The 115,381-nt window shown below is 37.6% G+C and overlaps 1 protein-coding gene across 1 annotated transcript; it reads left to right on the top strand.

Annotated features, from left to right (window-relative positions):
- The first annotated feature begins 10,918 nt into the window (after positions 1–10,918).
- LOC150077340 (vesicle transport protein GOT1B-like) lies at positions 10,919–99,892 on the top strand. Its single transcript, XM_090386324.1, has 5 exons — positions 10,919–11,052; positions 27,910–28,001; positions 60,071–60,249; positions 89,020–89,101; positions 99,694–99,892. Exons 1-5 carry the CDS (start codon positions 11,028–11,030, stop codon positions 99,736–99,738), a joined length of 423 nt encoding a protein of 140 aa, XP_090242450.1. The 5' UTR covers positions 10,919–11,027; the 3' UTR covers positions 99,739–99,892.
- The last annotated feature ends 15,489 nt before the right edge of the window (positions 99,893–115,381 follow it).

Here is a 115,381-nt window from a genome sequence, read left to right on the forward strand (position 1 = left end):
CAGTGTAGTACCACAGAGTTGATACGTTATTCTGGGGTTACTGTTTCACATACGTAGTATTTTACATTTGTCAATGTTAAACTTAATTTGCCACCTCTCAGCACATCTACTCAACCTTTCCAGATCCTGTTGCAGCAGCATACTGTCATTAGTGTCCTTAACAACCCTGCCAACCTTCGTATCGTCTGCAAACTTGGACATTAAACTTGATATACCATAATCTATATCATTTATAAATACAGAAAACAACAATGGACCCAGCACTGAACCCTTCAAGACTACACTAATAACATTAGTCCACGATGAGCAGTGTCCATTGATACCACTCTCTGTTTTCTTCCCCTCAACCATCCATTTATCCATAGCAGCAATTTGCCTCCAATTTGTGCAGCAGTCTTCCATGTGCAACAGTATCAAAAGCCTTTCTAAGATCCAAATATATAATATCAAAGTTATCCACTGCATCCACTTCTTTTGTGACTGCATCATAGTATCCAATCAAATTGTTCAGGCAAGACTTTCCTTAAAAAAACCATGCTGTGTCCCAGCTATAACTGAAGTCTTGTCTCGGTGATCCTGCAGTGCTTTTTTAACCAGGGCCTCCATTAATTTTCCTGGAACAGAAGTTAAACTCAAAGGTCTATAATTACTTGTGTCAGCCTTTGATCCTCCTTTGTGAATTGGGGTCGCATTTGCACATCTCCAGTCTATGGATACCTCCCCTGAGTCCATAGAAGCTCTCATTATTGTAGCTACGGGTTTGCTTACTTCCTTTGCTGCCTCCTTTAATATAACTGGATAGATCCCATCCACCCCGGGTGCCTTTTTTTTGTGTTTATCCTCAACAATTTCTCGTCCACTTTCCTCTCAGTTATTACAAAATCATCTGGCTCACTGCCCGAGTTTATTTCACCTCTGGCATTCCCCTTCCTCAATAACTCCTTATGTACGAATGTAGATGCAAAATATTCGTTTAATTTGTTAGCCACCTGATCAGGATCATCAACAGTTGAACCATCAATATCCAGGGGAACAATCTGATTCCTCCCTTTCCTTCTAGAGTTTACATAAGTAAAGAACTCTTTTCTGTTTTTCTTTGTATACTTTCCCAAGGATTTCTCACAATCTGTCTTTGCCTGCCTAATCTCCTTTGTGACTTGGTTACAGACCAGCTTATATCTATCATAGGCTTCCATGTCACCCATTAATTTATATGTATCCCATGCATTTTTCTTCTCTGCCATATGTCTCATTAGTTCATCTGACATCCATTTAGGCCCAAACCTTGAACAATATTTCTTAGCTGGTACGTAAAGCCTAGTAGCTTCCAAGATAAATTCTTTGAATGGTTCCCATTTTGAATTTGCTGTTTATAACATCATCCCACTGTATAGAACTTTAATACTGTCTCAGACCATCATAAGTGCCTTTACGAAAGCAAAAACCCTTCCCTTTATTTCTGATGGTAATTACCTCTTTGAGTAAATCCCACTTCAGCACACTATGATCACTGCCACCTAGTGGTTCCTTTATCTGCAGATTCTTAATGCATGAAGAATCACTACCGATAATCAAATTAAGAGTAGTACTCCCTCTAGTTTCCTCCTGAACATGCTGATGTAGAAAACAATCATCCAATTAATCCACAAAAGCTTTGCTAGTGTGTGAATGACCAACCCACAAATTCCAGTCAATATCTGGGAAATTAAAATTCCCCATTATAAGACTCTCTGATTTACTGGCCCATTCTATTTCCCTGTACAGTTTCTTATTATACTCATCAGAGTCATTAGGCCTATAGCACACTCCTACTCTCAATTTTGATCTCCCAATGCTTATGTCACACCAAACTGACTCGACACTGCACTGTCCAGCGATGTCGACTGGCTTCACTTCCTTGGATTTTATGCGTTTCTTAAGTAATAGCATAATCCCTCCTCCCTTCCTATCCTGTCTATCCTTTCTGTGCACATTGTACACCCCAAATTCCAGTTCTGCATTCCTTATATCTGTGTGACACCACGTCTCTGATATGCCAAAAGTATCCGCCTTTGATGTTTTGAGCAATTCCTCAAATTCATCAAATTTATTTACCAAACTCCTAGCATTGGTGTAAACGCAAGTATACATGCATTTGTTCCTATTCTTAGCTATCCTAACACAACCCATGTGTTTACTTGTATCGCAATGGCTCCCAGCAGTCTCTGAAATACACTGTATCTTGTTTTCCAAGCTGCTGCTCGTTCCAATAGAAGCAGTGCAAGAATCACTTTCACCTCTGCCAGTGGCTACTGTTAATCTATTAATCCTTGTATCCCCCCAAGCTAGCTGTTTTCCAACCCACCTAACACTGCCTCGATAGCATCAGCAAATATTCTTGCACCCTTTGTATTTAAGTGTATCCCATCCCTGTAGAAGCAGTCTCTCCTGTTAACAAGTACAGACCAGGCTGAAAAACATTTTACCCCTTGAGCCTTGCACAATCTTTCCAGGGGCGAATTGATCGACAAGGCTCTCATCATATACTCCTTCCTATCGTGTCTGGGCAGAATTGCATACACTTTCAAATTCAATCCTAATTCGCGGCTTTTTTTCAACAGTGACCTACACTAAGTAATTCCGCCGGTCTCTTACTCTTAATATCATTAGTGCCAACGTGTACAACGATATTAAGTTTTGTGCCTCTAAAAGATGATATCCGCCCTACAATGTCTTCAACCTTTGCCCCTGGCAGACATACCCTGGTCCTGTTCCACCTGTCCTTTTTTCACCTACTATGTTCCCTGTTTCCCTGACAATAGATAAGGCGTTCAGTAGATAGTAAAATTGTGAGCGTGATGGTTAAAAGAAAGGATTTATCGAACTTTGATAAAGGATAGCTTGTGGGTGATCGACGAGCTGGTGCCTCGATTTCCCAAACGGCTAAACTGGTGGGATGTTCGAGTGCCGCCGTAGTTAAAGTGTACAAAGCCTGGTGTCAAAATGGTCAAACAACGACCCGACGGCAAAACGGCAAAGGTCAGCGAAAGATTGATGTTAGAGGTGAGCACCGGGTCCGACTACTCGTACAAAAAAAAATTACTATATTAGGGTTACCCGTAAAGGATTACATTAGCCCGTATTCGTGTCTGTAAGTTGTGTGTGTTCTCTGGTCGATTTGCCTGTTTTGCTGGACGAAAAAACCTCAGTTTCTGAGGGGAAAAAACCATGCTATCTACGCCTGAGACCGACTAACTCAGCCACGGAGTGAAAAAAGCCCACTAAAGTTCCTCGCGTCATCGACGGGATTCGAACTCGGTCCTTTTCCACCCGGTGTAGGGAGGACGGTGACGATACCACTGTGCTACCCACGCAGACCCGACTACTCGTACAGGAGAAGAGTTGAGTTCAAGAGTTGACTACTCAATACAACATGGGCCAACCCGAAACAATATCTGGCATGACCATGCATCGCTCGCTCGCACGTATGGGCTATACCAACAGACGACACCTATGGCATCCTCTCTTAACCAAGGTTCATCGGCGTAAAAGACTCGCATGGTACAAAGAGCATGCAAGTTGGACGTTAGAAGACTGGAAGAAGGCGTGCTGGTCAGATGAGTCACATTATTTACTCCACACCATGGATGATCGTGTACGGATTTGGTGTCAACAACATGTGGCTCTTGATCCATCCTGCATGATATCAAAAGTGCAGGCCGGTGGAGGCGGTTGTATGGTGTGGGACATGTTTCACTGGCAGGAACATTGACCCCTGGTGCATATCGGATAACATATCAGTGGTCTCCGCTATCGTCAACTGCTTGCTGACTGTGTACACCCCTATACATTACACTTTTTCCCGAATGGCGATGGTGTCTTCCAAGATTATAAGATGCCGAGCCATCGGGCACTTGTTGTGCAAAAATAGTTTGAAGAATACAGTTCTAACTTCCAGCATAACTATTGGCCTCCGAACTCCGCCGATATCAATCCCACAGAGCACTTGTGGGGCACTATGGAAATGCATATCAGGCGTCTGGATACACCTATCACCTCCACACCTGTATTGCTGACCGTATTACACATAGCTTGGTTGGCCATACCTCTCGAACGCTTCCGACATCTTGTTGAATCAATGCCACGTCGGATCGCTGCTGTACTAAGGAAAAAATGTGGACCTACGAAGTATTAGGTAAGTGGTCATAATTAAATGATCACTCAATGCATATTCTTCACTCTATAGATATTTACCTTTCGTTAAAATTACCCATTAAAATCATAAAATGGAAATATTACAATATGTTAAAAGTGCTGTAATAAAATAATAAAATCTAAAAACAAAAAAAAAACATTTGGTATCATTTTTGGTGCCTTTTTCAATTCTAAAAGTTATATTAGGGCAGTGGGTTAGGAGCTTTCTCTAGATTAAAGAACTAATTTAATCTAGTTAAAATTACTCTCTTTTTATGTCACTTAAATCGAGTCTCTTTTTGAGCGAATGGAGTCCATCCCTAAACTGCTCGTCTTAAACGCCTGTTAATTAATCATCATGCGATTTCTCATCCTTTAAATTGAATACTACTGGCTTATCTTTTACTTTATCTTCTGGCACTTCCTAACGATGGAAGTAAATTGTATTAAAATTATATTGAAAACCTTTGTATGTTTCTTCAATCCATAAAAGTGTTTCAAGAATGAAGTATAACGACATACCGTCAGTCTGACTTGGTTAACTGAGAAAAGTAATGAGACCATAATTAAGACTTCAATACAGGGTTATCTAGACAGAAATGATTTCTCTAGAAAATACACACACTTTTTTATGAAGGGAAAGTATTATTTACAAGACTTAATAAATTGTTATTACACTGTCGGTTGGGTTGGATGTAAGAAATAATTTTGATATTGTTTATTTTAATTTAGCAAAGCACTTCACTCGGTCACTATGAGGGGCTGAAACACGCCCAGTGCCAGACCAAGGTATTTCCTCGCCGCGGGTTGAAAGATTTTTCGGCATCCTTTAATAAGGATATACAGTATATAATTTTTACCTCATGGTTCTTCTGTTTTTGGCGCCCCTTAAAGAATGGCACTCAAGATGATCAGTCAAAAGACTCTCCCACTCAGTCTATAACAAGAACCCTCAATCTTGAACACTCCTCCTCTGTGGGTATTAACTTGTTTACTCAACAAGAGCTTCAAACAGCTTTAAATAAAATCAATGTCCAACAATGTCCTGGACTTGACTTGCTGGAGAATGCTGTCATTAAGAAGTTCAAAGAAACTTATCCTAATATCCTTTGAAATCTCTACAACAAACGTCTTCCCTGTGGAACTTTTCCCTATCTCTGGAAGAATGCACTAGTAAAACTATTAAGAAAAAAAAAAAACAACTATTATTTTTAGGCCACCCGAATAATTAAATTCATTTGCGGTGCTGTGCGTCTTATGTCTGTTAATTGTGTGTTCTATGGTCGATTTGTCCGTTTTGCTGAATGAAAAACCCCAGTTTCTGGAGGAAACACTTTGCTATCTACGCCTGAGACCGACTAACTCAGCCACGGAGTGAAAAAAGCCCATTAGAGTTCCTCGCGTGATCGACGGGATTCGAGCCTAGGTCTTTCCCACCCGGTGTGGGGCAGACGGTGACAAACTATTAAGAAAATCCAACAAGCATCCATCGGATCCCAGAGCTTTTCTCCCCATTTCTCTCCTACCGAATATGGGAAAACTCTACGAACGACTACTCGCCCCAAGAATCTTTGATCTCTTCCAAGCTCAAGACTCTTTTCACCTCACAAGTATGGATTCGTTAAGGGCACGTCCAGTGAAGATGCACTTCTTGCATTAAAAAATTACATCCAGAATTCCGCATCAAAATATGAATTGTCCATCTTCATAGACTTCGAAGGTGCTTTTGATTCCCTCTGGTGGAAGAGCGCCCTCGCAAGTCTTTGGAAAATATCATGCTCCTCTCAGTTGTACAAAGCTATCCGAGCCTACTTTGATCACAGATCTATACTGGTTACTTCAAAAACCTGCAGCATAACACGAGCTGTCAATAGAGGATGTTCTCAGGGCTCTGTTCTGAGGCCGCTCCTCTGGAACATTGCACTGAATACATGGCTGATCAGACATTTTGATTTTGCTACTCCATTTGCGTATGCTGACGACCTTGTCATTGTGTTTTCAAGCAACAAATTCAAGAAAGAGCCTCTCCGGTCTTAAAGGATCTCATGGAATGGGCCACTGCCAACAAAATTAAAATTTCTCCATCCCAAACCCTGCTCATGATCTTTAAAAGTCAACTAAATATTAATCGTCCTCTATCTTGAAAATAGCTAACAAGCAAATACCATATGTCGAGCACTGAAAACATCTCGGTGTGATCATAGACTCAAATTTACTCTCCATGTAAACCACGTAATAGATAAAATCAAGAAAGTTACTATGGCTATTGTTCGGTTTAGGAGAACTGACTAGGGGCTTGGATGCAGAGTTCTCCTCTTGTATATTAGGTGACCACCATGCAACAGAAAGCGCAGTGTGTGTTGGCGTACGCATAATAAAACAATGTGTACAAACTCAAACTATTATATTAGGGCCACCCATTATTTCTAATATATGCCCATATATGTATTTTATCTGTAAATTGCATGTGTTTTCTGGTCGATTTGCCTGTTTTGCTGGACGAAAAAACTCCAGTTTCTGGGGAGGAAAACTTAGCTAGGTAAGCCTGAGACTGACTAACTCAGCCGCGGAGTGAAAAAAGCCCATTAAAGTACCTCGCGTCATCGACGGGATTCCAACCTGGGCCTTTTCCACCTGGTGTGGGGAGGAAAAGGCCCGGGTTCTAATCTCGTATGCATAACAGTGCAACGTCACCGGCGTACGTCGGTATTGACCTTGCACTGTTATGACAGATTTAAATTCAGCGTACTACAACACACTGCGCTTTCTTTTGCACGGTGGCCATCTTACTGACACTGGCCGAGGCGGTTCCCGTAGCAGTTATTCTGTACACACACACACACACACACGGCGCAGTCAAGGTCATTGTTTAAGTGTTAATAAAACTTAATGAGTTACCAAATTATTTGCTGCTATGATCACAGCAATCGATCAAATATTTCCGAAGATAATTAAAAGGGAACTGACGGACATCTTTTTCGATGACCCTGTAATACAGGGTCATCGAAAAATTGACAGATTTGACAGGATTCAAACTCAGGTCTTTTCCACTTAGTGTGGGGAGGACAGTGATTCTACCAACTGCCCTAAACAGCTACCCACGAGGAAAGTTTTCCCAATGCAAAACATTGTATTTGAAGCATGAAAACATAGCTGTCACTTTTTTTAATGCCTATTCAAGTCATTCTGAAGGCACGCTACGGGCGCTGGTCATTAACTATTCTCTTCATCTCGACATAATGCTGCATATCCCTTCTTCAGTGTTATTTAAGAATAACACTAAAGAAGAATATATCATATAAAAAGGACCAAGCACAAAGATCTTTAAGGGACCCACTTATAGTTCTATACCATTTGTAGAGTGACAACTATTTGACCCGTGATTATCTCATTATCCATCTCAGGATCTTACCAGTGCGTGTGCAGTGCTGGATTAAAGTACGGGCTAGCAGGGCTCTTGCTCGGGGCGCCATTTTTTAGACATGTAGACATGTATAGCATCTTCTGTACAGGCGGCTCCAGGAACATTAGTTCATCTCCACCATGTTCATCTCCACTCTGTGATGATGCAAAACTCTGTAGAATGGCCAGAAATGTGTAGTGTTATGTTTGCGTATGTTATGTGTTGTTTAGTTGTCTCTGGCCTCTTTGTCACTGGCAGGCGATATCTTGGAAAGCGTGCTCGGTGCCCGTCGACACCACGAGGAGGTGGACCACAACTAGATATTTATTATTATTATTATTATTGGCTATATGGTGCAAGGAAGCCTGAGGCGTATGCTGCACCAGCCAAAAAAAAAAAAAAAAAAAAAATTGAATTACCCCGAGAGAGAGAGAGAGAGAAGTAGAAAGGAATCACCCAGAAAGAGAAGAATGATGATATCCAGCTCAGGACCCTGGGTGTGCCAAAAGCCGATACTCACCAGATGTGGTATGTCCCTGACCAAGTGGAGATAGACCATTACATTCTTTTGTCTGCCCTGAAGAGGGCAAAGTCCCACAACCACCGGAGGTAGTGCTATACAAGTGGGTGTCAGGAAATCCCGTACCCACAGCTACTTAGGGTACCAGCATAGAGAAAAAAAAAAAAAATAAAATAATAATAAATTAATTAAAAAAAATAAATAAGTTAATTAAAAAAAGATAAATAAAATAAAATCAAAGCCACAGTTGCCCTGACTGAAGTACCAGTTAAATAAATATAAAAAAAATTGTAAAAATAAAAAATAAAAATAAAATAAAAGTGAATTGTCTAAGATTGGACAAATCCTGAACCCACTGGAGGCAGTGCAATACCACTCGGTGCAAGCAATTCTTGGGTTGCCCAGGCCTGAGGGGATAAAAATGGGGGCAAAAACTGCATCGATGTGGGGTGTATTTTCAAAAAGATGATCTTCTAAGAGCTATTCAAGGTGACAATATTTTAACGTTGCAAGGCACCACTCACTATTCAGGCTGATGACATTATTAAAGGTGCTGGAGACACCATAGGAGGTGGAGGTGAAGCTGAAGCGGGATTAGCCAACAGAAGTTTCCTTTTAGCAAATAAATCAGAAGCAAATTGTTGTAGGATTCCGGGGTGTGGGGCAGATTCTACTAGATGTGTTTCGTTGCCAGGTGAGAAGGTTTTTATACGGTCTTGTAGGGATTTCCGTAGGTCAATATAAAATTGGCAGGATAGAGCACGTGGTTCCAGTCTTCCAGTTGGAGATAAAGACAAGAATCGGTATTACTTATTCTGAACTGAAAGAGTGTGGAGTTAAAAGAGATATGTCCAGTTATGAAAAATGATGTGCAGAGGTTTGAAGAGAACAATAGGGAATTTTTCTTGTTAGCAGTAAAGGAGACATCTGGTATAAATTTATGTGTAGTTCTGCCTTAAGGGGTTGTGTCCCAACGATCTTGACAAAACTTTATTAACTCAGACCAAATCCAGTTTTTTTAGCTTTGTGTCTATAAGGACATCATTCTGTATTCCATATAATTCCATTGAGGTTTGATGTTTTTAAAAGTAACAGAAGGCACGATGTAAAATGTGCAAATCCAGATGTAGTACTGCAGCTATGAACTGCAGGGCATCAGTTGAGATAGTCCTGCAAGCACGGAGCATTGTAAGAATCACGATCTTTGCAAGGAGAGTAGTTTTGATTTCAGTTTGACGTTCTTAATTCTGTCGTACCAAACCGGAGTAGCATAGGTTGCAATAGGCATGAATACTGCCTTGAACTTTTGAGTGTTTTTGAATACGATAGGAATTTTTGAGTGTCTTTTTCACAAAACGTCTGTATTTGTCTGGCTTAGGCAGGGCAGCCTGGTTTTTTCTATCAGAAACTTAGGTTTTTCTTTCAGCAAACAGCAAATCGACAACAGAACACACACAATATACAGATATATTATGTATGGGTAATATGGACTAAGTTGCTGATGTGCCTAAAACCGTACAACAACATCTTGAATACTTAATTAGTACATACAATTGTTTAAAATGATATGCTCACTCCATATCCAACTTCGTTATCAAGGCGATATTTTTTGATTGATGTCCATTTCTTCGAGTATTCTTCCTTAAAACTCATTTAGGCATGAACATTTTACTTAACTGGGAGAAAATAAAATATTCGATGCTCTATTTTTATCAGTAATAAATAAACAGTTTCTGCTTGCTTTGATTGTTTTAGGAGCAAAAACAGTACAACACGATGAGAGTAAGTAGCGTGTGAGCAAGCGAAGTTCATATTGATGCTTTATTACAACGTCCTAGCACTTCTACAATGTTAGACGCAAAATCTACAGGTTGCTTTTTATTACGATAATGTTTATTCCATTGTCGCAATAAGGAGTAACTTGCAGATTTTGCGACAATAAAAAAAAAACAATAATTATTACATTGTAGTAATAATGCTAAATTAACAAGGTTTTATAATATTCATTTTAACTTCTTATAGTTCAGAATAATAACTTCGCATGCAAAAACGGGATAAAGCAGCGTCCCCAAAATCATTTTGGGCACACTGGTACAAAAAAATTCAAATCATTATATCAGGGCCACCTGTAATCTCTTACATATACCCATATATGTATTATGACTGTAAATTGCGTGTGTTCTCGGGTCGACTTGCCTGTTTTGCTGGACGAAAAAAACCACAGTTACTGAGGGAAAAACTTTGCTAGCTACGCCTGAGACCGACTAACTCAGCCACCGAGTGAAAAAAGCCCACTAAAGTTCCTCGCGTCATCGACAGGATTCGAACCTGGGCCTTTTCCACCCGGTATAGGGGAGGACGGTGGCAATACCACTGTACTACACGCACAGACTGCACACTGGTAGATCAATAAATAAAACACGCCTGAAAAAGGCTACGTCTGCCCATACTCATGCCATTTTGAGTTATCTTGATATTACGTAAAAACATCCAAAAATAACGGAGAACTAAAAATGTTTGGTTTCAGTGAGGGTTTTGCAGTGTACTTAAAATCATCCCTTGCTAGGTGGTCGCCCCTTCTTATCTAATCTATACAGATCTAATCTAATCTCTAATCAACACAGAGTAGCATTCAGCAGTAAGCAGAAATTGCTTATTGCATTAATTTAAATACAGTACAATACAGTACATTGACTTTTCCGCTCATCTCATGGCCGTCTGGCTACAGACTGGCTGATAATACGCAGAGTAGTAACAATGGTAGTACTTTATGTGCCGGTAGATGGAGCAACGGGTCGCTTTTGGAGCTAATGATCATTTTGGACTGTTTGTAATTGTAAATCATGGTTTCTTGATTGGGTTATTCGTGTTGTTTTGTAAACTGTCTATTTATAAAAAAGAAAAATAATAATAAAAAATAAGTAGATAACAATGATAGAAGTTTCTGATTTCCAGAGTAAGTAGTATTCTTCGTATGTTTTCCAATGTATAGTCCGGCGGTGTGCTGTCAGTCAATCAACTGTAGACTCGTTATATCGATGTTCGTTGATACAAACTGCTAGTTTCACATACTTATATTATTATTATTAGCTATATGGTGCAAGGAAGCCTGAGGCTTATGCTGCACCAGCCAAAAAAAAAAAAAAAAAAAATTCCCGAGTTACCCCGAGAGAGAGATAGAGAAAGAAGTAGAAGGGAATCACCAAGAAAGAGAAGGATGATGATATCCATCTCAGGATTCTGAGTGTGCCAAGCCCAGACTCACCAGATGTGAGCCCCTGGGATAATGTTATACGATTTGCTAATATTCGAAATTTAATAAAAGGTCGTGCGAGAACGAAATAGTGGCAGCACCTTTGATGTAGGTCAAGTAGGTAAATAGAAATGCTGTTTTTTTAAACCGCAATACTTTATTTCGATCATTTTAATAGCGATGCATAATGTTCCCTAAGGGTATTTCTACAAAACGTGCTGTGTTGAAGTTAGAAACATTCAAAAGGCGGTGAGGAGTGCTTTGTATTTTTATTAGTATCCCAATTCACTAAGCAACCTTATATTATGCGGAAGGGGAACTAATAAAAATTAGTCAATCCTACAACACTCACGCACATACATAGTAGGGCCCACAATACCGGTATTTTTAATTTATGATACCGGTGTTTGTAGCGATATTCCAAAAAAAACAAAAAAAACATTTTTCTCAATAAATTTTGTGACGATTACTTGATTTCATGTTATCAAACTTTTTTTACAATAAAAGACAAAATTGCAATATTCTGACAAAAAATTATGGAACATAGACAGTTATTCAAAAAACAAAAAAATATACATTGGCAGACAAAATCACTGCATTACTTGTGAATTTTGCAAATAATGTGTTTTTAAATCCAATTGGTCACCTAAGAGCAGAAAATTTGCATAAATCTGAGTTAATTTAATTTTCCCAGCAGCAGAGAGTTATAAAGGCACAATGTGAACATCGCAAGCATATTCTTTAAGTTTACTGTTAACAATGCAGCAGCCGCTCTGTAGGGTGCCTCCGTAGCCAGGTGGGCAGGAGCAGCAGTGTGTAGCACACGCTTCTTGATTAGATCTGGGTTTGAGCCCGTGCCCACCAAATACGGAGGATGCGGAAAGGTCAGGAATGATCACCACATATCCCTGGAGCAATATGGCCTTTGTTGCTAATGCTCCTAAAAACCAAATAACAATAGCCAAGGTCCTTTATCAGCTGCGACCATTAGAAGGATAATTAACAAATTTGAGGAAATTGGGTCCTTTGTTGTTAAGCCTGGAAGAGGAAGGCAGCTTGTTTCACCTCAGGTAGCAGAGGAAGTTGCAATGGCTATCATTGACTGATCCATGGATACAGCTGCTGGAACTAGCAGCAGTGCACAGGAAGTAGTGAGGCAATTGGATCTCCCATATTCCACTGTGTGGTAAATTCTTCGGAAACTAATCCTTACAAGATTAGTCGCCAGCAGCAGCTGCAAAGAAATGATCCTGAAAAATGAATGGCATTTGCTCTAACATTTTTTGGCCAGAATGGAAGTGGACGATGCCTGGCCATGGAACATTCTTTGGGGAGATGAGGCCCATTTTTACCTCAATGGGACTGTCAATGCTCAAAACTGCGAAATATGGGCTTCAGAAGCACCGTATGCTATTCAGCAAATCCCATTGCACTCGCTGAAAATCACCATCTTAGGGCCATATTTTTTGAGGAATTGCACCCAGCAAGAGCAGCCACCTGTTCCGTTACAGCACAAAGCTATCATCACATGCCGAGCAGTTTCATTATTCCTCAACTGCAGCAAAGAGGATGCCTGGATGAGACAATTTTTATGTAAGATGGGCTCCTCATATTGCAGTACAACAGCTTCTCCACATCACTTTACTGCAGAAAGAGTCATTAGTCATTTGTTTCCCATTGCATGGCCACCACATTCACCTGACCTTATACTGTGTGATTTTTGGCTGTGGAGGTCACCTCAAGGCCAATGTCTATCGAGGAAGTGTCCCTAACCTGGCTGTCTTAAAGGACAATGTAACGCAGCATGTGCGGAACATTATTCCAGAAATGTTGCATTCTGCCGTCAAGCACACTGTGCATCAGATGCAATTTCTGGTCCAGAAAAATGGTAATCACATCGAAGACAAACTCCACCATCAGCGACATCATCAACCATTGGGAGTAAACTGCAAGTGAGTTTGGAGCTGAGAAACCATTTCCTCTGGCAGTTTAGTTCAGTTTCTTTCTGTTTTTTTTGCAAAGAGCACAAATAAAAATTTGTAATTTCATTAAGGTTTGTGTTAGTTATTTATTTGTTGGTACTTTGCCATGTCTTTCCTCTTGTACAGCACCATATTATCCCCTATCAACAGATTTTGGAACTAATTTTTTTTTTCACAGAATTCTTCTCCCCAGACTTGAATAGTTTACTTACTAATTTTGGTGGCATTCCAAAATTACTTAGAGCTACAAAGAGCTCTGAATAGGGTTACTTTAATTGTGGCCACCCTGTATATATTATAATATATACAGGGTGATTCACTACCAGTGCGACAAACTTGCAGGAGGTGTAGGGGACACAAAGACGAATTGGAATCACATAGCATTGCAGAGTCCGAAATACCTTCGTCATGCGGTAGAGGACGTTGAACGCGAGGTCGCGTGAACAGCGATCCCGCTGGAAGTCAGCATTTGTGAATCGGTTCCTGAGGCAGTAGGATGGACTAGTATTCAAACGTTGAATTGGCCGACATGCACCTCGCGTATGGAGCTGCAGACTGTAACGGGCGCGCCGCTCTGCGCTTGTACCAGGAATGTTTCCTGCACAGGCATGCTCCTCATCATACGATTTTCGCACGTGTGCACAGAAGGTTACGTGAGACTGGTTGTTTTGCGAGAGGTACCATGAATCGAGAGCAAACAACGAGGACGCCAGACAATGAGGAGAATGTCCTACATCTTGCAGAAGGCAATCCGAGTATGAGTACTCGAGCGATAGGCCAACGATTGGGTATTTCCCAATCCACTGTATGGAGGATACTGTCAACAAACCAGATGAGTTCATACCATCTGCAACGCGTCCAATCATTGGAGCCTGCAGATTATCCACTCCGGAGGACTTTTGCTACTTGGTTTCTTCAACAGAAACGGTTCGCAAATGCTGACTTCCAGCGGGATCGCTGTTCACGCGACCTCCCGTTCAACGTCCTCTACCACATGACAAAGGCATTTCAGACCCTGCAATGCTATGTGATTCCGATTCGTCTTTGTGCCCCCTACACCTCCTTCAAGTTTGTCACACTGGTAGTGAATCGCCCTGTATATTATTTATTATATATATTATCCTTTGTGCTGATTCCTTCGGCAGAGTGTGGTGAAGTCTTTCTTCTTAGTTGAACTCTGCTGTATAGCTTATCCAGTACTGTCTTATTTTCAGGTACAGTCCTCTGTTAATACTGAAGGAAATTACCATAGCAGTAGTAGAAGCCAAGGTGTTATCTGACTTGCTTGTTACTCAGCTTCCAGGTTAACTTCTAGCACAGGAACATGCCCGGTGGAACTCTTCACCCTATAGCAGGGCTCTCCCAGAACTGGACCCCGAACTATCTCTTCAAGTGTGCAACCCCTTCAAACAACAGCCACAACCCCCTCTTTTGGCACGGAAACCTTATTTATTTTTATCTCATTTATTTTATCTCAATGTTGTATGGGAGATAATACTTTTGAACTGCTCCATACCAGCACACTTTCCTACAATGCATGTGTCGTGCCCTCAATTAGCGGTGTAATAAAGGGATTAAACTATTGTTCTGAAACTTTTAATTTTAATCCTTCTGCACCTGCCATACCATGTTCACCATATTCCTTAAGTGCCCTTCCAGGCCTCCTCTGACTACCCCCAGGGGCTCACATCTGGTGAGTATGGGCTTGGCACACCCAGGGTCCTGAGCTGGATATCATCATTCTTCTCTTTCTTGGTGATTCCCTTCTACTTTTGTCTCTCTCTCTCTCTCTCTCTCTCTCTCTCTCTCTCTTAGGGTAACTCGGGAATTTTTTTTTGGCTGGTGCAGCATAAGCCTCAGGCTTCCTTGCACCATATAGCTAATAATAATAATAATGGAAATATTTCCGTAATGAAATTTTCTTTATTCCTTATGTGCCTTACTTCCATACACACTATACTTATCAAGAAAAATATATTTGTAACACTGTCTTATGGTTTCACGATGTTTTCAGGTTTCCGTTACATTTGTATTGTGTATAACAATCCCTCATTTACAAATTCGGTAATATTAATGATTTGTTGTTGTTGATTTTATAACCTTTATGTGAATAAATCATAAACAGTTATTTTTTAAATTTGTACGAAAAAACGGTAGTTTTGTATCAATACCGGTATTTGAATTCCTGAAAAAAATTACCGGGATCCCAGAATCTTGGTATTGTAAGCCCTAATACATAGGGCTGGCTCCAGCTGTATGCAAGAGGTGAACTTTCCAATGTCATGGACCAGCTTTTGATTGAACATATTTTTTTATGGACCACTGATATATTTGCATCTTCAAGGCCAAAGTTATACCCAGTAAAGTTATACAGTTGTGTATACCCACCATGCCAAAACATTCCATTTTTAGTTGCATTAATTATGTTATCCTATGAAGTTAGGCTTGTGTAAGTAGTTATTTCATAACACATTATATGCCACAGTCATAATAAAAAAAAAAAAAAAAAAAACGAGCCTCATGAGCATCATTGAAAATTTTCCTCCAGGTTCTCTGTTTTGAGGCCTGTACCTCGATACTTTGTCTAGAGCTGCAGAATTTATGAATGTGATCCAATACACCTTAGATGTCATTAAAATAACCTTTATTGTTATGGAAATATGCCCATTGAGTCTATTTCCGTGACATGAAGATTAAGAAACATAGCTGTAAATTAGTACTCATTTCTATGTACCATATATTAAAATAATTCTGTTTTATCTTTTGAAAAGTTAAAGTTTACAGTTTCATGGCATGCTCCTGTAATGAAATTAAATATTTTATTTAATTTTATTTATTTCTTAAATGAAAACATACTTTGAATACTAATTTCCAGCCTTATATAGGAAGTTTATTGTGCACTTGGCATCTGCAAACCCCAGCACCATGCTGCCACCCACCTCCCAATCCCTCACCATAATACAAATATTGATGAATTGAAAACTGATTCAATAATTAGCTACTTTTAATTTCCTGACTATGTTATGTTAAAAGGTGTACAGTTTTAATCTTTCTATATTGATGGTTTTGACAAAAAAAAAAGTGCTGGTGATGTTAACAAGTATACTTTATTATTTACATTGTCTTGAAGCCCATGTTCATTTAAAAATTTGGCTTCACATCTAAGCCATTTGTCATCATTTCCTCTATTAAAGCAGGCTATCTCAGTCTCAGGCTTTTATTTTTCTCACACAATTGGTGATCATTGTTGTTATTGATGGACAACTTTTGGTGATCATGGTGTGTATGCTAGTGATTTCATCATATTCTGTCTTGAGCCATGATGTCATGAAATATTTGTATGACTGTGTAATCCACTCTGAGGTATACAGAAAAATGTAATGTACTACTAAGGGAGGTATTTTAAGTTATTGGCACCTCTGTGGAAGTCAAAATGATGGCCCACTGTTTTATTTTGTATTTAGCTTTTTTTCACCTTAGTGAAAAAGAGTTCCATTCACTTAGGTGAAAAAGTGAAACAATACAGTAAAGAGACGAAGGAAAGCCTTTTCCCTGGTTTCTCTGTTTAAAATTTAAGTAATCTCCATTGCAGACAGGTTCAAAATGACTCCCACATGCATATGAACTTTTGCTTAAGTTTCACTGGATTTAACTTCTCTTCGCTATAGGCCCTCTAAATACCCAAATTTTATGTGGCACAGATTTGCTTATTGACTGAAAAATATCTCTTGGAATTTTTAGCCAATGCATTAGTAATAATTCCTCTAGTTCCTTCAGGATAGTGGACTCCATGTTCTTTACCTTCATAATTGAAGGAACCTCGTAATATAGTAATAAAGGGTAAAAACACTACTAACAGCGTTTTTTATTTTGCAATATCACTTGAACAAATTGATATCTTTGTGAAAAAAAAAAAAAAAAACTTTGTTTCACAGTAATAAATAATGCAGTTTTATTTCCTAGAAACAAAGTTGGATAAATGTTCTTATTTATACTCTGGCACGACCACCAGCTCAGTGGAGTTTACAATAAATCATCAATACAAATGTTAATCCTATTTAGCAGTCATGGGCTCGAACCCTAGTCCACTCAAAGAGCTCGTGCTACTGCACTCATGCTCTTGACCACTCGGCTATGTCAGGCCTAATGTTATTGTTAATCATGAAATAAACGTAATCATTACTCACACAGCTTCCTAATCTGTTAAAAATTTTCCATGATGTAACAAGTTTTCATTAATCATTTTTGTTTCTTCTGATCCATTTTCCAAGATTCTTGGAAAATGGATCAGGAACCATTTAGAAGCCCGAATCGAGGTATCAGAAGAATAAAGTGGGTTTTTCAGCTGGAAGGTCATAGAATAGAATAAAATCTTTAATTGCATCATGAAATACATACAATTAGTCCCGTCATAGCATGGTGGTGCCAGGGGTTTACAAAACATATTTACAAAAGAGATATACATGAGAAAAACATACAAGTTACATCAGATTATTGGAAGGCAACAAAGCACAGTTTTACATTTTCAGTTCGGCGAGGGTTCCCTTCCTATATTTTTTATTGTTGACCACTTCTTGGAGGTCCCCGTCGATGGCTTGCAGTGAGGTCAGTATTTGCTTTGGCAGGAATCTGTTGGTTAGTACTAGCCAGTTACGGTTTGCTAGCAGCTGTGCTGAAGACCGGAGATAAGGGGGAGGAATGCGCCAAGAGCAGTGATCCCAGAAGTTCGTCTCTGTAATTTTTCCGGTGGCCATCTTGATGGTGAACAGCAGCCTTCTTTTTCCGATGTAGGATCGCAGTCTGCGTAGTTGAAGGGCTTCTGCTAACTGTGTTGATCTGAGAGCTGGGGGAAGGTGGAGTTTGCTGTTGGCCCATTTTAGAAGCCAGAATTTGGCAGAGAATATTCTTTTAACGTTGGATTCGGCAGCCGAGGCCCATATCTCTGAAGCATACAGTATTGTCGGGTAAAGGATTGATACGATGTATCTTTTTACCAGTTGTCGGTCGGTGGTATGGAGCAGCTGTTGTTTGGCAACCCAGCGTAGTGAATTCAGCCTCGACTGTATGAGGTTTACGTGATCGTTGAAAGATAGTTTAAGAGTCGAAAACGACCCCCAGATCTTTTTGCGTTTGAACACTTGGAACTGAGGAGCCGTTAAGCACAGGCTCCAACTTTGTTGGGCTGCCCTTCAGTGACTAAATTATTTGAGCTGATTTTAGGGGGTTGATCATATCTCAACAATACGACAGATCCTTGAAAAATGCCAATCAAAAGTAAAAAAATCTTTATGATTTTCATTGACCTTGAAAAGGCATATGACAGTGTTCCAAGAAAACTCTTATGGGAAGCGCTGAAAGAGGCAAATATTGATGGACAACTGATTAACATTATTAAGGCAATTTACAGGAATAAGAGATGCAGAATTAAAGTGGGATCAGCTTTGTCACCTGAATTCCACACTTCGAAAGGCTTGTTACAAGGTTGTTGCATGTCACCAACACTTTTCAAAATTTATATCGACATCTGCCTAAGATCCTGGTCAAAAAAATGTAATAAAATGGGATTGCCAATTAATAAGAACACCTATATTCACAATTTACTTTTTGCAGATGATCAGGTGGTGATAGAACAAGACTTAGAAGATGCAAAGTATGCATGTCATCAGTTGTTTGAGGAATATAAACAATGGGGTCTAAAAATCAATTTTAGCAAGACTGAAATGTTGTCTTCAGGGCCAGGACACGTTCTAAATATTGCAGGTTTTAAAATCAAACAAGTCAATAAATTCAAATATTTGGGATCAATCTTACAAAGTGATGGATCATCCCAAGCAGAGATCAATAAGAGAATTACAGACGGCAGAAAGGCTATGTTAAACTCTGTTCTGTGGAGCAAAAATATCCTAAATAAAACAAAGAAACTTATATTTCAAACGATTTTTTTTTTTTTTTTTATGTGAACCCCAAACACGAGAAGTATTAGAAGCTATAGTACTTAGTATCATGCTTGGATTGGAGGTTGAGAAGACGAAAGAAGATATTTGTTGACATTGGACTTGAACTTCTGTAGATTGTAATTTTCAGGAAATACGTATGAAGGAAGGTTGTTCCAGAAAATGGCAGTTGAATGAATAAATGAGGAAGGTGAAAAGTTGGTTCTGTGGGTTTGAAGTTGGACAGTAAATGGATGTTGGCTGGTGGCGGCACGTGTTCGGACTGTTTTGAAAGAGAGAGCGGGAATTATAGAAGCCAATTCAGAAGAACAGTGCCCATGGAAGTATCTGTAGAAGAGGCATGCAGCAGAAACAGTACGTCTATGAGAAAGCGAGTGGAGAGATTCTGTTAGAGATGAATCATTAATTAACCTAACTGCCCTCTTCTGAATGGAATCAAGAAGCCTGAGAGAGGTTTTGGGGGCACCACCCCAGATGTGGGAACAATATTCCATAACAGGGTGGATTTGCGATTTATACAGAGTGAGCAGCTGTTTGGAAGAAAAGTAACGACAAGAGCGAAAGAGAAAACCAAGTTTTTTAGATGCAGAGGAAGCAATATTTGTCATGTGCTTGTGCCAAGAGAGATTAGAAGTCAGGGTAATCCCCAAAAGAGATATATCATTTTGCCTAGAAATCGGAGTGTTACTAAAGATAAGCATAGGAACAGAAGAATCCTTTTTGCGAGATATAAGACAAGACTGAGTTTTAGAAGGGTTGCAATCAACTAAGTGGTCTTTGCTCCAGTGGGGCAAAGATCGGCATTTAAGGAATTGGTAGCAGATTTTCGAGAAGTTGAAGCTGATTGAGCAGGACAAGGTTTCTCAAAATGGAAAGTTGAATGCAATGTGCTATCATCGGCAAAACTATGGATAGGGTTTCAGTCAATGGAAGAAGGTCATTAATATACAAGAGGAAAATAGTGGGGGAAAGAACTGAACCTTGGGGGAACCGGCATTAGTGGAGAAGTTGGAAGACAGAGAGCCATCTACCATCACCCTCAGTGAGCGATCAGAGAGAAAACTGGATAACCAATTACTAAAAACAGTTGGCAAACCATAAGATGGAAGCTTGTTTAGAAGACCTTTATGCCAAACACGATCAAAAGCCTTTGAGATGTCAAGAGCAACTACTTGTGTTTCACCGAACCTTTCCATTGAATTAGTCCATAAATGGGTAACATAAGCCAGAATATCACCAGTGGATCGACACTGACGGAATCCATACTGGCGATCGTTGATCAGACAGAAGGTTTCTAGGTAGTTTAAGAGTTGGCGGTTAATTGATTTCTCCATTACTTTAGAAAGAGTAGAAGTAATTGCAATGGGACGATAATTGGATGGGAGGGATTTGTCACCCTTTTTAGGAACTGGCTGGATATGAGCAAATTTTCAAGCTGAAGGAAAAAACACCTTTGGAATAAAAAAGTGAAAAAAGGCGGCAAAGAATAGGAGTAAGTTCAGGAGCACAGGTTTTGAGAACAAGTGGAGAAATACCATCAGGACCTGGAGCTTTCTTAGCATCAAGATTCATCAAAATCCTTCTGATATCCTTTTGACGGAAGACCACAGGAGACATTGAATGGAGCGTGTTGGGAATGGTGGGAGGTGTTTTACCAAGATCATTAATACATGAGCTGGAAGAAAAATGGGATGCTAGTAGTTCAGCTTTATCGTTGGCTGCAGTGACAACAGAACCATCGGGTTTGGACAGAGGTGGGAGCAGAGATGGGCAAAAGTTGTGGCCAATAGCTTTGGCAAGAGACCAGAATGCTCGGCTACCATTAGGGAAAGAAGCAAGTTTTCTACTCTTAGCCTGTTCAAACTGTAGTTTGGACTGATTAATAACTGCTTTACAATTGTTGCAAGCTTTGTTGTAGGCAGAAAATGAAACTGAAGAATTAGAAACAAGCCAATTACGATATGCAACATTCTTCTCTTGGACAGCCTTAGCACATTTATTGGAAAACTAAGATTTAGATAAAGGACGAGATTTTAAAGTGGAGTGTGGGATAAAGGATTCCATTACTGCAAGAATAATTTCACTGACACGATCTGAGCAAACGTTGACATCAGAAGTTTTGAAACAGTAATCCGACCAAGGAAAAGAAGAAAAGAAGTCTCGCAGGTCATCCCATTTTGCATTCTTGTAATGCCAAACAACACGAGGTTGGGAATAGCCATGAGATAAAGGTTCCATTGGAGAAGAGACAATCACCAAGTTGTGATCTGAAGTGCCTAAAGGACCTCTCACTTCGACCGTGTACTTAGAAGGGTTGTTTGTGAGAAAAAGATCAAGCGTATTGGCTGTATGATTAGGATTGTCCGATATTCTTGTAGGTAAATGAACAATTTGTGCTAGGTCATTAGTAATTGCAAGAGCCTCAGCATCTCGACCTACTGGGTTGGTGTGACTAGAAAACGGAAGCCAGCTGGAGTTGTGAACAGTAAAATCACCAAAGGAAAATTACCTCACTGTTAGGAAAGTTGGACCGGAGAAAGTCAAGTTGCAAAGAGAGGAAGTCAAAGAGCTTCAAGTGATTAGTGGAGTTGGGAGAATGGTAGAGACAACAGATTAATTTGACACAATGAGGTAGAGAGATTTTAAGCCAGAGAAGATCAAAGAGAGGAGATTCCAAATTGCCAAGTCTCTGACAGGGAATATCAGAACGGACATATGCACAAGTACCACCTTTGAGGCGAAAGTAATCATACAGAGAATAATTTGGGCATCTGAGATGAGCAGTAGTTGAATCAACCGATAACTGAGATTCTGTCAGAAAAAGTACATGGGGTTTGGCAGACTGGAAGTGGACATCGTTGAGATTAGAATTGAGACCACATATATTTGTGAAATGAATTAAGAAATCCTTGGGAGGTTTAGATCTTTTCGCAGATAAGCTTGTTCTATTAGTTTGACAATTCATGGTGTATTCAATAGTAAGAAAAAGTGGGTGTGACATGCTGTGTGAAGGAATGAAATTTTTGGATATGGCATACACGTGGTAAGAATATACCCAGATCCTTGACATAACGTGGCCTCAACAATGCTCCTCGCATACACACTACTCGGACTCCCTCCAGTCACTATCTGGCAGAGTAGAGGTAGCAAGATTACACACTAGCTGATCCGGAAGCCTCCTAGAGAGTTACCAATAGGTTCGGTCCAGTGTACTAACTAGCTGCCGGCCTGCGAACACCGTTTTAGAGCTGTACCCTCGAAATGTAAGGAATATTGGATCTCGCCACGACATTCATCATAACCTCAGAAGTCATCAATCATACTGCATGATGGAAGAGATAGGGAAGGGTTGACCGGAACTTAGCTCTAGAGACTAAACATGGGTTCCACCACTTCAAGCCTCCAATAAGCAAAGTGGTGGTATTTCACCGGTTGGTGAGAGTCATCTACCACCTAGTACTGCCTGGTAACATAGAGGGGCGGCGTTCCTCCATGTGATTTGGGCACCACACCTCGACCCCTGCTTACGTTGGTTCACACCTGGGTGGTCACCCACCATGTACTTGTGTATGGAGGTTATACCCAGGATTACTAACAGTCCCACCATTGTGAAGGTGCAAGCAGAGGATTTGGCTGTCACAGACCATCCGGACTTCGCCGAAATTGGGTCCACTTGACTTGAGTGTCACCCGAATATCAGTTCCATCAGCATTTTAGACTCCCAGGTAGCAAGTACAGCTTGTCTGGCATATCTGAGAGAATGTCTGTGACAACCTCAAGGACCAAGGATTGTACAAAGTCTATTGTATGGAGCGGAAACCTGGATATTGAATAGGCGAGCAGAAAACAAATTGCTCTCTACAGAAATGGATTTTTGGAGATGCTCAGCAGGAACTTCTAGAAGAGACAGAAAACGGAATGAAGACATAAGGGAAAAAATGGAAGTGAAAAAGACTATTATTGACACCATCAAAGAAAAGTGTCTAACATGGTATGGACATGTAAAACGGATGCAAGAAAACAGATATCCAAAGGCTATCCTGGAATGGATACCTCCTGGAAGAAGGAGAAGAGGAAAACCTAGGAGGACATGGATGGATGGAGTATGGGAGTGCATGACAGCCCGAGGCTTAACCGACCAAGACACCTTGAACCGCACTTTATGGCGGGAAAAAATTCCTAACAAGAAATAACTTGTAGGCTGAGAAAACCCATTGTAAATGGAAACATTCCTCTTGAAGAAGAAGGTTTCTTTTGGTCTTATCTTTTAATTGAGTGATATTTGAAGGGAAATCATGGAAAATTTCTTTCTTCAGATATTCTACCATTCCATTTGGTCTCAAAGAAATTCTGTAGAACTGTGTGAAAAACTATTGCAGCTGAAGTTTATGGTATGGTGTGGTAACATTTTGGATTAAAGGACATTGCCATTGTTGTATTTTGGAATCACTGTACCTGTGACCAAGATTTCATGACATTTGAGGCCTTCAAGGTCCCCTGATTTTTGTGCAGATATTTGAAGAATATCACTTAATTCTTGGGGTGGATGGGATCTATCCAATTATATTAAGGGAGACAACAAAAGAGGTCAGCAAACCTTCAGCCATAATTATGAAAGCATTGTTGGATTCAGTAGAGGTCTATATGGACTGTAGATATTTATATGTATCCCTAATTCACAAAGGTGGATCAAAGGGTGACACATAACTACAGATCTGTTAGCTTTATTTCTGTGAAAGGGAAATTAATAGAATCTGAATTTGTTAAGGTGGTATTGTCTGACCAGTCTGATTGGGTACTATTGCAACTGGATGTATATTATGTCAAAAATAATTTTTACATTATATACTTAGGTTTCAGAAAAGCTTTTGATACTGTTGCACATAAAAGACTGCTGTACAAATTGCAGTAGTGTGATATTAAAGGCAAGTTAATGCTATGGATAAAGGGATAGTTGAGTGGAAGAGGACAGAGAATTGTTATCAGTGGGCACTGCTCTTTTCTTGGACAAATATTATTAGTGAAGTCCCTGGGGGACTTCACTAATAATATAGTGCTGGGCCTACTGTTGTTGTTTTCAGTATTTATTAAGGGTTTTCAGGCAGATATGAAGTTCTCCAAGCAAGGCAGCCAGAACAGCTCATGGGGTTTTGTCTGTGAAATACAGGAACTTTGCTAAAAGGGATAAGGTGGTGGTTATCCCATTGTACAAGGCAGTGGTTAGGCCACACCTTGAGTACCTGCTCGAAACCTGCATACAGGTCTGGAGGCCTCATTTTAAGAAGGATGTAGATCTGCTGCAATGGGTGCAGACAAGAGTAATGAGATTAGTGAAGGGAACAAAAGGGTGCTCTTACCAGTGCTTATTTCACACCAAACTGACTTAACATTGCATTCTCCACCAATGTCAGCTGGACGCAGCCTTAGATTTTGTGTTTCTTAACTAACAGCATAACCACTCCTCCTTTCCTATCCTGTCTATCCTTCCTGTACACATTGTACTCCCCAAATTACAATTCTGCATTTCTTATATCTGTGTGACACCACATCTCCAATATCCCAACAATATCCATCATCATCACACACCAGATAATCCTATTAGTCGAGGTGCTTAGTGATAAGCAAGACAAACTAGGTCCATGATACACAGACTAATAGTTTAATGGTAGCCATAAGCAGAGGAAAAATTTATTCTTGCAGTGCTTCTATTGACACATATAGCAGCCTGGAAAGCAGGGTGTGGGAGAATTACTAGGCTTCATGGATGTCCTCCTGGGACAAGTAAATATGAGAACTGTGTTAGGAGTGTTAAAAGCACAAACACTTATAAATAAGTATACAGTAATGCTAGGAGCATAATAAATAAATTTGATGAATTTGAAGTACAGTTAGTCCCCAACTTGTGTAAAAAATATAAAGGTTGGCAGGGTTGTTAATGATAGTAAAGACAGTATGCTACTGCAACAGGATCTAGAAAGGTTAGGTAGATGGGCTGAGAAGTGGCAACTGAAGTTTAATATTGACAGATGCAAAGTACTGCATATGGGTAGCAGTAACCCAAGAGAAACGTACCAACTGTGTGGTACTACACTCAGGGAGGTGGGAAATGAAAAAGACTTGGGAGTGAATGTGAAGTCGGATATGAAGTTTCCTGAGAAATGCAGACAGGCTGCCAGAGCAGGTCATGGGATATTGTCAGTGATATACAGGAATTTTGCTACCAGGGAAAAGGACGTGATTATCCCTTTGTATAAGGCAGTGGTGAGGCCACGCCTTGAGTACTGCATACAGGTCTGTAGGTTTCATTTTAGGACAGATGTAGAGTTGCTTGAGCAAGTACAAAGAAGGGCAACAAGATTGGTGAGGAGAGCAAAATGGTCCTCTTACCAAGAAAGGCTTAAGTTCTGCAAATTGCAGCAGCTGGAGACTAGGCACCTGCGAGGTGATCTGATTGAGGTGTACAAGGCTTTGAATGGTTTGAGCAGGCTCAATGCTGATGGGATACTTGCACTTGCTGAGATTAAGAACCTGAAGGACATAGATTCAAATTGAGGAAAGGCAGTTGTAGAATACATGTGCGGAAGTTTGCCTTTAGCCAGCGGGTAGTTTATTGTTGGAACAGACTTCCATCTGTTGTTGTTGTGGAAGTTGATAGCTTAAATAAATTTAAGGCTGAACTAGACAAACATTTAGAATGACCAAATGGGTGAAATGGGAAGGTTTTTTTTTTTTTTTGGCTGATGCTTGCTTTCTTGCATCATATGCCTCAACTAATGCTAAAGCCTGATTTACGTGACTTCGGACTTACCTAAATTTTTTTGGGAAAATCGTCTGTATAATTTTTAAGAGTGAAGTCAAATGAAGGAACAATAAGTATAAGTTTTTATTTTTGTTCCCATACAAACTGTGTTAGATAATAACCTGCAGTTAACTAGAATCTAGGTAAATAACTGGAGTTAACATTTCATTTTCTGCTTTAAAAATTCTGAAGAAATATTCAACAACGTGTTTGAGACAGATGGACTACATTGAAGCACTTGAGAGAAACCCCCACAAAATTCAAGCTATGTGGACTGTGTCCCATTGGCTATTTCTTTGGAGAATTACATTCTAGCCCTTCGTCTCTACATCCTTTCCTTTCTTTCTGGATTGTAGAGTCAGTTCAGTTTTGTTTGAGAGCGAAGTGGGAGCTTTTGTTTCCATTTTGTGTGTAATATTTGTTATATGTTGGGTTATTGTGGTGAAGTTGACATTCACACTGTCCAGCCATTTTCAATGACTTCATGTCAAACTATCATCATGTAGTGCATGCTTCATTCGCATATCGTAAGCTATGACAGCATCTCTTGTAACTTAACCTTGTGATGGCCTTTACAGAAAATTTCATTTTGACCGTTATCATGGTGCCACCTAAGAGAATAAGTGAAGGTGGTACTACTTCACTGCTGACCCCAGATAAAGTTTTTAATTGTTATGGTATATAAATATTTTTCTTCATTCTTCTGAGGATATTATGTGGTTTTGTAATTTTGGCATATCAGGGATATAATAGCAATAGTTTATTAGTCATTCCTGAGTTACATAAAACTCAACTTATGTAAGAAGTCCTGGAACATATCTCTCACATATTTCGGAGACAGACTGTATTGACTAAGTCTTCAAATTCTGACAGTATAGGGTGATCAGAAACATGGTGCCACTAACATAGGGAATGCTGAATTCGACTATGGTGAGTAAGTGTGCAGAAAGAGTAGACAAAGCATCATAGTGGGGGAGAAGTTATGTTGTTTGTTATTTGGTTTTTAGGAGCATTAGCAACTAAGACCATATTGCTCTGGGGATATGCGGTGGTCATTCCCTGACCTTTCCACATCCTCCCTATTTGGTGGACACTGGCTTGAACCCTGGTCTAATCAAGAAGCATGTGCTACGTACTGCTGCTCCTGCCCACCTGGCTACGGAGGCGCCGGGAGAAGTTATAATCTTGGTTAATTTTCAGTTAGTTTTTCTGGGTCAAAGAGAGAGAGTCAGATCAAATTTCAACCATTTTGTGCATCTACTCTGTCCATAGAAATCTCTCTATTAGTTATTGCACAATCAGCAAAAATGTAGGATCAATAATGAAATACTAATAAGCTTTTTTAATTATTCCTGAGCAGAACAGTTGGCGTTATCTTCACTAATCAAATAGCTACCTCATTTGTTTCATTTTTTTTCTGAATTTGTGTTCCACACACTAAAGGGAGTGTGGGACAGCCCATTGCTGATTTTCTCAGTATGGTATCTGCATACTCCTACATATTTATTAACTATAAGATTGCATATACATATTTTTAGATTTAGAGATGAGTACTGCAATGATAAACTATTGCTAAATATTTTAGCAATAAAAAACTAAATAATAAAAAGCAATAATAAACTAAAAAATAAAAACACTTAGTGCTTCAAACTCTAGCTAAACAATTCAATCTGAACAATGTCTCAGTATTTTTTGTCTCATCTAAAATTTCTAAATCCTAGATTGCAGATTTAATTTCTTTTGCAATTACATGGTGTGTATAGTTTTAAATATTGTACAAAGAAATTTAAATTGGCAATAAATTAAGTTATGCTTTTCATTTCAGAAATTGGTGTTGGCTTAACAGGGTTTGGTATGATGTTTTTATTCCTTGGAGTGGTGTTTCTGTTTGATAAGGGATTATTGGCAATAGGAAATGTAAGTTTTATTAGATTCATTACGTAATACAGCTAGGCCTCGCATAACGCGAGTTCGATTAACGCGATATTCAGTTAACGCTATTTGAAAAATGATACCACTTTACACGATGCAAATTTCCAGTTAACGCGATCTTTTTTTTTTTTTTTTATGTGATAGTTGAAAAAGATTTGAATCGCGCGTTAAGCTTACCGTGAGTCGTACTGTCATTAAACAAACGTTTGCCTTCTGCTTGCCTCGGTGTGTTCCATCAACCATCGGAAGAAGACGTGTTTGTCTCCTGCTAATAAAGTCAATGCAGACTTGCATTTAAAAATTCAAATTTTTAAATGAGCCAGATGAAAATGTTACCGCGAAGGAGATAACGATAAAAGAATTAGATGAAATCTTTCGTATCGCATAGAACCTCAAACAAAAGGTTTGATGTTCTCTGTGATATTTATTTCGCCAGGGCCCAGAGAAGATTGTTGTCGGCTATCGGAAATTGATTGATGAAAAGAGAAAATCAACACTGTTCAAATATTTCCGCAACAGTAATTTCTTCATTGTGTATTTTATGTCAGAGGTTCCTAAAGCTTCTCGGTTCACGGTGCCTTTAATGTCAGTAATTTTTTCAAGGCGCATCCAGACCAAAAGAAATACCTAACAGTATCGTTTAGTAGTTAGGTCCAAACAACTTAATAAGGAATGCTGAAACTGTGAACTACCTCGAGCTAGTAGTTCAAAGGTGTCTGACAGATGTCGAGTATCACTGTGTTTCCCTCGAAAATTTTAAATATTCCACGGCGCACAGTTTAAGAACCGCTGTTTTATGCAATAAACATTTAATTCCATAATTATTTTCATTATCTTTTACATTATATACAGTTAAAAAGTTATTTAAAAGGAATTTTTAAAATTCTTTATGGACATTCCAGAAGGTCAAGGACAAATTATAATTTTTCCTATTGGTTATGATATTTGATTAACGCATTTCCGTTTTGCGCGATGCGCTTGCGGGACGAATTAATCGCGTTAATCGAGGCCCGTCTGTACTACGTTTGCCTGATTTCTTATTTTATTTTTTGTATTTTAACCTGTAATATAGTTTTTATAGCAAGTTTACTGAGGAGAATATTTAAATGTTATAGGGTCATTTTCAAAAATTACTATTTTAGTGTCCTAGGGACTTCAGTCAGAGGCTCCCAAAGTGTTGGGGACACGAAGTTTACTGTTCACGGTTCAGGCCTAAATGGATGTCAGATGAATCAATGAGGCTTGTGGCAGAGAAGAAAAATGCATGGGATGCATATATGATCAGGTGACACAGAAGCCTACGGCAGATATAAGCTAGTCTATAATAAAGTCACAAAGGAGGTTAGGCAGGCAAACTATGAAAAGTAAAACAACAGAGTTCTTTACTTATAGATAAACTATTGACGATCCTGCTCAAGTAGCTGATAAACTGAATGAGTATTTTGCATCTACATTCACACATGAGGAGTTATTCAGGAAGGGGAATGCCAGAAGTTTATCAAACTCTAACAGGGATCTAAGTGATTTTGTAATAACTGAGAGCAAAGTGGAGGAGAAATTGTTGAAGTTAAACATAAAAAAGGCACCTGGGCTGGATGTAATCTATCCGGTTATATTGAAGGAGGCAGCGAGGGAAGTTAGCAAACCCTTAGCCATAATTATGAGAGCATCCTTAGATTTAGGGGAGGTCCCCATGGACTGGAGACGTGCAGTTGTATCCCCAATTCACAAAGGGGGTTCAAAGAGTGACACAAATAATTATAGGCCTGTTAATTTAACTTCTCTTCTGGAGAAAATAATGGAGTCACTGGTTAAAGAGGTGATACAGGATCACCTAGACACTGCTCTTCATGGACTAATGTTATTAGTGGAGTCCCCCAGAATTCGGTGTTGGGCCCATTGTTATTTTGTGTACAGTCAGTCCTCGTATAGCACGATAGTTGTGTTCCTAGAAACCCTCGTGCAATGCAAAATCGTGCAATATAATAACAGGCCCTATGGGAAAAATAGGGTGAGGTGCTGACCACCCAAGATTGAACAGACATTTGTAACCAAAACATTACCAAACACAATAAATAATCGTAATAAAATACTTACGTATTTTATTACCACTATTACGTAATAAAATATTGCTAATGCTTTTGCTTCTATCGTAAGCAAACTTGTTTTTTGTTTGATTTTCTATCCAAACAGATGACAGCGGTTCCATCTCTTCCAATTCTTTGTGTCTTAATCTAATGGATTTTAATTACACTTTGAGTTGTTCCTGCTATGAAAGTTGTTTTTATTTTCTCTGCATTCTTTGTAATTCTCGGTGTTGCCTCATTTAGGTCTGTAGCACGTGCAATATCACATGGTCTTTCATTTCGCTGAAAGCGTTTCACAATTTCATATTTTTTCTCTATCGACAGGGGCGGACTGGCCATAAGCCTTACCGGGGAAACACCAGTGGGCCGGAGGCCGGTGTGATTTTAGCCATAAACCATAGTATGAGGCCACTATAAATTTTCCCGGATAAGAATTTTTGACCCAGTCCATCGCTGTTTATCGATATTGCTTTTCTTTTTCTCTCTGAATCTGCAGTGTCTTCACCAGAATGCTTCCTTTTCACACCTTTTAAGTATTTTACTCATTTTTAGGGAATAAAGCACAATTACAAAACGAGGAGGCACGCTTGATACATATAAACAAAGCTGCGCGCATGTAGCAACTGAATAAACAACACCATAACGGCAGAGATACACTAGTAACACCTCACATTTTATTAAAGCACATTTCTAGGGGTTACTACCATAAAACAATAAAAACAATTTCCAGTTGCGTTTCTGCTAGTGGAATCTGTTATAAACTGGTAGTAAACTCGATCTAATTGCATTTGCGATAATACCGATAGCTGGAATTTTACGATATTATGGTGAAATGTGTTTCCCCTTCACTGATATAAAAAACATAAATACAGTACATTTTCAGAATCTTCTCTTCATTCCTATCGTGTTGTGTTCGGTTGGGGGTGATTCTGCGTTCGACTGCTATTTCTTGTAAACACAAAGGTGAATCGTGCATAAGTGAATTCGGTTCGTGTTATATAAGATATCGTTCCCCTATTTATAAATCGTGTATGATTGAATTCGTGTAGTGTAAACACGTGTTATACAAGGACTGACTGTATTTATCAATAATATCGATGAAGATATATCAGGCTTAATGTCCAAGTTTGCAGATGTTAAAGGTTGGCAGGGTTCTTAATGACACGAAAGACAGTATACTACCTGCAACAGGATCTAGAAAAGTTATGCAGATGGGCTGAGAAGTGGCAACTAAAGTTTAACATTGACAAAAGCAAAGTACTGCATATGAGTAGCATTAACCCAAGAGAAACATACCAACTGTGTGGTACTACACTCAGGGAGGTGGAGAATGAAAAAGACCTGAGGGTAATTGTACAATCAGATATGAAGTTCTCTTAGCAGTGCAGACCGGCTGCCAGAGCAGGTTATAGAATTTTGTCAATAATATATAGGAATTTTGCTAGCAGAGACAAGGAGGTGATTATCCCTTTATATAAGGCAATGGTCATGCCACACCTTGAGTACTGTGTACAGATCTGGAGGTCTCATTTTAGGAAGGATGTAGAGTTGCTAGAATGAGTACCGAGCTTGTTTGTTTGTTTGTTATTTGCAGCATTAGCAACTAAGGCCATATTGCTCCGGGATATGCGGCGGTCATTCGCTGACCTTTCCGCATCCTCCGTATTTGGTGGTGATGGGCTCGAACCCCAGTCTAATCAAGAAACGTGCTACGCACTGTCGTTCCTTCTCACTTGGCTATGGAGGCACTTTGAGTACCGAGAAGGGCAACAAGATTGGTGAGAGGAACAAAGGGGTTTTCTTACCAGGAGAGGCTTAAATTCTGTAAGTTGCAGCATCTGGAGACTAGACACCTGCGAGGTGATCTGATTGAGGTGTACGGGGCCCTTGAATGGTTTGAGCAGGCACAATGCTGATGGGATACTTCTGCTTGCTGAGATTAAGAACCTGAAGGAGCATAGATTTAAATTGAAGAAAGACAGTTGTACAATAGATGTGTGGAAGTTTGCTTTTAGCCAGCGAGTAGTTGATTGCTGGAACAGACTTCCATCTGTTGTTGTGGAAGTTGATAGCTTAAATAAATTTAAAGGGTGAACTAGACAAACATTTGGCGTGACCAGATGGGCGAAATGGGAAGGTTTTTTTTTACTGATGCTGCATAAGCTTGCTTTCTTGCATCATATGCCTCAGCTAATGCTAATAAACAAATCATCCCACTAATTCAGGTACAAATCATTTTTTTTATTTATTATGATTATTATTTGTATTTTATTTCTTTGAGATTAAATGTGTAGAAGTGTATATTAATTTATGAAAGTTAAATATTCATAACCGAATTTTAAGTCAGATCTGTTTATTTTCACTTGTTTTGATACTTGGGAGATAGGTGGAATTTATGAAAAATTTTAAGGGACATTCAAGGTATAAAAGTTTGGGAACCACTGTCCTATGTCATCACATGGTAAGGTTTTTAGTTTTATAACAAGTATGGTTTGTATATTATCTTGTCAATAACCGTATGATTTTTTTTTTTTTTTCACAGAAAAAAAAAAAAAATGAAATATCATTAGGATGGCCTGTATTCAGCTCCAGTTTTGAAACAACAAAAGAACAAAAATGCACTCGCATGATTTAGTACTTTAATATTGATCATAATTTGGTCAAAGTTTGTATTTTATTATGAGTTTCTTAGAACATTTTTATACATTTTTATACATTTTTTTATTTACTTTTAAACTTTGTCTCCAGAACTTTTCATCACAATCATGTCCACTAAGTGGTAGTTAATTTTGTCTTATTGGGTTGTAAAAAAAACTTCAGCAGCAATTTTTTTCAACAGGTGTGAGTAGTGTGTAAGAAATACTGCTGAGTGAAAAAAATTTTATATTTCAAGTAACTAGGGAGTATTTAGTTAGAAGCTATTTTATCGATTGTGATAATGAATGAACAAATTTTACTCATTAACTGATTTCAGTGGGCATGCAAGCTGACAGCTGTGATGTTTTAGCATTTAGCATTAGTATTAGTAGAGACATACAATGCAAAAAAGCAAGCTTATGCAGCATCAGCCAAAAAAAAAAATTAATTAATAATGAAATAAAAAAATAAATGAATATTAAAAAAAAAACAAAAAAAAATGCGCTCCAATTCCATCCCTCCATTTGTTCCAAATACCTGTCCAGCTCAACCTTAAATTTATTTAGGCTATCAACTTTCACAACAAAAAATGGGTGTCTGTTCCACCAATCAACTACCCGCTGGCTAGAGACAAACTTCTGCACATATATCTTATAACTGTCTTTCCTCAATTTGAATTTATGCCCTCTAAGGTGATTATTCTGAGCAAGAGGAAGAATCCCATCAGTATTTAGCATGCCCAAACCATTCAAGGCTTTATACACCTCAATCAGATCACCTTGCAGGTGCCTAGTCTCCAAACACTGTAATTTGCAAAACTTAAGCCTTTCTTCATAAGAGAAACACTTTGTTCCATTCACTAATCTTGTTTCCCTTCTCTGTACTTGTTCCAACAGCTCTACATCCTTCTTAAAATGAGGCCTCCAGACCTGTATACAGTACTCAAGGTGTGGCCTGACCATTGCCTTATACAAGGGGATAATTGCCTCCTTATTCCTGCAAGAAAAATTCGTGTATATCATTGACAAGACACCATGAGCTACTCTTGCAGACCGTCTACACTGTTCAGAAAACTTCATATCTGCTGCACAATCAACCCCAGGTCTTTTTCATTCTCTACCACTGTCAGTGTTGTACCACAGAGTTGATACGTCATTCTGGGGTTACTGCTTCCCATATGTAGTACTTCACATTTGTCAATGCTAAACTTCATTTGCCACCTCTCAGCCCATCTGCTCAACTTTTCTAGATCTTGTTGCAGCAGCGTACTGTCATTAGTGTCATTAACAACCCTGCCAACCTTCGTATCGTCTGCAAACTTGGACATTAAGCCTGATATACCATCATCAGTGTCATTTATAAATACAGAAAACAACAATGGACCCAACACTGAACCCTGAGGGACTCCATTAATAACATTATTCCGCAAAGAGCAGTGTCCATTGATTACCGCTCTCTGTCTTCTCCCACTCAACCATCCCTTTGTCCATAGCAGCAATTTGCCTCCAATGCCACACTGCTCCAATTTGTGCAGCAGTTTCCATGTGCAACAGTATCAAAGTTATTCTTTGCAACCAGTTCCTTTGTGACTACATCATAGTATCCAGTCAAATTGGTCAGACAAGCTTCCCCTTAACAAACCCGTGCTGTGTCCGAGCTATAGCTGAAGTCTTGTCTAGATGATCCTGCAGTGCTCCTTTAACCAGTGCCTCCATTAATTTCCCTGGAACAGAAGTTAAACTAACAGATCTATAATTACTTGTGTCGCCCTTTAATCCTCCTTTGTGGATTGAGGTCACATTTGCACATCTCCAGTCCATGGGTACCTCCCCCGAGTCCAGGGAAGCTCTCATAATTATGGCTAAGGGTTTGCTTAGTTCCTTTGCCACCTCCTTTAATATAACTGGATAGATTCCATCCACCCCAGGGGCCTTTGTTATGTTTATCTTCAACAATTTCTCCTTCACTTTACTCTCAGTTATTACAAGATTATCTAACTTACTGCCAGAGTTGAATACACCTCTGGCATTCCCCTCGCTGAATAACTCCTCGTGTGAATGTAGATGCAAAATATTCATTTAGTTTGTTAGCTACCTGAGCAGGATCATCAACAGTTGAACCATCGATATCAAGTGGACCAATCTGATTCATCCCCTTCCTTCTAGAGTTTACATAAGAACTCTTTGCTATTTTTCTTTGCATTGTTTGCCAAAGATTTCTCGTAATCTGCCTTTGCCTGCCTAATCTCCTTTGTGACTTGGTTACAGACCAGCTTATATCTGTCATAGGCTTCTGTGTCATAAGCCTGTCATAGGCTTATTATTTTATATGTATCCCATGCATTTTTATTCTGCCACATGTTTAATTCTAATTATTGTAAAGACCATCTCTTCTTTTTATACAATTAATATAATTTAATATAATGCTTGAATGCAAAGTTAAGGAAGTGCTTTATTTTAAGCCAATAACTGAGTTTATTTAAGATAGCAACAGTGTATTTCACATGAGAATGATTGTTATATACTAGAGATGGGTTGAACAAAACAACAGAAATAACAAATACAAAACAAGAAAAGTAGATCAAACAACAAAGAATAAAAGATGAATAGGAATTTCAATGAACTTCTACCCAAGCAACAGTTTATTAAAACTATGAAAGATTCTGTAATAAAGTTAATGATTCATACCATTAACTTTATTCATGGGATATTGAATTATTAGAATTTGGACCCACTGTTGTTTTGTATAGTTATCAATGATATTGATAAAGGTATATCAGGCTTAATGTCCAAGTGTACAGATGATACAAAGGTTGGCAGGGTTATTAATGATGGTAATTGCAGTGTGCTACTGCAACAGGATCTAGAAAACTTGGGCAGATGGGCTGAGATATGGTAATTGAAGTTTAACATTGACAAATGCAAAGTACTGCATATGGGTAGAATTAAACCCAGAGAACATACCAACTGTGTGGTACTACACTTAAGGTGGTAGAAAATGAAAAGGCCTGCAAGTAATTGTGCAGTCAGATATGAAGCTTTCTGAGCAATGCAGACAGGCTGCCAGAGCATGTCATGGGGTATTGTCAATGATATACAGGAATTTTGCTAGTAGGGAAAAGGAGGTGATTATCCCTTTGTATAAGGCAATGGTCAGGCCACGCCTTTAGTACAGCATACAGTTCTGGAGGCCTCATTTTAGGAAGGATATAGAGTAGCTTGAGCGTGTACAGAGAAGGGCAACGAGATTGGTGAGGGGAATGAAGGGAGTCCTTTTACCAAGAATGGCTTAAATGGTTCTGCAAATTGCAGCGGCTGGAATCTAGGCACCTGCAAGCTGATCTGATTGAGATGAATGGGTTGAATACGCTGAATTCTGATGGGATTCTTCCGCTTGCTCAGATTATGAACCTGAGAGGGCATAAATTCAAATTGAGGAAAGACAGTTGCAGAATAGATGTGCGGAAATTTGCCTTTAGACATCTGGCAGTTGATTACTGGAACAAACTTCCATCTGTCGTTGTGGAAGTTGATAGCTTAAATAAATAAATTCAAGGAGGAACTGAACAAACGTTTAGAGGGAATGGATGTGTGATTTTTTATATTTTTTTTTTTGGCTGATGCTACTACTACCATATCAGAAATATTCATCAGTACAGTGCAGTGTATGTTTCTGATTTCTCTCTCTGTGACTGCTAATAAATCCCTTATCAGAATGTTCTAAACCAACCTCACATACACTATATGACCAAAAGCATTCAGAAACACAGGTAGTTTGCAAAAAGGGCCTTTAATGCATAAAAGAAACCTAACACAAAGTAGGGCCACTATCAGCCTCTGTGTGCAGATTCTCTTCCAAGTTCCAGGCACCTCCGTAGCCAGGTGGGAAGGAGCAGCAGTGCATAGCACAGGCTTCTTGATTAGACCGGGGTTCGAGCCCGTCACCACCAAATACGGAGGATGTGGAAAGGTCAGGGAATGACCATCACATATCCCGGAGCAATATGGCCTTAGTTGCTAATGCTCCTAAAAACCAAATAACTAACTATCTTCCAAGTTCCATTAGGTTGTGCCAGAATTTCTCTATTCTTCCCTCAAAGCAACTGCCACACCAGGTTTGTAAGAAGGCTGTTTTGGTTGCAGCCTAATCCGGTGCTTCAATCCCATTTTGTTCATTGAGATTGAGATCTGGACTCTGAGCAGACAGTACAACTTTCAGTATTATTGTCTGGAAACCAATCCTATATGATCTTTGATCTATATGATGGAATGTTTTCATGCTATCTGACAGGGCATCAGCATGAAATGTAGTACTGCCACATTGTAAATAGTGCATAATTGTCCAATGATTTCATCTACTACCTCCACAGACTTCATAGTTTGCAGTACACACTGACTGGAAGTGGTCTCTGGATAATCTGCACATCTAAATCCCCATTGGAACAAGTGAGATCCATTGCTTTACAGACCTTGCCATTGTTGTAGCCTAACTGTGCATTGGGCTTATGTATTGCTGCCTTATCATTAAACCCAAGGCTCTTCGTCTTCTTACAGATGGATAGGGTACCGTCTGATGTTTTTATGGCTTTTTGGACTGCTGTACAAGAAGCTGGAAAAACATGTCGGTTGACATTGTATGTGTGCATGCATGCGTGCGTGCGTGCGTGCAGGTGCAACAGGATCATGTCTTGAAAATGTGTGAAGCCACAGGCACATCGGTGTCTGTTACTCTCTTGGTGTGTAATATCAGACCAGCAGCCTGTTGACATGTAATGAAGCCATCAGTCTGTTGATATGTGAGAAAGCCTCACGAACATTGTCTCTGTTAACAGTGTGGTGCAGAAGCCAAAGGAACATGTCAGTTTCTGTTGAAAACATGCATGAGGCACAAACTACCTTCTTTATGGTTCACTGAATATATTCTCCCACAAAAATTATGCTGATACATCTGATCTAATGTACATACATTGAGGACTTTTGGCAACGCAGTACACAATATTCGTGGTGGAATGTTGGAATATTTTTGGTTATATAGTGTATACCTTGTATTTTATTTGTATATGGGAACGAGAGTAGCCTTGTGCAGGTGAAGTTTTTACGGCTCTGGAAAATAGAGACAGTTTTTCTGTTTTATTAACTTAAATTGGTATATTAACTTATTTTCTAGAGTACCTTTATATTCCTAGTTACAATACTTAGTTTAAGTTTGAACTTCGATAGAGATTTTGTAGGTTATTACTTAGTATCGGTAAGGGTATCCAATCCACGTGTTTTACAAATTTTGCAGAGCTGGCGAACGGGAAGTTTTTTAGCTATATTTAGCCACTTTATTGACTAATTGTTATATTAAATTATTTTCTATAAGTAGCTTATAGACCTAGTCAAGATCCTTGGTTTATTCTGAATTGAGACAGTGAGATTTTGGAAGTTAATTAATATTTAAGTGTCCGTAGATTTACCGTTCGTAACTTGCCGCCATTGTTATGCGATACAACGTTATATCCCTAACTAGATAGCGTTAGCTTAGTATAGTATAGTATATAATATTATCAATTAACCAGTAAAATTTATTAATCTTGTTAAACTTCATTGTCAATTAAATTGTACTTTTTAACTAAATACGTATAACAACTTATACAGTCAGTCCTCGTATAACAAGTGTTTACACTACACGAATTCGATCATACACGATTTATAAATAGGGGAACGATATTGTATATAACACAAACTGAATTTGCTTATGCACGCTTTTGTGTTTACGAGAAATGGCAGTCGAATGTGGAATCACCTCAACTGAACACAACACGAAAGGAATGAAGAGAAGATTCTGAAAATGTATTTGTTTTTTATATCAGTGAAGAAGAAACACATTTCACCATAATAAGGTAAAAATCCACACAATTCCAGCTATCGGTATTATCGCAAATGCAATTAGATCGAGTTTATTACCAGTTTATAAGAGATTCCACTAGCAGAAACGCAACTGGAAATTGTTTTACGGTAGTAACCCCCCCCCCCAGAAATGTGCTTTAGTAAAATGTGAGGTGTTAGTGTATCTATGCCTTTACGGTGTTGTTTATTCAGATGCTACACCCGCACAGCTTTGTTTATGTGTATCAAGCGTGCCTCCTCATTTTGTAATTGTGCTTTATTCCCTAAAAATGAGTAAAATACTTAAAAGGTGTGAAAAGGAAGCATCCTGGTGAAGACACTACAGATTCAGAAAGAAAAAAGAAAAGTAATATCGATAAACAGAGGTGGACTGGGTCAAAAATTCTTACCCGGGAAATCACACCGGCCTCCAGCTCAACGGGGTTTCCCTGGTAAGGCTTATGGCCAGTCTGCCTCTGTCAATAGAGAAAAAATATGAAATTGTCAAGCGCTTTGAGCGGATTGAAAGGCCATGTGATATTGAACGTGCTACAGGCCTAAATGAGGCAACGCCGAGAATTACAAAGAATGCAGAAAAAATTAAAAACTTTCATAGCAGGATCAACTCAAAGTGTAATTAAAATCCATTAGATCAAGACACAAATAATTGGAAGAGATTGAATGGCTGTCATCTGTTTGGATAGAAAATCAAACAAAAAACAAGTTTAATTATGATAGAAGCCAAAGCATTAGCAATATTTTATTACATAATAGTCGTAATGAAATACGTAAGTATTTTATTACGATTAATTATTGTGTTTGGTAATGTTTTGGTTACAAATGCGTGTTCAATCTTGGGTGATCGGCACCTAACCCTATTTTTCCCATAGGGCCTGCTGTTTATATTGCACGATTTTGCATTGCACGAGGATTTCTATGAACATAATTATCGTGCTATACGAGGAGCGACTGTATTAGATTTTACAAGCATAAAAATGTTAGATTTTACAAACGTAACATAATTAATTAATACATAACTTGATACGGAAGTTATATAACAAAACTCGAAGATAATACTCGATACTGAAAAAATATATATAACTGTGTTGGGATACAAGTTTAGGGTTATAATTTTGTACTGGAATTGAAATTTTATTGAAATTGAACCAAAATCATGACTCAGACCAGAGCAGCAAAACAAAAGGATAAAGCTAAACGGAGTGCTGTGGCTCAGAGGAGAACTGAAGGGGGCAGTTTCCCTCTGAATCACAGCCTTTTAAAATGCACTGCTTGCTTGATGTTTGTGGAGCCATCAGGTACAGGACATGATATTGCCAAGGGGGATGTCTTTGTGTTTGCACGATGTAAGGAGTGTGAGGAAATCAGGCAACAACTCAGCGTTGTTATGGGCCTATATGAGAGCTTGAAGGACAGGGTGGATGCCCTTGAAGGATCTAAATTGAGGGGCCCATCAAGCTCTCAGCTGCCCACATCAATGCCAGAGCTTTCACTTGATCATCAGGCAACACAGCAGCAACCCCTAAGGCAGAATGCGCTGGTCCCACAGGAACTAGTAGTTGTTGGTGACTCTATTGTCAGGAAAACAGAGAACATGCTATGTAAAAAGGATAGATGGAACAGGACCAGGGTATGTCTGCCAGGAGCAAAGGTTGGTGACGTTGTAGCGGATATCATCTTTTAAGGGCACAAAAGGTGATATTGTTGTACACGTTGGCACTAATGATATTAAGATTAGGAGACTGGCGGAATTACTTAACAAGTACAGGTCACTGTTAAAAAAAAGCCGTGAATTAGGGTTGAATTTGAAATTGTCTACAATTCTGCCCAGACACGATAGGAGGGAGTATATGATGAGAGCCTTGTCGATCAATTCGTCCCTGGAAAGATTGTGCAAGGCTCAAGGGGTAGAATTTTTTTCAGCCTGGTCTGTACTTGTTAACAGGAGAGACTGCTTCTACAGGGATGGGATACACTTAAATAGAAAGGGTGCAAGAATATTTGCTGATGCTATCGAGGCAGTGTTAGGTGGGTCGGAAAACTGCTAGCTTGGGGGGGGATTCACAGACTAAAAGGTTAAAAGTAGTCGCAGGCAGAGGTGAAGGTGATTCTTGCACAACTTCTATTAGAATAAGTAGCGACCTGGAGCGAGGGGTGCTGGGGGTTTCAGGGACTGATGGCAGTCATCGTGAAACAGGTAGGTATATGGGATGTGTCAGGATAACTAAGAATAGAAATAGGTACATGTATACTTGCATGTATACCAGTGCTAGAAGTATAGTAAATAAATTTGAAGAATTTGAAGTGTTGGTCAAGACATCAAAGGCGAATATTGTTGGGAGAGCAGAGCCGTGGTGTCACACAGATATAAGGAATGCAGAACTGGAATTTGGGAGAATACAATGTGTACAGAAAGGATAGACAGGATAGGAAGGGAGGAGGTGTTATGCTATTAATTAAGAAAAACATAAAATCAAAAGAAGTGCATCCAGTTGATATAGATGAACAGTGCACTGTTGAGTCAGTTTGGTGTGACATAAGCACTACGAAAGCAAAAATAAGCGTAGGAGTGTGTTATAGGCCTAATGACTTGAATGAGTACAATGAACAATTGTACAGAGAAATAGAGTGGGCTGGTAAATCAGAATGTCTTATAATGGGGGTTTTTAACTTCCCAGATATTAACTGGAACTTGTGGGTTGGTCACTCACACACTAGTAAGACTTTTGTGGATTTATTGGATGATTGTTTTCTGCAGCAGCATGTTCGAGAGGCAACCAGAGAGGGTTATACTCTTGATCTGGTTATCAGCAGTGATCATTCGTGTATTAAGAATTTGCAGATAAAGGAACCACCAAGTGGCAGTGATCACAGTATACTGATGTGGGATTTACTTATAGATATAATTACCATCAGGGGTAAAGGAAAGGGTTTTTGCTTCCATAAAGGTGAGTACAGTGGTCTCAAGACAGTTTTTAAATTCTGTACAGTGGGATCAACTGACGATGTTACCACTTAGAATACAGTATATTCTAAGTGGGAAGCATTCAAGGAATTAATCGTGGATGCTACTAAAAGTTTCATACCTATTAAGAAATATTGTTCAAGGTTTAGGCCTAAATGGTTATCAAATGAACTAATGAGACTCGTGACAGAGAAGAAAAATGCATGGGATGCATATAAATTATCAAGCGACTCAGAAGCCTATGGCAGGTATAAGCTAGTTTGTAATTAGGTCACAAAGGAGGTTAGGCAGGCGAAGGCTGATTACGAGAAATCTTTGGCAAAAGATTCTAAGAAAAACAGCAAGGATTTCTTTACTTATATAAACTCTAAAAGGAAGGGGATGAATCTGATTGGTCCACTTGATATTGATGGTTCGACTGTTGATGATCCTGCTCAGATACAAACAAACTGAATGAGTATTTTGCATCTACATTCACACATGAGGTGTTATTAAGGTTTGAAAATGGCAGAAGGTTATCAAATTGTAGCAGGGTGCTTAATGATTTTGTAATAACTGAGAGGAAAGTGGAGGAGAAATTGTTGAAGTTAAACATAAGAAAGGCACCTGGGGTGGAATGGATCTATCCAGTTATATTAAAGGAGGCGGCAAAGCAACTAAGCAAACCCTTAGCCATAATTATGAGAGCATCCTTGGACTCAGGGGAGGTCCCCACGGACTAGAGATGTGCAAATGTATCCCCAATTCACAAAGGTGGTTCGAAGGGTGACACGAGTAATTACAGACCAGTTAGTTTAACTTCTGTTCCGGGTAAAATATTGGAGTCACTAGTTAAAGATGCATTGCAGGATCATCTAGACAAGACAGCAGCAATAATTCAGACACAGCATGGGTTTGTTAAGGGAAAGTCTTGTCTAACAAATTTGATAGGATATTATGATGTGGTTACAAAGGAACTGGATGCAAAAAATAATTTTGATATCATATATTTGGATTTCAGGAAAGCTTTTGACACTGTTGCGCATGAAAGACTATTGTACAAATTGGAGCAGAATGGTATTAAGGGTAAGTTTCTACAATGGATAAAAGGATGGTTGAGTGGGAGAAGACTGAGGGTGGTAATTAATGGGTGCTGCTCTTCATGGACTAATGTTATTAGTGGAGTCCAACAGGGTTCGATGTTGGGTCGTCTGTTGTTTTGTATATTTATCAATGATATTGATGAAGGTATATCAGGCTTAGTGTTGAAGTTTGCAGATGATACAAAGGTTGTCAGAGTTGTTAATGACAGTAATGGCAGTGTGCTACTGCAACAGGATCTAGATGATTTGGGCAGATGGGCTAAGAAGTGGCAAATGAAGTTTAACCGTGACAAATGCAAAGTACTGCATATGGGTACAAGTAACCCCAGAGAAATGTACCAACTGTGTGGTACTACATTTAAGGTGGTTAAAAATGAAAAAGACCTGCGAGTAATTGTGCAGTCAGATATGAAGTTTTCTGAGCAATGCAGACAGGCTGCCAGGGCAGGTCATGGGGTTTTGTCAATGATATATAGGAATTTTGCTAACAGGGAGAAGGAGGTGATTGTCCCTCTGTATAAGACAATGGTCAGGCCGTGCCTTGAGTACTGCATACAGGTCTGGAGGCCTCATTTTAGGAAGGATGTATATTTGCTTGAGTGTGTACAGAGAAGGGCAACAAGATTGGTGAGGGGATTGAAGGGATCCTCTTACCAAGAGAGGCTTAAGTTCTGGAAATTGCAGTGGCTGGAGACTAGGCACCTGCATGGTGATCTGATTGAGGTGTATAAGGCCTTGAATGGGTTGAGCACGCTGAATTCTGATGGGATCCTTCCACTTGTTCAGATTACAAACCTAAATGAGCATAAATTCAAATTAAGAAAAGACAGATGCAGAATAGATGTGCTGAAATTTGCCTTTAGCCAGCGGGTGGTTAATTGCTGGAACAAACTTCCATCTGTCGTGGAAGTTGATAGGTTAAATAAATTTAAGGAGGAACTGGACAGGCATTTGGAGGGAATGGTGTGATTTTTTTTTTTTTTTTTGACAGATTCTGCATAAGCTCATACACTTGCTTTCTTGCATCACATGCATATACTACTACTATGTACACTAATGCTAGGAGTTTGGTAAATAAATTTGATGAATTTGTGGTATTGCTCAAAACATCAAAGGCAGATATTGTTGGGATATCAGAGACATGCTGTTACACAGATATAAGGAATGCAGAACTGGAATTTGGGGAGTACAATGCATACAGGGAGGATAGACAGGATAGGAAGGGAGGAGGGGTTATGCTATTAGTTAAGAAACACATAAAATCCAAGGAAGTGAAGCCAGTCGACATCGCTGGACAGTGCAGTGTCGAGTCAGTTTGGTGTGACATAAGCATTGGGAGATCAAACTTGAGAGTAGGAGTGTGCTATAGGCCTAATGACTCTGATGAATATAATAAGAAACTGTACAAGGAAATAGAGCAGGCCAGTAAATCAGAGAATCTTATAATGGAGGATTTTAATTTCCCAGATATTGACTGGAATTTTTGGGTTGGTCACTCACACACTAGCAAGGCTTTTGTGAATTTATTGGATGATCGTTTTCTACATCAGCACGTTTCGGAGGCAACTAGAGGGTGTAATACTCTTGATTTGATTATCAGTAGTGATTCTTCTTGCATTAAGAATCTGCAGATAAAGGAAGCACTAGGTATCAGTGATCACAGTGTGCTGAAGTGAGAATTACTCAAAGAGGTACCTACCATCAGGGGTAAAGGGAAGGGTTTTTGTTTTCGTAAAGGCGACTATGGTGGTCTGAGAGTATTTAAATTCTATATGGTGGGACCAACTGATGATGTTACCAACAGCAAATTCAAAATGGGAAGCATTCAAAGAATTTATCTTGGAAGCTACTAGGCTTTACATACTAACTAAGAAATATTGTTCAAGGTTTAGGCCTAAATGAATATCAAATGAACTAATGAGACATATGGCAGAGAAGAAAAATGCATGGGATACATATAAATTAATGGGTGACATGGAAGCCTGTGATAGATATAAGCTGGTCTGTAACCAAGTCATAAAGGAGATTAGGCAGGAAAATTAAAGGCAGATTATGAGTAATCTTTGGCAAAGGATGCAAAGAAAAACGAAGAGTTCTTTACTTATGTAATCTCTAGAAGGAAAGGGATGAATCAGATTGGTCCACCAGATATTAGCAATAGCATTAGTAGGGGCATTTGATGCAAGAAAGCAAGCTTATACAGCATCAGCCAAAAAAATAAAATAATAAAATAAATAAATAAATAAAAAATAACCACTTCCACTTCACCCCTCTGTTCGTTCAAAATACCTGTCCAGCTGAGCCTTAAACTTATTTAGGCTATCAACTTCCACGACAAGGGATGGAAGCCTGTTCCACCAACCAACCACCTGCTGGCTAAAGGCAAATTTCCTCACGTCTATCCTACATCTGTCTTGTCTTTTCTCAATTTGAATTTATGCCCTCTCAGGTGATTATTCTGAGCAAGAGGAAGAATCCCATCAGCATTGAGCATGCTCAAACCATTCAAGGCCTTATACACCTCTATCAGATCACCTCGCTGGTGCCTAGTCCCCAGACACTGTAATTTGCAAAACTTAAGCCTTTCTTTGTAAGAGCACCCCTTTGTTCCATTCACTAATCTTGTTGCCCTTCTCTGTACTCGTTCCAGCATCTCTACATCCTTCTTGAAATGAGGCCTCCAGACCTGTATACAGTACTCTAGGTGTGGCCTGCCCATTACCTTATACAAGGGAATAATCACCTCCTTATCCCTGCTAGAAAAATTCCTGTATATCATCGACAATACACCATGACCTACTCTTGCAGCCCGTCTGCACTGCTCAGAAAACTTCATATCTGCCTGCACAACCACCTCCAGGTCCCATTCATTTTCTACCACTGTCAGTGTAGTACCACAGAATTGATACATTGCTCTGGGGTTGCTGTTTCCCATATGTAGTACTTTACATTTGTCAATGTTAAACTTCATTTGCCACCTCTCAGCCCATCTGCTCAACCTTTCCAGATCCTGTTGCAGTACCATAGTGTCAGTAGTGTCCTTGACAACCCTGCCAACCTTCGTATCATCTGCAAACTTGGACATTAAGCTTGATATACCATCATCAATATCATTTATAAATACAGAAAACAATAATGGACCCAACAATGAACCCTGAGGGACTCCACTAATAACATTAGTCCACGATGAGCAGTGTCCATTGATTACCACTCTCTGTCTTCTCCCCCTCAACCACCCCTTTATCCATAGCAGCAATTTGCCTCCAATGCCACACTGCTCCAATTTGTGCAGTAGTCTTCCATGTGCAACAGTATCAAAAGCCTTTCTAAGATCCAAGTATATAATATCAAAGTTATTCCCTGCATCCAGTTCTTTTGTGACTGCATCATAGTATCCAATCAAATTGGTCAGGCAAGACTTCCCCTTAACAAAACCATGCTGTGTCTGAGCTATAACTGAAGTCTTGTCTAGATGATCCTGCAGTGCTTCTTTAACCAGTGCCTCCATTAATTTTCCAGAAACAGAAGTTAAACTAACAGGTCTATAATTATTTGTGTCGCCGTTTGATCCTCCTTTGTGAATTGGGGTCACATTTGCACATCTCCAGTCCATGGGTACTTCCCCTGAGTCCAAGGAAGCTCTCATAATTATGGCTAAGGGTTTGCTTACTTCCTTTGCTGCCTCCTTTAATATAACTGGATAGACCCCATCCACCCCAGGTGCCTTTCTTGTATTTATCTTCAACAATTTCTCCTACACTTCACTCTCAGTTATTACAAGATTCTCTAGCTTACTGCCAGAGTTGAATATACCTCTGGCATTCCCCCGCTGAATAACTCCTCATGTGTGAATGTCGATGCAAAATATTCATTCAGTTTGTTAGATACCTGAGCAGGATCATCAACAGTTGACCCATCGATATCAAGTGGACCAATCTGATTCATCCCCTTCCTTCTAGAGTTTACATAAGTAAAGAACCCTTTGCTGTTTTTCTTTGCAGCCCTTGCCAAAGATTTCTCGTAATCTGCCTTCGCCTGCCTAATCTCTTTTGTAACTTGGTTACAGATCAACTTGTATCTATCATAGGCTTCTGTGTCACATGTTAATTTGTATGTATCCCATGCATTTTTCTTCTCTGCCATATGTCTCATTAGTTCATCTGACATCCACTTAAGCCTAAACCTTGAACAATATTTCTTAGTTGGTATGTAAAGCCTAGTAGCTTCCAAGATAAGTTCTTTGAATGCTTCTCATTTTGAATTTGCTGTTGATAACATCATCAGTTGGTCCCACTGTATAGAATTTAAATACTGTCTCAGTCCATCGTAGTCGCCTTTACGAAAGCAATAACCCTTCCCTTTACCCCTAATGGTAGTTACCTCTTTGAGTAAATCCCACTTCAGCACACTGTGATCACTGCCACCTAGTGGTTCATTTACCTGCAGATTTCTTAATGCATGAAGAATCACTACTGTTAATCAAATCAAGAGTATTACTCCCTCTAGTTGCCTCCCGAACATGCTGATGTAGAAAACAATCATCCAATAAATCCACAAAAGCGTTGCTAGTGTGTGAGTGACCAGCCCCCAAATTCCAGTCAATATATGGGAAATTAAAATCCCCCATTATAAGACTCTCTCTGATTTACTGGCCCTCTCTATTTCCCCGTACAGTTTCTTATTATACTCATCAGAGTCATTAGGCCTATAGCACACTCCTACTCTCAATTTTGATCTCCCAATGCTTATGTCACACCAAACTGACTCGACACTGCACTGTCCAGCAATGTCGACTTGCTTCACTTCCTTGGATTTTATGTATTTCTTAACTAATTGCATAACCCCTCCTCCCTTCCTATCCTGTCTATCCTTTCTGTAGACATTGTACTCCCCAAATTCCAGTTCTGCATTCCTTATATCTGTGTGACACCACGTCTCTGAAATCCCCACAATATCTGGCTTTGATGTTTTGAGCAATACCTGAAATTCATCAAATTTATTTACTAAACTCCCAGCATTGGTGAACACGCAAGTATACATGCACCTGTTCTTTTTCTTAGCTACCCTAACACAAAACCATGTGTTTATTTGTACCCCAATGATTCCCAGCAGTCTCTGAAATATCCTGCATCTTAATTTCCAGGCTGCGGCTCATTCCAATAGAAGCAGTGCAAGCATCACTTTCACCTCTGCCAATGGCTACTGTTAATCTATTAGTCCTTGTATCCCCCCAATCTAGCAGTTTTCCGACCCACCTAACATATTGATAGTTCAACTGTTGATGATCCTACTCAAGTAGCTAACAAGCTAAATGAGTAATTTGCATCTACATTCACCATGAGGAGTTATTCAGCGAAGGGAAGGCCAGAGGTGAGTTAAACTCTGGCAGTGAGCTAGATGATTTTGTAATAACTGAGAGGAAAGTGGAGGAGAAATTGTTGAAGATAAACATAAAAAAGGCGCACGGTGTGGATGGGATCTATCCAGTTATATTAGAGGCAGCAAATGAAGTAAGCAAACCCTTAGCCATAATTATGAGAGCTTCTTTGGACTCGGGGGAGGTACCCATAGACTGGAGATGTGCAAATGTGACCCCAATTCATAAAGGAGGATCAAAGGGCGACACAATTAATTATAGATCTGTTAGTTTAACTTCTGTTCCAGGAAAATTAATGGAGGCACTGGTTAAAGAAGCACTGCAGGATCATCTAGACAAAACTTCAGTTATAGCTCGGACACAGCATGGTTTTGTTAAGAGAAAGTCTTGCCCGACCAGTTTGATTGGATACTATGATGTGGTCACAAAGGAACTGGATGCAGGGAATAACTTTGATATCATATATTTGGATCTTAGAAAAGCTTTTGATACTGTTGCACATGGAAGACTGCTGAACAAATTGGAGCAGTGTGGCATTGGAGGCAAATTGCTGCTATGGATAAAGGGATGGTTGAGTGGGAGAAGACAGAGAGTGGTAATCAATGGACACTGCTCATCGTGGATTAATGTTATTAGTGGAGTCCCTCAGGGTTCATTGTTGGGTCCATTGTTGTTTTCTGTCTTTATAAATGATATTGATGATGGTATATCAAGCTTAATGTCCAAGTTTGCAGATGATGCAAAGGTTGGCAATGTTGTTAAGGAGACTAATGACAGTACGCTGCTTCAACAGGATCTAGAAAAGTTGAGCAGATGGGCTGAGAGGTGGCAAATAAAGTTTAACATTGACAAATGTAAAGTACTACATATAGGAAGCAGTAACCCCAGAGTGACGTATCAACTCTGTGGTACTACACTGACAGTGGTTGAGAACGAAAAGGACCTGGGGGTAATTGTGCAGACAGATTTGAAGTTTTCTGAGCAGTGCAGACGGTCTGCAAGAGTAGCTCATGGTGTCTTGTCAATGATATACAGGAATCTTTCTAGCAGGGATAAGGAGGTGATTATCCCCTTGTATAAGGCAATGGTCAGGCCACACCTTGAGTACTATATAGAGTGCAGAGAAGGGCAACAAGATTAGTGAATGGAACAAAGTGTTGCTCTTACGAAGAAAGGCTTAAGTTTTGCAAATTACAGTGTCTGGAGACTAGGCACCTGCGAGGTGATCTGATTGAGGTCTATAAAACCTTGAATGGTTTGAGCATGCTCAATGCTGATGGGATTCTTCCTCCTGCTCAGAATAATTACCTGAGAAGGCATAAATTGAAATCAAGGAAAGACAGATCTAGGATAGATGTGCAGAAGCTTTCCTTTAGCGAGCCTGTTGTTGGTTGGTTGGTTGGTTGGTGGAACAGACTTCCATCCTTTGTTGTGGAAGTTGATAGCCGAATAAATTTAAGGCTGAGCTGGACAGGTATTTGGAAGCAGAGGGGTGAATTGGGAGCTTTTTTTTTTTTTTGGCTAATGCTGCACTAGCTTGCTTTCTCGCATCATGTGCCTCTACTAATGTTAATATTAATATCTGTATACTAGAAATTTTATTTTATTATAGTTGATTAGAGATTGGGGTAATATTTGAGTGAGTTTGTAAAAGACTTTAAGTTTGTAATGGTTTTGGTTCAAATTTATATCTAAACTTTACAATACAATATCAGGTGTTCAAATTTAATCATATTATTTTATGTTTATTCATTTAGATTAGAATTACAGAATATGAAAATAGTAAAATTTTCTTTATAATACCAGAACATTTTAATACAGTATTAAAAATGTATAATTTAAATTAATTTTTGTTTCCTGTGTATATTCTGTAAATCCTAACAGAGATATATCAGTTTGCCTAGAAATAAGAAATATGAATGTCGTCAAAGAAACATTAGGAGCAGTACTCTTGTTTCTTTTCTCTTTTTTTTTTTTTTGAGAAATAAGACAAGTCAAAGTTTCAGAAAGATTAAAGTTAACCAAGTTTTCTTTTCCCCACTGAAGAATTACCTAGAGATTTAAGTAATTGGTGGAGGATATGTGAGAAGTTAAAGCTGTTTGGGTAGCAGAGGTTTCTCTGATTGGAAGGTGGAGCATAGTCTGCTGTCATCAGCAAAACTATGGAGAAGATTTCAGTCAGTGGAAGGAGGTCATTAATATACAAATGGAAAAGAGTGAGAGAAAGAACTGAATCTTGGGGAACACCAGCATTTGTGGAAAATTTTTGAATACAGAGGGTCATCTACCATCATTCGTAGGAAAATGGTCAGATAGAAAACTGGATATCTAATTGCAGAAAACAGTTGGCAGTCCAAAATGTGACCTTGTTTAGAAGATCTTTATGCCAAACATGATCAGAAGCCTTAGAATGTCAATAGCAACTTCTTGCATTTTGCCAAACTTCCACTGAATTCGTCCATAGATATATAACATAAGCCAAATATCACTAGAAAACAGAGTCATGAACCATCACTCTTAGTGAAAGGTAGATAGAAAACTGGATATCCAAATTGTAAAATATCACCAGTGGATTGACACTGATGAAATCCTTATTGGCAATCATTCATCAGATGGAAGGTTTCAAGATAGTTTAGGAGTTGGTGGTTAAGGGATTTCTCCCTTACTCTGGAAAGAATAGAGTACGTTCAGTACAGTGATAATTGAATGAAAGAGATTTATTACTCTTTTAGGACCTGGCTGAATATGAGCAAATTTCCAAGCAGAAGGAAAACATCAGTGGAATAAAGAAAGATAAAAAGGAAACAGAACCAGAAGAAGCTCTTCTTTTCTTTGTTAATCTCGTTGCTGTTCACTGTACTGGTTCCAACAGATCCACATTCTTCCTAAAATGGGGCTTCCAGACCTGTATACAGTAATCAAGATGTGGCCCTGTTGTGCCTTATACAGTGAAATAATCATCTCATTAACCCTGCTGGCAAAATTCCTCTATGTCATTGAAAAAAACCCCATGAGCTGAACTAGCACCTGCCTGCAGTGCTCAGAAGACGAAACTCCTTGAAGTTGTTGGTATTAAACTTGAATTGCCACTTCTCAGCCCATCTGCTTAATTTGTCTGGATCTTGTTGCAGTCACATAACCTGATTACTGGAATTTACCACCCTGCCAACCTTCATGTCATTTGCAAACTTAGACTTTAAGCCTGATATACATTCATCAATATCATTGATAAATATCGAAAACAACAATGGGCCCTGCACCGAACCCTGAGGAACTCCACTAATAACATTATTCCAGGAAGAGCAGTTCCCATTGATAACCATTCTCTTTCTTATTCGGCGCCTCCGTAGCCAGGTGGGAAGGAGCAGCAGTGTGCAGCACACGCTTCTTGATTAGACCGGGGTTCGAGCCCGTCACCACCAAATACGGAGGATGCGGAAAGGTCAGGGACTGACCACCGCATATCCCGGAGCAATATGGCCTTAGTTGCTAATGCTCCTAAAAACCAAACAACAACAACAACAACATCTTTCTTATTCCACTCAACCATCCCTTTATCTATAACAGTAACTTACACTTAATGCCACATTGCTCCAGTTTATACAGCAGTCTTTTATGTGCAACAGTATCAAAAACCTTCCTGAAATCCAAGTATATGATGTGAATATTATTTTTTGCATTCAGTTTCTTGGTTATAGCAACCTATCAGATTGGTTAGACAAGACTGCCCCTTAAGAAATCCATGCTTTGATTGCAGTGTAATTGCATGCCTGTCCAGATGGTTCTGCATTACTTCTTTTACCAGTGATTCCTTTATTTTTCCTGGAATAGATGCTAAGCTAACAGATCTAATTACTCGTATTACCTTTTGATCCTCCTTTATGAATTGAGGATACATTTACACATCTCCAGTCCATAGGGACCTCCCCTGAATTCAAGGAGAATGTGCTCATAATTATGGCTAAGGGTTTGCTTACCTCCTTTGCTGCCTCCCTTAATATAATTGGATAGATTCCATGCACCCAGGTGCCTTTTTTATAATATTCTTCAACAAGTTCTCCTTCACTTTCCTTTCAATTATCACAAAGTCATTTTGCTCCTCATTAGAGTTTGATAAACTTCTGACATCCCCTTCCCTAAAGAATTACTCATGTGAATGTAGATGCAAATTACCTATTCAGTTTGTTCGCATCTTAAGCAGGGTCATCAATAGTTAACCAATAGACCTCAAGTGGCCCAATGTGATTCAACCCCTTCCTTCTACTGTTAATATAAGCATAGTCTTTGCCAGAGACTTCTCATAATCTGCCTTTGCTTGCCTAACCTCCTTTGTTACTTGATTACAGACTAATATATATCTACCATAGGCTTCTGTATCACCTGATTTATTTATTTATTTATTATTATTTTTTTTTGCATCCTGTGCGCTTTTCTTCTCTGCCACATGTCTCAGTAGTTCATCTGGCATCCATTTAGGTCTAAGCATTGAACAGTGTTTCTTCATTAGTATGAAAAGCCTAGTAGCTTCTTGATAACTTCCTCCAAATACTTTATATTTACTTTAATTTTTTCTATTTACTCCAAATACTTTCTATTTAGAATTTGCTATTGGTAAAATCATGAGATGGTCCCATTACATTGTATTTAAAAATTGTCTAAGACCCCTGTAGTCACCCTTTGAAAACTTACTCTTGACAGTAGTTATGTCTTTAATTATCCAGTATACCAGCAATAAAGTGTTTACATTTTAAACTATTTCTTGCTTTTATCTCAGGAAAGCTAAATGTTATATATATATATAACATTTAGCTATATATTATTATTAGTAGTAGTAGTAGTAATGGCAAATGGTGCTAGAAAGCAAGCTTATATAGCATCAGCAAAAAAGAAAAAAAGGCAAACACTTCCCATTTTGACTGTCTATTCCTCTAACAGTTTATCAGTTTAGTTCTTCCTTGAATTTATTCAAACTACCTGCCTCTACAACATCAGATGTGAGTGTGTTCCAACAATCAACTACCCTCTGGCTGAAGGCAAATTTCTACACATCTGACCTGCAAACTTTCTTTGTCAGTTTACATTTATACCCCCTTATGTGTGTAGTCTGAACAAGAGGAAGGATTTCATTAGTACTCAGCTTACTCAATCCATTCAAGGCCTTAAACCACAATCAGATCTCCTTGCAGGTGCAAATGCTGTAATGTGCAAAACTGAAGTCGTTCCTGATATGAGCACCCCTTTTTCTCCCTTCACCAATCTTGTTTCTTTTCTCTGCACCTATTTCAACAATTCATGCCCATCCTTATATATCCACTCTTGGATTTTTTTTTTCCCTCACACCCATCAGAGTGTTAAAGAATACAGTTTATGCCAGCAGTGCAGTAGTAAAAATGCTAGTGGAGGAACGTTGGAGATGATAAATACCGGGTTTTCAACCATCCTCCTGCTGTGGGGGGAAATAGTTAATCTCCAAAAATAAAAATAAATAAAATAAAAATTTGTGTTGATAATTACAAATAATTTATGTCTAGATCAGGTGCTACTTTCTATAATAACTGATGTTCTAGAGGCAGAACAGAAGCTGCCTAAATTAATATTTGTCCTCCACTGATTCATGCCTGATACCACCAAATATTTTTACTAGCATGTAAAGGAATTTTATGTTAAGTTCTTGTAATAAAAAAAATTAAAATAGTTTTGCATTTATTTATGAAATAAGTTTAATATAGGTTAATGAATAAATGCTTGTCCTCACAAAATCAGTATTTTGAGATGCTCACTAGCACCCTACTTACCAATAAAAGTGGAATTTAAACTGTATGGTAGTGCTCTCTGAACTTCTTTGATACTAAAATACTATGCATATGTCAGAAATAATTCAGCAGTTTACTCAATTTTGTAATTATTGGGCACTCCACTTTTTTTTCTTTTTTTTTTTGTTTAGCCATTGATTGTAAGCCAAAAACATGTAAATGAGTGTAAGAAAAAGGGAAGATGTGCATTACTAGGTACAGGCTTAACCAAGGCTATTTGAATTTGACTAAGTTAGTTATCTTTCAGAAAGAATGTGTCCTGACCTCCAAGTATACACATATCAAACATGAAGCCTGTAGGTTTTATATATAAACTGTGTAGCTCCCAGCTCATTAGACATTGTGAAGAAACAAATGTCATAAAATTTTTAGGTATTAATCAATAATTGTAGTTTAATTGAACAGTCATGTCAATATATGCAGTGAAAGGAGATCAGAGTAAAAACAATGCTGATATAATGCCAAAATTTGACAAAATGTTTTGGGATATGATAAAGCCCTCGAAATAATGTTCTGTTGTACTTGTTTAACTTCATTTCTGATTTTTCAAATCAGTTGTATAATTTTTTTTTTTTTTTTAACATCAGGAGGCATGCCACTAACAGGTATACAGGCCACAGGTGGCATGTGTGTTGCAGGTTGATCAGTCTTAATACAGACAGTGGTACCTATATTGTGCTCTTAAGTGGTTAGTAAGGACAGAGTGTTATGCAAAAATAGCACTAAACAAGGTCTTTATAAAATGTCCTTTTTCCTAGATTCCTATGGAGATACAACCCCAACTTTGCAATAGTTTACCTATAAATTGTAGACAAGTGCTGTACTGGTGTTCTTAAATAAAAATGCAATTATACAAGGAGATAGTTAACAAATAAAACTAGAAATGCAAGTGCTTGGGTGCAACTGCAAAAAGGTAGATTCATATTCCCAGTGTAAACAAGCAAACAGAGTGACTAACATAAGGCTGAGCAAGAATTTCAGTGTGAACATATACCTGTTGCTGTGTGAATTGGCATGCGCAGTGTAAATAAACATAGCAGTGTACTTGTACTATTTAAATGCAATTTGATTTTTTTTTTTTAGCATAAATTATTTATTGCACTGCAGTATAAGGTAATATGAGGTACCACTGTGTGCGCATGCGTAAGCTGTAATACAGTATGGCAATCTTTAGGAGAATCATAATATAATAAAAATTGTACTGTACTCTTTGGAAATCACAAATCACTGTCCTCTTCGCAGAATGACATGTAACAAATACAACATCCAGATTTCAAGTTGACTTTGTTTACAAGTTAACTGTGGACATAATTTATGTTGATCACTTGCATACCTAATGTTATAGTGCTAAAAAGAAGCAGGGCATTCACCCAAGTTTTTTCACCCTTTACTTGTTGGAGAAACAACTCAAATTATACACACATGTGAGTTTATACAAGTAAGAACAGCGATAATATGAAAATAATTTTGAATTCCAGTTTTATTAAGTTAAAATATAATTGAAATTTGAAACATGTTTCTAGCATAACACAGGTAAAACATAGGTGGAGAATATGCCACTTCCTTTCCTTTAATTCATATCAGGATGAAAGCATAGTGATTGTAATGGCATGTTGAAAAGTTCCGGTCAACCCTTCCCTATCTCTTCCATCATGCAGTACGATTGATGACTTTTGAGGTTATGATGCACATTGTGTCGAGATCCATTATTCCTTACATTTCGAGGGTACAGCTCTAAAACGGTGTTTGTAGGCTGGCCGCTAGTTAGTACACTGGACCGACCCTATTGGTAACTCTCTAGGAGGCTTTTGGATCAGCTAGTGTATAATCTTGCTACTTCTACTCTGCCAGATAGTGGCTGGAGGGAGTCCGAGTCCGAGCTGGGGGGCAATGTCGAGGCCATGTTATGTCAAGGATCTGGGTATATTCTTACCATGTGTACACCATATCCAAAAATTTCATTACTTCATACAGCATGTCCCACCCACTTTTTCTTACTATTGAATACACCATGAATTGTCAAACTTATAGAGCAAGCTTATCTGCAAAAAGATCTAAACCTCCCAAACACTTCCTAATTCATTTCACAAATACATGTGGTCTCAGTTCTAATCTCAACGATGTCCATTTCCACTTGCAGTCTGCCTAACCCCATGTACTTTTTCTGACAGAATCTCAGTTATTGGTTGATTCAACTACTGCTCATCTCAGATGCCCAAATTATTCGCTGTATGATTACTTTCGCCTCAAAGGTGGTACTTGTGCATATGTCCGTTCTGTTATTCCCTGTCAGAGACTTGGTAATTTGGAATCTCCTCTCTTTGACCTTCTCTGGCTTAAAATCTCTCTACCTCATTGTTTCAAATTCATCTGATGTCTCTACTGTTCTCCCAACTCCACTAATCACTTGGAGCTCTTTGACTTCCTCTCTTTGCAACTTGACTTTCTCCAGTCCAACTTTCCTAACAATGAAGTAATTTTCCTTGGTGATTTTAATGTTCACAACTCCAGCTGGCTTCCATTTTCTAGTCACACTGACCCATTGGTTGAGATGCTGAGGCTTTTGCAATTACTAATGACCTTGCACAGATTGTTCATTTACCTACAAGAATACCGGACAATCCTAATCATACAGCCAACATGCTTGATCTTTTTCTCACAAACAACCCTTCTAAGTACATGGTCGAAGTGAGAGGTCCTTTAGGCACTTCAGATCACAACTTGGTGATTGTCTCTTCTCCAATGGAGCCTTTATCTCACGGCTATTACCAACCTCGTGTTGTTTGGCATTACAAGAATGCAAAATGGGATGACCTGCGAGATTTCTTTTCTTCTTTTCCTTGGTTGGATTACTGTTTCAAAACTTCTGATGTCAATGTTTGCTCAGATCGTGTCAGTGAAATTATTCTTGCAGGAATGGAATCCTTTATCCCACACTCCACTTTAAAATCTCGTCCTTTATCTAAACCTTAGTTTTCCAATAAATGTGCTAAGGCTGTTCAAGAGAAGAATGTTGCATATCGTAATTGGCTTGTTTCTAATTCTTCAGTTTCATTTTCTGCCTACACCAAAGCTCGCAACAATTATAAAGCAGTTATTAATCAGTCCAAACTAGAGTTTGAACAGGCTAAGAGTAGAAAACTTGCTTCTTGCCCTAATGGTAGCCGAGCATTCTGGTCTCTTGCCAAAGCTATTGGCCGCAACTTTTGCCCATCTCTGCTCCCACCTCTGTTCAAACCAGATGGTTCTGTTGTCACTTCAGCTAAGGATAAAGCTGACCTGCTAGCATCCCATTTTTCTTCCAACTCATGTATTAATGATCTTGGTAAAACCATTCCCAACACGCTCCATTCAATGCCTCCTGTGGTCTTCTGTCAAAAGGATGTCAGAAGGATTTTGGTGAATCTTGATGCTAAGAAAGCTCCGGGTCCTGATGGTATTTCTCCACCTGTGCTCCTGAACTTACTCCTATTCTTTGCTGCCTTTTTTCACTTTCTTATTCCAGAGGTGTTTTCCTTATGCTTGGAAATTTTCTCATATCCAGCCAGTTCCTAAAAAGGGTGACAAATCCCTCCCATCCAATTATCGTCCCATTGCAATTACTTCTAGTCTTTCTAAAGTAATGAAGAAATCAATTAACCGCCAACTCTTAAACTACCTAGAAACCTTCTGTCTGGTCAACGATCGCCAGTATGGATTCCGTCAGTGTCAATCCACTGATGATATTCTTCCTTACGTTACCCACTTATGGACTAATTCGATGGAAAAGTTCGGTGAAACACAAGTAGTTGCTCTTGACATCTCAAAGGATCGTGTTTGGCATAAAGGTCTTCTAAACAAACTTCCATCTTATGGTTTGCCAACTGTTTTTTGTAATTGGTTATCCAGTTTTTTCTCTGATCGCTCACTGAGGGTGATGGTAGATGGCTCTCTGTCTTCTAACTTCTCCACTAATGCCAGTGTCCCCCAAGGTTCAGTTCTTTCCCCCACTCTTTTCCTCTTGTATATTAATGACCTTCTTCCATTGACTGGAAATCCTATCCATAGTTTTGCCGATGATAGCACATTGCATTCCACTTTCCATTTAGAGAAACCTTGCCCTGCTCAATCAGCTTCAACTTCTCGAAAATCTGCTACCAATTCCTTAAATACCAGTCTTCAGGTAATTCTCCAGTGGGGCAAAGACAACTTAGTTGATTTCAGTCCTTCTAAAACTCAGTCCTAATGATACAAATCTTGCCTTATATCTCGCAAAAAGGATTCTTCTGCTCCTATGCTTATCTTTGGTGACACTCCGATTTCTAGGCAAAATGATATATCTCTTTTGGGGATTACCCTGTCTTGTAATCTCTCTTGGCACAAGCACATTACAAATATTGCTTCCTCTTCATCTAAAAAACTTGGTTTTCTTTTTCGCTCTCGCCTTTACTTTTCTTCCAAACAGCTGCTCGCTCTGTATAAATCGCAAATCCGCCATACCATGGAATATTGTTTCCACATATGGGGTGGTTCCCCCAAAACCTCTCTCAGGCTTCTTGATTCCATTCAGAAGAGGGCAGTTAGGCTAATTAATGATTCATCTCTAATAGAGACTCTCCACTCGCTGTCTCATCGACGTAATGTTTCTGCTGCATGCCTCTTCTACAGATATTTCCATGGGCACCGTTCTTCTGAATTAGCTTCTATAATTCCTACTCTCTCTTTCAAAACAGTCCGAACATGTGAAGCCACCAGCCAACATCCATTTACTGTCCAACTTCAAACTCACAGAACCAACTTTTCATCTACGTCAATTATTCATTAAACTGCCGTTTTCTTGAACACGAAAAAAAAAAAAATTTCCTGAAAATTACAGTCTACAGAAGTTAAAGTCCAATATCAACAAATATCTTCTTTCGTCTTCTCAACCTCCAACCCAAGCACCGTACTAAGTACTATAGGTTCTTAATACCCCTCGTGTTTAGGGTTTACATAAAAAAAAAAAAAGAAAAAAAGTTCATACAGTGAGCTTACCCCCAAATCCATTTGCAATTAAAGGCGACTGTTTGTAATTTAGCTTAAACCTAATGATACAAATCATTGGTTTAATATGAAAATGTTTCAATACACATTGCAAGTATGTGCAAAAAACTGTTTTAATTTTATTTGCATTTAATATGTAAAAAAGTGCCTTATTTTCTTCCTTACTAAGACTGCTTTCCTAGATTCCTAGATTTCAGACCATATTTACACAAAAGCTATTGCTTCTATATAAAATTCATTTGATGCAGAAAATGTTTGTCTTATTTAGATCACATCTTTGCAATTATTATTTTTCTTATTTCCAGTAGGTCCAGGGATAATTTTAAAAATTATGAATTTCTTCACTAGGGGATGTTGATTGTTCAAGCTTTCTCAGATGAAGCTAGTAAACTGAAGTAAATTTACTTTTGCCTCATGGCAGCCTTAGTTATGGTGGGATATAGAGGGAGAGAAAGAGGATAAATTAATGTATCACCAAATAATCAGCCACTGCAAAGATGTATTTGATGACAGGGATCAGATCAAATTTTATATGTGACCTTCATAGTCCAATTCTTTTCTGCTTTAAGGTGCCACTGACATGGTTATTTTGAGTGGGGGGAACTTTATGATGAAATTAGATAAATAAAACTGATTTTTAATTTTCTTTCGTGCTTATGATGCTCATCGACAAAAATTTTGATGTCAACAGTACCAAATTGCCAAAATGTAGAGCTTGTACATTTTCACTTCAAAACTTTTTCCATTTTGTAAATTCAGATTCTGTTATCAAAGGTTAAATGTTATGTGCATATGATGTTGTAATAAGTAAAAATATTTTGTCACCTCTGAGAGTACTTAATTCCTCCCACATAAACACTCTGTATCTATGAATAATACTATTACTACTATAATACTAAGCTATCATCCGCCTGAGGTATGCTATCCATAATGTTTCAATAAATAATTTTATTGTACAGTATTAAAATATTGTTTCTTTTCATGCAGATATTTCTTTTATTGAAAAAAATTATTCAGTGCCAGAAAAGCATTGTTTGTTGTTGTTTCACAATTTTAATTTTTCTTGGTAAAATTGATGCATTATTCTAAATTAAATTTGCTACATTTTGATTTACAGATGTGAAAAAAATTTTAATTTTTGCTGAAACAGATATTTTTAATTTTTTATTTTTTTAAAAAATAGATACTTTTCCTGACAGGGGTGGCATTTGTTATTGGACTAGAGAGAACATCTCGTTTTTTTTTCCAGTGGCATAAGTTAAAAGGATCCACAGCATTTTTTGGAGGAATTTTTGTAGTATTACTTGGGTGGCCTGTTATTGGCATGGTAATTGAAATTTATGGATTTATTGTTTTGTTCAGGTAAGCACTTTTACTTTTGTGTGTGTGTGTTTTTGGGGATTGGGGTTATTCATTCTAATTAACCATACTGGCAATTTTTAATATAATTTCTAATATAAGAGTTTGGAGTAGCAGATTTACATATGGAAGTGCCTAATAGAGGTAACAGTTTGGGGAGAATACTGCATTAAATATGTTATTTTAAATGGGGGGAAACTAATAATGTTTCCTGAGCTTCACTTTGTTATTTTCCTTTATTATTTTGACAGTTATTTATATGGTCAGAGCTTCCTTATATTAATATCAATGAGCAAAATGTTAAAATTAGAAATATTAATATAAAATTCCGTATGGATTACTTATGTTTTCATTGAATTGTAATTAAAACTATTCATAAGAAACCATAAGAACATTTAGAACTCATAAAACTGGAAAACAAATCTTTGATAATAAAGAGTCAGAATCTTTGGCATCATCATCATCATCATCATCAGCCATTTTCAATCCACTGCAGGATGAAGGCCTCTCCAGCAACTTTCCAGTTCCTTCTGTTTTGAGCACTGGACATCCATTTACTACCCACAAACTCATGAATTTCATCTATCCATCTCCACCTTTGTCTTCCAGGTTTTCTTCTAGCTCCTCTTGGATACCATTCTGTTATTTTCTTAGTCCATCTGTCATCATGTCTTCGAGCTATGTGTCCTGCCCAAGACCATTTTAGTTCTTTAGTTTTGATAAGAATGTCCTTTACTTGAGTTTGTTGCCTAATCCATGTGTTTCTCTTCTTATCTAACAGTCTGATTCCCAATATGATTCGTTCCATTCTTCGCTGTGTAGTTCTCAGCTTCTCTTCCATTCTTTTGGTGAGTGCCCAAGTTTCACTACCATAAGTCATGGTGGGGAGTATACATTGGTTCATTATTTTACGTTTCAGACAAACTGGGATATTGCTCTTCAGTATGTGACTATATTTCCTGAATGTTATCCATCCAAAATTTATTCTTCTCTTGACTTCCAGCCATTTATCATTATTACAGCTAATAACTTGTCCCAGATAAGTATATGACTCCACCTTTTCAATTACTGCTCCTTCAATCATTATTTCCCTTTCTGTGGCATACTTGTTCATCATTACTTTTGTTTTAGCCATATTCATCTTTAGTCCAAAATCCTTACTAGCTGTGCATAACTGATTAAGATTTTCCTCTAATTCTTTGGGATCATGGCTTATGACCACAATGTCGTCTGCAAATCGTAAATGGTTTAGGTACTCTCCGTTCACATTAACTGCTTTCTGCGACCAGTCTAATCTTCTGAAAGCTTCCTCAAGGGCAGCAGTAAACAGCTTCGGAGATATTGTGTCTCCTTGTCGAACTCCTTTCTCAATTTTAAATTTGCTACTGTCTTTGTCTAGTCTAATAAAGGAGGTAGCACTCTCGTATATTTTCTTCAAAATCATAATATATGGGGTATCAATGCCTTGTCTTTCCAGTGCCCGAAACATTGCCTTATGCTGTATGGAGTCAAATGCCTTTTCATAATCCACAAATGCCAGGCATAATGGTGTTTTATATTCATTTGCTTTCTCCATTAGCTGTGATATTACGTGAAGGTGATCCATAGTTGAGAATCCTGTCCTAAAGCCAGCTTGCTCTTTCGGTTGATTCTCATCAAGTATTCTTTCTAATCTGTTAGTAATGACCCTTGTGAACAACTTGTAGATGTGGGATAACAAGCTAATTGGTCTATAATTTCCAATTTCTGATTTATCTCCTTTCTTATGCAGCAAAACTATTATTGCATTATTCCACTGCTTAGGCATCACACCTTTTCTAATGCACTTTGTGAAGAGCCTTGCCAGTTTTTGTGTTATGTCTCTTCCTCCCAATTTTAACAACTCTACAGTAACTTCATCTTCTCCCGGGGCTTTCTGATTCTTCATTTTCTTCAATGAATATTGGGTATGTCGTATGTGTTGCTACTTTGCAATCCATCTTCCCCACTGCTGGCATCATTCCCCTGCTCCTTGTATAATTCTCTATAGTAGTCTTCTGCTATTTGAATTATGCCTTCTCTGCTGTTTATAAGTACACCATCGCTATTCTTCAGTTTCAGTATCATTTGTCTTTCTGTATTACTGCTCATGACTGCTGATTTAAATCCTTTGTTTTCCCTTAATGCTTGTTCTACTTTTCTTGTGTTAAATCTTCGTATGTCCTCTCTGAGTCTCTTTCTAATGGCTTTGCATAACTCAGTATACTCAATTTTCTCCCTGTCAGTGTTTTTCTTGCTTTTCATTTGTCGTCTTCTGTTCATCATGACAAGTGTTTCTTGACTAATTTTTTCTTCTTTGGATTTCTTTTTCCCTATAGGTTTCTTGGGCTTTATCACTTTCAAAAAGTTGTAATATTCCTCGTCGATATCTTGGTCCTCAGCAGTCTGCAGAAGCTCATACTTGTTCTTAAGTTCCAGTACATACTGCTTTTTCTCCTCCTCTGTTATCTCAAAGACCTTTGTATTATTTACTCGAGTCAGTTTTTTCCTTTCCTTTCCTACATCTATATCAAGTGTACATCTTACCATTCTGTGATCACTTCCAACATTTACCTTATTCAGGACGGTAACATCATTCACAATATATCTTCTGTTAGTGAGGATGAAGTCGATTTCATTAGTAGTTAATCCATTTGGACTCTTCCATGTCCACTTTCTGTTCACCCTTTTCTTGAAAAAAGTGTTCATTACTGACATTCCTTGAGATTCTGCAAATTCCACAAGTCTTTCACCTCTTTCATTTCTTTCACCAATTCCAAAATTTCCAATCTTTGGCATAAAAAAATATAACTATAAAAATATGAATTAAAACATGGAGAAGCATGAGGTGCATGTATTTTATCAATGTGTCAATATCTTCTTCAAAGCTTAACTGAGGGACTTTTTGATAACCTTTATTCAGGAAGATCATGTAGTGCTGCTGGTTGGGGGGGGGGGAATGGGTGAAGTATATCAAATGGTGGGAACTTAGTTGACCTGAGTTTTAATGATACTGACATTGATTATATTATTGTAAGACCAGGCAAAAGACAGCAACTAAATATTAATGGTTTCAGTGCTCATACTGATAGCTTTGGATATTAGCAGTTTACTTAAAGAGAACTGGTGGTCTCCTATAATAGTTTTGTCAAAATTTTAGTAATTGTTCAGAAATGGTATTGCTCTTGAGTTCACAGACAGCAGTACTTTTCGAAGATATGGATATACAAAGTTGCTGAAGGTGAAAGAAAATTGTGTTCTTATTGAACTTATGTAAATTGAATCACAGCAACAAAAGAGAATGAGATAGATTATGTTGTTGTTGTTGTAATCATTGAAATTTTGGAGACATTTTAGGTTGAGACAAAAGACGTTAGAGAGTTTGCACACAGAGCAGAATGTAACTTCATCAGTATTTTTAAAGATATGTTTAAAGGCTAGAAACCAACATGAGGCACACAGCAAATTAATATATTGTCTAGTAGAGGAGTAGAGTGACCAAAATTGGAAAGTTTTTTGAAAGGCTTGGGTGATGGTGTAATTGATTAATTGGCAGAATAATCCCTTATTCAAAACCTGTTTGTAAGTAAAAATATTTTACTGCTCATAACCTCCTTGGTAGTCAGGGCCGCATTAATGCTATGACCAACCTGGCTGCAGCCAGAGGCCTCACCCAAAGAGGGGCCTCATTTTCAGTGTAAATATTTTCTAAAGTAGTGATAAAAATTTCTAATAATAATAGTAGGTTTTTTTTTTTTTTTTGTTAGTTGTTGGCACATCGTCTTCTGTGACCATGATGCACCTCCCAAAGTTTTTGCATTTTACTCTGATCCAAGCCCGAGGCGGGATTCGAACCCACGACCTTTGGGTTGCCAGGCAGCCACTTTACCCACCTGGCGAGCCCGGTCGGCTTTTTAGTATTATTGATGATGGAAAAATATGTATCAATGTATAGATCAGGGTTGGGTGCCTCTGTAGCCAGGTGGGAAGGAGCAGCAGTGCGTAGCACACGTTTCTTAATTAGACCGGGGTTCAAGCCCTTCACCACCAAATACGGAGGATACAGAAAGGTCAGGGAATGACCACCGCATATCATGGAGCAATATGGCCTTAGTTGCTAATGCCCCTAAAAACCAAATAACAACAACATAGATCAGGGTTGGCCAACGAGTCGATCGCGGATTTAATTTCGGTTGATCACGATGAATTTTAAATACACAGTAATCCCTCGATTTGTGCACCTTGTGCAATGTAATTTTTGAGATGGTAGATCACGGCACATTTTGAAGGAAAAAAAGTAGATTGCATCATAAATTAAATAGCCCAATCCTGATATAGATGAATAAAACTCTCTTTTTTTTTTTTTTTTTTTTGTTTTCAGGAGCATTAGCAACTAAGGTCATATTGCTCTGGGATATGCGGTGGTCATTCCCTGACCTTTCCACATCCTCCATATTTGGTGGTGACGGGCTCGAACCCCGGTCTAATCCAGAAGCGTGTACTACGCACTGCTGCTCCTTCCCACCTGGCTACGGAGGCGCCATAAAACTCTCTCAAAACAAGTTTTTTCTGTCATCCAACAAAGAATAAACAACTCTGTAAAGGCAGAAACACACTTATATAATAATAATAATAGCTTGCATATTGCTAAAGCACATTTCTGGAGGTCACTACCATAAAGCAATAAAAACAATTTGCACTTTCCAGTTTATTGGCCGTTCCTGCTAGAGGAATCTGTTATAAATGGGTAGTAAACTCGATCTAATTGCATTTACGATAATACCGATAGCTGGAATTCTGTAGGTTTTTACGTTATTATGATGAAATGTGTTTCCCCTTCACTGAAATCTTCACTCATATAAAAACTTATATAAATTTTCAGAATCTTCTCTTCGTTGCTATTGTGTTGTGTCCATTTGGGGTGATTTCCGAGTTTGACTGCAATTTCTTGTAAACACAAAGGCAAATTGTGCATAAGCGAATTCAGTCGTGTTATGTACGACATTGTTTTCTCCCTATTTATAAATCATGTATGATCAAATTTGTGTAGTGTAAACACATGTTATATGAGGACCGACTGTACGTCTCTTGAGTCATTTTGAACGTTGTGTGCTGTTGTGATTGCTAAATGTAAAGACAGCGAAGCTTTGCTCACTGCTGTGTCAGGTAATCATATAAACTTTTTTATTTGTGTTTATTTTTAAGTCTATGAAGTTTATTGGGGGAAAAAATTTTTCTAGTTTCAGTTATCTGTTTCGTTATCAAAATGTATACATCATAGTTCAAAACAAATGATTTGATGTTCAAAACAGCAACTGGATATGCAGAGCCTAATCAGAAGCTTTTCTTATTATTGTTATTTAGTAAAGACCAGAGGTGGATTGGCCATGAGACTTACTGGTGGACCACGGAGGACGGTGTTATTTTCAATATTACACTCTGACCTCCGATACATTTTATTTGTTTTCTCCTGTAAGAATTTTTGACCCATCCACCTCTGGTAAAGCCGGTAATATAATACAGTAAACCCCCGCTATTCACGGTATCTGTATTCGCGGTTTCGCGTATTCGCGGTCGCTGATTTAAACCTAAAAAAAATGTGAATTTTAAAACGCCGGAACATTTTCCGCCATGAAAAAAACATGGGTGTGGCTAAAATCATTTTGCCCAGTCCACAGAGTAGTACAGTCAGTCATCTTATAACACGTGTTTACACTACACTAATTCAATCTTACACAATTTAGGGGAACGATATTGTATATAACACGAACTGAATTCGCATATGCACGATTCGCCTTTGTGTTTACAAGAAATGGCAGTCGAACGCGGAATCACCCCAACTGAACGCAAAACGATAGAAATGAAGAGAAGATTCTGAAAATGTATTTATTTTTTTATAGCAGTGAAGGGGAAACACATTTCACCATAATAACTTAAAAACCAACACAATTACAGCTATCGGTATTATCGCAAATGCAATTAGATAGAGTTCACTACCAGTTTATAACAGATTCCACTAGCAGGAACGCAACTGGAAATTGTTTTTATTGTTTTATGGTAGTAACCCCCAGAAATGTAAAATGTGAGCTAGTGAGGTGTTAATAGAGTTGTCTCTGCCTTTATGGTGTTGTTTATTCGTTTTGATACACGCTCACAGCTTTATGTGTATCAAGTGTGCCTCCTCATTTTGTAATTGTGCTTTATTCTCTAAAAATGAGTAAAAATAACTTAAAAGGTGTAAAAAGGAAGTGTCCTGCGCTCAATGGGTGGGGGGTGACAAAATCGCGAGTGCGGATGTTTCAAGCTAATCCTTGTTCAGTATGTGTAATGCGCTTGTCATAGAAGGTTTCATCTCTTGCTTTTAATTGATACGTTTACAAAAGTGAAAAATCTACCATTTTGCAGTGTGTTGATGTAAACAGACTTTTTCGAGCGTGTTAAAGTTAAAAGAAAGTGATTTTATTGTGGACAAGTTCTTTTCTAATCCTACAAAAATATGGCCGCGAATAAAAAGGGAACTGTGAAAAGATCAAAGAAGGTGATGACATTAGCGAGTAAAATTGAATTGTTAGACAAAATTTCTAATGGTGAAAGTGTCTCCTCAGTGGCAAAACATTATAAAATCAATGAGTCAACGGTACGATCAATCAAGAAATCGGAAGAAAAAATCCGCCGTAGTGTCCGTGAAAACGCGCTAATTGCATCAAAAATTTGCTCTATAACTCGTGATGTGAAATTAGAAAAAATGGAAAAGGCTTTAAATCTGTGAATAGAAGACCGAACTCAAAATAAAATTCCGTTAAGTTCACTTATCATTCGTGAAAAGGCAAAACACCTTTATCAACACTACACTTTAGTGAAACTGGTGATAGCACTCGCGGGATAAGTTTTTTAGCCAGCAAAGGCTGGTTTGAAAGATTTAAAAATCGATATGGTTATTTTTCGCCCAGCAACCCATGTTCTTGATATGTTTTTGAAAGGTTTCTTTAAAATGTCTAATAAATATGTACAGTATTACATTTAGTAAATTAATAAGAGGAGTTTACCTCAATATAGTACGTGGAACACTTCCGTATGATACCCTCCAGAAATTAAAACGGAAAAAACGAAAAAATCGAAAACTTACCGGTACATTAAAGTAAAGTATAAATAATTAAAGTAAAATATAAATAATTAAATAATCAATTTAACACAATTCAAAATCAATTCAAAACAATAAAATTCAAATTAACGCAATTAAAAGAATCTAACGAAAATATTCAAAACGATTTTCCTTCCTGAAGCTGACAATGCTTTTCGACCGACTGTCGTGATCACAGGAATGATAATTACCGAATCAGGCTAAACCTGCAACTTAAATAGTGATTATATGTCTTCGCGCATGCGCGTAAAGGTCCACGCATCGGAGATCAAATATGGCCGCCGAACATTAACAGAATTCTCGTGTAATTTAATTTCAACGGTTTCTGCAATTAATAGTCGCATATAATTACGTTGAACGTTAAGTATTTTGGCCTCGTTAAATAAAAAAGTATGTTTTTCGTTAATGGCATGAAAGGCTAATTCTGACGCTGCTGAACGAGAAGCACGAACTGAGGCTTCGTGTTGATTTACACGAATATTAAGAGAAAACCGCGTAGAACCCTGGTAAGACGAGTCGCAATCACCGCAAGAAATGTTGTATACCAGATCATTAATTTGTGTTGCGAACGCGGAAAGAACAGAGCGATTGTTCAGTATAGTGTGTAACTTCCGTATAGGCCTAGCTATAATTTTAAATTCGGTATCTTTAAAGAATCTGTTAAGCTGTTTGTGCCACTGTTCAACATATGGGACAGAAATAAAGTATTTTTTGATATTGCTATTGTTGATTGGTGTAGTATTTTTTATCCTATCCTTAGCTTGTACCCTAATTCGATTTATTGTGTTAATGGGATAACCCCTGTTCAAGAATCTGCTAGTTAATATTTGTATTTCTGAGTCCAAAGCAGAATCCGTCGTTGAATATTTATAGGCATTTAAAAATTGATTAAAGATAATCGATCTTTTGTAGGTGAACGGGTGGTAGCTATTATAATGTAGAAGCATACCGGTGTTTGTGGGTTTTCGATAGATGCTAAATTGTATTTTGTTCGAGTCCCGGGTAAGCGTGAAATTTAGAAAGTTTAATGACTTAGTATCCGTATTTTCCCTTTCCAATGTAAATTTGAGTCTAGAATGAATATTATTAAACGAATGTAAAATGTCTTGGATAGTACTACTATCGGTAATAACTAGAACATCATCTAAATACCTCCCATAGTATGTGATACGGGGACGAAAAGGTGTCAAATGTATCTGCTCAATCGTTGAGAGATAGATCTCTGACATTAAGCCACTCAGGCTCAAACCCATAATTGTGTGTCTCGATTGTATACTACTGGAGAGACAGGAAGTGAATGAAATAGTTGGGTTTGAACCTGAGTGGCTTAATGTCAGAGATCTATCTCTCAACGATTGAGCAGATACATTTTATCTGCTCAATCGTTGAGAGATACCATAACTCAGTATTCGCGTTTTCAGTATTCGCGGAATTTCTCAGGAACGTAACCCCCGCGAATAGCGGGGGTTTACTGTATAATGATTGCTTGGTTGGTTCTACATTTTTAGAAACCACCACCTCAATATTTATAATATTTTAATTTTGTAGGCACCTAGTGCAGTGTACTTTGTGCCCCAACAAATAATAAGTAAACATTATTATAATCCTTACTATGTTTTGTAAAGATTTATCTAATTTTTAAATTTATTTTTAGAACATATCATAATGAAACAGACATTTGAAATTGGAGCTCAGAAACGAAAAAGAGTAAAAAAAAAGGAGAAGAGTTCTTTAAAAATCTACCTAAATTAACAGATTTCTTTCACACCTTGTCTGAACTGCCTTATCAGCCCACAACATTTAATAATTGTATAGAGCCCAGTTCAAATATAAATAAAGTCGATACTCCATCTACATCACATGATGCACAGAACTTGCAAAAGTTGTCATTCTTGCTGAGCCTACTTCAGATCCCAGGTTATGACATAATTTTCAAGGAAAGTGGAAAGATTTGCAAGAATACTGGATTTGATTGTGGCCTTCTAAATGTCAAAATTCGGAATATGATTTTAGTGCATATGAACATTATGCAAGTAAGGAAAATGGCGAGAAGTAACAAGAACACTTCAACCCAGCCTTTTTTACCATCAGCTTCAAAATGGTGAAACGCTTACATGTGATTATATTATTTATTCAACATCACAAGGAAAAATATATTGTTTTGTGTGTAAATTATTTTCTACATCCACAACAAGTCCATTTACAAGTGATTAGCATTAGCAAGGGCACATGATGCAAGAAAGCAAGCTTATATAGTATCGGCCAAAAAAAAGCACACACACCCTTCTCATTTCACCTATCCACTTGCTCCAAATTTTTGTCTAGTTCTGCCTTGAATCTGTTTAAGCCATCAACTTCTACAATAACAGATGGAGGTTTGTTCCAGCAATCAACCACCCGCTGGCTAAAGGCAAACTTCCGCACATCTATCCTATGACTGTCTTTCCTCAATTTGAATTTATGCCCTCTCAGGCAATTATTCTGAGCAAGAGGAAGAATCCCATCAGCATTGAGCATGCTGGAACCATTCAAGACTTTATACACCTCAATCAGATCACCTCGCAGGTGCCTAGTCTCCAGACACTGTAATTTGCAAAACTTAAGCCTTTCTTCATAAGAGCAACCCTTTGTTTCATTCACTAATCTTGTTTCTCTTCTCTGTACTTGTTCCAGCAGCTCTACATCCTTCTTAAAATGAGGCTTCCAGACCTGTATACAGTACTCAAGGTGTGGCCTGACCATTGGCTTATACAAGGGGATAATCACTTCCTTATTCCTGCTAGAAAAATTCCTGTATATCAGTGACAAGACGCCATGAGCTACTCTTGCATACTGTCTGCACTGCTCAGAAGACTTCATATCTGCCTGCACAATTACCCCTAGGTCCTTTTCACATGATGGTTTCAATGACTGGAAACATGGATTAGAAATTGTTATTCAACATGAAAATGGATCTGAACATCAAAAAAATTTATTAACATACCTAACAAGAACGAAAGAGAATGAAAGAATTGACTCAGAATTAGAGAAGCAATACAATGACGAAAAAAATTATTGGCGCAAAATATTAAAACGTACAGTAGCAGTAATAAAATTTTTAGCCGCAAGAGGTTTACATTTTAAAGGAAGTAATGCATTACTAGGTTCCACATGGAATGGTAACTTTCTAGGAATTTAAGATGTTATAAGTGAATTTGATCCGTTCTTAAAAGAAGATTTGCTTAAATTTGGAAATAAAGGTACAGGAAATGTATCCAATTTGTGAAGAAATTATAGAAATGATGGGTAAAAAGATTTTCTCAGAAATTGCAAAAGAAAATTAAACAAGACAGATATTATTCCATTTCTGTTGATTCAAAACCAGATAAGTCACTTAGGTCAACTTACATTTATAATTTGCCATGTCAAAAATAGCTCATACGTAGAACAATTTCTAAAATTTATTCCCATTTATGTTCATGGAACTGAAGCTTTATATGATGAAGTAAGAAAATTTTTAAATCAGCATGATATCCTGTTATCAAACTGCCATGGTCAATCTTATGATAATGCAGCTAATATGGCTGGAAAATATAATGGACTTCAAGCTAGAATTTGAGACATAAATCCTCTATAAGTTTTTATTCCTTTTATATCACATTCATTAAATTTAATTGGAGTTAACGTAGCAGAATGTGCTATGGAAGTGAAGTGTTTTTTCAATTTTGTACAAAATTTGTATACTTTTTTTTCTTCATCACCTCATAGATGGAATATTTTAACTTCAGTGCTCAGTTCAAATGTTAAATGAAAGGTTGTAAAAATATCTTTTTTACAGAAAGCTTGAAACAGTGTTTCTAGCACTTTTTCGAATGATACTTTAACTATGATGAATAAAACAAATAAAATTTTGCAGGAAAAAACAATAAATTTATCATTGGTCTTTAAACTGTTAAGGTATAAATGACACTATAAAGTGTCATTTATAGAAGAAAAAAAGAGATAAATTTGAATACTATGAACAACAAGCCAAATTACTTTCTTCAAATAGCAATTATAATGATTCTGATAAACATGTTAAAAAACAATGATCTGTACTCCTATGAAAAAAGTAAAACAGTAGGCATAATACTGCAAGGAAACGAAAAATTTAAAGTAGAAACTTTTCTTCCTGTTATTGATTCTTTAATTACAAATTTAAATTATCGTTCAAATGCATATGACAATGTCTATCAAAGATTTGGATTTTTGGAAAATCTAGCTAACTTAGATGAACATGATATTATTAAATATTCCAAAAATAGACTCTAAAGTGTTTAGGGCATAAGACTCAAACTATAGGAGAGTCTAGACTATGTATAAATATAGTGCAAGTGCATCAGAAATATATAGCTATATCTGAATAAATCAGAATATTAGTAAAATTCTGATTTATTCAGATATAGCTATGTATTTCTGATGCGCTTGAACTATATTTATACATATTACAAAAATTTGAATTCATTTTATAAAGAAGATTTAAATTAAGTAGAATTTGTAAATGAATGTATATATTTAAAATCTCTTATTGAAGAAGAATTAAAAAGAGGGAAAAAATTGTTGTTTGAAAGCAAAGACTTGCCATTTAAATAAAAATCATTTAGAAATAGAGTTACAAAAAGAGCACATTTCAAATGAAGAAGAACATGAAAATGATATAGAAGAGGAAATTGAAACTGATCATATACAAAACTTAAATTTTTTATTACCTTTATTTTTATATAAAAGAAAACAACTTAGTTGAAGTTTTTCCAGATATTGAAATTACATTATGTATATACTTTTGCTTAATGATTTCAAATGCCAGTGGAGAAAGATCTTTTTCCAAATTAAAATTGATTAGAAATACTTTGAGAAGTGTTATGATAAAAACTAGACTCAATAATTTAGCTATTCTTAGTATAGAAAATGAAATTTTGAATTCTTTAGATTTCAGTGAATTAATTGAAAAATTTGCTAGAAAACCAAGATAAAATGTAATGTGAAAGAATTCTTAAACTTTAAATTAAGAATGTTTAAATTTTATTCTTTTTTATACCTTTTCATTCTACCTTTTTTATACCTACTGTATATAAAATTATACCTCTTTTACTGTACAATAAATAAGTTAAAACTTTCTATTAAAATTGTTTTTATTATTACTTTATTTTTCAAGTCAAGAAATAAAACATTTTTGACTTCTTAGTTTATATTTTTATCAAGGAATTATTATTTACAATATAAATATAAAAACCTTGTTGTGTGTGTGTGTGTGTGTGTGTGTGTGCGTGTGTGTGTGTGTGTGTGTGAGGTATATATATATACACTGGTGTTCAAAGAAAGTGCATCACCTTGGAATTTCACATTTCTAACTCTTTTTCTTGATGGCATGTTACATTAATGACTAGCATCACAAATAGAAATATAAACAAAGAATATTTGTTCACCAGGTACAAACTAATATTTACTTGAACCTCTGGCCCTGATGTGACAGCAGCACACCATCGCGGCATTGACAAGATCAATTTCTGAAGATAATCAACTGATAGTTCGTGGTTCCAAACATGAATTATGGCTTCCTGAAGTTCACGAAAGGTCTTTGGTTTCTTTCTGGCAACTGCAGATTCCACATGATGCCAACAGTTCTCTATAGGATTCAGGTCTGGGCTGTTTCCTGGCCAGCTAAGAGTTGTAATGGACCGTTCTTCCAACCATTTTTTCACCTGTAACAGATGTAAACACATTACTGTTGAACCCCTAATGCAAAAATGAAGCTAAAGTAACTACAGAAGTGCCTAGTTACAGTTTTCACCCGATGACAAGGAGCAGGCTCATCCTGAAAGATGCGGCGCCTCCGTAGCCAGGTGGGAAGGAGCAGCAGTGCGTAGCACACGCTTCTTGATTAGACAGGGGTTCGAGCCCGTCACCACCAAATACAGAGGAAGCGGAAAGGTCAGGGAATGACCACCGCATATCCCGGAGCAATATGGCCTTAGTTGCTAATGCTCCTAAAAACCAAATAACAAACAAACCTGAAAGATGCAGTTACTTAGCAGGTTGAAATGGTCTCTAATGGTTGGCAGCAATTTGCCTTCCAATATAGCCAGGTATCCATTGGCATTTACGGAACCTTTTATAAACTGCAGGTGACCTACTCTGTTATACGAAATGCACCCCCATATCATTTGGCTGGTAGGGAATTTCACTGTAGACACCATATAGTCTGGATAGTATTCTTCACCTTGTCTACAGGGAAACATTTGTCTCCCATCAGGGCCATGCAGATTGAATTTCTCATCCAAGAAAATAACTGACTTCCACTGCTCGGGAGTCCATTTGACATGCTCCTTACACCAAATCAATCGGGCCTTTTTCAATTTTTGTGTGAAGAGGAGCTTCTTCTTAGGATGATGGCTACAAGTCCATTTTTGAAGAGGCGTCTTATGACTGTTACTGCACTTGCTACCACTCCAGTGTGTTCTTCCCATTGTCTTTTCAGCTCAGGTGAAGAAGCTTTACGGTTTTTAAGGCATAAGCGCTTAAAAACGTGGTCTGTTTTGATGTAGAGACTCGTTTGCATCCAGTTCCTTTTTTCCTATCAGCAGAACCAGTATTCTTGAGTTTGGAAAGAAATCTACTCACTGTCGACTGATTACAAGACACTCTATAAGCAATATGACGGGAAGAACATCCTTCCTCACATAAAGCAACAATAGCACTCTTTCTTTGTGGCATCAACTCACCATCCTGACACAAGCAAGGAATGACTGCAACTCTTGCAGAACGTGCTTATATAGCTGAAAGTAACAGCTGATGCAATCTGTAAGAAATATTGCCATATACATTGTTACATTGTTCGGATGACAATTACAATTTTAGGGGGCGATGCACTTTCTTTGAACACCGGTGTGTGTGTGTGTGTGTGTGTGTGTGTGTGTGTGTGTGTGTGTGTGTGTGTGTGTGTGTGTGTGTGTGTGTGTGTGTGTGTAAATATAAAATAAATTTTTTTTTTTTCTGTTTATACTCCGGGACGACCAAACAGTCAGAGGAGTTTACAAGATACACAGAATACAAGAAACAGCACCGTATTCAGCAGTCATGGGCTTAGGGTTATTCAGAATGATTCATCCGATTTCAAATAACTATATTTTTGAAGTTTACAAATACAGAGTGGTTAGTGATACATCACCAAAAGAAAAACTGGCCTAGTTTTGTCTCTCACCTTATAAGTGCTCTATGTGACTTCCCATAGTTACACAAGCAACATTGAGACGATATTCGAATTCCTCCCATAATCGCTGCAGCATGTCCTTTGTCACTGACTCCACAGCAGTAACAGGCCCCGAGTGCCAAGCGATAGTGCCCAAGCAATATTTTGTGCGATACAAAGCGTTCTTTTTCAGCGGATTAGGATATTTATTTTCCAGTGTCTCTATTCTTCTTGTTTTTCATAAGTGATTCTTTACTTAAAAGCTTTGAAGTAGAATCCAGAAAGGAAATACACCTTTCTTTCCTTGTGTATATATATATAATCCGTACTAACCTAACTAAATCTCTAAACTGCTTGGTCACTGGTGGCACCGCTCCTGCCTCCATGTGGCGGGGCTGGTAACCTGGGAGAAGAAAAACACTCTCCCGGGGCAGAAAGGAGGAAAGATGGACGTAAATAGACATGCCACTTACGGATCTCATGATCCAGATCTCTCAAACAGAGAAGACTTAAATGCAGGTAATGCAAAACAGCAGAAAAAAGAAGGAACAGAAACCCCTGCTCCTCTTTTTTTCAATTCCTACTATTAGTTCACACTCTCCCTATATATATTTATATATCTTGTTCAAATTTTCAATCGTTAATAAAATACTTTTTATTCATCCACTCAAGTTCAAATACATTTTTTTAAACTTGTAGTGGATGACACTTGATGTTAATACAGTTTTTTCAAATATTAATTCATTAATTAAATTTCATTAATTAAATTTAATTAATTAATTTTAGTTTTATATGGGAGAAAAAAATTTCTCTTATATAAGATATTTAGCAGGATATAAATTTAGGAATAAAATTGAAATCAACAGGCAGTAGCTCAATCGGTAAAATGCAAAGATTTCAGTATTTTTCACGTGAAGGTGAAGAATGCGAGTTAATTCCTGCGAAAATCAATAATTTTTTGATAAATTTTTGAAGTCGAAAGTCGAAAGTTCATTGTTGACCTAAGTAGGAATTGACTTTAAAAAATTTTTTTTTTATATTACTTGTTGATACTCCATTCTTTGACTGACAATCCTTTGAGTAAGCTCTCCCCATTCTTAATACAGAAATGTCTTGAAAATGTGGCGGGCCCACCAAAAATGGTTCGAAGATTAAAATCCAGAGACCTTCTAGTGGAGATGAACGAGAATAAGCACTCGGAAAAACTATTAAAGATATCGACTTTTGGTGGAATTCCCACAAAGATTACCCCACATGCTACCTTAAACTCCTCTAAAGGGGTAATAGCCGAGTGGAATCTCCTTAATGTATCTGAGGAGGAAATCGTTCAGGAATTAGGCGATCAAAATGTAATAAATGCCAAAAGGATAGTCATTAAGAAAGATGGGGTTCTTACTCCTACCCGAATGGTCATTCTTACATTTAAAACACCAATTTTACCAACAACTGTTAAAGCTGGATATTTAAGGTGCTAAATTCAACCTTATATTCCAAACCCAGTCCGGTGTTTTAAATGTCAAAAATTTGGACACTCACAAGCAGTCTGCAGGGGTGTAACCACCTGTGCCTCCTGTGGTTCAAAAGAGCATGTTCACACAGACTGCCCCACTGAAATACAAAGCTGCCCAAACTGTAAGGGGAATCATTCAGCATTTTCAAAGGAGTGCATCCAGTGGCAGACTGAAAAGAATATACAAAAGTACAAAGTGAAACACAAGGTGCCATACCAAGAAGCAAAAAGACATTGTTTAATTTCAAATAAATTGCCATCTTATTCTTCAGTTGTAAAAAAGCAACGATCCATAACAGTACAAACAGATTGTTCAGTTCCGCCAAGCATCTCAATTTCTGATTGGGCAAGGTCAGTCCTCTCTACACTAAAAGAACAGCCTACCCAACAGCAATGAACTCATTCGGTAAACACACCATTGACAATCCCACCAGATAAAAATTCTGTACAACAGCCAGTTAATCAAACAAGCTCTGAAAGAGATAATCAAAAAACCAGTACTGATACCATGGACATAGATAGAAATTCACACCGAGATGATCCACTTCTTGAACTTCATGCAGAAGAGGAGGACATGGATGTCACTAGACCAGATTTCCCAAAAAGGGAAAAAAGACTAGACATGCGCAAACAGACCACATCCCGTAAGCAAGCAGACACACCCGATAATCCTCAATAATGCATAGAATCATTCAATGGAATTGTCGCGGACTCTGAGCTAACTTAGATGATGTTTGTGGCTTAATTACCGAATATAAGCCTGCTGTTCTTTGTCTACAGGAAACAAACCTGACCCCTAAAATAACTATGAGCATAAAACATCATATAATGCTTAGAAAGGATAGGAATGACTCTAATACAGCACATGGAGGTGTAGCATTGCTAGTAAACTCTAGAACTCTTTCAGACCAGTCCCACTGCAAACAACTTTAGAAGCAATCGCTGCTAGAGTTATGGTTAAGATAGCGGTAACAGTTGTTTCCATATACCTTTCGCCAAACTATTCATACTCTCTAGCAGATTTGAATGATTTAGTTGCCCAGCTGCCACCACCTTTCTGTATCTTGGGTGACTGAAATGGGCATCACCCCCTATGGGGTTCCTCGCACCTTGATAAGAGAGGTCAGTTAATTGAAAAATTTCTTGAAAGCACAACTTAACATTATTAAACAATGGGACTCACATGTACGTGCATCTTTCCTCAAGGTCAACTTCTGCAATTGATCTTTCAATATGCTTGCCAAACCTCCTTCCTCTTATTGATTGGACGGTCACTGATAACCTGCGAAATAGTGACCACTTTCCAGTAATATGCACACTATCGGCTAACTCTCCTCCTCAAACTGAGATAAAAACTGTTTGGAAATTTGACAAAGCTAACTGGAAGAAATATCAAGAGCTGGCACATCTAGATATTCAGACTATTGAGACCCTCACCATTGACTCTGCCGTAACTTACATAACTCAGCAAATGATAGCAGCTGCAGAAACCAGTATACCCAGATCATCCATGAAAACTTGCTCCCACCCAAAAATATGGCGGAATGAAGCCTGTAGAAATGCCAAAAAAGAGAAGAATAGATACTGGAACTTATTTCGTAAATACCCAACCACAGTTAATCTCATACAGTTCAAGAAAGCTAGAGCTAAATCTCGTCACATACAACGAATAAGCAAAAAAGAGACATGGTCCAAATATGCCTCCTCTATAAACAGAACCACAAATATCAGAACCGTTTGGACTAAAGTTCGAAGAATTAATGGAAAATATCCACCTATAACCACTCCGATAATATTACTAAAAGGCAAAGAAATCTGCAATCCTCTCGATATTTTTAATACATTAGGTGAAATCTTCGAAAAAATCTCCGCTGTAACCGCATTTGAGCCAAGTTTCCAGGCACATAAAGAAAAATATAATCTCAATTTCAGTACTTCACGACAGCATCCATATAATGTACCCCTTACCATGGCAGAGTTACGTAGCGCACTTGCAAGATCCAAAAATAGTGCTGCTGGCCCTGATGGAGTGTACTATGCCATGATATATCACTTGAGTGAAGAATCCCTTTCTGCCCTGCTAAAACTGTATAATAGAATCTTTGGCGAAGACTACTACCCTACCAGTTGGCGTCATCCTATTGTATTAGCTTTCCCAAAACCAGGAAAGGACCATTCAGATCCAGCAAATTACCGACCGATAGTGTTAACTAGTTGTATAGGAAAAGCATTAGAAAAAATAATTAATGCCAGATTGACATGGTTCCTAGAAACTGAATGCATTCTAAGTCAAAATCAATATGGATTTCGAAGAACTAGATCAACACTTGACCTTATGGTCAAAGCTGAAGGAAACATCCGAAATGCATTTCTCAGGAACGAACACCTAGTGAGGATATGTCTTGACATCGAAAAAGCTTTTGATACAACCTGTCGGTATGGAATTCTTCACGATCTCTATGAATCCGGTCTTCGTGGTCATCTTCCAAAATTTATCCAGAACTTTTTGAGCAATAGGACCTTTCAGGTACGATTTCACTCTGCTCTCTCACAAACATTTGTCCAAGAAGAGAGGGTCCCTCAGGGTTCTGTGCTTAGTGCCACTCTCTTCTCTCTCAGGATTAATTCCATTACCAAATGTATTCCCGACACAGTTGAAACTTATCTGTATGCCGACGATCTGGCAATCTCAAGCCACTCGCAAAACATGCGTTTCATTGAAAGGCAGCTTCAAGGTACAATTAACAAGCTTGTCCAGTGGGCCAAAAATAATGGATACAGACTTTCAAAACAAAAAACAGCAGCAATTCATTTTTGCCGTAAACGGAATTTACATCCAGATCCCGATTTACATCTTGATTCTCATCCAATTTCTTTTCAACAGAGTATTAGCTTTCTTGGACTAATTCTGGATAAAAAACTTAGTTTCTTAGAGCATATTAAGCATATTCGTACAACCTATCTAAAGAAGCTGAATCTTCTCAGGGCAATTTCCGCTATGTCATGGGGTGCAGATCGGTACATGCTGCTGCACTTATACCGGTTGCTCATAAGATCCAAACTAGACTATGGGTCACCTGCATATGCCTCAGCTAGAGAAAGTGTATTAAAATGGCTTGACCCAGTACATCACAATGCTCTCCGAATTGCACTGGGAGCTTTTCGTACATCGCCAGTTCAGAGTCTCTATACGGAAGCACACGAACCACCCCTATTTCTTCGTCGGCAAGCTCTGTTATTAAGTTATGCAGCAAAAATCAGAAGTTTCCCACATCATCCTATAAAGCAGTATTTATTCACCCCAAAATGGCATAATTTGTACCAAAATAAACCTTTGCAGAATAAACCATGTGGCATTAGATTACAAAGCATAACTACGGGCTGGGAACTAAATATGAATGACATAATTCTAGATATTAGCACGGCTATGCCACCATGGCAAATATCCTTGGCCAATGTTGACCAACATTTCCAACAATGGCGAAAGAATGCACTTCCAAATTTCAGTATTCAGCAGATCCATGCAACTCACTCTTTTCAGTTCTCTAGTTTTACCCAAATTTACACTGATGGTTCCAAGACAGATAGTAAAGTTGGGGCAGCTGCAGTTCTACCAAACATTACAATATCCCAGCAGCTCCCTTTGGAGTACAGCATTTACACCGCAGAACTGTATGCTATCCTGATGGCTCTAGACAATGTAAAACAGTCATTATATCCTCAAACTATTATCTACACCGATTCCTTAAGCGCTGTATCTGCTCTTCAGTGTAAATTTCCTTCCAGTCATCTGTTTCTACAACAAATTCAAACCAAGTTAGTGCAGCTTCTTGCAAACAGGCAAAAATTAATTTTCTGTTGGATACCTGGGCACTCTGGAATCAGAGGAAACGAACAAGCGGATCTTGCAGCCAAGGACGCCAGTCACATAAAATCAGACATGCAGATAACTTACACAGATTTAAAACGCATCATACATAGCAATGTTAGAAAAAAATGGCTATCCATTTGGCAGGGAGAAAAAAGCAATAAGCTTTTTCAGATTAAAAAGGATCACAAGAAGTGGCAATCAAGCCTAAGAGGCAATAGAAAGGAAGAAGTAGTACTTGCTAGAATTCGAATAGGACATACTCACCTAACTCATAGTTATTTACTCACTCAGGATGACCCTCCACTATGCAGCAACTGTCAAACTCAACTCACAGTAAACCACTTGATCATTGAATGCCCATTATATCTGAGAGAACGAAAATCAGCTTTTTCTTCACATCTATATTCTTCTAATAAACTTACCTTACAACAGATTCTTGGAGACCGACAAGATATTAATGTTTTTACCTTCCTCAAAATGATAAACAAATATCACCTGATCTGAATCCTTTTATTTAATATAACAATCATGTACCAAATAAGATTGAAATAGGTGCATTATGGCCTTAGTAGCCCTTGCACCAGTAAATCCAACAAACAACAAACAACAACAACAGTAGTAACAATGCAATTTTTGAGCTCATCCAGGGTTGTGAGCAATGCTGGCACATACACAGCATCCTTAACATACCCCCCAAAAGAAGAAGTCACATGGTGTAAAATCTGGTGACCTGGGTGGCCAGCTGTAGAGCACCAAGTCATGGGGTCCACTGCGACCAATCTACTGTCTGTCGCGGAGCCATCTTGTGGTGGCCTCCTAAAACTCATAGATTTCCTTTTTAATTTGGTGTATGCCAAGTTAATACACGGTTGATAGGTACGGAATTATGCTCATTTGAAATCGGATGAATCATTTTGAATAATCCTGTATATATGTATGTATATATGCAAACTTTATCAGACATCTATTCTTACATGTTTATATATATATATATACAGCCAGGCCTCGCATAATGCAAGTTCGATTAACGTGTGTTTCAGTTACCGCTATTTGAAAAAATTATACCACTTTACACGATGCAAATTTCCAGTTAACGCTTTTTTTTTTTTTTTTTATGTAGTAGTTGAAAAAGATTTGAATTGTGCGTTAAGCTTACCGCGCGTCAGACAGGAAATAAACAAACGTTTGCCTGCTGCCCGCCTCAGTGTGTTCCATCCAAAATCGGAAAAAGACGTGTTACTTGTTTGTCTACCGCTAATAAAGTCAATGCAGACTTGCATTTAAAAATTCAAATTTTTAAATGAGCCGGATGAAAATGTTACCGCGAAAGAGATAACGGTAAAAGAACTAGATGAAATCTTTCGTATCGCAGAGAACCTCAAACCTTTTGTTTGAGGTTCTCTGCGATATTTATTTCGCCAGGGCCCAGAGAAGATTGTTGTCCGCTATCAGAAATTGATTGATGAAAAGAGAAAGTCAACACTGTTCAAATATTTCCGCAACAGTCATTTTTTCATTGTGTATTTTATGTCAGAGGTTACCAAACTTTCTCGGTTCATAGCACCCTTAGTGTCTCAGTAATTTTTTCAAGGCACACCCAGACCAAAAGAAATACCTAACAGTTCCGTTTAGTAAAGGTAAAGTGCAGTCGTTATCAACCCACTGCAGGATAGAAGCCTCCTCAACAATTCATGCTGAGGGAAATGGACCATAATCTGCCACGCTGGTTCAGTGCAGGTTGGCAGATCGACCGTATTCAGCAGTCAGAGGCTTGAACCCCGGTCTACTCAAAGAGCATGTGCTACTGCACTCCCGCTCCTGACCACTCAGCTACGGAAGTTTAGTAGTTAGGATAGGTCCAAACAAATTAATAAGAAATGTTGACACTGTGAACTACCTCAAGCTAGTAGTTCACGCGGTATCCGACAGATGTCGAGTATCGCTGTGTTTCCCTCGAAAATTTAAAATATTCCGCGGCGCACAGTTTGGGAATCGCTGTTTTATGCAATAAACATTTAATTCCTTAATTATTTTCATTATGTTTTACATTGTATACAGTTTAAAAGGTATTTTTAAAATTCTTTATAGACATTCCAGAAGGTCAAAGACCAATTATAATTTTTCCTATTGATTATATTCGATTAACGCGTTTCCGTTTTGTGCAATGCGCTCGCAGGACGAATTAATCACATTAATTGAGGCCAGCCTGTATATGTACGTGTATATTATACGTGTGTGTGTGTAATATATATATTAAGGGGCCTCAAATTTAAATATTATTCAGGGGGCCTCTTTCATCCTTAATCTGCCCCTGTTGGTAGTGCAGAAATGAAGGATGTTTAAGATTTTTTGAAAAGAATGGATTATTTTATATGGAAAAAGGTGGTGACTGTTGAAGTTAATATAGGCTCCAGAATTAGTGGGCCTGTGATAAATTTTTCTATGAACTTTTTGATTTACAAAGGTTAAGTTAAGAAATGTGTGGTTTTGGAGGAAATGTTTCTACCACATTATGGTGTTTGGAATTGTCACTTGCATTTTCACATATTCCCTCAAGGCAGTGCATTACTATTTCACCTAATTGAAAACAATCATACTGTCATTAGTTTCCAACCTGCTCTGGCCATTTTCATATTCTATGTGAAAATCATAGCAGAAATTATCATCAAATGGAATTTGCTCAGTTTTCAGTCTGTGTTCACTAGACCTGAGCCTCCTCTCCCTGGCAGATTTATGGGGTTTTTTTGAAAGGGTACAATTTATAGAGATAACCCAATTTCTTTTATACACACTTCTCGATTTTGGGGACAAAAGATGTTAGAGAATTTGTACACAGAGAAGAACATGACCTGGCCATCTGGCAGGGCTCTCTCCATGTGGACTTTTTCGCTAAAAAAATTTTGTACTTATTAGTGATCCAATCTGAAAAACCACATATACCTATCTCTCATCCAGTCCCTGTTGTTCTGTTTTTCTCATTGAATATGTTGCAAGAAATAACATTCATACTTCCATATGTATGGTGCACTATGGTCATACTTCCATATGTATGGTGCACTATGCCGATGTGCCAAAAAAAAATACCCAATCATCGAATGTGAGATTTATTCCATTTCTTCTGACATGACTGCTGAAAGAACTCTCAGCAGTTGGGAGCACAATATGCTTTTCTTCTGTCTAATTACTGCCCAGACTGCAGTTGAGATATATCTTAATATACAAAACTTGACACTGTTTAAAATAATAAAGCTTTATAAATTATGTACAATTAAAAATTTCAAAACCTGTAAACTGGCAAGGTCGATATAAATAAAATAAAATTTAAATTTTATTATTTTTATTAGTAGTAGTGGCAAATGATGCAAGGAAGCAAGTTTGTTTATATAGTTAAAATAAAATTTTAAATATACCATGGATATTATAGGCCTAATGACTATGATGGGTACAATGAACAACTGTACAGAGAAATTGAATGGGCCAGTAAATCAGATTGTTTTATAATGGGGAATTTTAACTTCACAGATATTGACTGGAACTTGTGGTTGGTCACTCGCACACTAGCACTTTTGTGGATTTATTGGATGATTATTTTCTACAGCAGCAGTTTGAGAGGCAAATAGAAATTTGAGAGGGAATAATACTCTTGATTGGATTATCAGCAGTGATGCTTCATGCATTAAGAATTTGCAGATAAAGTAACCACTAGGTAGCAGTGATCACAATGTGCCGATGTGGGATTTACTTAAAGATGTAACTAACATCAGAGGTAAAGGGAAGGGTTTTTCTTTCGTAAAGGTGATTAAAGTGGTCTCAGAGTTTTTAAACTCTATACAATGGAACCAACTGATGATATTATCAACAGCAAATTATAAATGGGAAGCATTTAAGGAAGTAATCTTGTAGGCTACTAGGCTTTTTGTCCTAACTAAGAAATGCGGTTCAGGGTTGAGGCCTAAATGGATGTCAGATAAACTACTCAGACTCCTGGCAGAGAAGAAAATTGCATAGGATACATATAAATTATCAGGTGACACAGAAGACTATGGTAGGTACAAGCTAGTCACAAAGGAGGTTAAGCAAGCGAAGGCAGCTTATGAGAAATCTTCTGCAAAGAATGCAAAGAAGAACAGCAAAGACTTCTTTAGTTATGTAAAATCTAGAAGGAAGGGGATGAATCAGATTGGACCACTTCGTATCAGTGGTTCGATTGTTGATGATCCTGCTGAGGTAGCTGACAAACTGAATGGGTATTTTGCATTTTGCATTCACACATGAGGAATTCTGTAGGGAAGTTGAGGCAAAAAGCTTATCAAACTCTAGCAGGAAACTAAATGATTTTGTTGATAACCGAGAGGAAAGAGGAGAAATTGAAGTTGAACATAAGAAACACACCCTGGAGTGGATGGGATCTATCCGTTATATAACAAGATGCAGCAAAGGAAGTAAGCAAACCCTTAGCTATAATTTGAGTAGATGGGATCTGTCCAGTTATATTACAGGAGGCAGCAAAAGAAGTAAGCAAACCCTTAGCTATAATTTTGACAACTTCTTTGGACTCAGGGGAGATCCCCATGGACCGGAGATGTGAAAATGTGTCTCCAATTCACAAAGGGGGATATGAGTAATTACAGACCTGTTAGTTTACTTCTGTTTCAGAAAAATAAAGGAATCGCTGGTTAAAGAAGCTCAGGGGTCGTCTAGACAAGACTGCAGTTATAGTTCAGACACAGCATGGGTTTGTTAAGGGAAATCTTGTCTCACAAATTTAATTGGCTACTATGATGTGGTCTATTCAAGATTTCTAAGAGGTATAAGCTAAAGGTTATAATGATTTATGCACCAACATTGAGCCATGAGGATGAAGAGGTTGACGAAATGTACACCGAAATTGAGAGTCTTCTAGATGAAAAGAAAAACTCACTACACTATCATTATGGGGAACTTCAATGCTAAGGTTGGAAAGAGACAAAACAGCACAGAAAGGGGAACTATAGGAAATTTTGGAATTGGTGAAAGAAATGAAAGAGGTGAAAAACTTGTGGAATTTGCAGAATCCAGAGGAATGTCAGTAATGAACAGAAAGTGGACATGGAAGAGCCCAAATGGATTAACAACTAATGAAATCGATTTCATCTTCACTAACAGAAGATATATCGTGAATGATGTTACTGTCCTGAACAAGGTAAATGTTGGAAGTGATCACAGAATGGTAAGATGCACCCTTGATATAGATGTAAGAAAAAAAAGGAAAAAACTGACTCGAGTAAATAATACAAAGGTCTTTGAGATAACAGAAGAGGAGAAAAGGCAGTATGTACTGGAACTTAAGAACACGTTTGAGCTTCTGCAGACTGCTCAGGACAAAGATATCGACGAGGAATATTACAACTTTCTGAAAGTGATAAAGCCCAAGAAACCTGTAGGTAAAAAGAAATTCAAAGAAGAAAAAATCAGTCAAGAAACACTTGTCATGATGAACCGAAGACGACAAATGAAGAGCAAGAAAAACACTGACAGGGAGAAAATTGAGTATACTGAGTTATGCAAAGCCATTAGAAAGAGACTCGGAGAGGACATAAGAAGATTTAACACAAGAAAAGTAGAACAAGCATTAAGGGAAAACAAAGGATTTAATTCAGCAGTCATGAGCAGTAATACAGAAAGACAAATGATACTGAAACTGAAGAATAGCAGACTACTATAAAGAGTTATACAAGGAGTGAGGAAATGATGCTAGCAGTGGGGAAGATGGATTGCAAATTAGTAACACATACAACATACCTGATATCCTTCCTGATGAGGTAGAACATGCGTTGAAGAAAATGAAGAATCAGAAAGCTCCGGGGAAGATGAAGTTACTGTAGAGTTGTTAAAATTGGGAGGAAGAGACATGACACAAAAACTGGCAAGACTCTTCACAAAATACATTAGAAAAGGTGTGGCACCCAAGGAGTGGAATAATGCAATCATAGTTTTGCTGCATAAGAAAGGAGATAAATCAGAAATGTTCTCTGTATTCTCTCTCTCTCTATCTCGTGATAATGTAGCTAGACCCATGGCCATTAAAACTCATATTGCATTATTTTTTTATGCTGGTGCATTACATGTCCTGGGCACATTGGTTTTCTGTACCTGTAATTTGAGGTGAACTTTATAAAAAAGAAAATAGTGTTTAAATGATTCACGATACCCTCCTTTAGTTCCCTGGGAATTGCAGAAAATATTTTATTGATGATGAGAGCAAAGTCTGTAATAGTGTCTTTCTTGGAGCAGTCATAATCAGTTGATCTGTAACAGAAATCTATGAACAGAAAAACTTATGGTAAGTTAATGTTTGAAAGTATACTATACTGGTAGGTCAGGGGCCGGCAACCTGCGGCTCTTTAACTCTTAGCCCACATGAAGCACAATTTAAAATACAGTTAGAGGACTTAAAAATCAAGGACATGTGGAGTGCAAGGCTAAAATGGCTTAAAACTGAAATTGAGGATTTGGAGAGGCAAAAGGCTGCCCTTGTAATTCTACTCAAATGGATGGCGATAGATGAGTTGAAAAAGCAAGACCAAATTATGTTTGATGCATGGATTTTAAATTTATATACTGGACAGGTATATAAATTTAAAAATATTTTCATTTGGACTTCTCTCAGTTTTTTGTTCGACGTGGGCAAATATTTTCGAACATGAACTATATTAAAAATAAATTAAGAAACTATCTGAACAATGCGAGTGTCGGCATCTTTAAAGTTATGGCATACGTGCAGCAAAAGTCACATTAATTCGTACCTAATTGGATGTTTGTTACGTTTTTTCAGTATTAATAAATAATATTTCAAAATATATATATTTTTAATAAAACACCTTCCCACTCAATCCCCCCGCTTGAGCCAATGTGTGACTCTTTGGATTCTCTCTTTCTTTTTTTTTTTTCTTTTTAAATTAGATCTAAAATGGCTCTTCACTCAAAAAAGGTTGCTGACCCCTGTGGTAGGTAATCCTATGTCTCTATTTTAATAAAATGTGTAAGTTATCAGCAAAATTTAATTTATAGTGTAGTTTTGACTTTAAAAAAACCTATCCGAAAAAATTATCTATTAATAAATGAAAAATTTATTTTCATTCTTATTTTTGCAAAGAGCTGCTGTATCATGAATTGTTGAGGAGGCTTCCATCCTGCAGTGGGTTGATAATGGCTGCACTTTACATCTTTTTTGCTGTATTTTGCAAAGGAGGCACCTGTTTTGTCAAAAAAAAATTTTCCCATTTTTCTCTTGTTTATAGTTAAACAGGAGAAAGTTGGACAGCTATATATATCAGTTGCAGTCTGGTTGGTGATTTGATAAAGTAACAGCATGTGTCTCTTCTGTCAATAACCAGTAAAGCTGCTGCTGAACTTTAACCCTCCATAAAAGAGACTGAAATGAAATGAAAAAAAATAATAAAAATAATAAATAAATAAATAAATAAAAAATATATATATATATATTCCCCCCCCACACACACACACAAGAAAAATTCTTAGTACACTACTAGTCACTAGTATCATTCTGTCTTTTTACAGTTATAGACCACTGGCATAGGATATATTGAACATTTCACTAGATTTAAAATAAATAAAAATTAATTGGACCCCTGGTGGCTAAGATGTAACTGTTTTTTTTTTTTCCCTGACTTACCTCCATTCTTTGGGGAAGAGGGAGATGGAATTTACATGTTGGTCTCTTTAAGATTCAGTATTTCATAGTGGACACTGTTTTAGGTTGGTCTGGGCTGGTGAGGCATATATTTCTTTCCTGTAAAGGTTACTAGGTATACCATATGATGAGATACTTCCAGATAAAATCAGGATTCTGGACATGAAGCTCTTGCTATTTTACTCTCCAGTGAAAGTGTAAAGTTTTTTTTTTTTTTTTTAATCTTTTCAATGTTGGTGTGAAATGTCAGCTTCATATTGTAAGCATCTCCTAGGTCAGTGCATGTCTTGACATGGGATATTCAACCCTTATAGAGAAGTGTGAAGTTGTGTTGGGAGAGGGGGAGGGATAGTCTTTAGGGTAAAAGATCATATGAGCCATTGTAGCCAAATTGATATAGCTGAATTGAAGGGTGAGAGTCATATATATGACTTAATTTTACACAGAGATAGTTTTTCAGAAATTTTATTCTGAAAACTATCTCTGTGTAAAATCAAGCTGTAATTTTCCTTGAGAGTGTCTGCTGATTTAGCATTAGCATTAGCATTAGTAGAGGCATTTGATGCAAGAAAGCAAGCTTATGCAGCATCAGCCAAAAAAAAAAAAAAAAAAAAAGTAACATAAATAAAAATAACCACTTCCACTTCACCCCACTGTTCGTTCGAAATACCTGTCCAGCTGAGCCTTAAACTTATTTAGGCTATCAACTTCCACGACAAGGGATGGAAGTCTATTTGTTTTCATTATGATTGTTTTTCCTTTGAGTAACACCCAGAGGGGAAAAAAAAATGGCATGGAAGTGGCAGCCATTTTAGTAATCCCAGCATTAATTCAACTCTAAGAGTTGAATCAAACAAAATTTGAAAGCAACAGTGATATTATTATTGTGAACTCTGTTAGTGACTTATGATGTTGCCAACAAGCAGGGATAACAGTGCTGAAAAACATGTAAAAAATGTATTGAAAGTTCTGGATTATATCACTGTTTGTATTGGCTTAGTATGTAAAATCCCTGAAAGGAAATCCTAAAATCCTTGTAGGATGCCAGCTGTAATTTTCCTTAAGAGCGTTTGCTGATTTGGCTTCAGCACACCTTTTCTTTCTGAGTAGGGTCTGGAGGAACTGAAAAAGACTGCCGTGGAAGTATTCTTTAAGAGTTTCTTCCACTTCCAGTTTACTTTTCTCTGCTACTTTATTATATGGTTGGGCTATGAACTTATCAATTACTGCTTGTATTTCTTCTAATCTTATATTTCATATTTCTAGATTATGTTATTAATTATAAATTACAAAGATTCTTATAAAAAATTTCTTTTGCATTTCCTGTATTTAGTGGTTTCTTCCCAGTTGCTGTTAACTTTTTAAGGAGAATTCCAGTAATTGGGACTGTTCTTAATCTGCCATTTTTGAATAAGGTGAGTTCAAATAAATATAATTTTTTGTATATTTATTTTTATGGAAATTTATTTTTTTCAAACTTTATATGAATTTCAGTGAGCTTGGTAAATTATTATTGAGGATGATATTCCTGTTGGTATTTTTAACTTGCTTTCCAAAGATGGATTGAAGTTTATGAAATCACCATTATTTTCCCTATAAATATGACTCTTCACAAACATTTTATTCACAACTACTTTTGCATATTTTATGATTTTGTTTCATAGGAGGGAAAAGTAAATACAGTTATCTTCTTATCAGTTAATTATTAAGATTATAACTCTATAGAACACTTAATAAAACACTATATTTTTACATTCTCTAAACTTAGCTGTTCAGCTTAATTACAACAGCATAATGTTTATTACTCTTCTTCCATGCACTTTTTTTAAATCTGTTCTTTTCTCCCTTTCTCTCTCTCTCTACACACACGCACACTGTCTGGTCAAAACATTGACCATCTTTTTTTTTTTAGCAATTAGCTGTTCCTCTCCACCACATGGTATCACATGTCTCGTGGCGAGAACAGGTAAATGTAACTGGAGGGTTTTGGGATGTGATATGATGAACTTCAAAAATATGATTGGCAAGTACAGGTTGAAGGGCAGAAGTATTACCAAAACTCTGAATCTTGTGGACTGTTTGTGGAGGGCTGTAGTTGAGGCATTCCAAGCGCAGATGGATAGTAGACAAAGCAGCAGTTGATGAGCCAGTAGCGGTCGCCCATGCCTCATCGATGGTCATTGGTGATTATAGGCTGCCCATCTTGTGATCCAGTAGACGAAAAATGGTGGAATGGTTGATCGTGGACCAGGGAATGACAAGCAGCATTTCCAAGACCATGATTCAACAAACCCTCCTGCATATGGGTCTTCCATAGTAGGCACCCAGTCAAAGTATCCATGCTTACGGCCAGCCATCTCAAATGATGCCTAAATTTTGCATCTGAATGACATCATTGAACCATTGACAACTGGAAAAAAAGTTGCCCTTTTTTTTGGTAAAATCACATTTCCTACCATGCCTGTGCATGGTTGACGAAGGGTACTGTGATGAACTGCAGAAAGGGAATCACTCTGATGTCCTAATCCAACAGAAGCAGGCAGATAGCAGCAGTGTTTTCATTTAGGGGATGTTTTCCTGGGAATCTCTTGGATCTCTCATATCCCTATACTACACCCTGAACGATAAAAGTACTTATCCATTGTGGCTGATCAGGTACACCTCCCTCACGGTGAATGTCTTCCCAGATGGCACAGGCATATTCCAGCAGGATAATGTGCCCTGCCACATTGCCAATATTGTTCAAAAATGATTTGCCAAACATGAAAGTGACTTTCAGGTACAACCTTGGCCACTGAATTTGCTGGATGTGAATCCTGTAGAATATTTCTGGGATTATGGTAATTAACAGATCTGCCATTTGCATCCTCTACAATGGAATATCGCAGATCTACAGGATGCAATCATGGTGACATGGTACAACATCCTCCTGCAACATTCAGAGACCTTATAGAGTCCATGCCCCAACATATGGCAGCGACACTGGCAGCAAGAGGAGGAGTTGCCTACTTCTTAGGTCATAATGTTTTGACTGGATAGCGTGTATCTTTACAGGTGGCACCATGTTCACAAGTCTTAACACATACATGGGGTTCCCGGTGCCCAAGTATTCTTTATTCGAGTCCTTGCAGTTACAAGAATTTGAAAATTAAAGAATTAAAGGAAGCCCTTGAGAAAATTGACCAAGCAATTGAATATTTTTGTGAGAACGACCCTGTTCACGATTCTGCAGCAAAAGTTAAGCACGAAGTAAAAGACATAACTAAAAGCTACAACACAATTTTATCTGAACAAATACTGAAAAAAAAACCAAAAAACAAACAACTCTTAATTCATTCTTTATTCATAAAACTGAAAAATAGTTTAACTTCAATAAACTTTACTTAATCTTACATTGTTCAACATATTATAATAAACTTGTCTATTATAAATAAATTATTTTTTATAAATTAAAATAAATTAATTAATTATTTTACACTTGTCTATTATAAATTTATTTATAATAGACAAGTTTTATAAATAAATTTATTAAAATAAACTTGTCTATTATTACAATTTTAAAATAATTGTCTCATTTTTCAGTTCCTTCAATCCAGTTCATCATCTTCAGCCATTTTCAATCCACTGCAGGATGAAGGCCTCTCCAGCAACTTTCCAGTTGTTTCTGTTTTGTGCAATGGCCATCCATTTACTACCCACAAACTCATGAATTTCATCTGTCCATCTCCGTTGTTGTCTTCCAGGTTTTCTTCTAGCTCCTCTTGGGTACCATTCTGTTATTTTCTTAGTCCATCTGTCATCATGTCTTCAAGCTATGTGTCCTGCCCAAGACCATTTTAGTTCTTTAGTTTTGACAAGAATGTCCTTTACTTGAGTTTTCTGTCTAATCCATGTGTTTCTCTTCTTATCTAACAGTCTGATTCCCAATATAATTCGTTCCATTCTTCGCTGTGTAGTTCTCAGCTTCTCTTCCATTCTTTTGGTGAATGCCCAAGTTTCACTTCCATAAGTCACGGTAGGGAGTATACAATTGTTCATTATTTTACATTTCAGACAAATTGGGATATTGCTCCTCAGTATGTGACTATATTTCCTGAATGCTTTCCATCCAAAATTTTTTCTTCTCTTGACTCCCAGCCTATCATTATTACAGCTAATGACTTGTCCCAGATAAGTATATGACTCCACCTTTTCAATTACTGCTCTTTCAATCATTATATCCCTTTCTGTGGCATACTTGTTCATCATTACTTTTGTTTTAGCCATATTCATCTTTAGTCCAAAATCCTTATTAACTCTGCATAACTGATTAAGATTTTCCTCTAATTCTTTGAGATCGTGGCCTATGACCCCAATGTCATCTGCAAATCGTAAATGTTTAGGTACTCTCCATTCACATTGACTCCTTTCTGCGACCAGTCTAATCTTCTGAAAGCTTCCTCAAGGGCAGCAGTAAACAACTTCAAGGATATTGTGTCTCCTTGTCGAACTCCTTTCTCAGTTTTAAATTTACTACTGTCTTTGTCTAGTCTAATCAATCCAGTTACAAGTATTAATATTATGTACAATTTCATAATACACATTACGCAGATTTGATCCCCGTTTTAAGTGGAATTTTCTGGATCCAGTTGACCTTGGATAATGAAGACCCCCTGTACAAAGTGTGTGTGTGTGTGTGTGTGGACTGCCCAAAACTAATAATAGTGCATTAAAAACACCATTAATCAATGTTTTTTTTTTTTTTTTTTTTTTCCTATACAAACTGTATAGAAAAAAGTAAGTAATAATTGTCAAATTTCTATTTTTTTCAATTTAAATGAAATTTGGGATGGCTTGACAAATCTTTCTAAAGGAATCAAATATAAAATTTCATGAAAATCTGTCCACTAGGAGTCAAGTAGTTACATGCAGATGAAGAGACATAGTGAAGACAATAGATGCATGTGCATCTATATATGGGGTGTTGAGAATCATAATGGTGTAAGTCAGTAATTTTATAAATATGAGCTGTTCATATTTCCCACCTTCTCTAGGTGTCCAATGTTTAGTTTCATAGCAAAGTAAGTTAAAGGTTGCAGTTCTAACCAAGAGATATCAGCACTTATTTTGAATAGTTAACAATACATGCAAAAGGTTTAGAATCATAGTGAAGTAAGTCTGACTTACATTATTCCGTTCCTAAACAGCTTATATGATGAAGGTTATGTGTCAAGTTTGTATTGTTGTAGGAAGGTGTTATTTCGTATTTCACGTTTTCATGTAGCAAGTTGTCTTTTAAGTTGAAATCTTGAGAATGGAGCATGCCAAGAGGCCAACCAAGTAGAAGAAGCATGCCAGGAAACTTCCTTCAGACCTAGAAAACGTAAAAGGAAAGAGTCAAAAAGAGCTGTAGCCAGAAGACTTCGCAATTCAGGTCAGGCCTATGTGAACTCAAAAGAACACAAGTTGAGTGTAAGCAGTTTGAAAACTTAGATTGTGGTTGTAAAAAAAGATGCATAGAGTCCTTAACAGAAGAGGAAAGAAGAAAGCAATTTGATAATTTTATATCCACACCTGAATATTAATTTTATATCCATTTTTTGACAGAATGCATATATTTATGCAGTTTTATACATCATGAACCTATAAAGCAAAGGTGACTTCAGAATGGCAGTTAGGGAGGAAAGTAATGTACAAATCTGTCTTACATTCAAAAAGAAAATACCACAATACATGTTTGTAAAAAAATTCTTTCTCGACACTTTTATTGTATCTGATGGAAGGGTGACAAAAGCTTTAGAAAAAGTAAGGATTCTTCTGCAGACTTCTTTACTTTAGAAGTAAAGAAGTCTGTAGGAGAATATTTAAGGAGTAAACATGTAGCAGTACAAAAGATAACTGACAAACAAAAACAGTTACTTAAGGATCGCATTAATATTTTCCCAGCATTTCAAAGTCGTTACACTCAAAAAGATAATCCGAACAGGAAGTTCCTGAGCCCTGATTTGAACGTAAGAAAAATGTATGTGCTTTATTGTGAATTGAGTGAGAAAAGAGAGACTGAACCTCTTAAAGAGTATTACTATAGACATGTCTTCAACACAGAATTTAATTTACATTTTCATGTTCCTCGAAAGGACACTTGCAAGGCCTGTGGCAAGTATAAACAGTCGATTGATGTAGAAAAGGACAAAGAAAGGACAGGTGATTTTTTTTTTTTTTTTTTATGTAAACCCCAAACACAAGAGGTGTTAGAACCTATAGTACTTAGTACCGTGCTTGGGTTGGAGGTTGAGAAGACGAAAGAAGATATTTGTTGACATTTGACTCGAACTTCTGTAGACTGTAATTTTTAGGAAATACGTATGAAGGAAGTTTGTTCCAGAAAACGGCAGTTGAATGAATAAACGAGGAAGATGAAAAGTTGGTTCTGTGAGTTTGAAGTTGGACAGTAAATGAATGTTGGCTGGTGGCGGCACGTGTTCGGACTGTTTTGAAAGAGAGAGCAGGAATTATAGAAGCTAATTCAGAAGAACAGTGCCCGTGGAAGTATCTGTAGAAGAGGCATACAGCAGAAACAGTACGTCTATGAGACAGCGAGTGCAGAGACTCTGTTAGAGATGAGTCATTAATTAACTGCCCTCTTCTGAATGGAATCAAGAAGCCTGAGAGATGTTTTGGGGGCACCACCCCAGATGTGGGAACAATATTCCATGGCAGGGCGGATTTGCAATTTATACAGAGTGAGCAGCTGTTTGGAAGAAAAGTAACGCCGAGAGCGAAAGAGAAAACCAAGTTTTTTAGATGCAGAAGAAGCAATATTTGTAATGTGCTTGTGCCAAGAGAGATTAGAAGTCAGGGTAATCCCCAAAAGAGATATATCATTTTGCCTAGAAATCGGAGTGTCACTAAAGATAAGCATAGGAGCAGAAGAATCCTTTTTGCGAGATATAAGACAAGACTGAGTTTTAGAAAGGTTGAAATCAACTAAGTTGTCTTTGCCCCACTGGAGAATTACCTGAAGATCGGCATTTAAGGAATTGGTAGAGATTTTCGAGAAGTTGAAGCTGATTGAGCAGGAAAAGGTTTCTCAAAATGGAAAGTGGAGTGCAATGTGGAATGCAAAACTATGGATAGGATTTCCAGTCAATGGAAGAAGGTCATTAATATACAAGAGGAAAAGAGTGGGAGAAAGAACTGAACCTTGGGGGACACTGGCATTAGTGGAGAAGTTAGAAGACAGAGAGCCATCTACCATCACCCTCAGTGAGCGATCAGAGAGAAAACTGGATAACCAATTACTAAAAACAGTTGGCAAACCATAAGATGGAAGCTTGTTTAGAAGATTTGGAGGGGCAACATGTTTTGCATTTGGCAAAAGCAAAGAAAGCAAGAAATCAACTAAGGGCTGGTGGGGAAAAGGCCTGAGGGAATTCCGATGTCTATAAAATCACAATAGATTTACAAAAAGCCCTGCTATTCCCAAAATTAACTGTTTCTGAGGCCTACTACAGGCGCAATATGTGCTGCTATAATTTAGGTTTGAATGACGTCACAAATAACCTTGGCTTCATGTACGTTTGGGATGAGACCAATGCATCCAGAGGTTCACAAGAGATTGCTTCTTGCCTGACTAAGCATATTAAGTTGAATAAAAAAAAGCATGTGATGATATACAATGACACATGCACTGGCCAAAGGAAAACCTGTTCATGATTTTCTACAAGTGTACATTGGATAAAGGCATCCCTTTCGGGGAACTGAATGTCAAACCCAATAAGGAGGGTGGACCTAAGAGCTTGAAAAGTACTGAACAAGAAAGGTTGTATGATGGTCCTAGAGTGCTGAACTTTCTAAAGGAAAGAGACATGCTATACCTTCTCAAATATATCCCTCCAGTTTACCATGCATTCTTTAAAGATATTAGAAGCTCAAAAAAAGTTTATGATATAGGTCTCTTATCTGACTATGAGGAAGAAGAAGGTGAAGGATAAACAGTAGTTTGTTTGTGGTGACAGTGTTTTATGATTATCGAATTAGTGATAATGACTTTTTAGTTTTTTTTTTTAAATTTTGCAACCATCTTTTACAATTAATTAAATTTATTATGTTCATCTTAGCTTTTTTATGATCATTCTGCAACAACTAAGACAATCTTAACTATTTTTACAAAAAATTCCCAATGTGCCTATCGCTCAGGTTTTTTTAAAATTGTTATAGTGTACTTTTTACAGGGAAAAAATATAATCTCTTCTGTATGAAATCATAGTTTTGATAACACAGTCATCTCCTTACAGTAATTTACCTATTTTAAAATAGGTAAGTTACTTAGAAACATAATGGTGTAAGTCAATTATATAAACACTGCTGAACACTGCACACTTTTAAACAAATGGGAAATTAGCCTATTACTGAGACCTTTTTTGAAAGTAATGCAATACCACAGAAACTCATTGTAAAGGCAAGTTTATTCTATTGTGAGAATTTCAATTCTATTGTAAGACAGTTTTAAATTTTGTTACGGCCAGCAAGATTTAAAGAGTAAAAACAGTATCACAAGCATCTTATAAAGAGAGAAATGTCACCCTTTTTTGCTTAGTAAATTAAGGTAGAGGTAAATAGGATCTTTGATATAAGTGTCAGATTTCTTTAGTAATATTTCTGGATTTTAAAAATTTTTTTTTTTTTTTTTTCCCTTTTTTCCTCATAATGCTGGTTTTTTTTAATAAAATGTCCCAGATTTTAGAGAATTCTGGATTGTAAAGCGCTGGATTTCACAGTTTAGTTTACTGTATTAAATATGTGCATCCATTCATTCAGTATCAAGATGAATATTTGATTTTCTTTAATTTTTGTTTTAATCTTTTTAAACTCGTCAGATTCAGAGAAACTCCATCTTCATTGTTATTGTTACCATATCTATCATAATTCATTTCTATATTATATAACACTTTGTTTATTGTTAAATGTATCCAGCAGTTCTAATATAATTGATGAATTTCCCCAAATTGCATCTTTATAATATTCTTATACTGATGAAACAATGACAATATCTCACTTTCATACTGTGGTAAATTATATCCTCTTTCAGAAATAGATTCTTTTATAAAATAACTTATATTTTTCAATGCATATGCCATTGAGAAATAATGATAAGAATTAATCACTAGGACAAGAAAAAAAAATCTCTGCCAATCACATTTGTGTGTGTTTGTGTTTTAAAACTCAAGATGTCAGTGCATAATTTATATATATATTTTTTTGTTTTAAATAAAACAAAATTTTGCGTAATTTTACAAGTTTTTCATTTTTCATGATCCTCTACAGCTAATTAATGTAGAATCCTTACATATACCTTTGTCTTCATCTTTTTTTTTTTTTTTTTTCACTTTGTTGAAATATCTCCAAATATCCAATTCTCTACCATTACTAGTTTTGATAATGTAATTAAGAGTTAAAATAACAAATATAATTAAAAATTGAAAAAAAAATTGTATTAAAATTTTACCAAATATTAAATAGCTGTTATTGTTTTTACTGGTCAGTGCTGGTTCAGTAAATAAATAATATAAGAACAAAGAATTGCAAATGTTTTTCAAGAAACAGCAGTTTGTGTGTGATCTGAATTTTAGAAAATTTTAAAATTAGTATTTTCAGTCATTGGATTGGTAGTGAGCAGTGAGGCACACAATATGTGATTCTTTTCCACAAGTGATAGTTTTTACAATTAGGCCTTGTGATGCCTAAAGCATGCTTCACAACTTTTTGTGATTCTTCTTCTTTTTCTTATATTTCTTAACACAAGAAAAACTGATTTTTCCATTTTTCTCATATGAATGGGAAGTATACAATACAGGCCAGCACCATAATAGCAAAAAAAAAAAAAAAAAAAAAAGTTGGTGAACTTAGGTATCAGCTTTTTCTTTAATATTATAGCTTAACATGCTAAACAAAACTGAAGATATTTTTGGCAGAATTGTCAGGGCTGCAAAGTTCAACATGCCAGTGAATATATGAGCCTTACTTTGAATCTGTGTTTATTGTACACTGTTATTATACTGCACAGTCAGTTTCTTTGACCTCCTCAGCTGATAAACTGTCTCTTCACACTAGCTTCCTCATAATGCTGGGAGGGAGTTACTGATTCATGATCAGCAGCTACCTCACCATACATTTCCTTCTCCCTTTCTTTTTCAATACCGGAAGGGATCCCACATATAGGAACTCTATCTATACTATGCCTGCACTGACAATCCTTCTCTTTATTGAACAAACTTCTAGTTTAGGGCTGTCGAAATAAATATCAACATGCACTCTGTGGTTTGCTAATTGAGACACAACTCTACCCAGCCTAATCATCATGCTTCTGCTTCTTTCATAACTTCTGTCTGGGTTTGATTCCATGTCCATTATATGTTTAGAGTTATGGCACACTTGAAGTAATTGTCTGTATAGTGCTTTTTAATTTTTTTCATTTTTGTTATTAGTATACCATTTTAGGCTGTGCTCTTCTAGATATGGATCTACCCACCAACAGAAAAACCTTTCTCCATTAGTACACATTGGTCATTTAGCATATCCAAGAAAGATTTTATTTTGAGCAGTTTATCATATCCTTTCTCACTGCAAATAAAGTCTGACTTCTTAAGAGCATTTTTGAGAGATTAAGAATTGGCTATTTGGGTGACATCAAACTTGGATGGGCTTCCACTATAATTGTGTCCATGAAATTTAAACCAAAGATATGCAGAGAAGACATCCTAAAAATATTTCCACATCATTACCACTCATGCAGTGGCTTATCTGGTCTGCACTGTGTAGACTACAAACATTGATATCATATACTTGGATTTGATACAGGAAAGCTTTTGATACTGTTGCACATAAAAGATTGATGTACAAATTGGAGCTGTGTGGCATTAACAGCAAGTTACTGCTTTGGATAAAGGAATGGTTCAGTGGGAGAAGGAGTGGTTATTAATGGACATTGCTCTTCATGGACTAATGTTATTAGTACTTGGCCCATTGTTGTTTTTTATATTTATAAAGGTATATCAGGCTTAATGTCCAAGTTTGCAGATGATACAAAGGTTACAGGAAGGTTAATGATTGTACGCTACTACAACAGAATTGGAGGTTAAAGGTTGTACGCTACTACAACAGAATCTAGAAAAGTTGGGCAGATGGGCTGAAAAACGGCAGTTGAAGTTTAATATTGACAGAAATTTAATATTGCATATGGGTAACAGTAACCAACTGTGTGATACTACACTCAGGGTAGTGGAAAATGAAAAAGACCTGGGAGAAATTGTGCAGGCAGATATGAAGTTCTCTGAGCAGTGTAGACAGGCTGCCAGCACAGCCCATGGGGTTTTATCAATGATATACAAGAACTTTGCTAGCAGGGATAGGGAGATGATTATCCTATTGTACAAAGCAGTGGTTAGGTTACATCTTGAGTACTATCTGGAGGCCTCATTTTAGAAAGGTTGTAGATCTGCTGGAATGGTGCAGAGAAGGACAAAGAGATTGTTGAAGGGAATGAAAGTGTTGTCTTACCAAGGAAGGCCTCAGTTCTGCAAACTGCAGTGACTGGAGACTAGGCGCCTGCATGGGGACCTGATTGAACTGTTTAAGGCTTTGAATCGGTTGAGCAAGCTCCATGCTGATGCGCCTCCGTAGCCAGGTGGGAAGGAACAGCAGTGCGTAGCACACGCTTCTTGATTAGACCGGGGTTCGAGCCCGTCACCACCAAATACTGAGGATGCGGAAAGGTCAGGGAATGACCTTTCCGCATCATGTAGTACACTCATAAAAACTTCCTTCTACATATTGTAGGCCACTGTGATGTTTTTGGTTAAAACTGCAATTTCAAAATTGTCAACATAAATTGAGTTTTTTTAACATTAAAAAATATATGTAACTTATATGGTTTGAATGCAAACCACTGAGTATTTCAATGAGCAAGTAATGATTTTGATGATTATTATTTTAGCAAGTTACTAAGAGCCTTATTTTTTCTTGGTAGTTTGTGGACAGGATTGCTGGAGATGCAAGCAGATCAATGGTCTGAAAATTGCCATTTAGTTCTCCCTGTAGTAACCCATCCAGGTTTCTGTACAGAATAAACTGTAAACATGCATTTGAGAGCTGCAAATTGTACAACATACTGTACAGTGACTAAACGTTGTTTGAAGTAAAGTATGCCGTATGTTATAAATATTGTATGTTTGACTGGTAAAGTTAAGTCTGAAGAAAGTTTTTATGTAAAAAGAAAACTATTTTCACTATGAAGTTTTTGTTATTAAATTTTGTTTTATACAGCAAGTTTGTATTTTATTTCATGCTTGATTAAACATACTTTTTTACTGTAATATAAATAATCTTGTGATATACATAACCAGAAAATGATAGTTGACCTATAGCATCCTTTTTGTGTGTGCCAAAAATATTATTTGGCCAAATAATGCATAAAATTTCATTCCTTCATGTATGTATGAGGGGTATTTGAAACATTGCTGGCTACCTTGTATTTCATTATTTGAGAATAAAATAAATAGGATAATATTAAATTACAAACATTTACAGGGGAAGGAGGAGGTCACTTTTCAATTAGTGGCAGTGCTACAAGTATAAAAGGCGCCTCCATAGCCAGGTGGGCAGGAGCAGCATTGCGTAGCACACGCTTCTTGATTAGACCGGGGTTCGAGCCCATGACCACCAAATACGGAGGATGCGGAAAGGTCAGGGAATGACCACCGTATATCCCCGGAACAATATGGCCTTAGTTGCTAATGCTCCTAAAAACCAAATAACAAACAAACGAGTATAAAGTTATTTTCATCTAAACAAGAGAAACTGATGAAAATTATGGAAGTAAAGTACACACACACACACACATATATATATATATATATATATAAAAAACTGATATTAAATCAAAATTAATGCCAGTAGCATGGCAAATTTCTTAATTTTTTTATTATATTTTTTACTATTTTACTTAACTACTTCATTATTCTAATATATATATATATTTTTTTTTTTTAAGTGAAAATATAATTCCAAATAAAATAATTAAATAATAAAATAAAATAAAACTTTTTCATGTTTCCTGGCTTCAACTAACTTTTTCACTTAACCAACTAATGTCTAATCTTGATTGCATCAGATAAGAGGGCTTTGCTATAATTCAGAAGTAGTTCAAGGCCCTTCATGTTCATTGCCCTTAAAGCCTATATAACTTTATATATTTGTAACTTTGTAAAACACACCAAGTACAGAATGAAAGCCAGGGTTTTTAAGTTTTTTTTGGTGATTGACATTTCATTGTGACTTCTAGTTGTGAAGCATAGAAGAGATGATTAGCAGAGCCAGATTTCTGCCGATACAAATTAGACAATTGTCTAGAATCATAATTTAGCAAATTTGGGAAACAAAAAGAAAAAAATTTACATGAAACCATATTTGGATATAAAAGTTACTGCATTTGTGAAATAACTTTTTTTTTAGCTAAAAATTGCACAAGCTAGGCAGAGTAGACAGCATTTGGCTGCAATGCACCTCGTTTCAAATCTTTGGTTGAAAATAGCCTGATATGCCATAAGAAATGCCTGTCTCTTAACCCAGCCATTTCAAAAATAGTTGCTGTCGTTAAACACAGAATTATTGTTTAATAATTTTTGCTTAATGACATCACAAAATAATTATAAATTCATTTTGCAAAATAATTATTTTATTATATAATTGTGATTAATAATTATATACAATGATTATTAATTATTTTCATATGCGAAATTATTATAAAATAATTTTGACATTCTCATTTTAGGACATCAGAACTTCAAAATCATGCACAGCTTCTTGTTGCATGGATTGATAAATTTTGACCTGATTTTCACTCAAAAATTCAATCCGTATACACATGTTAATCTGTACTCTTGGGACATGGTTAAATGTGATGCGTTACAAAACAGTACCTTCAAAAGCTTTGCATAAATGACTAAAGAAGCAATGGAATGAGCTGTAAAACCATCTTTATGTATAGTAACATATCAGGTAATGTTTGTTCCTGCCACACCCACTCTAACATGATCAGTGGTAACTGATTCTGTTCTTTAGTTCATGTTAATTTGTTGGCAGCGGTGGCTAATGAATCTAATTGCTAATGAAATCCCAGTGAAAATAATCCTCTAGGACTCGTTTAATGTGTGTGACCAAGGAACCAAAGCACAGAACTGCCTTGCCGCATCCATCAGTTTGGAAAGTTCATATCCTAAACGCGGGTGGTCTATGGTCCTCCACCTTCCACACTGATGCGGGGAAGGGTGAGTGACCATAGACTGATTATCTGGATCTTCGGTTATATGCAGTAAAAGAAAGCTTTCTAGATATACAACCCTTATAGCTTTTTTTTTTTTTTTTTTTTTCATGAAGGAAAATTTTAAAAATTTGTTTTTTAATAATTGTTTTTAATTTCATAAAAATGACTAATTGGTGACACCACGTTTATTTTCAATATTTAATGAACTTAGATATGGATAATAGGTCTGTTTCATTTTCTTTCTTTTGTTCCCCCACCATCTTTGATTGATTGCCCTTATTCTTGTTTGTTAGTTAATTTATTTACATTTTTTTCTGTCTTTAAGTCTGTGTTTGGTTAATAATTTAATTTTCTACATAATATTCAGTTTTCTGTTTAAATTTACAAGGTTTGTTAATAGATGTTTCATATTTGCATCTTGTTTTGGCTTATCAATTTGACAATCAGCATCTAATTTGCATTTTTTAAAAATTCTTTCTTAGTCATTGGTTAACCATATTTAAGATCTGTCTTTTGTTGTATCTATGTTGATTGCTCGCATGGGGATATCCATGGTTCTTTTACTGTTAGTGAGCCATGACAGAAATGCAAGTATCTGAGTATTTCTACAGGGCTAATGCCTCTTGAAAAAGTGGTCACTGTGGCTCCCCTAAACTTCCTTACTTTTATTTTTTTTTAGGATTTTCTTCTTTTGTTGGGTTCACCTTCCCACACAAGTCAGTTGGAGTGCTGGTCTCTGAGCTTGTTTTCAGCAGTAGTTGCACCAATTTTAAACAGTAAATCTTGTCGCTTTTCTTTCCCCACAGTCCAGGCTTCCGGTTATTTTTTTCTGAAATATTTCTAATTCATTCATCATTAAGTTCTAGCAAGAGCTTATGCTTTTTATGGTACTCACCACTAGGTGAGTACCATAAAAAGCATAAGCTCTTGCTAGAACTTGATAAAAATAATGGGTATTATGAGTCCTTTCTATAAATAATTTCTATTTTTCTAATTCCTATTTTAATTTTCGCTTGTGCAGGTGGCAGTGGCACCTCATCTTCATTACTGTTTTCAGTTGCAACTATCTCTTCAACATGGTATGTCTTTTTAATTTCATAAAAATCTTTAATTGATTCTTTAACTGATTGTTTCAACATTTAATTAACAAAAATATAATGATTTCTGTATGCCATAGAAATCATATTGGTTAAAATTAAAATTAGTAAATTGATTAAAATTAGTAAAATCTTAATTTATATTATTTGAAGGTAATACTTGACTGTCTCTGATGAGAAATTTGTTACTTTATGATTTTTCATATGTGGCTTACAGTCAATAAAAAAGCATTTTTTAAGGCAAAAAATCAAAAAAAAAAAAATTGGTATAAAACTAAATTATATGTGGGACTGCTTGCTTGTATATTTCCACTGGTGGCACACATGCCATTGTTTCTCCAGCATTGTACTAGTCTATTCAAATGAAAAGTGAGCTCACTGGTGACAAAATTATTATTGGAACACCTTTTCAGTGCTAAAAATTAGACAACTCCATGATATTTATGCAAAAAAACATTCAGCTGATGTTTCACAGTCATCTTTGGGTTGCACTTATTTCATGCTATTTTCTTTCTCTTAGCTTTGTCTCAATAACAGATACTCAAAGTTGGATCCAAAATAGGTAGACTGCAGACATTGATGAGAAGAGACTTAAGAGCTCTCCGATGAGTGATATGCAGACTTCATCAACCAGGAATTCAGGATGCCTACCAGAACTGATATTAGTATAAGGATCACCTGTAGGATGCTGCATAGCACTGAATTTTACAAAAAAAAAGCTACAATACACGTACCAAACATTATAGCACAGAGTGCACAACCCATTGTAATTGGTCCCTGGAATGTGGGAAAGCTGTCATGGAGTGATGAATCACAGTACACAGTTTGCTGATCTGATGGCGGTGTTTGGGTCTGGTGGGTGCCTGGAGAATGTTATTTACCAGAGTTGCTCCCACTGCGAAATTTAGTGGCGTCACTATCTGGGGTTGGATCATTAGTCATTATTCCGGGAATAGTGAATGCCATTTGGTACATGACACACCAGAACATTCTGCCCTTAAACTGTGGTAGCAGTATGGGCTAGCTCCTTTTATGTTTCAGCATGAAAATGCATGATGTTATGCTGCACAGCCTGTAGCAACCAGCTTTGGAGACATGAGCATACAAAAGCCTCATTGACTATCCACAGCCACTATCTTAACCCTCATTGGGATGAAGTAGAACTTCAGGCAAGTCAACACATTTGCAGTTATTACTGAATCGATTACTGTGTTGTAGGAGGAATAACCAAAATACTACATTCTTGTTCAGTATTATGATGCAAGAAAGCAGAAATTTGCATCTGCTAAAAACAAAAAAAAGCTGGTTGTTCACACCTTTCCCATCACCAAAAAAGTGGCTATCCAGTTCCATTTAGAATGTTACCAAACTCTCTACCTTGATGACTGTAGCAGGCAGTTTATTCCAGTCTACAGTACGCTGCATGAAAGTAAACTTTATGATATCCCACCTTCTATTACTCCCCAAAATGTATTTTTGATCCATTGTGGATCCCCTTCATGGCCTTGTATACCTCTGTCAGATTCCTCCTAAAATGTCTAGTTACTTAGATTGCAGTTTGCATCTTTCTAAGCCATTCTTTGTATAACACCTCTTGCCAATCTGGGTACACTTCCTGGATTACTTTTAACTCTGCTCCAGGCTTGTAACTCCTAGATTTCTGTTGCCTAAGTGCAAAACACTTTGCATTAAAGTTCATTTGCCATTGTACAACTGATCTAAATTATTTTTAAGCAAAATGGTTTGGTACTGGTTGAATCATCAGCAAATTTTGACGACTGCACTCCCATGTCAATGTCATTATGGACAATAAACATGTGGCACAAAAAATGACCTCCCAGAGGACAACACTGGTTTAACCACTCTGCCTACTAACTTTTAGCCAGCCCTTGAGTCAGTGAAGGACCTTTCCATTAATCCCAAATTGCTCCAGTTTATTTATGTTGTAGCAAAATTTAGCTTCATAGAATTTTTTCTGTTAACTTATGTATCCCTGTTTATATATCACGTTTATATACCTTGCTGCTAGTTATCAGTACAAAGCAGATTGATGTTAGAGCATGTGAACTCATATGGACATAGATATATATTGTAGTATTACTATGTTGTCCTTTTAGGAGGTATCTCAACCTTGTTATTGGTAGCCCTCTGAGGTCTTCATAGTGTTGACAATCATAGACTATGTGGCTCCAGCTTTCGCTTTCCCCACATATACAGTTTGGGTCCTCAACGAGTCTGAAGCCAAACAGCTTCTCCTTGTAGGGTCCGTGTCCGGTGTATAGTGTTGTCATATGGTACCCTGGGAAGTACCATGGTGGCTGCTTTGGGTATATTTTCCGGAGGTCTGGTAGAAATCTTTTTGTTACTTCGCCTTTTGTAGTCTCTGTCCACCTCTGCCAAAGATCTAGGAGGTGGATCTGTAGCCTAATTTTTTCGTTTTTTAGGTTGCCTGCCGGGTCAGTCGTGTATCCTTGGTGGGTAGCGGCCACTCCCCTGGCCAGCAAAAACAGTAGCCCCGCCCAAACTGCCTCCAGGTCCAGAGGGAGCGCTCCAGCAAGTACCTGCAATGCTGGGGTACTTACCGTGCTGCAAGCACACGTTGATAGCAGTATGGTCCTTTGGGTCATTTCTAGTGTTCTTTTGTTGACTACCAGTGTCATTTTTGGATACCACGCCGCTGCTGTGTAGGTGATTGCTGGAAGGAAGGAAGGTTATTTTATAGTAAAGCATCAGTCTTTTTTTCTTGAGTCCCCAATCTTTCCTTGTGATTCTGGTTACCATTCCAGAGTATCCTCTGATTTTTCTTCTTATGTATTTCAGATGTGGCTGGAACGTCAGGTTTTTATCTAGGATAATGCCCAGATACTTCAGTTGGCTCACAAATTTGATTGTTAATTTTAATTTGTGGGGGTCGTCGTAGTTGTAGAGTCCACTTTAGGAGGATTGATGAGGTCTTGTCTGACAATATTTTCAGCTGGTTCTTTGATCCCCATTGCTGCAGCCGCCAGTGCCTGATTTGCCAGCGTCTCCAATTGGGCCCTGGAGTCCGCCTCTACCGTCAATGTCGTCCGCGAAGGCGTGTGCTGCCACAGAACCCAGGTCCGTTGTTAGGAATTCATCGAGGACCATTGTCCAAAGGAGCGGCCCAAGCACTGACCCCTGCAGACATCCTCTGTGCACCTCTCTTCTTATTTTTTTTATAGTGTACGTTGATTTCCACTCTTCTTTGCGTTAAATAGCTTTCAATTACTTTGTAGAGGTTAAGAGGCACCTCAGCCTCCCTCAACCTTGCCGGGACGCTTGGCCACTAAAGTGAATCAAACGCTCCAGCAAAGTCAACAGAGATGTGCAGCAGATACTTTTGTCTACAATCCTGGAATATCCTTAGCAAGTTTCCCAGAGCGTCCACAGTTGAGGATCCTGGTCTGAAGCCATACTGGTTTCTGGCATGTAATCCCTGCTGCTTCGTAGTGTTTTATAACTCTCACATGGAGTAATCTTTCAAACAATTTGCTTGCCACTGGGAGCAGTGCGATGGGTCGATACGAATCCGGAAATTCTGGATTTTTGGTAGGATTTTTCAGTATTAGTTTTAAATTTGCTGTTTTCCGTGCAGTTAGGAAAAGTCCTGTTTTCAAGCATCTATTGTATAGTGTGAGGAGCTTTTTTTATTTTTTTTTATTTACATACATTTTTATTACATATATATATATATATACATAGATAAAAACATTTTCTACGTAAGAAACAATTTTAATTATACAGCTTCACTTGCAAGAAATAAAACACAATAAAAGATATACTATGTGTATATGTACTTGTTTTGGGTGGCACCTAGACGTTTAGTCGAACTTCACCTGGGAAAATCTGTTGAGAGAGAGTAACTGTGTCTACTTATCTAGTGCTGCTGCACCAATTTGTCGTCCAGTGGAAGGAGTGCAATACCAAAGGAAAGGAGCCCTCAGGCTGCCCAACCCGAGGGGAAAAAAATAATAATAAATAAAGAAAGAAAATAAAAAAAAAGAAAATGAATAATAAAAAAAAAAATTTATGTATAGTTAATACCATTTTATACATTCTATATTATTACTAATTTAAGAACACAACATTTAGTTTCTAAGTTAACAGTTGTAAGGTAGAAATATAATTTCATGAATACATCCGTCAATACTACTGTTCACTTCTAGAATTAGTAAACAAGGTGTGTCTTCTTTTAAACACCTTGTCAGAAAAGGATTGGAATGCTGCAAAGTTCTTGGCATCTTGAATCAAAATATCGAGGTCAGTCCTAATAGGTTGAGTGCTGTTAAATAGTTCTTGTCTGCAGTCGTCATAAGCCGGGCAATAAAGCAGAACATGCCTCGAATCTTCTACTGCCCCCACAAAAACACAAAGGGTCAGGTTCAAATCCAAATTTACACAATTTATCCCGCAGTGAACCATGTCCATTTATTAAATATGATGTTGTCATTGAAGGATAAAACCATCCCATAACTTGCTTATTTACAGCAAACGTTACATCTTCAATGAACTCCCTGGTGTCATTTCACTGGATTGCCATCTGTATTTCCACTTCTCAGTGAATTTTGTCCAAAGATTAATTTTCTCCTGCCGAATGTCTGTGGCCGGATTACTTGCAATGTCGAGGATTTGAGTTGCCAAACCTTTCTTTAAGTTAGAAATCATGCCTCGGTATGCCACATAAAGGTCAATCAGGATACAACCTGAGATCACTTGTAGAGCATTGGTTGATGTTGGTCTGCAGCATCTGTGTGTTGCCAATATCATCTTCCTCTGCAATGATAAGAGTTTGGCCTTCACTGTGACGTGAGTAACCCTAGGAAACCATATGGCAGCCGCATATACTACAATTGGCAAATATATAGCCTTATAATATAATGCCAAAGTTTTGTGCTTTATACCCCATTCAGCTCTTGAGAGCCTAATCACATTGGCATAAACTTGTTAATCTTTTCAGCTAAGTTCTTTACGTGGGGGATAAAAGAAAATTTATCAATTAAGAGACCAAAATTTTGAGAAACAAGGAATTTGGACATTGTTGATATGAAGTTTAGGAGGTCTGTTATAATCCAGTTTATTGTTGAAGATCATCATGTTAGTTTTCGTCTCAGAAATTTTTAATTTGCTTATTCTAGACCATTCCAGCAAATCATCCAGGATTTCTTTCCCATGTGTTTCTAGCAAAAGTCTTGACCTGCCTGGTATGCATACATACCGCTAAATCGTCGGGATACGCTATTTTATTGCAAATTTGACTTTCTTTTAGTAACCATTGGTCTAGAACAGAATTCCAGAGGAGAGGCCCAAGGACCGAGCTTTGTGGGCATCCTCTGGAAAGGAATTTTGAAAATACCAAGTGTTGTGAGATGACTTTTATCTGCCTATTTGAAAAATAAGATCTAATACCTGATATAGCAAATCATCACATTCTGCCTCTTGATGTGACCTGAGGGCACTCCCACCAGAGTGTATCGAAAACGCCCTCAAAGTCGATAAAAACAACCATCATGTATTTTTTGTCTGTAGTTTTACATAGATTCACCAATTTCTGATGGCATCTTCAGTGGAGGAGCCCTTAAAGCCGAATTGTGAATTAGAACTCATATTACTTGCAGCCAAAGCCTTCTGCATCCTAGGCGCTAATAATCTCTCATAAAGCTTTCCAAGATTTCCTAGAAGGGATATTGGGCGATATGCCTTGGGTTCCGTTGCCAATTTTCCAAGCTTTCTGAGCATCTTTACTAATGCAATCTTCCAAAAATTTTGAAAAGTCCCCTCTAATAGACATTTGTTGAATACATTCAACAATATATGTGGAAAATGTTAGTGAAATCTTTTGATTGCCGCATTTTCAACTAAGTCCATTCCAGGACATTTTGACAGATTGATTTTAGAAATTGCAAGTGCAAGTTCATCTAGGCTAAATAGTTCCGTGTCATTTGATCCCTTGTGAAATCCGTTAACGAACCTTATCTGAGCTTGTTCGGTGTGAGCTTGCTCTGGGTGATCATCAGGGAAAAGTCTCTCTATAATAGCTTCAACCTTGGAGAGCCAATCAGTAGTCAGACTTCCGTTAGAGTAAACAGAACTATATATCTCAGGAGTTAGTTTGTCACGACAAATTTTGTATATTAATCCCCATGGGTCAGAATTACCTGTATGGGACATAGTGGCATAGTGGCATAGTGTTTTATGGAAGGCGCCACCGGTGGTTTCCCACATCTGCGCCATGGTACTTTGTGAAGAATTTACAGAATCTCTGTAAAAGCCAGAAAAAGTGTGGTGTCTGGTTTGTGACAGAGTTGTGCTGTGTTTTGTTGTTCTGTCTCTGGCTGCTTAGCCGCAAGGCCCCTAAGGGAACCCCACGTTGCCCGCCACCACCACTGGGAGGTGAGCCAGGCTGCCCATTATACTCTGGCTGGCCTCCGCCAGGGTTGCCTGAGCTTCCTGACGGAGCCAAAAAAAAAAAAAAAAAAAAAATATATATATATATATATATATATATAAATAAAATAAATAAAAATAAAATAAAATAAATAAAAATAAAAGATAATAAAAATAAATAAATAAATAAAATAAATAAAAAATAAAAAAAATAAATTAATTTAAAAAAAAAGTAAAATAAAGTAACAGATTAAAAAAAAAAATAAATAAATTAAAAAAAAAAAAGGGGGGAGAGAGAGAAAGAGGATGGGACACTAGTTTCTGCCATGAGGAGCTTTTGGCTTCCGCAATAGCTTCGAAATATTCCTTGCGTAATTGACAATAGACTTCTTTTAGTCGCCTAACGTCTGTTTCTGTAAAGTATCTGTGCCTCTGGAAATTCTTCCTTGCATTTATAACCCGTCTTCTCAAAACAGATATGCACTCTCGATTCTGACCACTCCGGCTACGTCTTGGATCTTGTCATATATTGATTACATAATTGTAATCAATATACGACAAGACGCCGACGATATGTAGACCTCTGTCGAGATGGGGCATAATGATCAGTCTATTTTATTTAATTTTGTTGGTCCAGTGTTGTAGATAGTGTTTGTTTCCTTTTTAGTGATATTTCACATAATTTGGACATGGTGCCATCAGAGGGCGCCGCTAAATTTTCAATTAATTGGCATTTTTTAAAACATATTTTGGTATTGTGCATGTCGACCTTTCTAAATTATTTTAGGAGCGTTTCTTCTGCGATACCCTTTTTCTTCACTCCCCCCCTTTCTTTTCTTTTCTTTTATTTTTTTTTTATGTATGGTTAATTTGTATTTTTGCTTTACTGGTTTGTCATGCTACTGTCATGTATTTTATTTATTTTAATCCCAGGGGTTATATATATATACAAGCAGTTCTCGCTTTACGAGTTCCTGGGTTTACGAATTTTTTTTTTTTTTTTAAGTATCAAGTATCAACAAAATCAAAAATATGAACATTAATTGCAAAAAATGAATGTTAAGCATTCATAAATACCGCATTTCAAACCACGCGCGTAGTTATGCAATACAGTGTACCCCGCTTTACGATATTTAATCTGTTACCATCGAATCGCGAAAATATCGTAATGTGAACTCAATAACACTGTTTTTTGGTAATTCATTCCACGACCTCGGAAGTTCAAATTTTCGCTATATAATTCCCTAAACTGTCGTTTTTATAAAGTGTAAATTGTATTAGCTACCAGGAGCTCACATCTGGTGAGTATGGGCTTGGCATGCCCAGGGTCCTGAACTGGATATCATCATTCTTCCCTTGGTGGAAATTTCTTGGTGATTCTCTCTCTCTCTCTCTCTCAGGGTAATAGGGAAATTTTTATTTTTGGCCGATGCAGCATAAGCCCCAGGCTTCCTTGCACCATATGGCTAATATTAATAATAATATATATATATAAGATTGTATATACATATTTTTTTGTATTAGGTATAAATAGAAATGGAAACAAAATTCAGCAATGGAAGCGCCTAAAAAACCAAATACATACTGCTGTACAGCACTGTTAAGTGGTGTTCTATCAACTAGTATTGAATGTTCGCAAAATTTTATACATTGCAGATACGTGGTAACGATGACATACAGTCTAGGAAATATGTAAATTATTGCGTTTAGTTTATAAATTATTAATAGAAAGTAATACATAAAATTCTATGTGGTAGATGACGCTCATCAACCGGTGCAATATTGGAGGCTTCAATCGGTGAAACCCATGTTTAGTATGCAGAGCAAAGTTTCCGTCATCCCCCCGTCCCTCCCCATTTGTTTCAACCCATGCACGATAGTAGGTACGATAGGTTTTGATATCTGTCGTGTTTGGGGTTTTCATAAAAAAAAAAAAAAAATTACATATACTATGCCTTATTAACTATACATAGAATTTTTTATTTATTTATTTTTATTATTATTTTTTTTATTTTTCATTATTGTTTTTTTTCTATTTATTTATTTATTTATTTATTTTCTTTTGTTTTTCCCCCCTGGGTTGGGCAGCCTGAGGCCTCCTGTCCTTTGGTATTGCACTCCTTCCACTGGACGACAAATTGGTGCAGCAGCACTAGATAATAGAACCCCTCAAGGAAAATCAAGTTAACAAGTGAAGATAACATTAACAAAATGCAGGATGTAATCAAGAAAATTAAAGACATTATCAACACTAATCCATTTGTGACTAACAACGAAGAATTGAAGGAAATCAGTATTAGCAGAGACAACTTAAAAAGAGCAATCAACTGGCTCCCAAATAAAGCTACAGTCGGGCCAGACAAATTCCCACTTTTTATGATTAAAATCTGTAGCTGTTTCATCATCGATATATTATTACATCTGTTTCAGAAAATAATGGAAGAGGATTTCCCGAAGCTGTGGAAAAGCTATTAGGTAAAACCTATCCCCAAAATAAAAAAACCCTAAATCTGTAAAAGACTTGAGACCAATCGCTGTTGGATGCTCTTTGCAAAAAATATTCGAAAAAACAATCCTGGACATCACATCCAACATTGCTTCAAACACAGACCTGAATACCTGCACTCAGTACTTCCTCAGAGATCGATCATCACCAACCTCATGGGAACTCTACTAAGGATTCAGCAAGCGCTAAATAACAAGCAGCAACTGGATGTTGTTTTTCTAGATGTGGCAACCGCATTCGACAACGTATCCATCCCAGTTCTAATAGTTATTCTGAGGGACTACTTCCTCATTATTTAGGTCTGACGTAACCGAGTGGTCAGGAGCGAGAGTGCATAGCACGCGTTCCTTGAATGGACCGGAGTTCAAGCCCGTGACTACTAAATACGATAAATATTTGTATTGACGATTTATTGTAAACTCTACCGACTTGGTTGTCGTGCCGGAGTATAAACAGAAAATTTATTACGGGAAATGTCCTCCATTTTTTAACGAAGAGATGCTGCGCAGACAAATCACAATAACAAACGGGAACATGTGCGCTACGTACCAAGTCCCACAAGGACTTGGTACGTAGCGCATACGCGGCGCTCTGGGCAACCAGGGAGGAGCTAACCGGTATTAGAAACCCCAATTTAATGATTCAGTATATTAATAGATGTGTTATCCCTATTCCTATATACGAGTCACAAATCTGGTCTTCAGCTCCCGAAAGCATTAGAGCAACTGTCCACTACCACTGCTGCGGTGCGTGCGCGTATAGTGTGTGGCAGCCTACGAATGAGCTCCAATTCGAGTTATATTAATAATTTGTGCAGTTATACTGTTTTGATTTCCGAGAAAGATGCGCTTAAGAATTCGTCTGGTGATGATCTGACCAGTAATGATGCCAAATCGCCTGCATCTTCCTCAGGTAATATTTTATTGCAGGAGTGGCCAACTTAATATGTGATGCGATCTATTTTTTTCCTTCAAAATGTGTCGCGATCTACCATCTCAAAAATTTCATTTGTGCACAAGGTGTACAAATCGAAGATGACTGTATATTTAAAATTTTCGTTGTGATCGACCGAAATTAAATGCACGATCGACTCGTTGGCCACCCCTGTTTTATTCTTTATAATTTTTTGGATGATTGTATCAGTACGATACAATACTTCCGTTGTTCGACTATAGAACAAAAACAGTTAGTTATTGACAATTCCCGCTGGACGCAGCAATGAGCGATCCTTCCTTTCCATTGTTGGACGATCGTGAGTGCTCCCACCTCGTGGTATCTAGGTTGAGCAGTGTTGAACAGCCGGAGGCTGTTCAACACTGCGTCATCATCTCTAGGTTGAGCAGTTCAACACTGCTTTAGTCACTGCTTTGTTTTAGTCATAACCTAGAGATTAATGACTAAAACAAAAACACTGCTCAACACTGCTCAACCTAGATACCCCGATAGGGTCGAAGTATTTTTGTAGTTCTTTTATTTTGGCTTTGGCCTTTGGTTGCAGTAGCTGGCAGATTTTTGGTCTTCCGAGGTTTTTTTTTTTTTTTTTTTTTTGAGCAGTGTTGAACAGCCTCCCACCAAGAAATTTATACCGTATGTGAATGCCGTATTTCCTAAATCTCCCACTTGGTTTTCTCCTGGTCTTTATACCACCTACCTCATTACTGGACACGGATCAATAAACCATAAATTAACATCCATGGGAATCATTGACAACCCCTACTGTGCATGTGGTGAAATAAAAGACTGGAACCATCTAGTATATACCTGTCAACACTACGAGGACCTCCGCAGCATCCTGTTTACTCGTATACAAGATAACCCTCAAGGAAATGAACACTTTTTCATCACAGAAGAAAACTACTACTATGAGTTTACCAAGTTTGCACAAGCCCTCTTCACAAGACGGAGCACCCTATTGCCAACACAAAATAGGAACAACCCAAACATCTGATCCTAACCTAACTGGCCAACCGATCTTAACCTGGATAGGATCAACTGGCGTATGGACCACCTCATTCCTCAGTGGCAACTTGCACACGGCTCTCTTGCTGTGTCTTATTTATCGTCCTTCCCGGGTTCCCCTTTCAACTGAACTGATGGCGCTTATTGCTCCATTGATAACCTGGAGGATACCTTCGCCTACATCCTCCATATTTCTAGCTATACCCTCCTTTCTTGCGTACACTCTGTACTTCCCCGACTCTACCTTTTTTTTTTTTTTTTTTTGTCTCCGTCCAGGAAGCTCTGGCGACCCTGGCGGAGACAAGCCAGAGAATAATGGGCAGACTGGCTACCTCCTAGTGGTGTGTGCGGGCAACGTGGAGTCCCACTAGGGGCCCTGCGGCCAAATGCCAGGACACACAACAGAACCTAACACAATATGTCATATACAACACACAACACTTTTCTGGCATTTACAGTAGTACTGTATTCCTTCACAGCGAACATATGGCGCAGATGTGGGAAACCACAGGTGGCGCCTGACCCTAATACTATGCACACTACGTTCAACACTGCGCCTGAAATAAACTACAACAAACAACTTCTCTCTCTCTCTCTCAGGTAATTCAGAAATTTTTTTTTCGGCTGGTGCAGCCTCAGCCTAATAACAAAGTGTTCTGCTTCGCCTTCGGTAAGGTATGCGCGTGCACATGTGCATTTTCGTATGCGCGTGCTGGCTGATTGTATCAATACGATACAATACTTCCATTGGCCGACTATAGAACATGTTTATTTTCGTATGCGCATGCGCATGTTTATTTTCGTGTGCGCATGCGCATGTTTATTTTCGTGAGCGCGTGTCCCTCCACTACTGTCCATCCAGGGGTATACCAGCAACGATCCTTGGACACTCCATCAATAACCTGAATGAAATCAGGCAGGAAAAGAAAAAAATTGCCATTCTACTACTTCAGACCTGGCAGGACAGATGGACTGCTACCGACAAGGGCCCAATCACCAAGAAATTTATACCGTATGTGAATGCCATATTTCCTAAATCTCCAACTTGGTTTTCTCCTGGTCTTCATACCACCTACCTCATCACTGGACACGGATCAATAAACCATAAGTTAACATCCATGGGAATCATTGACAACCCCTACTGTGCATGTGGTGAAATAGAAGACTGGAACCATCTAGTATATACCTGTCAACACTATGAGGACCTCCGCAGCATCCTGTTTACTCGTATCCAAGATAACCCTCAAGGAAATGAACACTTATTCATCACAGAAGAAAACTACTACTATGAGTTTACCAAGTTTGCACAAGCCCTCTTCACAAGACGGAGCACCCTATTGCCAACACAAAATAGGAACAACCCAAACATCTGATCCTAATTTATAGATGGAATTATTAGTGAATTGTAAATATATCAGTTGTATAA

This window comes from Mastigoproctus giganteus, chromosome 12, assembly GCF_048544385.1.
Source record: "Mastigoproctus giganteus isolate SK-2022 chromosome 12, ASM4854438v1, whole genome shotgun sequence".
NCBI lineage: Eukaryota > Metazoa > Arthropoda > Arachnida > Uropygi > Thelyphonidae > Mastigoproctus > Mastigoproctus giganteus.

Excerpts from the sequence above, each read along its gene's own strand:
- LOC150077340 (XM_090386324.1), top strand. The coding sequence starts at position 11,028 with ATGATAGAAGTTTCTGATTTCCAGA. Across the intron at positions 11,053-27,909 it reads AGAAGTTTCTGATTTCCAGA|AAATTGGTGTTGGCTTAACA; the intron begins GTAAGTAGTATT and ends TTTTCATTTCAG. Across the intron at positions 28,002-60,070 it reads GATTATTGGCAATAGGAAAT|ATACTTTTCCTGACAGGGGT; the intron begins GTAAGTTTTATT and ends TTTAAAAAATAG.